The sequence below is a fragment of the Phyllobates terribilis genome, unplaced genomic scaffold, assembly GCF_046119375.1.
Source record: "Phyllobates terribilis strain yellow unplaced genomic scaffold, ASM4611937v1 Scaffold_3__8_contigs__length_932513732, whole genome shotgun sequence".
NCBI classification, from domain to species: domain Eukaryota; kingdom Metazoa; phylum Chordata; class Amphibia; order Anura; family Dendrobatidae; genus Phyllobates; species Phyllobates terribilis.
The window spans coordinates 176,407,303-176,551,481 of NW_027362763.1; the positions used below are offsets into that span (position 1 = coordinate 176,407,303).

Here is a 144,179-nt window from a genome sequence, read left to right on the forward strand (position 1 = left end):
GTCAAACGTATCGCATGTCACTGCGGTTCAAATCCAGCCATTTGCAGTGAACGTGGAAAATATTGTCCTCCATTTAAAATGGGAAAGGCGCGTGGCAAGGGACGGGGAAGTGGACGTGATGGTGATGATGGTGCATGCAGAGGATGAGGCCGACGTCGTGGGCAAGCTGAAATTGTGCCACAAAAAATACCCACATCTTATCGCTCGAGCTTCCTGTTCCAACTAATAGGGGACCGCAGAACACCACTATTGAACACATAGCAGTGTGAAAAGGTTATTGATTGGATAACAGATAATGCCTCCAGTCAATTAGCCACCATCACCACCACCCTGTCTTCCACATGGTCAAGTCTCAGTAGCCGTGAGTCTGGACTGCATATTCCACACCCTGATCCTCCTTCCTCCCTCTATGCCGAGGGCCCGAAGACAACTGGTCCCACACTTGGACACTCAGAAGAGTTTTTCACTTTTCCATTTATAGATTCAGGCCTCTCGCCCAATCCACTTGAAGCGGGGCAAGAGGAGATCGCACGTAGCGATGTCCAAACATTTGAGCAGCCAGGGTCACACGAAGGTGACAGTGGGAAACTGTCACAAGAGTTGAACAATAATGAGACACAACTGCCAGAAAGTCAGGAGAAAGAACAGGGTGCGGAAGTGGAAGACGAGGTGGTGGATGATATAGTAACTGACCTAACCTGGCAGGGGGACATACAGAGTGAGGACAGCAGCACACAAGGGGAGGGAGGTGTAGCACCACAACAGGCAGGAAGAAGCAGTGTGGTGGCCGCCGACAGAAGGCGGGCAACCGTTCCCCGTAACATCAATACGACGGAAGTTGCCAGTACAACTGTTAGGTCGTCCCGAGTCTGGTTGTTTTTTAAAGACTCTGCCAATAACCCCAAAAAGGCCACTTGCACCACCTGCCATGCCAACATCAGCACATGGCAGCAAAGCATTCCACTAAGTGGTGCCGAACCCCAGGGTCCAGCAGCAGTGTCTGCGGGTGACACCACTACTTGTTCCGGTTTTGTACATGCACGGCAATACTCTGTCCATGGTGCATGGCAAGATGCCTCTCGCCCTGGACCTGTCATTGAACACTCTCACCTAGCACCATCAGCAAGCTTGTCCACGTCCTTGTCCCAGCGCAGCGTTCAGTTGTCCCTACTCCAGTCCTTGGAATGCAAGCGCAAATATGTAGCCAACGCCCCACAGGCCGTACTATAAAATTTACACATATCGCGAATGTTTGCGATTGAAATTTTGCCTTTTAGGCTCGTGGAGATTGAATCTTTCCGCAACCTGATAGCGGCAGCCATCCCTCGGTACTCGGTCCCCGGCCGCCACTATTTCTCCCGGTGTGCCATCCCCATGTTATACAAGCACATATCCCACAGCATTAGCCGTGCCCTCAACAATGCAGTTACTGGGAAAGTCAACTTAACCACGGACACCTGGACAAGTGCTTGTGGGCAGGGACATCTCGCTGATGGCACACTGGGTTAACATAGTGGAAGCCGGGACCCAGTTGGACCTTGGGACTGAACACGTCCTCCCAACGCAGAGGATTGCGGGCCCTGGGTCAATCAGGGTTGCCCCCACATTCTATGTCTCCTGCACTTCCTCCTCCTCTTCAGCATCCATCTCCAAAATGACCACGAGTCGCAAGCTGGAAGCACTGCAGCACTGCCTCGGCCAAAAGGCAACAGGCTGTGCTGAAGCTAATATGCTGAGCTGACAAACCACACAACGCTGAAGAGTTGAGGACAGCTCTGAAAGAGCAGGCAGATCTGTGGCTGACACCACTGAACCTACAGCAAGGCAGGGTCGTGTGTGACAATGGCTGCAACTAGGCGGGGGCTCTGAAGCGAGGCGAGCTCACACACGTACCATGCCTGGCCCATGTGCTTAACTTCGTGGTTCAGCGGTACCTCAAAACCTACCTCGATCTGTTGGATCTGCTTGTCAAAGTGCGCCACCTGTGTGCCCATTTTAGAAAGTAAGCTACAGCTTTTGCCGCTCTTGCCGTGCTTCAGCAGCATTTGCAGCTTCTGGCTCACTGACTGGTGTGTGATGTCCTCACGCGTTGGTACTCTATATTGCAGATGTTGGGAGGGATTTGTGATCAGAAGAGGGCAGTTGTTGACTACCTGCATCAACAAGGCCGTCGGTATTCAGGTCAGATTCCACACATTAAACCTCAGGAGTGGACATGTTTGTCAGACATCTGTGCCATCCTCCAAAACTTTGAGGACTCCACCAAGATGGTAAGCGGCGATGACGCCATAATTAGCATCACCATTCCACTTCTCTGTCTTCTGAAACACTCTTTGCTCGCAAATAAAGAGGATGCATTGCAGGTGGAGCACGATGAGATTGGGCAAGGAACCATACAGGGTGATTACACACAGCCCAGCCTCATCTCATCCCAATGTGGATTGGGTGACAATGAGGGAAAGGATGAGGAGGAGGAAAAGGAGCTCGTTTCCTGCGCTATAGATGGTAGTACCAGCACAATTGCCATACCGTCTGTTCAGTGTGGATGGCCTGAGGACAGGGAGGAGGAGGAAGAGAAGGAGAGCTTGGTCAGTCGTCCTCTTGGTGAGGACATTGAAGTCATGCCTCTTTGCAGTCTGGCACACATAGCTGTGTTTATGTTATGCTGCCTTTCCCGTGACCCTCATGTTGTCCCAATTTTGGGTGACAGTAATTACTGGTTGGTGACGCTTCTAGACCCACGCTACAGGGAGAACTTTATGTCTCTTATTCCTTTGCAGGACAGGCCTAATAATATGGGGTAGCACAAGAAGGCCCTTGTTGTGGAATTAGTGAAAAAATTCCCATCTGAAAACGCTGGCGGCAGAGGTCACAGTTCGCGAGAGAGCCACAAATGCAATCTAGAAGAGGCAGGGGAACAGTTCTGGGACAGTTTTCTCAGACCCTCCCATCGCACAGGCCTTGAGGCCGGGGGTACTCCCACAAGGAGTGCAAAGTTTCGAAAGATGGTGAGAGAGTACCTTGCCGACCTTACCAACGTCCTTCGTGATTCTACTGTGCCTTATAATTATTGGGTATTCAAGCTGGACACGTGGCATGAACTGGCTCTGAAAGCCTTGGAAATCCTGGCCTGCCCTGCCGCTAGCGTTCTGTCAGAGCAGGTTTTTAGTGCCGCCGGTAGAATTATGACTGGTAGGCACATTCGCCTGTCAACTGAAAATGCTGACAGGCTGACTCTTATAAAAATGAACAAGGGCTGGATTAGGCCAGACTTCTCAACACCACCGAATGATAGCAGCGTAACATAAACTCAAATACAGTGTCTTTTTTTTTCGGGAGGTCTAACTCTTTTCCCATGCACCTCTGTCTTCACACTCAGACATGGGTATACACTTCCTGATTTTGTCTATTTGCTCTTGTCCTTCTCTGCATCCTCATTCTCCACCACCATATCACCACCATTATTATTATTACCATATCAATATATCTACGTCTCTTGCAAGGGACATTGGAGTTTCTCCAAATTTTTGGCAGCTGTTGCTTCACTGCATAGGCAAACACTATGGGATACCCAGTTCCTAATAATGGGAACATTGTTTTTAGGAGGGTCCCTGACTTCTACGTCTCTTGCAAGGGGCATTGAAGTGCTTCCAAATTTTTGGCAGCCCTTGTAGTCACTGCATATGCAATAACAGTATAGGACACCCACTTGTTAATAATGGGAACAACAAAGCATAGCCGACTGCTGGCCCTTTAAGTATAGTAAGGGCCGCCTTATTGTCCTATATAAATAGGCTTTGTGACTTTCAGAGTCCATCCATCATAAATGAAACAGGATGTGTCTGATTATGTGTCATACACCACATGGTCAGATAAGGTTGTAAAATGTTAAAATGACATTTCCTGTTGAATGCAATTGTCTTGGTTGAAAGCAATGCAAAAGTGCATCAAAAACACTACGTGTGAACATAGCCCAAGGTGTGAAGGAGCATTTTTGTTTTTGGTTATTTATTTTGCCTTATATACAAGTCATTACCCTGGAAAGGATGTTCTTTAACATATTTCCCAGGAAAATCCATTTTGGTTTAGTTTTTGCATGTTTTATTTTGAGTCTGTAAAAAGTGGCTGTAGCATCGGCGTCTCTGCCTTCTTCCAGGCAGAGACGCCGTCCCTCTCACCTATTCGCTCCCCGCTCTCCTTCCCAGCCTGCTGTCGGCGCACGCAGCCCTGTAGCTTCGGCATCTCTGCCTCCTGCCAGGCAGAGACGCCGTCCCTCTCACCACGCTCCCCGCTCTACTTCTCAGCCTGCTGCCTGCGCGCGCAGTCCTCCGGGAACTGTGCTTAGGGCATGCGCGCTCCCCCTCTCTCAAAGGGGCCGTGCGCACCGTCCTAATGAGTCCCAATAGCCGAGGGTCCTCCCATATATAGGGCACCTCCTCCAAAATGGAGGTGCCCGAGCAAAGTTGTTGCACAGTTTTTGATCTCTCCTTCAGCCCTCAGGTCCCGCTGCTAGCCTGACTCCTCGTCCTGCCTGCCAGCCTGTTATCTGCCCGTTACCTGCCGAGCCTGCCAGCCTGCTCACCTGGAGCGCTCACCTGTTACCTGCCTGTTACCTGCCTGTTACCTGCCCTGTCTGCCAGTCCGCTCACCTGGGAGCATCCGCCTGTTACCTGCCCTGTCTGTCTGTCCGCTCATCTGGGAGCATCCGTCTGTTACCTGCAGATTCCGTCAGCCCGCTCACCTGGGAGCGCTCACCTGTTATCTGCCTGTTACCTGCCTTGTCGGTCTGCCCGCTCACCTGGGAGCGCCCGCCTGTTTCCTGCCACCCTGCCTGGAGGCTCTGCCGTCACTTGCTGTGACCACCTGCCTGGTAAACCTAGAGACTACTACCTGCTCTGCTGTCACGTACCGTGACCACCTGTCAGCTACCAGAGACTTCTGCCTGCTTGCCGTGTCCATCCGTCTTACCGGTCAGTCCCAGCCATCTGACCCGTGGGAGCCACCTGCTCTCTTAAAAGGTCGTTCCCAGAGTAACACCTGGTCCCTCAGCCCGGATCCTCCCTGGTCACGGTGTCGTTTGCTGCCGTCCGACCAAGGTCGGTTCGGGTTGATACTTAGTCACGCCCGTCTGGGTCCCTCCTTGCACCCCGGCACAGAGGTTCCACTCGAGCATTCCAATTTACTCGACTCGAGCAACGAGTACCCGAGCATTTTAGTGCTCGCTCATCACTAGTTTTAACGAATATGCAAATTTCTGCAAAGCCATTTCTTTCAGCTTTCACTGATACCAATCTGTACTTAGCAAATAACATTAGTAACCTCATACTTAAGATTACTGTTCCTGAAAGATAATTGCATTGTAGAATTATTAAGTGTATGCCATTTGTACATGAATAACTCAACTATTGTGCAATTTGCTCTTCTCTTCCTCTTTACCAGATACCTCTGTCACACTTACTCCATTTTAAAATGATTCATTTAATCATGATTTGACTTGCACTTTAATTATCGTCTTATGTTTGCTAATCCTGTTCAAACCTAATAAAAACTGGAAGCCAAAATATGTATCTACCTGCCCTGTATTAGTCACAATGAATTTATTGTTACTTTGAAGGTCTTTTACTGTATTTAATCTGTCTACAACCAAGATTTTCTGTTACAGGATATACACACTGTATAGAGTTAAAGCCCGACAGAACCAAGCGGGTGGATCCTGAATCAGACAAATGCAAATCAGTCATGAAATATAATCGCATTTTCACAGTTCTGTCCTTGGAATAATGATATGTAGAGAAGACAAGGTATGACAAAGTATTCTAAAATGTAAAGATTACTGTTTTTTCATTTTTTTTTAAAAAAAACTTAACTTACAATACCACTACTAAGAAACTATAAATAATAATAATGTTCTCGAAAATCATTAAGTGTTAATTAGGTTGTAACTAAAAATACGGTTTAGTGTAGACTACAATTAATAATTTTGATCCTCTGCTGCTTTTTGGCTATAACCAAGGAGGAGGGTTCACACTGCGTTTTTAAGGCTACATTCCCACGATGAGCTTTTGGTGAGTTTTTTGACGTTTCAGATTTTCTGTAGCATTTCTGAACCTATTATGTAAATTAAGTAACTTGCATTCATTGCGTTTTTGTACATGTGTTTTTATTGGGTTTTTGACTCTGCATTTTTTTCTCTTTTTGGTGTGTCCTATTTTAAATAAAGCTGCTTTGTTTTTGATACTTACTGGTATTTGGCTTTGACAAAACTTTATTGACACAGTCATGTGTAGATTACATGTGTTTTTGATGTGTTTCCGCTGCGTAAATGCGCTAAAAACACATGTGCAATTTTTTTTTTACCTGTGGATTTTCCACATCTAATGCAAGTCTATGGGAAAACTCAGTGTATCTGCAAGAGAAATTGACATGTTGCAGATTTGAAACACGCTGCATTGAAAAGAAGCACAGTGGGCAGGAGATTTTGATAAATCCCATCCACTTTGTTGAAACTGTTAGACGCTGTGTTTTAGACGCAGAAAAAATACACGGCGTCAAAAACTTACCAAAAGTTCCTCGTGGGCCTAACTCTTGATTCTATGAGGATATGTCGCAAATAAAAAAACAAAACAAAAAACAATTAAAAAGGTACAGCGTGTGATCAGAAGAGTATAATGGGCACATATTAGAATTACTTGTGTGTATTACTGAAGGAATTACTATGATATATGGTGGTAACTAGACAAGCAAAGTTATTTATATGTGACTATCCAATACTGAGACTACAGGGATGTACCGTATTTTTCGGACCATAAGATGCACTTTTTTCCTCCCAAATTTGGGAGGAAAATGGGGGGTGCATCTAATGGTCTGAGCTTAAGCTTACCAGATAGTTGCGGTGGTGGTGGAGCAGGATTGCAGGGTCCTCTGTTCCACCCCAGGAACCCGGTGGCAGCAGCAGAGGAGGTGCTGCGGGCTGGTGTCTGGCTGTCGGCTGTGAGGAAGTGAGGCAGAGAGCGAGCACTGCTTTCCGTTGGCTGTGTCCATCCATCTTCCTGAAGCTGTGATTTACAGAAAAATGGCCGCCCGAGCTGGCGCATGAGCAGACTGGAATTTCAGCAGCCATTTTCCTGTAGATCACGGCTTCAGGAAGATGGCTGCGGCCACCGGAAAGCAGCGCTCTGCCAGACACTCTGCCTCTCTGCCAGCCTCACAGCCAAGCGCTCTGCCAGCATCACAGCCAAGCGCTCTGCCAGTCTCACAGCCAAGCGCTCTGCCAGCCTCACAGCCAAGTGCTCTGCCAGCCTCACAGCCAAGCAGCAAGTGCAGCACCTCACCTCTTCTACTGCAGCCGCCGTGTTCCTGACTGAGAGAAGGAATGGAGGGCCCTGCGATCCTGCTCCACCACCACCGCAACTCTCCGCTGCTGGAACACCGCCTTCTCGCACCCAGGGTCCGCAGCATTCCTCCACTTCCGCTGGCTTACTGAAGGACCCTGCCTCCTGTGATCCCCGCTACACAGCCCCCCAGGTAAAATACCGTATTCAGACTACAATATGGACCCCCTTATTATAAAAAAAATGTTTTTCCTATTTTCCACCCCAAAATTTGGAGTGCGTATTATGGTCCGGTGCGTCTTATAGTCCGAAAAATACGGTAAATAATACATTGCATATAATTATCTGGGAACTATGTATAACACATTACTGAGCATCATATAGTTGGTTGACGAAGAAGTGAGGGTGCCAGTTGCCCTTGAATTAGGATGACAACCTCCGTGGCTAGGTAGTACCATGTTTTTAGGAGTAATTGGGTATATTATCAACCATATCCTTCTGTGCCCATTTTGTCCAAAGCTAATTATTTATCGGACATATCCAGTTACTTGAGTGATTGTTGTATTAATATTGTATATAGATTATTTTTTTTGTTTGGGATTTTTAAAAATATTATTATAATAAAATTTGGGTATTTGAGCATTTTTTATTAGCTGATCAATTAATTATCTTCTTGGTCTCATAAAAACATTGTAAGCCAGGATTGTACTTTTTGCTTTTTTTTCCTTTAACCTGTGTTGGTTATTAAAACATTTTAAAACCATAATAAGACATTAATTGTAGCTTTCACACTTTTCCAACTGGATCCACTTCGAAGAAGTCATTAGCACTTTTTTTTTTCCAGCCAGGTGTTATTTGATATCTCTTCAGACAAAAAAAATGCTCATGAAACTCATTATATCAATAGCCAAGTGGATTTCGAAAGAAATGAATTGGAAGTGTTTTTGGAGTGTTTTTCAAGGAGTATTTAGGAGGGAATTCGCTCCAAGAATCTACTAAAACAACTCTGTTTATTTGAACATGAAAACACAGACATGTATTTTGTTGAGCTAGAAGGAAGAAGTAGAAGTCATTATTTTCCTATTACTTTTTAATTTGCTTGTCTTTGGCTCAAAAACAGCATCTAAAACTATCAAAAATACTGTATGTGTAAATCCCTAGAATTTGAAGTCTAATTTTTGGGTCAAATCCCGACTTAAAATAATTTTCTACTTTTTGTTTTAATATAATTTCAAGGACCCAAAAGTCTGTGCTGATTCATTATTTTATTTGAATTTTTATGGCAGTTGGAAATCCACAGCATATGCATAAATGTAAATGCTGAAATCATTCTACCTCTACTGCTGGTGCAATTCAGGAGGCTACGAACTACGGTGTACGTTGATTTCATATGAGAACAGTATACAGTAGACTGCTTAGTTTCCACTATTGATGGCAGAATTTATGCTTTTGATGATACATTCTCACGATTGGTTTTTGGTACGTTTTTGATGTTGCCCCATTTCTGTAACATTTCTGCATCTATTATTCAAATCAGATTACTTGGGGTTTTTTATTGCATTTTTGTGTGCTTTTTTTTTACAATGCGTTTTTATCGCACTTTAGACGCTGCGCTTTTTGTCTGTTTGGTATGTCATGCTTTACATGAAGCGGCTTTGTTTTTGATATTTCCTGTGTTTTGCATTGAGAAAACTTTCTTGACATACTTAGGTGTGGATTATATGCATTGTTTTTGACGGGTTTCCGCACTAAAAACTCATTTGCGTTTTTTTGGTTGTGGATTTTCTGCATCTAATGTAAGTCTATGGGGAAAATCCGCATAGAAAACTCAGCGTACCCGTAAGAGAACTTGACATGCTGCGGATTTGAAAAATTAAAGTGTAAAGGGAAGTGTAAAAATCTGCGATATTTAAACGTATGTGCTGATAGGTATATATAAATTTGATATGTACTGTATATACATTGATATACAGTACAGACCAAAAGTTTGGACACACCTTCCCATTTAAAGATTTTTCTGTATTTTCATGACTATGAAAATTGTACATTCACACTGAAGTCATCAAAACTATGAATTAACACATGTGGAATTATATACTTAACAAAAAAGTGTGAAACAACTGAAAATATGTCTTATATTATAGGTTCTTCAAAGTAGCCACCTTTTGCTTTGATGACTGCTTTGCACACTCTTGGCATTCTCTTGATGAGCTTCAAGAGGTAGTCACCAGAAATGGTCTTCCAGCAATCTTGAAGGAGTTCCCAGAGAGGCTTAGCACTTGTTGGCCCTTTTGCCTTCACTCTGCAGTCCAGCTCACCCCAAACCATCTCGATTGGGTTCAGGTCTGGTGACTGTTGGAGGCCTGGTCATCTGGCGTAGCACCCCATCACTCTCCTTCTTGGTCAAATAGCCCTTACACAGCCTGGAGGTGTGTTTGGGGTCATTGTCCTGTTGAAAAATAAATGATGGTCCAACTAAACGCAAACCGGATGGAATAGCATGCTGCTGAAAGATGCTGTGGTAGCCATGCTGGTTCAGTTAATTTTTGAATAAATCCCCAACAGTGTCACCAGCAAAGCACCCCCACACCATCACACCTCCTCCTCCATGTTTCTCGGTGGGAACCAAGCATGTAGAGTCCATCCGTTCACGTTTTCTGCGTCGCACAAAAACACAGTGGTTGGAACCAAAGATCTCAAATTTGGACTCATCAGACCAAAGCACAGATTTCCACTGGTCTAATGTCCATTCCTTGTGTTCTTTAGCCCAAACAAGTCTCTTCTGCTTGTTGCCTGTCCTTAGCAGTGGGTTCCTAGCAGCTATTTTACCATGAAGGCCTGCTGCACAAAGTCTCCTCTTAACAGTTGTTGTAGAGATGTGTCTGCTGCTAGAACTCTGTGTGGCATTGACCTGGTCTCTAATCTGAGCTGATGTTAACCTGTGATTTCTGAGTCTGGTGACACGGATAAAATTATCCTCAGAAGCAGAGGTGACTCTTGGTCTTCCTTTCCTGGGGCAGTCCTCATGTGAGCCAGTTTCTTTGTAGTCCTTGATGGTTTTTGCAACTGCACTTGGGGACACTTTCAAAGTTTGCCCAATGTTTCGGACTGACTGACCTTCATTTCTTAAAGTAATGATGGCCACTCGTTTTTCTTTACTTAGCTGCTTTTTTCTTGCCATAATACAAATTCTAACAGTCTATTCAGTAGGACTATCAGCTGTGTATCCACCTGACTTCTGCACAACACAACTGATGGTCCCAACCCCATTTATAAGGCAAGAAATCCCACTTATTAAACCTGACAGGGCACACCTGTGAAGTGAAAACCATTTCCGGTGACTACCTCTTGAAGCTTATCAAGAGAATGCCAAGAGTGTGCAAAGCAGTCATCAAAGCAAAAGGTTGCTACTTTGAAGAACCTAGAATATAAGACATATTTTCAGTTGTTTCATACTTTTTTGTTAAGTATATAATTCCACATGTGTTAATTCATAGTTTTGATGCCTTCAGTGTGAATGTACAATTTTCAAAGTCATGAAAATACAGAAAAATCTTTAAATGAGAAGGTGTGTCCAAACTTTTCGTCTGTACTGTATACTAAATGTATATAATTATTTGCACTTATGTTCTTGCTGTCAACTTCTCACCCCCCCCCCCCCCCCCGGAAAATGTTAGTTTGGTTTTCTGTGTTCACCACAGATCAGGGAATTTTTGTGACATTCCTACATTTGCCCTAGGAGGAAGGTTGGTCAGGTGTTAGGTAGCTTTGCATCCTGAGGCTGTGGTAAAACTGTCAGGCATTTGTGATGGAATACACAAAGAGATGATCCAGTTCACAAAACCAGTTCCTTTGTGCCCTATATCACACCTGTGGTAGCGGCTTGGGGACAGCCATGAATGCCAGAATACAAAGAAGTCAAATTAGAACTTTCCATATTTGAATATATACAAACACATTCCATCAAAACAAGGTGACCAATGAGGAAAGGACACAAAGTTATTGACTGAAATGTAGATACAAAGATAGCCCAAGAGATAAGCAGGAGCAGAGGAGATGGACAAAGCTAAGGATATCTAGGAAGCGAAGGTCACCAAGAGAGCTCAGGACACTGACTATGAACAAACACACCGAGAAAGAAGAGAATCCACCAGAACCACCTACTGGACCACAAGCCGACCCAGATCCTCATAGGTATCAAACTTTACTTCTTTGTCTTCCCCTATTTACACCCTAACCCTTTCTTATACCTCTAACCCTCTTTGTGTTATATCCCTGTGTCCCCTTAGTAATAGGTACAGCCAGTATTGTCAGGTGGGGGGGAGGCTGCTTTGTGTTGTGTGTTTGTGTGTCTTTATAAGTGACCAGGTAAAGATATTTTTATGGGTGTTTTCCTGTATTGCAACTGTGAATAAATTAGTATATGAATTTCATATTGATTAGTATATGTACTGACGCACTAATATTACACTGTTTTATTGTGATTTAAGCATAGTCTTGTTATAGTCAATAAACTTGTTATATTTTACCATAACAAAGTGTCATCTAATTAGTGCGCGCATGTGCAAAGTAACACATATATTTTAGTACAAGGAAAAAGGTGGGAACTAGACAACCCTCAGGAACCGGAATAAAAAGAGAATACAGTATTAGAATATTAATCTCTGATATCACACCATTTTTTACAGCAGGTCAGTTTTTTGCAGCATTAAAAAGAAGCACAGTGGGCATGGGATTTCTATAAATCCCATTCGTTTTGTTAGAACCAGTAAGACGCTGTGTTTTTGACTCAGTAAAAATGTGCAGCGTCAAAAACGCGATGAAAGCTCATCGTGGGAACGTAGCCCAACTCTGTTTCCAGTACATGCCACAGAGTGTGGCAAACAATGTACAGATGTTACAAACTTGATGATCGCCGAGCTCCAGTAATATAGCATGCATCAGTGTCGTACACTATTTGCATAGTTTGGCTGCTCTCATTCACTGTGAATAAGCATAACTCTATGCAATTGGTGTAAGAGCCCTATGCTATTCCTGAACTGCTGCAAATTGTCGGATGCTAAATCAGTATTATAGACATGAAAAAAATTAATGGTGTCCTTCATTCTTAAAGGGGTTGTCAGGTCCAAACTGATAAATCTGCAGTGACTCTGTGACTGCAGGCATATGAATCCCCCCAGTGCAGGCACTGCGGGGATTGGCCGGTTTCTGACCATGGACTGGAGGGCATGTATGCATTATACATATGACCGCCCCCTGGGCCATGGGGTACTCGGTAGCCGGGCTGGTCGATGCTGGGGGATGTCACAGTGGCGGTTACCCTGTCCGTGAACCAGGGCGGTCAATAAAAGGGAATTATTGTGAAAGGGGAATAAAGTTTTTATGTAATGTTTGTGACGCCACCTGTGGTATGCAGCTATATGGAGCCGCCGCTGTGGTGCAGATCCTCTGGAGCTGATGATAATGCAGCAGAGTTGGTTCAGCTCTCCTCAGGCAGAGCTTAGCTCCAGGGCAGGAAGTGGTGATGTGATAGATGTTGCTGTGCAGTGTAGTGCAGGGGATGGCGCAGATAATAACCAGTCCACAACTTAATGGCGGTTTCCTCTTAGCTTTACTTGCGGTTTGGCAGAGCAGACCGGGGCACGGGTACTAGCTGGTAGTAGAGGTCCGGGCGGCCTGGAAGCAAGTTGGGTATCCACATTGCCAGTTGGAGGCCTTCCCTTTGCACTAATCTCGTTGGCCCTGCTGCTTATAGCTGTGCTGTGGCCCTCGTCCCTGAGTAAAACGTCTTTGTGCTCACCCGTATGGCAGGCCGCTCGGGCCTTCCTGGGGTGTCGCTCCCACGTGGCGGTGCTGGGCCCTATGTGCTGCTGAGCCTCCAGGCGTCTGATGGGGCCAGGGGACCTGCAGTCTCCTGCCCTCCGGTTTCTGCTGCTGGGCCTTCAGTGCCCCGCAACCTCGGAATCTGGTGTTCGGCTTTTCTACGCTCCTCTCTGGGGTGAGCTGCCTTGCAGCTCCACTCCCCAGGTCTTTCCTCTTCGCTGTCCTGACTTCAACTCCTCTCTACTCTCTCTAACTGACCCCGCCTCCAGATTCCAGTTGCTGAGGGGAGGAGCTCCCCTTTCTGGTCTGGAGCCAGGAAAATGTTGTATGCTAGTAAACCTGATTAGGGGACCCCTCCTTGCTTCCAGGCATGGCATCACCCCTTGTGAGGGAGGCAATGCCACTGTGGCAACTGGACCCCTGGGGTGCCACACATACTCCCGGCCAGAGCTTGTCCAGTGGGCGCAACTTCACTCCATATGCCTGGACAGCCATGTCACTAGACAGGGTGTGGCCAAGCTACATATGAGTGTATGGAGTGAGAGCGCTCACTGGACAGACTCTGGCTGGGAGTATGTATAACGCATACATACCCTCCGGCCCCAGATCAGAAACTGGTAAATTCCTGCAGCGCCCAGTGCATATTCTGGGGCAATTCAGAAGTCTGCAGTTACACACAGTGACTACTGACTTATCGATTTGGACTGGACAAACATTTAATTTAGGTTACACACTTTTTTCTTGAATTTTTGAACAAGAAAATATGTGTAAAGAAGCTCTCATTTTTACTTGCTATCTTTTGCCATTTTCTCAGCAGTTTTAATTTCTCTGATTGTTCCTCACCTGGTTTTGGCTCCCACTCCTGAGAAAAAATACTGACCGAATACTGACCAAATACTGATAGCGGGGCCGTGGCCTTAGACTTGCATTAGATGTGGAAAATTTGCAAGTAAAAAAAACGCATTTGCATTTTTAGTGTGTTTCCACTTTTGGCATTAACCTCTTTACCTCCGAAGGTGGTTTGCACGTTAATGACTAGGCCAATTTTTAAAATTGTAGGTACAAAATAGTCGGCACTCCGTAAACCTCGTTAGTAATAGTGGTGCACGTGGAGAAGTTGCAGACAAAGTAGAATGTGGAATAAATGAATTGATTGAACACACGTGAGTGCCGGGATTTTTTCTAATTTTTAAAATTGTGACCACTGTCACTCTATGAGGTGATAACTCTGGAAGGCTTCAACGGATCCTACTGATTCGGAGAATCATAGAATCATAGAATGGTAGAGTTGGAAGGGACCTCCTGGGTCATCTGGTCCAACCCCCTGCTCAAAGCAGGATTCACTAGATCATCTCAGACAGATGTCTGTCCAGCCTCTGTTTGAAGACGTCTATTGAAGGGGAACTCACCACCTCTCGTGGCAGCCTGTTCCACTCATTAATCACCCTAACTGTCAAAAAGTTTTTTCTAATATCTAATCTGTGTCTCCTCCCATTTAGTTTCATCCCATTGCTTCTAGTCTTTCCTTGTGCAAATGAGAATAAAGATGATCCTTCTACAATGTGACAGCCCTTGACATATTTGTAGACAGCTATTAAGTCTCCTCTCAGTCTTCTTTTTTGCAAGCTAAACATTCCCAAATCCTGCAACCGTTCCTCATAGGACATGGTTTGCAGACCAGTCACCATTCTGGTCGCTCTTCTCTGAACTTGCTCCAGTTTGTCTATGTCTTTTTTAAAATGTGGTGCCCAAAACTGTACACAGTATTCCAGATGAGGTCTGACCAAAGAGGAGTAAAGACCGATAATGACTTCACGTGATCTAGACTGTATGCTTCTGTTAATACATCCCAGAATTGTATTTGCCTTTTTTGCTGCTGCATCACACTGTTGACTCATGTTCAGTCTATGATCTATTAGTATACCTAAGTCTTTTTCACATGTACTGTTGCTTAGCTCTATTCCTCCCATTCTGTATATGCTTATTTCATTTTTATTGCCCAGATGTAGTACTTTGCATTTTTCCCTGTTAAAAACCATTCTGTTGGTTGCTGCCCACTGCTCCAGTTTATTTAGGTCTTTTTGAATCCTCTCTCTCTCTTCTCTAGTATTAGCTATCCCTCCTAGCTTTGTGTCATCAGCAAATTTAATCAGTTTACCCTCAATTCCTTCATCTAAATCATTGATAAAGATGTTGAACAATACAGGTCCCAGGACAGAGCCCTGTGGTACCCCACTTGAGACATTCATCCAGCTGGATGTGAAGCCATTTACAACCACCCTTTGAGTCCGATCACTAAGCCAGTTATGAATCCACCTAACAGTTGCCTGGTCCATTGCATACTTGGTCATTTTTTCAATAAGGATGGTGTGAGATACTTTGTCAAATGCTTTGCTGAAGTCAAGATATACTATATCTACAGCATTTCCCTGATCCACCCAGTCAGTGATTCTGTCATAGAAGGAAATTAAGTTAGTCTGACATGACTTGTTAGTTACAAACCCATGCTGACTCTGGTTAATCACTTCATTCTTATCCATGTACTTACATACATGTTGTTAATAATTTGTTCAAAGATCTTTCCTGGTATAGAAGTCAGACTCACCGGCCTATAGTTCCCTGGGTCCACCTTCTTCCCCTTTTTGAACATAGGAACAACATTTGCTCTTCTCCAGTCTTCTGGGACTTCTCCTGTTCTCCAAGAATTTTCAAAGATTATGGAGAGTGGTTCTAAAATTTCTTCTACGATCTCCTTCAGTACTCTGGGGTGTAATTCATCTGGACCTGGAGACTTGAACTCATTTATGTTAGCTAAATATTCCCTCACAATCTTTCTGTTTACAGATAACTTGGATTCCTCTATTCCTTTAAAAGGACAGTGAAGATCAGTTGATGTTACATTTTCTTTCTGAGAGAAAACAGATGCAAAATAGGAATTAAAAAGTTCGGCCTTCTCAACATCCTCTCTTACCATTTCTCCATTTTCATCCTGTAAAAATCCTATAGCATCTTTGACTTTTCTTTTACTTTTGACATACCCCCAAAATCCTTTTTTATTGCTTTTGACATCTCTTGCAAGCCTTAATTCATTGTCCACTTTAGCTAACCTGATACGTGCCCTGCAGGATCTGCAGACTGCATTATAATCTTCTTTAGATATGCCTCCCTCTTTCCATTTAATAAACATGTCTTTCTTTCTTTTTAGCATGTGTTTAAGTTCTGTGTTCATCCATCCTGGTTTCCTTAAATGCTTCCCATTCTTCCTACTTTTCGGGATTGTTAACGATTGTGCTTTGAGAATCTCATTTTTAAAAATTTCCCATCCTTCCTGGACATTTTTGTCCTTAAGGACATCCAGCCATTGGATCCCTCCTATTCTCTTTCTGAGTCTCTTAAAATCTGCCTTTCTAAAATCTAACCTTGAAGTTTGAGTCTTCACGTCTTTTCGTGACATATTGTATTTCATGATAGTGGTAAAATTTATTCGATATGACTGGAGTTTATTTGTGAAAAAATCGGAAATTTGGGGAAAACGTTGAAAATTTTGCAATTTTCACAATTAGAATTTTCATGCCCTTAAATCAGAGAAATATGTCACACAAAATAGTTAATAAACAACATTTCCCATATGTCTACTTTACATCAGCACAATTTGGGAACCAACATTTTTTTTTGCTAGGAAGGTATAAGGGTTAAAATTTGACCAGCGATTTCTCATTTTTTCCAACAAAATTTACAAAACCATTTTTTTAGGGACTACGTCACATTTGAAGTGACTTTGAGGAGCCTTTATGACAGAAAATACCCAAAAGTGACTTCATTCTAAAAACTGCACCCCTCAAGGTGCTCAAAATCAAATTCAAGAAGTTTATTAACCCTTCAGGTGCTTCACAGGAATTTTTGGAATGTGGAAGAAAAAAATAAACATTTAAACTTTTTTCACAAAAATGTTACTTTAGACTCAAATTTTTTATTTTCGCAACGGTAAAAGGAAATAATGGACCCCAAAATTTGTTGTGCAATTTCTCTTGAGCACTCCAATATCCCATATGGGGGGGAAAAAAACACTGTTTGGGCACATGGCAGTGTTCGGAAGGAAGGAGTGATATTTGACTTTTTGAATGTAAAATTTACTTGAATAATTAGCGGACGCCATGATGCATTTGGGGAGCCACTGATGTGTCTAAACAGTGGAATCCCCCACAACTGATATCATTTTGGATACTAGACCCCACAGGGAACTTATCTAGATGTGTGGAGAGCACCTTGAACCCCCAGGTGCTTCACAGAAGTTTTTAACATTGAGCCGTAAAAATAAAATTTTCACATTTTTCCTACAAAAATGTTTTTCAGCCCCCAATTTTGCATTTTAATAAGGGTAACATGAGAAATTTCACCATGCAATTTGATGTGCAAGTTCTCCTGAGTAAACCGATATCCCATATGTGGGGGAAAACCACTGTTGGGCGCATGGCAGAGCTCAGAAGGAAAGGAGCGCCATTTTACTTTTTGAATGTAAAATTTGATGAATAATTAGCGGATGCCATGTCGCGTTTGGGGTGCCCCTGATGTGCCTAAGCAGTGGAAACCCCCCACAAGTGACACCATTGGGAAACTAGGAATTTATCAAGGGGTATGGTGAACATTTTGACACAGAATTTGATAACATTAGGTCATCATATTGAATAATTTGTCATTAGTCTTGAGGGAAAGTGCTCGCTACTTGAGTTTGCATTGGGTACTCCGGTATGCACCATGTATTGCGAGTGCTCAAGTGAGATATTCAAGTCCCCGCCCCACATGTTTCACGGTTGTTAGACACCCTAAGAAAAACATGCAGGGATCACTCGTGCATAGCAGGCAATTCCCACAAGTTTTTTTTGGCTGTATAACAGCCAGGAAACATATGGGGTGGAGACTCGAGCATGTCACTCGAGCACCCGCGATTCTCAGTGTATACCCGAGCACCCGATGCAAACTCAAGTAGTGAGCACTTGGGCTCAACACTAGTCACCATATCGTCATCATTTTGTTTTTCTTTACTTTTGAAAAAATCCCAACCGCAATACAGCCCTAACCCCAACCCTAACATAACCACAGCCCTAACACAAACCCAACCCTATCACAACCATAACCCTAACACAGCCCTAACCCTTGGTAATCCTAACCCTAGAGTTTATTTTTTACGCTGTTCCTCGTGCGGTATAATTAGACGACTTTATTCTTTGGGTTGGAACGATTACAGCGATACCAGATTCATATCGGGTTTTTATGTTTGCCAACTGTCATAATCTAAAAGATGCATTTTTTTGCAAAGACTAGTTTTTGCAATCATTTTTTCATATTTCGGTTTACATAGTCATCTGACAGCTTGTATTTTGCGGGACAAGTTGACGTTTTTATTGGTACAATTTTCGGGGAAATGACATTTTTTGATTGCTTTCTATTCCAATTTTTGGGAGGCAGAATAAACAAAAAACAACAATTCAGGAATTGTTTTTTTTTTTATGTCGTTCCACGTCTGGTAAAAATGATAAGGCAGCTTTATTCTTCGTTTCAGTGCATTTACAGCGATATAAATGTACTATCTTTTTTTATGTTTTGGCGCTTTTACACAATAAAAACTATTTTATATAAAAAATCATTTTTTTTTCGCTTTATTCTGAGAGCTATAATTTTTTAATTTTTTGGCTGATGGAGCTGTATGGCAGCTTGCTTTTTGCGGAACAGATGATGTTTTCAGCGGTACCACTTTTTTTTACATTCGTGTTTTTGATCACGTTTTATTCCATTTTTTGTTTGGTGGTATGATGATAAAGCCTCGTTTTTTGTTTCATTATTTTTTTTTTTTACTGTGTTCACTAAAGGGGTTAACTAGTAGGACAGTTTTATCGGTCAGGTCGTTCCGGATACGGCAACATCAAATATGTGTACTTTTATTGTTTGTTTTTTTTTTATAATAATATTTATGGGTCCAGTATATTTTTATTTTTTTGGGATTATTTTCACTTTGTGACACTTTTATACTTTGTCCTACTATGGCACTTTCATTTTTTGCAGGCTAATCACTTGCATAGAAAAGAGATGCAGCAAATGAAAGAGAAAAGGGAAATCCACCGGCACATACAACAGGAAATAATTAAAAATTGTTCTTTATTGAAGAAAAAACTAAAACATGCTAAAAATGAAACCTCAGAAACCTGACGCGTTTCTGGTGTATACAACACCCTTATTCATAAGACGACTGAGGCAACATGTAACAGACCACACTTTATACCAAACTTGCAATAAATGAGAAAAAACAATAGGTGGAGCTCAAATCAGTGCTGCAGGGGAAGTTGCAAACAATACAGGTGACGAGCATAAGATAATAAATGTAGTGCAATGAATAATAAATAATTCATAAAGCATACCCAACATGGCAATAATATTCTGAATGGACAAATATAATTGCAATAATAATTCACATAACGGCAACTAATGGAAGTCGCAATTCAGCAGTCAGTGTCACACAGGATGAAATCAGATACGCAGCCAGGCAGCCAGTAACACAAAGAAAGGAATCAGGTACAAAAATCGACAAATGGCATTACACAGCCTAGCAATCAGTGTCTCAACATCACAATTAAACAAGCAGTATAAAAAAATAAATAAATAAATAAATAAATATATATATAAAAGAATAAAAAAATAAATAGTCACAATCACTAATAAATAAAAAATAGGTCATTTTTGAAATTCATGCCCCGGGGATATTTAGTGTCCAAGGTTAATATCCAGTAGGCTTCTCTTATAGCTAATTGTTTCTGCCAGCTGCCCCCCCGAATGGTATGATCAACTTTTTCAATCCCAAAAAAAAGACAAACAGGAAAGGTCTCCTCTATGCAATGTGCTAAAATGTTTAGCTGCACCAGAATAACCAGAGTTACCACTGCTGATGTTACCAATGTGCTCAGCTATTCTTTTTTTGAGTTTACGTGTGGTGTAACCTACATATTGTAAATTGCAGAGTTTGCAATGTATGCAGTAGATTACATGACTGGTTTCACAATTAATGAATGTTTTGATAGAATATGACACACCCTCAGAAGAACTGAAAGTGTGCTTCTTATTATCCGCATACTGACATACATTGCATCTGCTCAGTGCACATTTGTAAAAACCTGTAGCTGAAAGCCAAGATGAGGGGGATTTTACATTGCGTGTCAGGCTGGGCGATAGCATATCCCCAAGTGATCTGCCTCTTTTAGCTAACACCTGACAACCACCATCTAGAACTGTACGAAGGCGGTTGTCTTGATTTACCACTGGTAAATATTTCTAGATAATGCCCTTAATAGTATGAAACTGATTGCTGAAGGCAGTGGAAAAAACAATGATAGGGGGAGAAGCTGATTTTAGTGTTTTCCCTGTACCATATAAAAAATTATCACGTGAAATATTATGCACTTTTTCAAATGCTTGGTTCACTCTGGACCTATTATATCCCCTATCTTTCAGCCTGTTCTTAATAGTTTTACTTTTCTTAACAAAAACCTCTTCGCTAGAACAAATCCTCTTAGCTCTAATGAATTCCCCCTAAGGCTATGTGCCCACGTTGCAGAAATGAAGCGGAAAATTTGCGCTTCATTTCCGCATGTCCTTTCCCGGAAAAACGCATGCGGAATTTTGCAAGCGTTTTTCACGCAATCATTAGGACAGCATTTATTAGATATGTGCCTGTTCTTACTTTAGGGTCACCGCCCATTTGTTATTAATAAAACAGCAAGGTAGATATTGAAAGAGGTCATTTCAGTACACTTTACAGCACTGCCTTTTTAACAACTGAGACGTGGGAGACTTTACATTACTTCTATTGAATTGTGGGTGCAGATTAATGAGAAGTTTAGAGCAATAACTAATTATAGATGAGCAAATCAATTATCATTTTTACATTTCAAAAGTAGAGATGAGCGTACCAGTGGAAGTTCCAGTTCTGATACCCGACCTAAAGTTTAGTCCAAAGTTCGGTTCAGGTACCAGAACTTGACCTGAACTTGAACCTGCACCCGAACTCTATTGAAAACAATTGGGACCCGAACTTTGAAACTGGAACTGGAAACTGGAAAATTCTCTCTCTCTGCCTTTCTGTTTCTCCCCTTCCAAACTTCCCCTCAGAACTCTGAACATTAAAATGAACTTCTGGGAGAAGTCTGTGCTTCTGGATTTAGCACTGGACACTAAGTGACCGGTACAAATCCTGAACTTTTAAGTTCGACTTCGCTCATCTCGGTTCAAAATGTAATTGACCTCAGCATTTTCACTCTGCCGTCAGTGTGGTGACAGGAGGTAGATTGCACTAAAGAGAATAAACACTCAGACTTTTTCATAACAGTGCCAAACAGGTCCAGTATTTGAATCTCAAATAGATACTAATTTTGCTACATATTTAGTTCCTCAATTAGTTACTCATGAACTATAATATGCCAAAGGCCACGGCCCCACTATCAGTATTCGGTCAGTATTTTTTCTCTGGAGTGGGAGCCAAAACCAGGAGTGGGTGATAAATGCAGAATTGGTGACTTGTTTCTATTATACCTTTTCTCTGATTGTTCCTCACCTATTTTTGGCTCCCACTCCTGAGAAAGAAAAATGACCAAATACTGATAGTGGGGCCGTGGCCAAAATATGATATTCTTTGATCCTGTCAAGTGGGATCAGCCGTCTACCACTGCAAGGCGGCAAGCAACTCTTAGTATCTCACTTATGGTTGGCTTTGTTGAGGTTTTTCTATCAAAAATATGATACTGAAACCACACAGTTCTTTATCAAAAGTATATAGGGATTTTTTTTTGGTGCTTTTTCTGACCAAGAACCTGCCAAGAGTTGACATGATTTTTTTTCCATGCAGAAAATGAATGCTTGAAATAAAATACACCACTGATGTCCTTCATGTAATTAATGATAATAGTAGTAAGGCCATGGCTCCACTATCAGTATTTGGTCAGAATTCGGTCAGTATTTTTTCTCAGGAGTGGGAGCCAAAAAAATACTGACCGAAAACTGACCAAATACTGATAGTGGGGCCGTGGTCAAATACTGAAAGTAGGGCCGTGGCCTAACGCAAAAAATCTTGCATGTCTTGCCTGCCTCCAAGTTAAATTGATGAAGTCAATCCCACCAAGGGAAGTTGTGAATTCAAGATCTAAGGCAAGACTAGTCTGGGTTAAACAATGTCCTATATAACTCGTCTTGGCTTATTTGTATATGACAACGAGAGAAGAGAAGCCATGCTACAGATATGGATCACCATATGATATGCAAAAAAAATGTAATTTTATTAACACAAAAACTATAAGAGCAATTTTAAAACAATTAAAACAGTCACACAGGACGGGGAATACATAAACCCACAATAGGGTAAGAGGTGTCACTGCCAAACAAATATACACGCTCAATAATAATAAGTAGTCCAGAAAAGGTAGAAATAAAGAACACCACCAAATCTTACAGAACATATACATAATTCATGAATACATGAGAATCAAAGGTCTGCACAACGGTATACATATCAAACACACCAAAATATGATCACACTGTGGACATATCTGAATGCGGTCCATTCAGACTTTCTACTGGTGATCCCATCATCTTATCTGGTGGTGCCCTCCTTTTTTGCTTCTTTGGCTTATTTGTATATGTGGCGCCCCTACGGGTTCAGTCACCACAGAGGTACTGCATCTCACCCAGAGGTGTGGTATCTCACTCTCAAGTAAGGATGGAGTACTGGCCGCGACTCAAACACCTGCATCCAACACATTCCACTTCAGTAGGGGCAGGGCAAGATTGCTCCTAAGGGAGAGCACAGTCCCTGGTCCCTAGCTGGAGGGTGGAACTATGTAGTGGGTGTGGGTGGAGGACGTACTTTAGGGGACCACAGGCAGAAGGAGGATATAAAAAGGGGAAGCCATCTTGGGAGTTCAGTGCTTAGTCTGAGGAGAAGGAGTGGGAGCAGGAGCTCTGCACGAGCTCTGCTCAGGGAGGAGCGAGCCTGAGTGAGAGAGGCCCAGGAGGTCAGACTGAAGAGGAGAGGAGCAGGAAGGAAGGCTCCAGAAGGAAAGAGAGGATCCTAGGGGTACGGGCTGTGCTGGAGGCCACCCGTATGCCCGAATCTACCAGGAGTGGAAGGATCAGGCCGCAAAGGGGACCGGCCCCTAACTATTGAGAATTGCAATATTCAACTAGAAAACGGAGGCTTCTACATTTTCAGGGTGTAGTTGCCACAGCCACAATTAATCGCCAAAAAGGTAGCCACACAAGATCTGGGAACTTCAGGTTGCCCGCCAAGATGTGCAGTTACCGGCTTGGGACACTGTTAGCGAGGAGCAGGGCAGGAGGGTGAGAGCCAGCGCAGGAAGGCGACCAGGATGGACACACAGAAAGGGGTCCCATTGAGTGCTCTTGAATTACCTAAGGGATTGCTGAACCCCTCCCTGATTAAACACCAGATGACGTGGGTGGTTATGAACTGCAGTTGTAACCAGGAGCAATGTGAAAATCGTGAGTAAAACCCTGAAGACTGCACCCCACTGTCTCGGTGAATTTTTGCAGCGCCATCATCCCCTGCACAACCCTACACACCTACTTCATCTATAACATCCCTGCAATGCCCTGGAGCTAAGCTCTACCTGTGGAGAGCTAAACCAACTCTGCTGCACTAACATCAGCTCCAGAGGACCTGCTCCGCAGCGGGGGCTTCCTTTTGACGCATACCACAGGTGGCATCACGAACATTATATAAAAACTATAATCCCCTTTCCCAAATTCCCCTTTTTATTGACCGCCCTCGGTCACGGACCGGGTCACCGACATTGTGACATCTCCCCTAGCAATGACCGGCCTGGCTACCGAGTACCCCATGGCCCAGGGGGCGCGTCATATATATTGCACAGTGCATTCAAAGATAAAATCATTTGTGAGCACATGAGGAATATCTGGCCTTTATTTGATCTTTTTAACCTGTATTTTCACCAGTTTTCACTTCTGCAAGATTTCTCTCTTTATTTTCAATTGACTGAGCTGGTTAGAGGAGACGAATATAAGGTGCCGAGGATAGTAGCTGTAGTCGAGCTGCTGCTTCTCCACAAACAAACAGTGCCCCTGTCCATATGTGTTGTCGGTTCCAGGATCAGTCACACAAACATCAGGGGACACCTGGTTCTTTTTAACAAGTTCAACTTCACTGAACAGTTCAAGTACATCAGTCTTTAACACGCAGTATCGGTCACAACATCCTCCAGTTCCAGTTTCATCAACACAGTACATTTCAAGCTCTTGCTTACATTTAGCTCAAACTATCCCTATGCTTGAGCCTCCTGTCAGCCCCAGGGATTAACCCTCCGACATCACAGCACTCCTGAAGATCCGTTACATTTACCCCTCTTGTTTCCCCGTCCGGCTTCCTCTGTATGGAAGGGATTAAGGTACACTTCCCAGCTGCTAGTTCGGTTCGTAAGCCCCGGATGTTATAGGAATTTCCGCAGTAAATTTGGTGCAACCTTATATACTCTATGTGCCTCCAGCTCACTGCAGTTTTAACTTGAACTTGACACGAACCTCACACTTTATCGAACCAAATCAGGAAGTGATTCTTTTTTTCAATTGAAACCACTTCCCATGTTGGGCTGGTCTCAAACATTTAACTGCATTCTACACTTATTCATATTACTGTATACTAAGATAGTGATAGATAGGAACATTAGGGTAGACACTTATTAGTACAAGCCTATATTCAATACTTTCCATACCCCTGAACTGAGTGTACCAGAGTTACCTTAGACGTTACCTTACAGTACCCACACAGAAGCATCAGTGCATATAACACTTTGCATTAATCACATTACACTTTAAACATTTCACATTACACAATAAAATATATAAAACCACAAGTTAATATTCACACTACACAAATTGTAGTCTTCAGGGGCAGGTATACAACAGTCTCTGTCACATCCTTACACTAACAATATGATGCAGCATAGAGGACATCATACAACAGTACCAAACAGTATAGAGAAGGACTTGTTAAAAAACTCAGTCTTTCAGGTTCTCTCTCTGGCTGTTCTCTTAGGCCATGTGCCCATGTAGCGTTTTTGTAGCATTTTTGCGGCGTTTTTACGGCCGTGAAAACGCTTGAAAAACAGTCTGCCATGCAAAGCAATGTGAATTCAGATGTGCTATGCACATGATGAGCTAATTTGCGCGCCGAATTCGCATTGCGTTGCAAAACGCAGCATGACCATTTCTACCGCGATTACGCTGCAAATTTGCGGCCATTGAGGAACATTGAAACGCAGCAAACGCGCAGATATATGTGGATTTGCTGCGTTTCAATTAAAGTCAATGGCCGCGAATTTGCAGCGTAATCGCGGTGCGTGTGGTACCCGGGATGAAAGGAGACTACAACTCCTCTTCATTCCGGCTACCAAACGGTGAAAAAAAAGAAATAAAAAAGTTAAAAATAAACAAAACCTGTATATTCACCTCTCCGGCTGCCCCCGGTCTGCTCCCGCCCACGTCCTCTCTCCTTGGCGTCCCGCGGTGTACTGTCAGGACCTGCGGTGATGTCATTTAGTCACCTGATGGTAAAGCGACCGCTGACGTCGGCGGTCAGGTGATGGTCGCGTGACCATCAGCATACTAAATGACGTCACCGCAGGTCCTGACAGTACATTGCGGGACGCCAAGGAGAGAGGATCACAGGATCGCCGCCGGGAGCAGACTGGAGGAGACCGGAGAGGTGAGTATACAAGTTTTTTTTTATTTTTAACTTTTTAATTCTCTTTTTTTTTTTACTATAGATGCTGCATTTAAAGCATCAGTTGTTCACACATTATAAATCCATGCCGGTTGCATGGATTTATATTGTGTGACCAACTTGTCAAGCACTTTTCCAAGTGATGCTCAAAATCGCTTGGAAAACTGCTTGAAAAAACGCATGCGAAAAACGCTGAAAAAACGCTTCTCTCTGGCAGAAAAAACGCATGTAAATAAGCATGCGTTTTTTTCTGCTAGAGAAAGGCAAAAACGCTCTGCATCAAATCTGCTACATGGGCACATAGCCTTACCCTGATCTTCACTCCTCCTCCTTCCATCTCCATAAAGAATAAGGTGTAACCTGATACCTTACTATGCTGGAAGTCAGTATTTTCTTGAGGAAGCCAGAGCTGAGCTTTTTTCTTTTTCACAGTGAGTGGGGGTTAATGAGGTAAGAGTAAGAGGATGAAGTTTCTTATATTCACCTGTACTATTTATTTATGGAAAGTTTGTTGAAAGTTTAATTTATGTGACCTTTCAGTAAGCTACAGCATGTCTTATTCCTTTATAGTCCAGTAACGTCTGCATAAAACTGTGTGTGTGTGTGATAATAACAAATAACATTTTACAATGGAAAAAAATAATAGACTTTGTTCAGTATTGTTGGAAGAAAAGGTCTCAGAGTCATTTCCTCTGGTCTAATTAAAGGGGTTGTCCACTACTTTGACACTGATGCCCTATAGGGCATCAATGTATGATCGGTGGGGGTTCTGCATGTGGCACCCTCGTCGATCTGCTTTTATCAGTGCCGGTGGCGGTGGGAGCCGGCCGAAAGTCCTTACCTGCAGTGCTTGGTCGTCAAGTTGTAGTGGCCGGCGCTTGTTACTGCACATCCGCCTCCCATTCAATTGAGCGGGAGGCGGATGTGCAGTACTCCACGCGGGCACTACATTGGACGGCCAATCACAGCTGGTAAAGATTTCCGGCCGGCGGCCGCCGGCACCAATAGCAGCTGATTGGCGGGGGTACAACATGCGGGACCCCAGCCGATCATACATTGATGCCCTATCCAACTATGGTTGTCACTAGTGATGAGCGAGCGTGCTCGCCACTGCTTGGTTTCTCGCCCCAGCATCTCACTGCTCGAGATGCTCTGCTCAAGATGCTCAGCGCTCTGTGAGAATTTCCTGGTTGCTTGGGTGGGAGCTTGGGACCCCTCCCTGCATGTTTGGCGCTCTTTAGAGAGCCAATGAAAATGCAGGGAATGCCTGCCACACACTGTAATGCCATAACTATGTTGGTTCTGGGATTACCGTGATTGGCTGGCAGCACAACGTCATCAGATCTATATAAGACCTGGCGCCGCCATACTCGTCACAGTCTACCCCGGAAACAGGCAGAGTAGGGAGAGATGCTGCTGAGCTAGGGAGAGATTTGCTTGTCTATTAATTAGTGTAGTTATACCACCAGTCCCGGCGTCAGCACTTGGTGCACTCGGCCAAATGCAGGCAAGTGCCGGGGCCCTTAGCAGGCTGGAAGGCCCACTCACTGTCGGGCACCCTGGCACGCTACGGGACCCGTGAGTAGGGAAAGTATTCAGGCCCCTTTAAATTTTTCACTCTCTGTTTCATTGCAGCCATTTGGTAAATTCTAAAAAGTTGATTTTTTTCTCATTAAACTACACTCTGCACCCCATCTTGACTGAAAAAAAAACAGAAATGTAGAAATTTTTGCAATTTTTTAAAAAAGAAAAACTGAAATATCACATGGTCATAAGTATTCAGACCCTTTTCCTCTGTATAGAGTAGAAGCACCCTTTTGAGCTAGAACAGCCATGAGTCTCCTTGGGAATAATGCAACAAGTTTTTTTTTATATTGGGCTGGTGATGAGCAGTGCCTGGTTTTCTCCACACATACCGCTTAGAATTATCACCAAAAGTTCTATCTTCTTCTCATCAGACCAGAGAATCTTATTCCTCATAGTCTCGGAATCCTTCATGTATTTTTGAGCAAACTCTTTGCAGGCTTTCATATGTCTTGCACTGAGGAAAGGCTTCCGTCGGGTCACTCTGCCATAAAGGCCCGACTGGTGGAGGGCAGAGTGACTTTGTGGTACTTTCTCCCATCTCCCTATTGCATCTCTGGAGCTCAGCCACAGTGATCTTGGAGTTCTTTACCTCTGTCATCAAGGCTCTTTTCCCATGATTGCTCAGTTTGGCTGGATGGCCAGGTCTAGGAAGACTTCTGGTGGTCCCAAACTTCTTACATTTAAGGATTATGGAAGCCACTGTGCTCTTAGGAACCTTGAGTAATGTAGAAATTCTTTTATAACCTTGGCCAGATCTGTGCCTTGCCACAATTCTGTCTCTGAGCTTCTTGGGCAGTTCCTTTGAGCTCATGATTGTCAATTGGTCTGACATTTACTGTGAGCTGTGAGGTTTTATATAGACAGGTGTGTGCCTTTCCAAATCAAGTCCTATCAGTTTAATTAAACACAGCTGGACTCCAATGAAGGAGTAGAACCATTTCAAGGAGGATCACAAGGAAATGGACAGCATGTGACTTAAATATGAGTGTCTGAGCAAAGGGTCTGAATACTTATGACCATGTGATATTTCAGTTTTTTTTTAATAAATTGGCAAAAATTTCTACATTTCTGCTTATTTTTCAGTCAAGATGAGGTGCAGAGTATACTTTAATGAGAAAAATGACCTTTTTATAATTTACCAAATGGCTGCAATGAAACAAAGAGTGAAAAATGTAAAGGGGTCTGAATACTTTCCGTACCAACTGTATGTATCTACTGTATATCAGATCTAGGCAGGCAGGCAGTGTATGTGGCAGACTTTAGTGTATAATACAGCACAAGAGGGTCCATTCTAGTTCTGTCTGCTGCTGCTGTTACAGATATTGCCAGAAATAGCCCCAGGTTTCAGGGGCCAGGGATAATTATTTTTTTGATCTTAATCCTGATTATTTGCTTAAAAAGCAATCCAGGGAACACCATTTTTCTGCTCCATTTGCTTATTGCCACTGCAGAATACAGCCAGATTCTTTCCATATTACAGCAATAAAAATCCAGAAATTTGTAGTGAACGTGGAAAATATTGGCCTCCATTTAAATTTTGTTGCAGTGTGTTAGTGAAGTTATTGACACCAGGTCACTGTGAAAAATAGTAACCTACAGGCCAGCTATTTAAAACTGTGGTTTTCCATCACACATATCACATACAAGTTCCCTCCAAATTCAGCCATTTCTGGCTTCCTTTTAAATTTTGTTGCAGTGTCTTCATGAAGTTATTGACACCAGGCAACTGTGAAAAATAGTAACCTACAGGCCAGCTATTTAAAACTGTGGTTTTCTGTCACACGTATCACATATCACTGCGGTTAAAATCCAGCCATTTGTAGTGAACGTGGAAAATATTGTCCGTCACTAAAAAATGGGCAAGGCGTGTGCCAAGGGACAGGGAAGTGGACGTGATGGTGATGGTTCATGCAGAGGACTAGGCAGAGGCGGAGGTAGTGGGCAAGCTGAAATCATGCCACAACAAACACCCACATCTTGTTGCTCAACCTTCCTTTCCCAATTAATAGGGGACCAAAGAACACCACTACTTGAACACAGGGCAGTGTCAAAAGGTTATTGGTTGGATAGCAGATAATGCTTCCAGTCATTTAGCCACCACCACCACCCTGTCTTCCACACGGTCAAGTCTCAGTAGCCGTGAGTGTGGACCACATATTCCTCACCCTGATCCTCCTTCCTCCCACCATGCCGAGTGCCCGGAGACAACTGATCCCACACTTGGACACTCCGAAGAGCTGTTAATTTTTCCATTTATAGATTCGGGCCTCTCGCCCGGTCCACTTGAAACAAGGCAAGAGGAGATTGCATGTAGCGATGCCCAAATATTTGAGCAGCTACAGTCACATGAAGACGACGGTGGGAAACTGTCATAAGAGGTGGATGATGATGAGACATAATTGCCAGAAAGTCAGAAGGAGGACCAGGGTGCGGAAGTGGAAGATGAGGTGGTGGATGATATAGTAAGTGATCCAACCTGGCAGGGCAGGGGGACACACAGAGCGAGGGCAGCAGCACATAGGGGGGGGGAGGCGTAGTACTACAACAGGAAGGAATAAGCAATGTGGTGGCCACAGACACAAGGTGGGAAAGCGTTCCTCGAAATGCCAACACGATAGAAGTTACCAGTACAACTGTTAGGTCTTCCCGAGTCTGATTGTTTTTTAAAGACTCTGACGATAACCCTAAAAAGGCCATTTGAACCACCTGCCAGGCCAGCATCAGCAGGGGTAGCAAAACTAGCAGCCTGACTACCACCTGAATGATCAAGCACATGGCAGCAAAGCACCTGATTAAGTGGGCCGAACCCCAGGGTTCAGCATCAGTATCTGCGGGTGACACCACTGCTTCTTCCTCTGTTGTGCGTGCACGCCAATCCCCTGTCCATGGCGCATGTCAAGATGCCTCCCGCCCTGTAGCTGTCGTTGAACACTCTCAACTAGCACCACCAGCAAGCACGTCCATGTTCTTGTCCCAGCGCAGCGTTCAGATGTCCCTACCCCAGTTTTTGGAATGCAAGCACAAATAGGCAGCTAACGCCCCACAGGCCACACTACTAAATTCACACATTTCGCAAATGCTTGCACTCGAAATGTTGCTTTTAGGCTTGTGGAGACAGAAGCTTTCCGCTACCTGATAGTGGCGTCCATCTCTTGGCACTCGGTCCCTAGCCACCACTATTTCTCCAGGTGTGCGGTCCTCACATTACACAAGCACGTGTCCCACAGCATTAGCCGTGCCCTCAACAATGCAGTTACTGGGAAAGTTCACCTAACCACGAACATGTGGACAAGTGCTTGTGGGCAGGGATGGTACATCTCACTGACGGCACACTGGGTTAACATAGTGGAAGCCTGGACCCAGTCGGACCTTGGGACACAACATGTCTTCAGGACACCGAGGATTGCGGGCCCTGCCCCCTGTAAGGCAGTGCTAGTCATCATGCTGAGAGACACTCGCTTCACTGGGTCAATTGAAGCACACATACAACGCCTTTCCGGTATTTCACAATCCAGCAGTTTATTATTTATCATAAACCGCTCATAACCGAGTCTATCTCAGGTGCTCGCCGACATATTACACATATAATGTCCAAGAGCCTTTCCAGTGACAGATATGTCCACTTGGCTCCAGATACAGCCTTCAGCAAGGTAACAATATAAATGTCCACATCAAGCAGTGTTTTACCTTTGCCGGGTTTTAGCTGCTTCAGTCAGATTTGTTCTGCCACTGCTGTGGCTTTATGGCTTTCCAGATGGGGTCTCCAGCCCTCGTACCTTCAAAGGCTACTGGTATGTTTTCACACATAACATCCAGCCTCTGCCTTCCAGGACTTTTGCCTTCCAAGCCTCTTACCCTCCAAGGCTACTGGCATCTCTTACACATAAGGATCCAGACTCTGCCTTTCAGGCTTCACCAGGCTTCACTAGGCCTCACTAGGTCTCAAACTCTAACGATGTCCCACACACAGAGAACAGGCCTCATGCCTTTCACAACTGTTTCAAAACTACCAGGGTTTATATTTCTTCCTGTGCAGGACTTGTGCTGATGTCACAGTCATGTGATCAGACCTTCTGTGTGCACAGGACCTGTGCTGATGTCACAGTCATGTGATCAGTCACCTGAGGGGGAGGTACATGGTCAGCCAAAACACACCCTGGACCATTACAGTAATGCCGCAAGCCGCTGCATTACACCCCACATCCTATAGCTCCTGCACCTCATCCTCCTCATCCTCTTCTGTTTCCATCTTCAAAATGACCACATCAGTCACAAGCTGGAAGCACTGCAGCAATGCCTCGGCCAAGCAGCAATAGGATGTGCTGAAGCTAATATGCATGGGTGAATAACCGCACAATGCTGAAGAGTTGTGGACAGCTCTGAAAGGGCAGGCAGATCTGTGGCTGACACTGCTGAACCTACAGCCAGGCATGGTCATCTGTGACAATGGTCAGAACCTGGTGGCAGCTCTCTGGTGAGGTGATCTCACACACGTACCATGCCTGGCCAATGTGCTTAACCTCGTGGTTCAGCAGTTTCTCAAAACCTACCTGGATCTATCATTTCTGCTTGTCAAAGTACGCCGCCTGTGTGCCCATTTTAGAAAGTCAGCTACAGCTTCAGCTGCCCTTGCTGTACTTCAGCAGCGTTTGCAGCTTCCAGCTGACTGACTCATCTGCGATGTCCCCACGCAATGGAACTCTACACTGCAGATGTTTGGAAGGATTTGTGAGCAGAAAAGGGCAGTTGTTGAATACCAGCATCAACAAGGCAATCGTTATTTAGGTCAAACTCCACACATAAAACTGCAGGAGTGGACATGGATGTCAGACATATGTAAAATCCACCAAAACTTTGAGGACTCCACCAAGATGATGATGAGCGGTGATGATGCCATAATTAGCATCACCATCCCGCTTCTCTGCCTTCTGAAATGCTCTCTGCTCTCAATTAAAGAGGATACATTGCAGGCGGACCACAATGAGATGGAGCAAGGAACCATACAGGGTGATTACACACAGCCCATTCTCACCTCATCCCTACATGTATTGCGTGAGAATGAGGAAAACGAGGAGGAGGAGGAAGAACAGGAGCTAGTTTCCTGCGCTATAGATGGTACTACCTGCACAACTGTCCTACCGTCTGTTCAGCTTGGATAACCTGAGGACAGGGAGAGGGAGGAGGAGAGCATGGTCAGTCATCCTCTTGGTGAGGACATGGAAGTCTTGCCTCTTTGCAGTCTGGCACACATGGCTGAGTTTTTGTTAAGCTGCCTTTCCCGTGACCCTCACATTGTCCAAATTTTGGGTGACAGTCATTACTGGTTGATAACGCTTCTAGACCCACACTACAGGGAGAACTTCATGTCTCCTATTCCTTTGCAGGACAGGCCTAATAAAATGGGGCAGTATGAGAAGGCCCTTGTTGCATAATTACTGAAAAAATTCCCATCTGAAAACACTGGCAGCAGATGTCACAGTTCGTTGGACAACCAAGGAGTACAGGCGAGACAGCCACAAATGCAATCCAGCAAAGGCAAGGGAACACTGTCTAAGTTCTGGTACAGTTTTCTCAGACCCTCCCATCGCACAGGCCCTGAGGTGCGGGGTACTCTCACAAGGAGTGCAAAGTTTCGGAAGATGGTGAGAGAGCACCTTGCCGACTGTACCAACCTCCTTCATAATTCCTCGGTGCCTTAGAATTATTGGGTATTTAAGCTGGACAGGTGGCATGATCTGCCTCTCTATTCATTGGAGGTACTGGCCTGCCCTGCCATTAGCGTTTTGTCAGAGCGGGTTTTTAGTGTTGCCGGTGGAATTATAACTGATAGGCGCATACGCTTGTCAACTGAAAATGCTGACAGGCTGACTCTTATAAAAATGATCAAGAGCTGGATTGGGCCAGACTTCTCAACACCACCAAATGATAGCAGCGTAACATAAACTCAAATACAGTGTCTTATTTTGGGGAGGTCTAACTCTATTCCCATGCACCTCTGTCTTCACACCCAGACATGGGTATATGCTTCCTGATTTTGTCTATTTGCTCTTGTCCTCCTCCTTCTCTGCATCCTCATCCTCCACCACCATATCAACATATCTATGTCTCTTGTAAGGGGCATTGGAGTTCCTCCAAATTTTTGGCAACCCTTGCAGTCACTGCATACGCAATAACAGTATAGGAGTCTCACTCATTAATAATGGGAACAACAAAGCATAGCCGGCTGATGACTCTCTAACAATAGCAAGTGCCGACTACTGGCCCTTTAAGAATAGTAAGGGCCACCTGATGGCCCTATAAAAATAGGCTTTGTGACTTCCAGAGTCCCTCCATCATAAATGAAACAGGATGTGTCTGATAATGTGTCACACACCACATGGCCAGATAAGGTTGTAAAATGTTAAAATTACATTTCCTGGTGAATGCATTTGTCTTATAAAATAACGTTAAAAAACAGTAGTATCTTTCTTTAGTATAAAAACCAGAGTCGCCAATGTATCCTCAATGTAATCACATTGTTCAGCTCCTGCACCTCCCCCTCCAATTCGGCCTCCATCTGCAAAATGACCACATACGTCACAAGCTGAAAGCACTGCCTTGGCCAAGCAGCAACAAACTGTGCTGAAGATAACATGCTTAATGCTTTTGTGAAAAATCGCCCACCACTGCAGATTTGTTGAAAGCTGTAACACAACAGCCTGATCTGTGTCTCTCACCGTTGAACATACAGTGCAATGTGTGGAACCTGGTGATGGAAAAATGACAGCCGGAGTAGATATGGTTTCCCTCTATGCCAGTCCTTTCTCTGAGCTAAAGAATATGGCTGTGGTAAAATACAATTCCCACTGAGAAGCAGTTTCAAACTGAAAAACATTGGGCCCACCAGAGGATTTGATTCTGAGGGCTCACCTTTCTCCCCCGGTCAAGACCCCATAGCTGCTGCAAAGTTTGCGCTATCATGAACTCTCCTGATGGAGAAGCCAGGGCCCACCGGAGGAATCTCTGGTGGGACCATCTAACCCTGCCAAGTAGCAGTCCTAGCTAAGAAAATTGTGTGGGAAGGTTCCCGGACACTCTATGGCTCCTTTTTTATTGAGGTGGAAACCCACGCAAACACAGGGAGAACATACAAAATCCATGCATATGTTGTCCTTGCTGAGATTTGAACCCAGGATCCCAGCGCTGCAAGGCTTCAGTGCTAACCACTGAGCCAATGTGCTGCCGTTCACCCTCTAATATCTAGCAGGCTGGAGAAACTTGCACCTACTGCGACTCTATCTTCAGCTCCTTTGTGAGAAACGTATGTATTTGGGCAGCCAGTCTACCAAATAGAATTCCTGAGAAGGAAATTGGGGATGGATTTGCTACTGGTACTGGGGGCAGTGCTAATACCATGGCGTCGTACCATAGTTCACTGGAAATAGTACAGGCTGGTAGGAGGCAAGCAGATAGTGGTGGCTGGGGACTGAGTATGAACACTCGGCCGTTGCCGGCATGAGGTTGTGGGCAGACAGCTTCTGCCTCCACGAGCCTGAAAAGTCACATTTCAAGTGCAAGCAGCTTTAGAGGACTTCCTGGGAGAAATAACATCTGGAGTAGATACGGTTCCCCAAGTCCTTTTACCAAGCTAAAGAATATGGCTGTGGTGAAATACTATCTTTCAGCAAAAAAAAGCGGTGGACTGGCTCTGTACTGTCCCTGGCCACATTCACTTGACTACGTGTTTGTGGTTAAGCGGTCCTTCCCAGTAAGTGCACTGGGGAGGGAACGGGTAATGTTGCGGGACCCGTACTTGTGGAAGGCGGAGACGACACCGGGAAAAATAGTGGCGGCTCGGACAGTGTATGGACACCCGGCCGCCGCCATGACGTTGTGGACAGCTTCTGCCTCCACGAGCCTAAAAGGCCACATTTCAAGTGCAAGCAGCTGTCCAAAAATGTGGTAGTATAGTATTGCAGCCTGTGGCTGGCTGCATACTTGCGCTTGCATTCCAAGGAATAGAGTAGGGATAACTGAAAGCTGCGGTGGGACAAGGACGTGGACGGTGATTGTTGCAAGTCTGCAATGACAGAGGCATGGCGAGAGGCATCTTCGCATGCGCCAAGGATCACTTATGATGGGCACACTTTTAAGCAGTGACCTGGGAGTCAGAGATGCTTCCAGGGGTCCTCCCCATTCTGTTCCCATGTCTTTTCAGCACTGTATGCATGTGTCTGATGATGTGTCACACACCACATGGCCAAATAAGGTTGTAAAATGTTAAAATGACATTTCCCAGGGAGTGCATTTGTCTTGGTTGCAAGCAATGCAAAAGTGAAAAAACGCATCAAAAACGCTACGTGTGAACATAGCCCAAGGTGTGGAGGAGCATTTTTGTTTTTGGTTATTTATTTTGCCTTATATAAAAGTCATTACCCTGGTCAGGATGTTTTTTAACATATTTCCAAGGAAAATTAATTTTGGTTTTTGCATGTTTTAATGTGAGTCCGTAAAAGTGGTATAACAACTCTGACAACATTGTTCACAGCAGTGATCTGGGAGTCATAAATGCTTCCAGGGGTCTTCCCAATGCTGTTCCTATGTCATTTGATCACTGTTCCCATCAATTTCCACAATTTCTAGGCCCTCTGCAGACCGCCGGGAGGGCCGCCGGAAAAATGCTCGAGTGTCCCATAGACTTACATTGGGCTCATTCCTCAGTCCGAGCACTCGAGCATTCCAATTTGCTCAACCCGAACAACGAGTACCCAAGCATTTCAGTGCTCGCTCATCACTAATTATCACCTCTATGTAGATAATTTTTACATCAGCATCCCACTCCGCCAGAACTATTGTTGCATGCTGTACTGTGCACAGAAATCAGAGAGTCCTCCCTACGCTGCTAATTGGGCCACCGCTGAGAAGGGGTTAGAGCAGAGCCCAATGTAGCAACAACATGCTAGTGGTAAATTATAAGGACAGGACAGATGTCCTTACCTTGTCCACCATACACCGTGACAACAGCTCCCCTGCCACTGTCGAGGTACCACCAAAGAAGTCCCAAAGCTAGATTGTATCCTGGATTTTAATACATTTATGGGGGGTGTAGAGCTCTTAGATCAGGTCTTCAAACCATACAGTGCCATGTGAAAAGCTAAAATGTAGTACAAAAAGTTGGCCATGCACATTGCACAGATGGCACTCTACAATGCTTTTGTGCTTTTTTGATGTGCAGATAATACGGGGACCTTCCTTCAGTTCAAAAGTTAGTTATTAAGACCCTAATGCTTTGGAGTCTGAATAGTGCGGGTCCTCGTATTTATGAAACTGATGGTGCCAGTATTGTATTGTATTGTATTGTATCAGGCCAACATTCTCCCGGTGACTTTCCCCAAACTGCGAGGAAGGGAAGAATGCAGAAAGACGCAGAGTACGCTCCAAGAGGGGGACACAAAAGAACACAATTTACCATTATGAAACTTGCCCCAAGAAACCCAGTCTTTGCACTAAGGATTGTTTCAAATCGTACCACATGTCCATGAATTGATAAAATGTGGTTTTATCCTGTTAACGCAACACTTTTATAGTATGATGTACTCCACACAACTTACACATACCACGACATTATAAACTTGTGTATAGGTAGAACTAAAGCATTATTATCATTACTATAATTATGTCTATAAATAATTTTCTGAGGGGTGTTGTTTCCAAAACAAGGTCACTTGTGGGAATTTCCACTGTTCAGGCACATCAGGGCCTCTACAAATGTGATATGAGGCTTACACACCATTCCATCAAAGTCTGCATACCAAATCATAACTCCTTCCCTTTCAAAGCTCCGCAGTGTGTCCAAACAGTAGTTTACCACCACAAATGGGGTATCTACGTACTCAGGAGAAATTTCACAAAAACATTTGGGATCCATTTTCTCTTGTTACCCTTGTGAAAATAAAAAAACTTGGAGCTAAAGCAACATTTTTGTGGGAAAAATGTGATTTTCTTTTATTCTCACGGCTCAACGTTATAAAATTCTGTGAAGTACTTGGGTGTTCAAGGTGCTCAATACGCATCTAGATTCCTTGAGGGGTGTGGTCTCCAAAATGGCATTACTTGTGAGGGGTTTCTAGTGTTTAGGCATATCAGGGGCTCTGTAAACATCACATGGTGTCCGCTATTGATTACAGATAATTTTGCATTCCAAAAGTCAAATGGTACTCCTTTTCCGAGCCTTGTCGTGCAACCAAACAGTAGTTCAGCATCACAAATGGGGTATCAGCATACTCAGGAGAAATTGCACAGCAAATTTTGCAGTAAATTTTCTCCTGTTACCCTGCTGAAAATAAAAAAAATTGGGGCTAAAAACATTTTTGTGGGAAAAATTAGATTTTTTTTATTTTCACGGCTCAACGTTATAAAACTTTGTGTAGCATTTAGGAGTTCAAGGTGCTCACCACACATCTAGATACATTTCTTAAGAGGTGTAATTTCTAAAATGGGATCACTTGTGGGATGTTTCCACTGTTTAGGCACATCAGGGGCTCTGCAAACATGACATGGCGTCAGCTATCGATTCCAGACAATTTTGTGTTCTTAAAGTGAAATGGTTCTCTATCCCTTCTGAGCCCTACTGTGCAATCAAACAGTACTCAGAAGAAATTGAACAAAAAAATTGTATGGTTCATCTTCTCCTGTTACCCTTGTAAAAATCCAAATTGGGGCTAAAGCAACATTTTTGTGGGAAAAAGAAAAATTTTCATTTTTTCCTCACATATTGTTGTTTTAATTCCTGTGAAGCACCTGAAGGGTTAATAAACTTCTTGAATGTGATTTTGAACATTTTGAGGGGTGCAATTCTTAAAATGTTGTCACTTTTGGGTATTTTATGTCACATAGGCCCCTTAAAGTCACTTCAAATGTGTTGTGGTCTCTAAAAAAGGTTTTGTAAATTTTGTTGCAAAAGTGAAAAATTGCTATTAAACTATTAACCCTTCTAAATTCCTTACAAAAAAAAATATGTTTAAAAAATGATACTGATAAAAAGTAGACATGTGGTAATTGTTATTTATTAACTATTTTGTGATGTATAACTATCTGGTTTAAGGATATAAAAATGAAAAGTTTTAATATTGCAAAAGTTTAACAATTTTAGAAAAAATTCCAATATTTTCACAAATAAATGCAAAAAATATTGACCAAAATTTACTACTACCGTGAAGTACAACTTGTCATGAAAAAGCAGGCTCAGAATCACTGGGATAACTTGAAGCGTTCCAGTTATTGCCTCATAAAATTATGCTGGTCGGAATTATAACATTTGGCCTGGTTATGAAGGTGAAACAGGCTTCAGAGTGAAGCGTAGGGTGACACGTAGCGTTTTTGATGCGTTTTTGCACTTTTGCATTGCTTTCAACGGTGAAAAATGCATTCACCGGGAAATGTCATTTTAACATTTTACTACCTTATCTGGCCATGTGGTGTGTGACACATCATCAGACACATCCTGTTTCATTTATGAAGGAGGGACTCTGAAAGTCACAAACACTATTTTTATAGCCTTAATATTCGTAAAAGGCCAGCAGTCGGCTATGGTTTGTTGTTCCTATTATTAAAAAGTGGGCCTCCTACACTGTTATTGATGCGCCCCCTGGGCCGTGGGGTACTCGGCAGCCCGACCTCTGTGGATGCCGGTATGGGGGTATCACGGTGGCTGGCCCGGTCCGTGATCTAGGGCGGTCAGTAAAAAGGGGGGGAATAGTTTATAGGGGATTTGGAAAGTTCGTGACGCCATCTGTGGAATGCTGCTAAAGGGGGCCGACGCTGTGGAGCAGTCCTCTGGAGCTGGTGTTATGGCAGCAGGGATGATGTGGCTCTCCACAGGTAGATATAGCTCCAGGGAAGTGTAGGGGTAGATGGTGGATGCGGGAGAGAGACAGCAGGACGGTCCCTGAGGAAAGAAGAACACTCACACGGGAGTAAGCTTCAGTACATTTACTGGTGATGGTGCAGGCACGGTCCAGGGTACTCCGGGCGAAGGGCGCACTTTTGGACTCTCCCTAGTGAGCGGGTATAGGGCCTCCTGATCCATTGTTTTACTCGCTAATAGTGTTGAGCATTCCGATACTGAAATATCGGGTATCAGCCGATATTCGCGGTATCGGAATTCCGATACTTAATTCCGATACTTTTGCAATATCGTATACCGGAATCGGAAGTTCCCATAATGCAATGAGCCATTTTCATTTTATTCAGCCAATGAGGATCCTAAGAAGTGTGGGCACATCCTGTTAGGCATGTAGGCATCTTAACTAATGGCATGGCTGTGATTGGCTGCTGAAATGATGTCATGATGCACTATAAAAGCCGCCGCCGCCATTTTGAGCTCACTCTGCTGTGAATTCAGTTAGGGATAGGACGCTGTTGTTCTGAGGGACAGTTTTAGCTACCTATTTGGTCTATTCTGCTTTACCCAAGCTACTTTATTAATCGCTGTGCCTTGCAGTGCTAGTGCACAGTTCTCTGAGCTGTTCACCGCTGTCTGCAAGGTCTCTGTGTGTGAGTGCAGCTCACCCTGTAGTGTGTGCTTCAACCACGTCTGGTTGTTGTGCACTCAGTGTGTGTCACTGCCTCATACATTGTCCTTTTTTGCCAATTCATAATTTTTCCTGATATCTCCTATTAGTGTGGTGGTTCCATCCGTATTCAGCTAAATTGGTTCCAAACACACTATATAGGAGTAGATAGAGAAATTTTTTTGGACTTGCAGCGCTAGTGCACAGTGCTCTGCATCTGTACTGTTCACCGCTGTCTGCAAGGTCTGTGTGTGTGAGTGCAGCTCACCCTGTAGTGTGTACTTCAGCCACGTCTTGTTGTAGTGCACTCAGTGTGTGTCACTGCCTCATACATTGTCCTTTTTTGCCAATTCATAATTTTTCCTGATATCTCCTATTAGTGTGGTGGTTCCATCCGTATTCAGCTAAATTGGTTCCAAACACACTATATAGGAGTAGCTAGAGAAATTTTTTTGGTCTTGCAGCGCTAGTGCACAGTGCTCTGCATCTGCACTGTTCACCGCTGTCTACAAGGTCTGTGTGTGTGAGTGCAGCTCACCCTGTAGTGTGTGCTTCAGCCACGTCTGGTTGTAGTGCACTCAGTGTGTGTCACTGCCTCATACATTGTCCTTTTTTGCCAATTCATAATTTTTCCTGATATCTCCTATTAGTGTGGTGGTTCCATCCGTATTCAGCTAAATTGGTTCCAAACACACTATATAGGAGTAGTTAGAGGAGCCTTTCTGCAGCATTGGGCCCTGCAGCCCCAGCCAGATTAGTATTAGCCTATTTTTTTAGCCTCATCTATTGCATTGTAGGTTACCTTCCTACATTGTAATAGCTACAAAAAGTTTGTGATACTATCGTTATTACATCTTTAGGCACATCCAGTGTCTTTTTGTGACAAAAAAAACCTAAATAAAGTTCACCAAACACTCCACTTTACAGTTGTGTAGGCCACATTAGCTCATATTAAAGTCTAGTCCACACTTTATAAAATTAGTGTTTCTTATAGCTGTTAGCAGCTGTTCAGGAATAAGCACACTAAGCCCTTAGTATTTTTCTGCCTATCTTTATCAGTCTACCAAGATGAAGAAGACAGGGAGTAAGGCATGTGGTCGTGGGCGTGGGCGTGGAGTTTCTGCAGGGAGAGGACGTGAGGATTCTGTGCCTGCAGGCAGAGGACGTGGGGATTCTGTGCCTGCTGCGGGCACCAGTGACTCAGCATCCCCCAGTTTTACCAGGGAACAGTTCTTTATGCGCAGCTTTGTCGGAGCTAGCCGTACCCGACTGCTGTGGGAGGACCAAATTGAAGCCGTTGTCGGATGGATGGCAGCTAACGCATCGACTTCAATTGGTTCCAGATCCTCTCAGGTCCTGAGCACTGAAGAGCACCCATCTGTCTCTTCACCACCTGCCAAATTGCCCAGGCAGTCAGAGAGCCCTGGACAGGAGCCATCTCTACTTCTGTTCTCTGAATCTCTTGGCTTATAGAGAGGGGGCCAGCCAAGCAGAATTTGAGAATTTGAAGAAGAGGTAGTATGCAGTGATGCGCAACCGTTTTGTCTCTCTGAATCTGAAGAGGCGGGTGGGCCAGTCAGCAGCACACCTCAGTACGCATCTGATGATGAGACTCAGGTGCCACATTCTGGTGCGTACTGTGCTGTCGAGACTACCCAGGAGAAGCAGTTGTTTGAAGAGGGTGGTGTAGATGATGAGGTCCTTGACACATCATGGCGTGAGGGACAGGAAGGTGGTGGGAGCAGCTCTGAGGAAGAGATTCCCCGAACAGCCCAAAAAGGAGGGAGAGGAAGAGGGCAGACTTGGTTGCCTGTAGCCTCCACTTCGGCACCCATTAGGAGCATGGCTCTTCCAAAATCCAAAGCGGCGCTCCCAAGACTTGCAGTGCCTGGTCCTTTTTTGACACAGTTGCAGATGACATTTGCTTTGTCAAATGCAAGCTGTGTAATCAGAAGGTGAAAAGAGGGAAAAGTGTCAGCAACCTCAATACCACAAATATGTGGAAACATGTGCGGACCAAACACGTGGTGGAGTTACAAAAACACATTGAAGACCTAGGCCAACCTACAGCGCCACCTACCACCTCTTCAGCTCGTGTTGTAGCCTCTTCCTCCAGCTCACACACAGCTGGTTCGGCTTCCTCACAGGATCGCCATGGAAGAATCTCTGGCACTGTTGTACAGAGACACAGTGTAATTCCACCCACAGCACCACTTTCCCAGTCATCCTCACACTCCCAGGCCAGTCTACAGCCATCGTTAGCACAGGCATGGGAGAAAAGGCGCCCATACTCGGCAAACCACCCCCGAGCTCAGGCTCTGAATGCTGGCATTGCTAAACTACTGGCCCTTGAAATGCTATCATTCAGGCTGGTGGAGACTGACACATTCTGTAACTTTATGGCATTGGCAGTCCCACAATACAACGTGTCCAGCCGCTTTTATTTCAGCAAGCAAGCTGTCCCTGCCCTGCAACATCATGTGGAGGGAAAAATTAAACATGCGCTACAAAACGCCGTCAGTAGCAAGGTCCACCTGACCACCGATGCGTGGACCAGTAAGCATGGACAGGGACGATACCTTTCCCTCACTGCCCATTGGGTAAATGTTGTGGAGCCGGGTACAGATCTTGAGAGCGGCGCTGTACATGTTCTGCCAACTCCAAGGATTGCAGGAATCCAGTCTGTATACATTGACTCCTCCTCATACTCCAGTTCCTCTGAATCAGCGCTGCAGGAGCCGTCACGGTCTACCTCCACATCGACCCGTGAACGGTTGGTTACCTGTTATGATGACCGATATGAGCACAGCGGTGGCCAAACGTCAACAGGCCGTATTAAAATTAATTTCTTTGGGGAATCGAAGCCACACAGCGCAGGAGCTCTGGAATGTCATCAAGCAGCAGAGCGACGTGTGGTTTGTGCCAGCGAATCTCCAGCCAGGCATGGTAGTGTGTGACAATGGCCGAAATCTGGTGGCAGCTCTGGGCCTAGGCAACCTCACTCACATCCCATGTCTGGCACATGTGCTCAACTTGGTCATGCAGAGTTTTTTGAGGGACTATCCGGATCTTGATGCACTGCTTCACAAGGTCCGCATAGAGTGCGCTCACTTGCGGCGTTCCAGCAATGCAAGATCACGCATTGCAGCTCTGCAGCGCCGATTGCGTCTTCCGGAACATCGCATCATATGTGACCTACCCACCAGGTGGAATTCAACGTTACATATGTTGGAGAGGTTGTGTGAGCAGCAGGCAGCAGTAATGGAGTACCAGCTGCAGCAGGCGCAAACAAGTCGCAGTGCGCGCCGTTCACACTTCACCACCACTGAGTGGGCCTCTATGAAGGACATTTGCCATGTTTTGCGTGCCTTCGATTATTCCACGCGGATGGCGAGTGCAGATGATGCACTAGTCAGCATGACTATCCCCCTTATCTGCCTGCTTGAAAAAACACTGCAAGCACTAAGGGACGAGGTTTTGGAAGAAGTGGAGGATGAGGAGTCACAAATGCCATCTGCTTCTCTACAGTCTGCACAACGTGGTTCCTCACAAAGGCCTAGGCAGGGGACACTTTGTGAGGAGGATGAGGAGGAGTCAATGGATGAGGAAGACATCTGTCCAGAGGAGGGAGGTACACAATGCTCTAGTAGTCAGTATCTAGAGCGAGGGTGGGGTGATGCAGAGCACGCAGAGATCACGCCTCAAGCAGGGGACAGCGTTTCTTGGCCAGTTGGCAGTCTGCAGCACATGGTTGATTTCATGCTGCAGTGCCTGAGAAACGACCGCCGCATCGCCCACATTCTCAACACGGCTGATTATTGGGTGTCCACCCTCCTAGATCCTCGCTACCGAGACAACTTACAAAGCCTCATAACACCGTTGAACCGGGAGCGTAAAATGAGGGAGTACCAAGACGCACTGGTGCATTCCATCATGTTCTCCATTCCAACCGAGAGCAGTGCTGCTAGTGCTTTACAAATCAGCTCAGTGCGTCGAGGCAGTGGAGGAAGCTCTGCACAAAGAGGGAGCAGAAGCAGCGCCTCAGCACAAGGCAAGACCAGTATGGCCGAAATGTGGCAAAGATTTGTGTCCCCGCCGCCACAAACGTCTACACCATCACAGACGGCTCCAGTTAGCAGGAGGCAACGTTTCCGTCAGATGGTGACAGACTACATGTCTTGCCCTCTTAGTGTTCTCCCAGACGGCTCTTCTCCCTTCAAGTTTTGGGTCTGTAAGCTGGATACATGGCCAGAGCTTAGTCAGTATGCATTGGAGGTGCTAGCTTGCCCTGCTGCTAGTGTATTATCGGAATGCGTCTTTAGTGCCGCAGGTGGTGTACTAGCAGACCGTCGCATGCGACTATCCTCCGATAACGTTGACCGGCTTACTTTTCTCAAAATGAACAAGGCCTGGATCTCTTATGAATTTGCCAGTCCTCTTCCAGAATAAATAATTGGTTGGCAACAGTATCCAGGTCTCCTGTTGTGTTCATGTTTCTACCACCTGAACTGTAATCCCTGAGCTCCAACACCGCCAGTTGGCACTCGGAAATGCCGTCTGCACAGTCAACACTTGCTGCCGTGTTATTGGGGTTCAGTAACGTCAGCTGTTCCCCTGCTGTGCGGACGGCAATTTCTCCTGCTCTGTCCACATTCTCACTACTACAGATTTTAAAGTTGCTCCAATTACACCTCTGGCTCCTCTGTTTTTAGTATTTACCCTGGGCTCCAATACCGCTAGTTGCTGCTCAGAAGTGCCGTCTGCACAGTCAACGCTTGCTCCAGTGTTATTGGGGTTCAGTAACGTCAGCTGATCCCCAGCTGTGTGTCCGGCAAATTCTCCTGCTTTGTCCACATCCACTGTACTACTGATTTAAAACCTCCTCCAAATACACCTCTGGCTCCACTCTGTTTTTAGTGTTTACCCTGGGTTCCAGTACCGTCAGCTGGTTCTCGGCAGTGTCTTTGGCACGGGTACTCCCTCCTGCCCAGCCTGGTTCCAGCACGCCAGCTGTTTCCGGGTAGTGTCAACGTCACTTTGCCTCCAATGCGTTGTCCTGTCGTGTTGCGGTCGGGTTAACCGACTCTATGGTGCCTGCAGTTTAGGTGACTCCTATGTGGGCTGCGGGATCTGGCAATGAAGGCTGGTTCCATAGTGCCAATAGGACAAGCACCCCCTGTAGGACTGTGGGTTTTGGTAACTGCGGCCGGCTCGCGGCCTTGAAACTTTTTTTTACATGGGTACCTTCTACTACCATCCGGGTTCCAGTACCGTCAGCTGGTTCTCGGCAGTGCCTTTGGATTAGGTGCTTCCTTCTCGGTATCCAAGTTCCACCAACGTCTGCTGGTCCTTGGTAGTGCTTTCTGGCACAGGTACCTCCTGCTTAGTAACCCAGTTCCAGTACCGTCAGCTGGTCCTCGGCAGTTCCATTGGCTCTTGTACCTTCTGCTACCCATCCGGGTTTCAGTACCGTCAGCTGGTCCTCGGTAGTTCCTCAGCCTTCTTGTACCTTCTGCTACATTTCCAAGTTCAAGCTTTTTGAAATGGTTCTTGGTAATCACTCTGGATCTCCCTGACGAGGACCCTGAAGACCAACCCAAAGAAGACGAGGACCCCGAAGACGAAGACCCTGAAGACGAGGACCCTGAAGACCACCCCGAAGACGAGGACCCTGAAGACCACCCCGAAGAAGACGAGGACCCTGAAGACCACCCCGAAGAAGACGATGACCCCGAAGACGAGGACCCAGAAGACCAACCCGAAGAAGACGAGGACCCCGAAGATGAGGACCCCCGAAGACGACGACCCTGAAGACCACCCCGAAGAAGACCAAGAAGATGACCCTGAAGAAGTTGACCAAGAGGACAAAGAAGAGATGACAAGCACCAAGATACAGAAGAACAAGAGACAGAAAACCAAGAAGCAGAAATACAAGAAGCTGCAGAACAAAAAGCGGAAGAACATTAAGCATAAGACTAAAAATCAGAGCAAAAGATAATATCTAAATTATAAGCAGAAGATGACTAAGCAGTGTATGGGGGTGAGTCCGTTCCTCCTCGTGGTGCCCCTGGAAAAGACCTGCTGCTGCAGGCCAAACTGAACGCGGACAAATCCTGTTGTAAATCTTTTGTGACGGGCAGAACGAAAGGTGTAATGTCCAACCTTTTATAGATAACAACTACAGGAATGCCTGTCATGAAGAAGATGAAGAAGTAGAATATGAAGAATGTAAAAAAAAAGAATAATACGAAGAAGGTGAAGAAGAAGAAGATGATGAAGGTGAAGAAGAAGTGGATGAAAAAGATGCTGAGGATGATGAAGGAGAAAGTGTGGGAGAAGTAAAAAAGAAGGTGAAGAGCATGGAAGTAGTGAAACATAAATATCTGACAAAATATAAAAATACTTAACATAGTCAATATTTCCGTAACTCAGAACGTCTTAAAAAAAATATTAATTCCTGCTATTCTATTTGATTGGGCTAAACCTCTATGCCTTTATTGTCTCCCCCACCTCCCCCAATACATTCTACATTATTCTTAGCTGTTTTCCTTCATGTAGAATTGACCTACAAGGAAAGAAAGGGTTTATTTTCATTCCGATATTTCTGTCCCTTTGACTTGCATTGGTTTCCGGTATCCAATACTTTTTCGGTATCGGTCCGATCCAATCCGATCCGATATTTCCCGATATCGGAAGGTATCACTCAACACTACTCGCTAAGCTTCTGGCCTGCCTGGAACTAGGCCTAGCTTGGTTACTGTCTCTCTTTGCACCTGCTGACCTGGTGGTAGGGCCTTCTTTTGGAGATCACTCTCCCTGGACGCTGTGTCCTCCATGATTCCTAGCCCTGGTACTTTAATCAGCGTTTGGTGAACCTGGGACCTGTAGTCCTCTAGGGGTTCCGGTGGATCCTACTGGGTGTAAAGGGTCCCTGTAGGCGCAGACCCGGTGTCCGGTATATATCTCGGGGTGAGCCTGATATGCTCCTCTGCCCCCTCGCTACTTCTTACTTCTCCTCTCGCCTTCGGCCCACTCAAGGCCCTCACTAGGCCTTCACACGTGCTGTAGGCCTTGGCTCGCCTAAGCACAGCAGCCAGCGTGCTGCTCTCTGAGCATCAGCTCAACTCTGAGCTCTGTCTTCTTGACTTGCAACTCAACTAACTGAGCTGCCTGGCTCCACCCACCCTAGATATATCCTTAACGGGCTCTCTCTGGTGGTCTGAGGTGGTAGGGTGGAGGTGTGTGAATGTGTTAGGGCCTCTTGTGGAGAAGTCCATCCATGCACCCTTCTGGGTTCTGTGGCACCAGCAGGGCGCCACATTATTGCGCATGCAGTGACTGCAAGGGCTGCCAAAAATGTGGACGCACTCAATACCCATTTGAGGAGACATACAGTAAAAAAAAAGTTCCCATTATAAAGGAGTGAGTCTCCTATAGTGGTAATGTCCATGCAGTGACTGGAAGGGCTGCCAAATTTTGTGAAAAACCCCAATAACAATTTAAAGACACATAGAGCTGGGCCCCACTAACAAATTCTTCCCATTAGAAAGAAGAGGGTCTGCTATAAAGTTATAGGGTATGCAGTGAGTCCAATGGCTGACCAAATTTAGGAAAAACCCCTCTAAGAATTTAAAGACACATAGAGCTGGGCCACAGTAATGACATATTCCTAGAAAGGAGCGGTTGTGCTATCCAGTTATAGGGTATGCAGTGAGTCCAATGACTGCCAAAATTTAAGAAAAGCCCTACTAACAATTTAAAGACACATAGAGCTGGGCCACAATAATGAGTATGACATGTTCCCATTAGAAAGGAGAGGGTCTGCTATCCACTTATAGCGTATGCAGTGAGTCCAAAGTCTTCCAAACTTTAGGAAACACCCCAGTAAGAATTTAAAGACACATAGAGCTGGATCACAGTAACGACATGTTCCCATTAAAAAGGAGTGGGTCTCCCATACTGTTCTTTCGTATGCAGTGACTGAAATGGCTGCCAAAAATTTGGAGGAACTCCAATGCCCCTTGCAAGAGACGTAGAGGTCAAATGGCCTCCTGAAAAAAATGCTCCCATAATTAGGAAGTGGGTCTCCCATACTGTTTGCCTATGGAGTCAATGCAACGGCTGCCAAAAAAATTAGTGGAACTCCAGTGCCCTTTGTTTTCAAGAGGCGCTTCGACCTCTACGTCTCTTGCAATGTGCCCATTATTAGGAAGTTGGTCTCCCATACTATTTTCCTATGCAGTGAATGCAACGGCTGCCAAAAATTTGGTGGAACTACAAAGCCCTTTGCAAGAGACGTAGAGGTCGGAGGGCCTCCTGAAAACAAAGTGCCCATTACTAGGAAGTGGGTCTCCCATACTGTTTGCCTATGCAGTGAATGCAACGGATGTCAAAAATTTGGTGGAACTACAATGCCCCTTGCAAGATACGTAGATTGGGTGATATGGAAGATATGGTGGTGGTAATATGGTGGTGGAGGATGAGGAGAAGGAGGTGGACAAGAGCAAATAGATAAAATCAGGAAGCATATACCCATGTCTGGGTGTGAAGACAGAGGTTCATGGGAATAGAGTTATACCTCCCAAAAAAAAGACACTGTATTTGAGTTAATATTATGCTGCTATCATTCGGTGGTGTTGAGAAGTCTTGTCCAATCCAGGCCTTGTTCATTTTTATAAGAGTCAGCCTGTCAGCATTTTCAGTTGATAGTCGCATGCACTTATCAGTTATAATTCCACCAGCTGCACTAAAAATCTGCTCTGACAAAAAGCCAGCGGCAGGGCAGGCCAGGACCTCCAAGGCGTAGAGAGTCAGTGCCACGTGTCCAGCTTGGATACCTAATAATAATAAGGCACAGAGGAATCATTGAGGACATTGGTATGGTCAGCAAGGTACTCCCTCAGCATCTTCTGACACTTTTCCCTCCTTGTGAGAATACCCCACGCATCATGGCTTGTGCGATGGGAGGGTCTGAGAAAACTGTTCCAGAAATCTGACAGTGTTCCCCTGCCTCTGCTGGATTGCATTTGTGTCTCTCGCGCCTGCACTCCTTGGTTGTCCAATGAACTGTGACCTCTGCCGCCAGCACTTTCAGATGGGAATTTTTTTTAATAATTCCGCAACAAGGGCATTCTGGTACTGGCCCATTTTATTAGGCCTGTTCAGCATGAGAATAAGAGATAGAAAGTTCTCCTTTTAGTGTGGGTCTAGAAGTGTCACCAACCAGTAATGACTGTCACCCAAAATTTGGACAACGCGAGAATCACGAGAAAAGCAGCGTAACAAACTCAGCCATGTGTGCCAGACTGCTAACAGGCAAGACTTCTTTGTCCTCACTAAGAGGACGACTGACCATGCTCTTCTCCTCACCCTCCTCCTCCTCCCTGTCGTCAGCCCATCCACGCTGAACAGATGTTATGACAGTTGTGCAGGTAATACAGTTCTATAGCGCAAGAAACTAGCTCCTGTTGTTACTCCTCCTCCTCTTCCTCATTCTAACCCAATCCACATTAGGATGAGATGAGGCTGGGCTGTGTGGAATTACCCTGTCTGGTTCCTTGCTCCATCTCATCATGCTCCGCCTGCAATGCATCCTCTTTAATTATGAGCAGAGAGCATTTCAGAAGACAGAGAAGCGGGATGGTGATGCTAATTACGGCATCATTGCCGCTCACCATCTTGGTGGAGTCCTCAAAGTTTTGGAGGATGGTATAGATGTCTGACATCCATGTCCACTCCTGGCGTCTTATGTGTGGAGTCTGACCTGAATACTGATGACCTTGTTAATGCTGGTAGTCAACAACTGCCCTCTTCTGACAAATCCTTCCCAACATCTGCAATATAGAGTACCAACGTGTGGGGACATCACACACCATTCGGTGAGCCGGAAGCTGCAAACGCTGCTGAAGCATGGCAAGAGCGGCAAAAGCTGTAGCTGACTTTCTAAAATGGGCACACAGGCGGCGTACTTTGACAAGATGATCCAACAGATCCAGGTAGGTTTTGAGAAACCGCTGAACCATGAGGTTAAGCACATAGGCCAGGCATGGTACGTGTGTGAGCTCGCCTCTCCTCAGAGCTGCCACCAGGTTTTGGCCATTGTCACACATGACCATGCCTGGCTTGTAGGGTCAGCGGTGTCAGCCACAGATCTGCTGGCTCTTTCAGAGTTGTCCACAACTCTTCAGCGTTTTGCGGTTTTGTCATTTAAGCATATTAGCTTCAGCACAGCCTTTTACCGCTAGTGATGACTGGGGACAGAGTACCGAGGGACGGCCGATGCCATCAGGTTGTGGAAAGCTTCCGTCTCCACAAGCCTAAAAGGCAACATTTCAAACACAACCATTTGCGAAATGTGTGAATTTAGTAATGAAGCCTGTGGGGCGTTGGCTGCGTATTTGGGCTTGCGTTACAAAGATTGGGGTAGGGACAACTGAATGCTGTTTTTAGGGACAAGGACATGGACATGCTTGCTGATGGTGCTAGTTGAGATTGTGCAACGACACATGCAGGGCGGGAGGCATCTTCACATGTGCCCTGGACAGGGGATTGGTGTGCACGCTCAACAGCGGAAGAAGCAGTAGTGTCACCCACAGACACCGTTTCTGGAGCCTGGGGTTCAGCCCACTTAGTTGGGTGCTTCGCTGCCATGTGCCTCATCATGCCGATGGTGGTCAGGCTGCTAGTTTTGCTACCGCTGCTGATGCTGGCCTGGCAGGTGGTGCAAATGGCCTTATTGGGGTTATCTGCAGAGTCTTTAAAAAACAACCAGACTCAGGAAGACCTAACAGTTGTACTAGCAACTTCCATCGTGTTGGCGTTACAGAGAACACTTTCCCACCTTGTGTCTGCAGCCACCACACTGCTTCTTCCTGCCTGTTGTGGTGCTACACCTCCCACCCCCTGTGTGCTGCTGTCCTTGCTCTGCATGTCCTCCTGCCAGGTTAGGTCAATTACTAAGTCATCCACCACCTCATCTTCTACTTCCTTACCCTGGGTCTCCTCCTGACTTTCTGGCAATTGTGTCTCATTATCATCATCATCATCCACCTCTTGCGACAGTAATTGTACTTTCCCACCGTTGCATTCATGTGACCGTGGATGCTCCAATATTTGGGCAGTGCTACACACATTCTCCTCTTGACTCGCTTGAAGCTGGCCAGGCGAGAGACCCGAATCTACAAATGGAAAAATGAACAGCTCTTCGGAGTGTCCAAGTGTGGGATCAGCTGTCTCCGGGCACTCGGCATGGTGGGTGGTAGGAGGATCAGGGTGAAGAATATGTGGTCCAAACTCATGGCTACTGAGACTTGACCGTGTGGAAGACAGGGTGGGGGTGGTGGTGGCAAAGTGACTGGAAGCATTATCTGCTATCCAACCAACAACCTTTGACATTGGTCTGGTTTCAATAGTGGTGTGCTGCGGTCCCCTAGTAATTTGGACAGGAAGGTTGAGTGACAAGATGTGAGTGTTTGTTGTGGCACACTTTCAGCTTGCCCACGGCCTCAGACTTGGTCTCAGAAAGCACTATAGCCATCATGTCCACTTCCTTGATCCTTGCCATGCACCTTGCCCATTTTAAGTGGAGGACAATATTTTCCACGTTCACGTGAAATGTCTGATTTTGGAATGCAGTTATATGTGATACGTCTGCAGAGAACCATGGTTTAAATAGCAGACCTGTAGTTTACGAATACTATTCTTCACAAAGACCTAGTGTGAATAGCTTCACTGACACACTGCAATGAAATGGATGGCAGAAATGGCTAATTTTGGTGCTCTTTTATATGTGATATGTCTGACAGAGAACCTCGGTTTTAAATAGCAGGCCTGTAATTTACTAACACTATTCTTCACATAGACCTAGTGTGAATAGCTTGACCAACACACTGCAAGAAATGGAAGGCAGAAATGGCTGATTTTGGAACGCTGTTATATGTGATATGTCCGACATAGAACTACGGTTTTAAATAGCAAGCCTGTAATTTACTAATACTATTCTTCAAAGAGACCTAGTGTGAATAGCTTGACCGACATACTGCAATAGAATGGAAAAAGAGGCCAATATTTTCCACGTTCAGTTCAAGTTTCTCGATTTTTGTTGCTGAAATATGGAACAGATCTGGCTCTATTCTGCAGTGCTAACAAGAAAACGGAGCAGAAAAATGGTGTACTCTGGATTGATTTTTAAGCAAATAACCAGGATTGAGAAAAAAAAGAATGTGCCCTGGCCAATGATATATGGGACTAGGTCCACAAATATCTGTAAGAACAGCAGCAGCAGACAGAATGTTCAATGGACCCTCTTGTGCAGTATCATGCACTGCAGTCTGCCACATACACTAACTACCTGCCTAACTCCTGCTATCACCACTGAATATAAGCAGCTGGATTACTCCTCAGAAGGACTGTTAGTTCAGATGGATATATATATATATATATTAATATATATATATATATATATATATATATATATGGGTTGTGGAATACCTATGCTAACTGTAAACAAGCAAATCTCTCCCTGACTCAGCAGCAGCTCTCCCTACTCTCCCTGTTTCCAGATTAGACTGACGAGCATAGTGGCGCCAGGTCTTATATAGAACTGATGATGCTGTGCGGCCAGTCAATCACTGTAATACCCACAACCAACATGACTATGGCATTACAGTGCGTGGCAACCAATTCCTGAATGTTCATTAGCTCTCTAAAGAGCCCTAAACATGCAGGGCGGAGACCCGAGTTCCCGCCCGAGCAACCCAGAAATACTCGCCGAGCTTGTCGAGCTCCGTGATGCTCGGGCGAGTACCGAGTTTTGGCGAGCGTGTTCGTTCATCACTAGTATCAATAAAAATGTCAGCTCAGCATGCAAAAAATATAAGACCTCACCTGGCCCCAGATCCCAAAAAATAAAGACGCTACAGGTCTCGGAAAATGGCGCCATTTTTTTTAAGTTGCAAACTTTGTTGTTTTCTTTTTTTCAAGTTTTTTTTTTTTTTTGTGTTGAAAAAGTACAAGAAAATACAATATACATAGTAAAAGGGGTAACATAACTATAAATCTATGCATAACTACAGTACATTGGGGGGGTACAGGGAGGGTTTTCCATCAATATGTATAGCATGTATTTTTCCATATGAAAGATAGAGAGAGAGGGAGCGGACCACGGCAGACCACCAATCAATAGAGTGTGATTATGATCATTGTTGTGACGACATCCCGGATAACTTTAGTTGGGGGCTAGATGGTAGGCGTCAGAGTTTTGGAAATCCATCCAATCCCTCCAAATCACACAGTATCTATCAACATCAGCCGGTGAGATGGCAATCAGATGCTCCATCCTATTAAGGAGGGAGATCTCCGCAAACCATTCCTCCACAGTGGGTGGGTCTCTGCTTTTCCAGTGTCGTGGAATGACATTCTTAGCCGCCTGTATTAGGTAGCCTATTGATGACCTTTTATAACTACGTTTACTTATTGGTAACATTGATAAAAGGAGGGCTTCAGGCATATTAGGGATAGTCAAACCAGTTATTTTCTCAATCATGGGAACCACCTTTGACCAAAATGCATTTATTATAGGGCACCCCCACCATATGTGTGACATTGTCCCTTCCCCCTCCCCACATCTCCAACATCTGTCTGAGACCACTGGGTACCATCTATGAAGGACTGCTGGTACCCGGTACCATCTAGAGATAATTTTGAAGGAGGTTTCCTGAGCTTTGGATCCTATTGAGGTTTTATGTGTTAGGAAGAAACATTTATCCCATTGTGAGTCAGAGAAGGACTTCCCCAGTTCCCTTTCCCATGCACCGCAGAATCCTGGCTTATTGTCAGTTACCTGGGCAATGAGGAGATTATACAGTAGGGAGATGGAGTGTGTAGGGGGTGACAATGATAGGCACAATTTTTCAAAGTTTGTGAGATCTCTATGAAGATGTGTGCACTTCTTCACAGTTGAATAGAAGTGTTGTAATTGACTATATTCAAAATTAGCCTTCGGGGAAGTGGCTCTTCCCTGTAACAAGTCATTGAGGGGGAGCAGCGAAGTGTTGGAGATGACATGAGAAAAGAATATCGGATGGGATTTGTTTGAACCGAGAAATCTATTTGCAGATAGTCCTGGTGGGAAATCCGGATTATCTGAAATCGGGAGCAAGGGGCCCTGGGGGTCGATTAAGGATAAGCTTTTTTTATGGGATCTCAAAGCCAGAGCAATGGCATAAGTACTATATGACATAAGGCCAAGAGAGGGGACAGTTAAATGGGCGCACCATGGGAGAGTGGTAAGAGCTTTAGGACAAATGGATTGAGCTATTTTGACCCATAACTTCCCCTCCAAATGATGGAAGAAGTCCAGGATTCTAGCGTGTACTGCTGCCATGTAATACCTTCTACAATCCAGAAGGCTAAGGCCCCCCTTTTGTTTGTGTCTGATCAGAACATCTCCCCGAATGCGTGGACGCCCACTTGCCCAGATAAATCTGCAAAAGCTACTGAGCAGTCTTTTCCAAAAATTTGAGGGAATTACCACGGGAATGGTTTGGAAGAGGTATAAGAGTTTAGGTAGGACGTTCATTTTTAGTATATTTATTCTGCCGAACCAGGAAAAATCCTTCACCGTCCAAGAAGTAAGATCTCTATGGAGTTGTTCAATAAAGGGCCCAAAATTAAGATAAAATAGACGGGAGAGGTCTCTTTGAATACGAATTCCTAAGTATTTGATACCCTGTGAGGGCCAGGCAAAGGGAAAGTTGGACTGGATGGAATCCTGTATGGATTTGGGGAGGGAAACACCGAGGGCCTCAGACTTCGCTGCATTGATTTTAAAATTTGACCATGTACCAAAGTGATCTATTTCAGCCATAACAGCAGGGATGGATATATGTGGTTGAGTGATATATAGCAGGACATCATCAGCAAATGCAGAGCACTTGTACTCGGTGCCTCCCACCCCAATCCCCCTAATATTGGGATTATCGCGGATTGATGAGAGCAGGTGCTCCATCACTAGGATGTATAAGAGAGGGGACAGAGGACATCCCTGTCTTGTCCCATTGGTTATTTTGAAAGGTGATGATAATGTTCCATTTATCTTCAGCCTAGCTGACGGATTGCGATACAGGGCCATGATTTTGGCTATAAAAGGGTCCCCTACCCCAAGCTTTTTAAGAGAGTAATATATGGCGTGCCAGGAGACTCTATCAAATGCTTTCTCAGCATCCAAAGAGAGTATCAGTAGAGGGATACCTCTTGATTGGGCATGATGAATAATGTCAATTGTCTTTAAAGTGTTGCCCCGAGCTTCCCGACCAGGGAGGAATCCCACCTGATCCAAGTGTATGTGTGCGGTTAAGAAAGGTTGCAGCCTATTCGCCAATATTTTCGCGTAGATCTTCAGATCCACGTTCAGCAGAGAGATTGGTCTATAGCTAGAACATAAGTGTGGGTCCCCACCCTTTTTTGGGAAAACAGTGATATGTGCCTCTGTAGTTTGGGGAGGGAAGGCGTTTGTGCAGGATGCATGATTAAATCCTCCCAGCAGGAGAGGTGAAAGGAGCGGAAGGAATGTTTTATAGAATTTGACTGTATATCCATCTGGGCCTGGACTTTTTCCACTCGCTAACGACTGGATAGCTAACTGCAATTCGGACTCTGTTAAGGGTTCATCTAGAGATGTGGCGGGAGACATTTTTAAAGGGTTCTGTGCTTGTGTCTCAGGCGTGTCGGTCCCAATCAAGGAAGTATTAACAGGGGATGTCTTGTTTGGTATACCATCGAGATTGTATAGTTGAGTATAATATTTATGGAATTCAGTTGTAATATCTTCCATTTTGGTTAGCATTTGACCCGAGTTGTCTTTTATTTTTGGGATGTGATTTTGGGCTTGTTGGGATTTTAGAGCTCTCGCCAGCATGCGTCCACATTTATTGCTATATTCATAGAACTTACTGCTACAGACCTGGAGATAGCGTTTATATCCCAAGTCTAATAGTTTTTTGGCTTCCTGTCTGGCTGCTAATAGGTCTCGGAGTGTTGCTGTGGAGAGGGCATGTTTGTGGGCTACCTCAAGGGTTTCTACTTTACGCAGAGCGAGATTGAGGTTATGTGCCTTCTCTCGCTTCAATCGGGAGCCATGTTTAATAAATAGACCCCTAAGAACGCATTTCAGTGCCTCCCATTTGATTGTGGGGGGAGATACGTCAAATTTGTGGTCTTCCTCAAAGTTTGATATTGTGTTGGTTACATCCTGGGTGCACACCGGGTCCAGTAACAAGGATTCGTTTAGTTTCCACGACCCTGAAAGCTTGGGTAGACTAGGAATAACGAGAGAACAGAATATGGGAGCATGGTCAGACCAAAGCATAGTCCCTATCTCCGTCTCCGGCTGCCAAGATAGGGCTCGGTGTTGCACCAGGATAAAGTCAATTCTGCTGTAAGAATCATGAGGGGTGGAATAAAAGGTATAATCTTTGACAGTCGGGTGTGTGAGGCGCCAAACGTCACAGAGCTGTAGTTGGAGAAATGCCCTCTTTACTTTTTTGATAGCTGAATAAGATAGAGATGCTTTTCCTGTTGAATTATCTAATGTAGGATCTAGTGTTAAATTGAGGTCTCCACACAGAATGACTGTGCCCTGGACAATGGGAATGGCTTTGTCTATTAGGTTGAGAATGAACTGAGTTTGACCCTGGTTAGGGGTATAAGCATTGATGATTGTGAAAAGTCTGCCTTCAATTTTTAAAATTAGGAGCATATACCTTGCATTTGGATCTTTAATGCATTAGACAAACTCATGTGTCAGGCTTTTGTGAATGAGGATAGCAACTCCCTTACTCTTAGATTGGGTGTTATTACACAGGTGCCAGTGGGTATAATATTTGTTTTTAGGGGTAGGGGTATGATGTTCTTTAAAGTGTGTTTCCTGTAAGCACGCAATCTGTACCTTTTTTTTGTGAAGTAATCTAAGAATTTGGGCCCTTTTTTCCGGGATGTTAAACCCCTTCACATTGAAGGAGGCATACTTAAGTGTCGCCATTGGGTTGAATCTCTCGGCGGTCCGCTCCCCTCAGAGTGAAATGATTGCAAGCATCGATGGACATTTGAAGCAACTGTGGGAAAAAGACAACAGGGTGAAACAAACATAACAAAAGAAACAGTAAGTAAAGAACTACTGTTCGGGGTATTAGTAACCATTTTAAGTAGAACCAAGCGTATGGGAGTACCCGATCGCCTGGCGGTGTCCCTTCAGGGGGAAAGTGACAGCTAAGCATCGTGAACACTAACACTCCTTTTGAGAATTGCGTTGCAGGAAAAAAGACTAACCAACCGACTATGAAAAACATTACTGAAACTTACTGAAAGGCAAAACCATTAAACTCCAACAGGGTTACAGTGGGGTCAACAAATCTAGGTGACTATTCTGTTGATAGGTGCTAGCAAGGTTAAGGCATTAAGACCTATACATTTAATCAGATATTTGTATGTGCTCCCCAGTGGAGCTACCCGTTTTTCCCTCCTGACTCCTTTCAGGAGAAGACGTTAGGCTATCTTAAGACTAACAGGCAGTTCAAATGAAGTACACCACTAAACATGGGCCTCCAGGTTCAGGGTCCTTTTCTGGGCTTCTGCGGCGGTCACTGGGAGCGCTTGGTGACTCTCTGGGGGAGATTAATAGAAGATGAAGCCTCTCTGTCCCGCCCACGGCGAGTTCCGCCGTCCTCTAAAGCCGAAGACAGTGTGAAAAACTGGAACCACTGTGGGATCGATATTTGTGGGAGATTGAGTTGTTTTAAAAACTCCGGCAGGTCTCCCGGGGTGAGTAGTCTCGCCGAGCGTCCATTGTGTCTAACTTGAAGGGAGAACGGGAAACCCCAACGGTAGGGGATATCCCGTTCCCTGAGTGCGTCTGTGAGTGGTTTCAAAGCTACTCTCATTGATAATGTCCGCCTAGACAAGTCAGGGAGGATCATCAACTGCTTGCCTTTGTACATTGTTGCAGAGCTGTCCCTGGATTTGAGCAGGATCTCCTCCTTAGCTTTGTAGTAGTGGACTCGACAAATGACATCTCTTGGTTTATTGGGGTCTAAGTCTATAGGGCGTAATGTCCTGTGAGCTCTGTCTAGCTCTATCACGGAGGAAGGGGGGGCCCCTAGTATTTTATTAAATATGTGATTAAGAGTGGAGGGTAAGTCCGCAGTAATCACCGATTCCGGCAAGCCCCTGATGCGTAGATTGTTTCGTCTTCCGCGGTTCTCCAAGTCGTCCAAGTGAGATTGGAGGTTGATGATATGGGCAGATTGGACGTGTACTGTATTCTGGAGCGCTGTGATAGTGGCAGAGGTAATAGTCATGTTCTGTTCTATGGTGTCCACTCTCGTTGTCCGGGTAACCACATCAGATTGCAGTTTTGCAAATTCCTGTTTGCACTCCTCTACAATGTATTTTGCAAATGAGGTCATATCCTCTTTAGTTGGGAAAGATTGCAAAAGTGTTTGAATGTCAGCCAAAGTCACTGGTCGTGAGCTCGCGGCCCATGATGGTGCTGGTTGTGGTGCAATTGAGGGTTCTGTGGAAGTAGGATATTTAGTGGCATCAACCATGGATTGTTCGGTTTGTGTTCTTAGAAGTTGTGGAACCCCTGTTAGAGGCTCTGAAGAGAGATCCATGAGATTCTGAGCAGGCTCCAAAGGGGTTAATATATGATCCTGAGCAGGGGCGGACACAGACTGTAGTGGGCCCCTGTGCAAGAAATTTTTGGGGGCCCCCCCTGCGCTTCATAAGGCAACAAAGTTATGTAAACATAACCCCCCCATGTGCATCTCTCGCCCCCCCATGTGCAGCTCTCATCCCCCCCATGTGCAGCTCTCATCCCCCCCATGTGCAGCTCTCATCCCCCCCATGTGCAGCTCTCATCCCCCCATGTGCAGCTCTCATCCCCCCCATGTGCAGCTCTCATCCCCCCCATGTGCAGCTCCCATCCCCCCCATGTGCATCTCTCATCCCCCCCATGTGCATCTCTCATCCCCCCCATGTGCATCTCTCATCCCCCCCATGTGCATCTCTCATCCCCCCCCTGTGCATCTCTCATCCCCCCCACTCCTAGTTAATTAATTGTATTTAAAACAAATAAAACTTGTTATACTTACCCCCATGCGATCCCTGCAGAATCCTGGCGCTCGTCCACGTCGCTGCCACCAGGCTCTCCTGACTTCCGGCCATGTGACGGTGCCACATGCATAGCCATCAGCTTTTGTTTTGGCCAAAAGATTTTTAAAGCCGCCACCACGATAAGGTAGACTCTTCTGGCCGGGCCCTACTCTAACCTATTAAAATTTTCTTAAAATATCCAATACTCTTTTTAAATATATTTTTATTTAGTTTTCTTTAAGGGAATGTGTCATATACATTTTTATTTTAAAATGACCAATAATACCACATACAGGGAATACCGCCACACCATGACCAGACCCCATATTACCACAACATTGTGACCGAATAATACCACACAGAAGGGGGAAAAACTGCCACACCATGACCAGACCACATATTACCACCACATTACTAATATTACCACCACATTACTAATATTACCATAAGTGTCATTATACACGGGAGCTCTATACATGGTATGTATAATGTAAGTGTCCAGGTAATCTAGTGATCACCAGTGACATTATACACAGGAGCTCTGTATATAGTGTACAGGTAATACAGTGATCACCAGTGACATTATTCACAGGAGCTCTGTATATAGTGTACAGGTAATACAGTGATCACCAGTGACATTATACACAGGAGCTCTGTATATAGTGTCAGTGTACAGGTAATACAGTGATCACCAGTGACATTATACACAGGAGCCCGGTACATAGTATATAGTGTAAGTGTACATGTAATACACTGACTCACTGGTGACGTCTCTAGGTGAAGTCCTTCAGCTACGCTTTTCTCCTTCATCCAGCACAGACCGCCATCACGTCTTCCAGCCAGGACTCGTCTCTGCATAAAATAACACAGTTATCTAGAGCACATTCCCCAACTTCTACATTACGCAGCTGAATACAGACGTGCATCCACCATCAATATATGGTTAGTTATTATACAACCTACCATTCCAAATATAAATTGTAATCCACCACGGTGCCCCCATTAACTGTAAATAGGCACTTAATATATAATTTAATTAGAACCTCTACTCTTTCCACCAATTTGTTACCAGTTACACTCCTGCATCTGCAACGCCCCCTACTCTATACTTCCTGCTCCCCGCATTCATTATTTACATGCACCCCCTGCCCCAATTCATTATATCATGTCCGTGCTCTCCCCACCCCATCCACCCCATCATCATTTATCATTTACTGTCCCCCACCCCACATTCATTATGTGCAGCTCATTATCCCCCTACTCCCAATTCCCCCATGTGCAGCTCATTTTCTCCCAATTCCCCCATGTGCAGCTCTCACCCCTCCATGTGCACATCTCTCACCCCCCTCCCCCACATGTGCCCCTCTCTCATCCACCCCATGTGCACATCTCTCATCCCCCTCCCCCACATGTCCACATCTCTCATCCCCCTCCCCCACATGTGCACCTCTCTCATCCCCCTCCCCCACATGTGCACCTCTCTCATCCCCCTCCACCACATGTGCATCTCCCATTCCCCCCACTCCTAGTAAATTGTATTTAAAAAAAAAAAAAAACTTGTTATACTTACCCCCATGCGATCCCTGCAGAATCCTGGCGCTCATCCAAATCGCTGACACCAGGTTCTCCTGACTTCCGGTCATGTGACGGCACCGTCACATGACCGGAAGTCAGGGGAATCATGAAAGCGCTGGCGCAGCAGCGCAGCGCTGAGATGTCCCGGACCCGGCGCTTAGCATGGGGCCGGGGGCCCCATGAGGAGAGAGACGCACAAGAGGGGGGCCCCTAAGGGGGCCCTTACCGGCTGAGCCCCATACTGGAGTCAGGGCAGTCATGCCCTGATGGCGGCCCTGCTGGAGGGGCCCCCTCTCCCTCGGGGCCCCCGTTCAATGAACCGGCTGCACGGGCGGTAGTTCCGCCCCTGATCCTGAGCACACAGTGAGCTGTGATTAAATGCTTTTTCTAAGCCAGCTGTATTTCCCTGTGTGGATAGTTGACTCAAAAGGGCCCTCTGTGGAGGTATGTTATCAGGAGGGATAGGGTTAATTAATCTTCTATGAGGAGCTGTGAGACCCTGTTCTGTTTCAGATGCACAGACTCCACTTTCACTTTCCACTATATCTCTGTGTAGGGGCTGGTGTGCATTCACTCCCTCGTGTGCCCTGCCCCCTCTGTGCCTGTCTGTCTCTGACTCCACACAGGAGGCCAGCGCCATCTTGGACATAACATGTGTACTTGTAGGAGATGTAACTGCAGTAGTGATTACCCTGCAGAAGCCACGATCTTCAGCAGAGTTTATACTGTGGCTGGAGTGAGTCTCCAAAGCAAGCATTTGGGAGGGGGAGGCAGGAACTGATTGCATATTACCTCCGTGTGTCCAGGTCTCTGTTGTTGTGGTAGCTGTTACAGGTGCTGATAAGCTGCTGCGCAGGAGATAAGCTTGGATATTTCCCTGCACAATGGCTGTTGGTGATGCAGAGACAGTACTCCTGCCTTTTTTGGCTTTCCCCATGCCTTGTAGAGCCGGTTAATCAGATCTTTTCACAACTGATGTGGAGGAGCTCTGGTGTGTGTGTCTTCACAGATCCATAGCTGGCCACGCCCCCCCAAACTTTGTTTATTTTTCACCACTTAAATAAAAAAGAATCAATACATGTTTGGTATTTACAAACTCATAATGACCTTGAGAATAATAATGGCAGGTCAGTTTTAGCATTTAAAGAAAATGGTAAAAAAAGAAAAAAAACAATTGTGGAATTGCACTTTTTTCGCGATTTCATCGCAATTTGATTTTTTCCCTGTTTTCCAGTACACAATATGGTAAAATCAATAGTGTCATTCAAAATAACAACTTGTCCCGCAAAAAACAAGCCCCAACATGGCCATATTGACAGAAAAATAAAAAAGTTATTGCTCTGGGAAGAAGGGGACAAAAAAAACGAAAACGTCAACACGGAAAAGCCCAAGGTCGTTAAGGGGTTAATATAGTTAACCGCTGTTTTAATTTTTATTTAATAAATAATATACATGGAAATAAGAAACTTTTTAATATCTCTTTTCAGAGAAATCTTCTTTCTTCACCGGTTCTGATCATTCATTCTCAAAATTCTCAATTCGTAGCTAAAATCTGTATTGAAGACAGATTGTTACATTACTGAGATAGGAGATGACAGTTGGGAGCTGATAAGGTTTTATGCACAGTACAGACCAAAAGTTTGGACACACCTTCTCATTTAAAAACGTTTCTGTATTTTCATGACTATGAAAATTGTACATTCACACTGAAGGCATCAAAACTATGAATTGACACATGTAGAATTATATACTTAACAAAAAAGTGTGAAACAACTGAAAATATTTCTTATATTCTAGGTTCTTCAAAGTAGCCACCTTTTGCTTTGATGACTGCTTTGCACACTCTTGCCATTCTCTTGATGAGCTTCAAGAGGTAGTCAACGGAAATGGTTTTCACTTCACAGGTGTGCCCTGTCAGGTTTAATAAGTGGGATTTCTTGCCTTATAAATGGGGTTGGGACCATCAGTTGTGTTGTGCAGAAGACTAGTGGATACACAACTGATAGTCCTACTAAATAGACTGTTAGAATTTGTAGTATGGTAAGAAAAAAGCAGCTAAGTAAAGAAAAATGAGTGGCCATCATTACTTTAAGAAATGAAGGTCAGTCAGTGGGAAAAATTGGGAAAACTTTGAAAGTGTCCCCAAGTGCAGTTGCAAAAACCATCAAGCGCTACAAAGAAACTGGCTCACATGAGGACCGCCCCAGGAAAGGAAGACCAAGAGTCACCTCTGCTTCTGAGGATAAGTTTATCCGAGTCACCAGCATCTGAAATCGCAGGTTAACACCAGCTCAGATTAGAGACCAGGTCAATGCCACACAGAGTTCAAGCAGCAGACACATCTCTTCAACAACTGTTAAGTAGAGACTTTGTGCAGCAGGCCTTCATGGTAAAATAGCTGCTAGGAAACCAATGGTAAGGACAGGCAACAAGCAGAAGAGACTTGTTTGGGCTAAAGAACACAAGGAATGGACATTAGACCAGTGGAAATCTGTGCTTTGGTCTGATGAGTCCAAATTTGAGATCTTTGGTTCCAACCACCCTGTCTTTGTGCGACGCAAAAAAGGTGAACGGATGGCCTCTACATGCCTGGTTCCCACCGTGAAGCATGGAGGAGGAGGTGTGATGGTGTGGGGGTGCTTTGCTGGTGACACTGTTGGGTATTTATTCAAAATTGAAGGCATACTGAGCCAGCATGGCTACCAAACCATCTTGCAGCGGCATGCTATTTCATCCGATTTGCGTTTAGTTGGACCATCATTTATTTTTCAACAGGACAATGACCCCAAACACACCTCCTGGCTGCGTAATGGCTATTTGAACAAGAAGGAGAGTGATGGGGTGCTACGCCAGATGACCTGGCCTCCACAGTCACCAGACCTGAACCCAATCGAGTTGGTGTGGGGCGAGCTGGACCGCAGAGTGAAGGCAAAAGGGCCAACAAGTGCTAAGCATCTCTGGGAACTTCTTTAAGATTGTTGGAAGAGCATTTCCGGTGACTACCTCTTGAAGCTCATCAAGAGAATGCCAAGAGTCTGCAAAGCAGTCATCAAAGCAAAAGGTGGCTACTTTGAAGGACCTAGAATATAAGACATATTTTCAGTTGTTTCACACTTTTTTGTTAAGTACATAATTACACATGTGTTAATTCATAGTTTTGATGCCTGCAGTGTGAATGTACAATTTTCATAGTCATAAAAATACAGAAAAATCTTTAAGCGAGAAGGTGTGTCCAAACTTTTGGTCTGTACTGTAGATGGCGGGGGGAGGGGGGGGGACATGGAGGAGTTCTGCCTCTAACTTCTCCCTCCTTCCCTCTCCACTCCCCATTTTCTCAATAATGTAACAATCTTTCTTCACTGATTACAGATTTTACCCATAAATTGAAAATTTTGAGAATGAAAATCTGTCCAGGAGGAGAAAGAAGCAGATTTCTATGATAAGGTATATTACAAAGTTGTTTATTTCCATGTGTACTATAGATTCATGAAATAGAAATTAAAACGATGATTACTCTTTAAAACGTATGACTTTTACGTCTGAATAGTTCAGTTTCCCTCCTTTCTAATCTGTCACCCACTGCCTGTTCGCAGCAAAAGTTTGCCTTAGGTAATGGAAATTCCGGGATGGATTACAGCAAGAAGAGCGGATCTATCATTAACCGAGACACACTCACATCCGCTCATAGATACTCACAACCTCTGCAAGCAAAACATCATTCTCCTGAACATCACTGTAATGTCTTATCTATGTCTCCTGCTCTAAAGATGAACCGCCCCAGCAAGGTACAGCGATGCCAGGCCGCCGTGATAAAGCTCTGCAACATATGCAGCATTGTAGACCTCTCAAAGACTAGACCCTTCAATCTGTGTGCCCCACTATCTTCATTAAAGACCTTAAAGAAACATGTCAGACCTCACATTGCACAAACCGCCCACCCCTCCAGTAATTCTCTATTATTAGTAACTGCTAGTTTGAAAGAATGTTCCGTCCCCCACTACTTTAATTTTTCCTGCCTGGGAAGCTAAGTTTATTGTCAATATGGAGGAACAAAAGGAGAACAGCGTGTATGCATGTGTGTATATATATATATATATATATATATATATATATATATATATGTTTATATTTACATAATATATAAAGTATCTGTCTTATCCCAGAGGAATGAGTTAGGAAGATATATGAGATATATGGTGGCTTATAATAATAAACATAATAACAGACCATTATGAGTAGAGATGAGCGTTGTTCGACTCGAACTGTTCGCCAATCTCAAATTCGAGCTGTTTTGGGCGGTGTTCGAGCCGTTCGGCGAACACAAACGATTTGAAAAAAATTCGGCTGTTCGAGGTTATGTTCGATAACTGTTCGTGCACCAAAATCATAACTGGATTTTTTCTCAGTAATGATGAAAATTAATGTTAATACGCAGTTTGAGTGTACAGCGGGGCGGGGGGAGGGGCAGGGGATGGATCTCTGCAGGAATAATGAAGATCTCCATTTTTTTTTCTCTTTCCCGCATTTACAATGGGGAGGTGCAATCTGTCAGCCTATCAGCAGCGCACACACGGAGCGAAGTGCTTTTTTTCACACAAGCAAGGGCATGTGTCATTGGCAGGGTATGTCACATGTCCTTGCCCTATAAGACCCAGCCATTTTCCCCATCGCCACCATTTACTCACTGCTGCAGCTGCGTGTTAGACGGCACCGCTGTTGCTGTGTGCGCTATACCTTGTTAATTTCAAGCCAATTTTCGCACAAATCTACAGATAGCTTGGGAGTAGGGAATAGCTGTGATTGCAGTCCTTTTAAGGACTAGGTTACATAATTTCCTACGACTTTTATCAGGCAGGTCTGTGCTCTTAAATGGATAGGTTGTGGGAGTAAAGACTAATTGTAATTGCAGTCCTTTTCAGGACTAAGTTACATCAGTTCCTATCAGTTTTTGCCAGGCAGGTCTGTGCCAGTGCTGTGCAAGTTTTATTCACAGCATTTGGCTAAATCTAGCAAAGCTAATCCTTTTTGGCCTATTGCAGAGTGTGTTAGTCAGTGGAGTAGCCTATCTGTGTTGCAAGCTACACCACCTGTGTATAGAATACCAATTTTTTTACTGCACCTAGTGAAGTAAAACCTTTTGGGCATAGCATCATTCTATAAGTCCATCTATACTGACCTCCATCAGGTTGCAAATTGAATATAATTTTTTTCTGCATCTAGCTCTGAAAAAATATTTGGGCTTCTAGCAGTGTGTGGGACTTGTTCTATTAGTCCATCTATACTGACCTCCATCAGGTTGCAAATTCAATATAATTTTTTTCTGCATCTAGCTCTGAAAAACTATTTGGGCTTCTAGCAGTGTGTGGGACTTGTTCTATTAGTCCATCTAAACTGACCTCCATCAGGTTGCAAATTGAATATAATTTTTATCTGCATCTAGCTCTGAAAAAATATTTGGGCTTCTAGCAGTGTGTGGGACTTGTTCTATTAGTCCATCTATACTAACCTCCACCAGGTTGCAAATTCAATATAATTTTTTTCTACATCTAGCTCTGAAAAACATTTGGGCTTCTAGCAGTGTGTGGGACTTGTTCTATTAGTTCATCTATGCTGACCTCCATCAGGTTGCAAATTCAATATAATTTTTTTCTGCATCTACCTCTGAAAAAATATTTGGGTTTCTAGCAGTGTGTGGGACTTGTTCTATTAGTCCATCTATACTGACCTCCACCAGGTTGCAAATTGAAAATAATTTTTTTCTGCATCTACCTCTGAAAAAATATTTGGGCTTCTAGCAGTGTGCGGGACTTGTTCTATTAGTCCATCTATACTAACCTCCACCAGGTTGCAAATTCAATATAATTTTTTTCTGCATCTAGCTCTGAAAAAATATTAGGGCTTCTAGCAGTGTGTTGGACTAGTTCTATTAGTCCATCTATACTGACCTCCATCAGGTTGCAAATTGAATATAATTTTTTTCTGCATCTAGCTCTGAAAAAATATTTGGGCTTCTAGCAGTGTGTGGGACTTGTTCTATTAGTCCATCTATACTGACCTCCATCAGGTTGCAAATTAAAAATAATTTTTATCTGCATCTAGCTCTGAAAAAATATTTGGGCTTCTAGCAGTGTGTGGGACTTGTTCTATTAGTCCATCTATACTGACCTCCATCGGGTTGCAAATTCAATATAATTTTTTTCTGCATTTAGCTCTGAAAAAATATTTGGGCTTCTAGCAGTGTGTGGGACTTGTTGTATTAGTCCATCTATACTGACCTCCACCAGGTTGCAAATTAAAAATAATTTTTATCTGCATCTACCTCTGAAAAAATATTTGGGCTTCTAGCAGTGTGTGGGACTTGTTCTATTAGTCCATCTATACTGACCTCCATCAGGTTGCAAATTCAATATAATTCTTTTCTGCATCTAGCTCTGAAAAAATATTTGGGCTTCTAGCAGTGTGTTGGACATGGTCTATTAGTCCATCTATACTGACCTCCATCAGGTTGCAAATTAAAAATAATTTTTATCTGCATCTAGCTCTGAAAAAATATTTGGGCTTCTAGCAGTGTGTGGGACTTGGTCGATTAGTCCATCTATACTGATCTCCATCAGGTTGCAAATTAAAAATAATTTTTATCTGCATCTAGCTCTGAAAAAATATTTGGGCTTCTAGCAGTGTGTGGGACTCATTGTATTAGGCCATCTATACCAAGCTCCACCAGCTTTGAAATTAATAATAATTTTTAGCTGCATCTAGCCCGGAAAATAATTTTTCTTCCCAATAGTGGTAGCAATAGAAATATGGGGCGCGCGCCTGGTTTGCAAAAAGATACGCTTCATAACAAAAAACACCAGCCTAGCGCACTGCATGAATAAGATGGTATCGTCTCTCCCAGTGCTATGCCTACTACGCAAGCTAGCATTCCTGTGCCTAAAACACAATGTATGGGTCCGCGCTAGCCACGATGCTGAGTGGTCTAAAGCTGCTGCTAACGCTTTATAACAATTCAATTGGCAGATTTTCACAGAGCTCTTCCACAACTCCCACCCATCGGGCAACAGTTGCCCACCTTCCCTATGGGATCTAGTGGCGAATAGTTGATGCCATTAATCAGAGCGTCAGTTGCCCCGTCGACGTGGCAAGCATACGGTAAGGCATGGGAAGAGAGGACACAACTAGTAGCAGGCAGATGGGTTGACCAATGTGAACAAGCCAGATCACAAGTCACCATAGAATTTCTCCACCAGCTAATGATGAGGGGCATATCAGGGGCGTCAGCGCAGCGGTGTCTTACCGGAGTAGCATTTCACTTCCAACTACTGAATTGGGGAGATGTGACAAAGATTCATCATCAGACAATCCATAGAAGGGTGGAAAAGGGGTCAGCCAAGTCAGGAGTGTAGACGTCCCGCCCCGTGTCACTAAAACTGATTTCTCACATCATATCCCTAACACCATTAACATGACACTCACAATTTGAAGCAACACTACTGTCTGCTGCATTTGTGATCGCCTTCTTCGGGGCGCTATGCATAAGCGAATTAGTCTCTCAATCCAAAATTACCACCAGTGGAGGCTTATTACACCAGGACGTAGTCATAGCCAATAATGCAATACGTCTACGCATACGCCAATCGAAAACGGTTCCAGCGGGCAGGGGCACTTGGGTACTTCTACAACCCACAAACATTACACTGAGTCGGGTAACAAAAGTAAAAACATATCTAACCATCAGATCACAAAGTAATTTCTTCCTATCACACATTGATGGAACGCCATTATCAAGATACCAGTTCCAAGATATATTTAATAAATGCCTAACATCGGCAGGGAACCACCCCAAAGATTACGGGACACACTCATTCCGCATAGGTGCGGCCACGGAAGCAGCAAGAGCAGGACTGTCAGAAACGAAAGTTCAGAGGATAGGGAGATGGCGATCCACCTGTTTGGCGAGATACATAAGACCAGACTTGTTATCCTAACATGGTTTGTTTCTCTTACAGGTGACGCTAAGCCAACAGTGTGGGTGATAGACCACTCGTATATATATTGGGCAGAAAAAAGGGCGAAAGTCCATCCACGCGGGAGGAAATTACAGTTTCATAACACATATTTCAACTGGAGAGGTATTAGAGGCCTGCTATGGCCACAGGTACTAATGGAGGTTATCAAGGTAGGGAGAGAGGCAAGAGGTCCGGTCATCTTAGTTATACAGGCCGGGGGAAGCAACCTAGGTCATCACAAGAGCGCATAACTAATGGCAATAATGAAACTAGACACTGAGCGCTTCAGAGAATTTTTCACAAAACTAGCTATAGTATGGTCAGAGATTGTGCCGATAGCGGTATGGCAAGGTGCGCGAGACATCACGGCCATCGAACGGAAAAGGCGTGTAATAAATATTCGGATGGCAAAATTTAGAAGAGACAGAGGCGGTGTAGTGGTACGACACCGACAACTGGAAGGAGATAAAGCAGGCCTCATACGGCCCGACGGTGTTCACTTAATGGATATTGGACTGGACATATTCCTGTCAGGACTTCAGGACGGAGTGGAACAAGCGTTAAGAGTGATGGGTGGGGGTCAGAGTCCTGCATACGAGTACGCAGGATCCTCCGTGGCCTGGAAATAGAAAGGACATGTTGGAGAGTTACACTTGTTGGCCAACTTGCCGGAGTGGAGACCCAGGGCATGCTGCAACAAGCTGAATTATTTTAAAAATAAAATGCTTTTCTATTGTAATGAGTATAAAGAGTTAATAAAGCTGCGACCGATCCTCACCCATCCAGTTGTAAGAGTTACATTATTGTATTGTCAAGGAAAGGGGGGCGGTAGGGGGGCTGAGCGTCTGGGTTTGGTTGGGGGTCCCCACAGTCTGCCTAGGCTAGATGCATTTAAAAATTCTTATTAGATACACAGGCGGTGCAGCTTGCTTCGCAGCTGGGCTACTACGCCCAAAGTATTGCCTAGGCTAGATGCTGTTAAAAATTCTACGCTGACTAGCAGACACTGAAGCTTTGGAGCAGACCTCTGAGTAAACAGCTCTTCACACTCAACCATCTGTGTTACCCCAAGCCATAGTGTATGTAGTTTCTTACAGTTAAAAGGGGGGGGGGGGGGGGGCGACCCAACCCACCTGGAATTGATGATGCCAACGTCACGTAAGATACAGCAAGGGGATTCCAAAAAGAGTCTCCATTTTTTCCCAAAATTGTGGCACAGACACCACTTAACCCTAGAACACATACCTGGGGCCTCGCAGGCCCGCCCTGTTAATTGTTTTCTATTTTCTGCAAGATTACTTTAGTTAGAATTTTGAAACTCTAGGTATTCTTCATGTATATAGTTGTTTGTCATTTGAGTTTGAGTTATTCCATGTTATTTGCACACGGGCCTAAAAGGCCCCAGGTATGTGAAAGTGTAGATTTTTATGGTCATGCGTTCTAGGGTTAAGTGGCATCAATTGCCCCACAGTTGCTTTAAACGGTTGGTGAGGTGATTTTACAAAATCCTCAAGCTTTTAGTCTCCCAAGGATAACACAGGGGTAGAAAAGTCCTTGCGAATCCATGATTTGTTCATCTTTATGAACGTGAGTCTGTCTACATTCTCAGTGGACAGCCGCGTGCGCTTATCTGTCAGCACACCACCAGCAGCGCTGAACACACGTTCAGAGAGAACACTGGCTGCAGGGAATGACAAGATCTCCAAGGCGTGAGTGGCGAGCTCCAGCCATTTTTCCAGATTGGAATACCAAAATGAGCAAGGGTCTAGTGACACAGTCATGGCTTCGATGTTCACTTGGAGATACTCCTGCACCATCCTCTCTAGGCATTGACTATGTGTCAGACTTCTTGTCTCCTGTGGCCTTGCAAAGGATGGTCTAAAAAAGTGGTGAAACGATTCCACAAAATTGCTGTTACCAGCAGATACTGTGTTACTGTTACTGTTTGAGTGATGAAGACTCGACAGTCTCACGGTTGGCAAGTTAGAACTGTGAGATTCACTACGTGCACCACTGGTGTTTTGTGGAAAAGCACATGTAAGATTCTGCAACTGCGTCTGCAGATACTCCTGCATGCGTCAATCCCTTTTTATGGCAGGAATTATTTCGGCAAATTTACTTTTGTACCGGGGATCTAAGAGTGTGGCAACCCAGTAGTCGGGATTACTTCGAATTCTGACAATCCGAGGGTCATGTTGCAGGTAGTGCAGCAAGAAGGCACTCATGTGTCTTGCACATCCGGGAGGATCAAGTCCTTGCTGTGTTGGTAGCGAGGTAAGAATCATGCTTCCTTCCTCTGCCCTCTCCCCCCAACCTCGCACAACAGAAATGTGATCAAGGTCTCCCTCATCTGATGAGTCTTCCATGCTCATCGCCAGTTCGTCCTCCACTTCTTCCTCGGCTCCTGCACCTTCCTCAACAGTTTGGCTGCTACCATGCGCCCTGGTTAATCCCTCTCCCCCACCCTCCCATGTCTGCCGCCTTGGTGCTGCCAACCGTCTGGACCTTGGAGATGTTATCCCTTCCGCATACGACTGCTCCTCTACTTCCTCCACCTCCTCTTGTCCCACCACCTGACTCTGAATTCTGTTTAATGTGTGCTCCAGCATGTAAATCACCGAAATAGTCATGCTGATAATGGCATCGTCGTCAGCACTAAACATCTTCATCGCCATTTCAAAACTGTGCAGAAGGGTGTGTGGCGCCCCTGAGGGTTCAGTTGCCACAAAGTTACTGCATCTCACCCAGAGGTGTGGTAATGTCGGGGTAAAAGAGAATATATATATTTGTAACTTTTTTATTTTTTGTAATTTTTATACGCTTTTTTGCTAATGTACTAACCACCATTTTGTGTCATATAACAATAAGCTTTCCTTGCTACGTAATACTCAAATTGAAACTTAAACTAAGACAGTTCCAGTGTTGCCAAGACTTATTTCAGAGAAACGAAACAAGATTATAAGCTGACGGCTGCAATATCTGCCCAGAGACTGAGATAAGGAGATGTGGACCAATCAGGAGTGGCCAGACATTGGACTTTCATGGCTTACCCCGCTCCGGACAACCTCTTTCCCCTCCCATTATGTAGTGTATTTACATTTGTGCATGTAAAAAATAAATTCAGAACATTGCTGAGGATGTTGTCTGTAGTAGTCTTTTGAGCATGCTCTGAGTTTGAACCAGCTTGTTGTCTGACTCATTCTTTGAATGGTTGACCCATGCTCATAGTTTGAATTTGGAGTGACTGGAGGACGAGTGGAATGTCATCACGACCCCCACAAATGGCGCCCAACGTGGGGCGTGGCTAGCGGTACGCCGCCCTCCCGGACCCATATTGCTGACTTCCCTGGTGGTGACCGCGGTGGCTGAATTTGAGGCCTGATCAACCTCCATCGAACACGGTAAGTTGAGATGTATTTTATATGTCTCACTTGCCTGTGTGTCAGCCGCAGCGGTTCCTGTGGGATTGTCAGGTTGGATCTGGGTGGGTGACCGGTCGAGTGGTGAGACCTTGGGCGTCCCGCACCACGTCCTGAACCAGCAAGTGTTAAAACGAGTGACGTCGCATGCCTGCGCGTGCTCGTGTGCACACCAGCTCCTCCTCCCCCGGTCACTGTACTTTTCTTAGATAGCTGCCTCCCGTAACTGATAGTCGAAGTTTCAAAGCATTCCTGAATTGTAGTGTAAAGGAGGTGTTGTGCTGTCAGAATCTGTGACGAATTGAGGAGTACTCTTCGTCTAACACAGAGACTGCTGTAAAGTCAAGGTTAGGAAACAGTGTATTGAGGAGTACTCTACACTGACGGGTGGTGCCGTAGTAGGAAGGAAGACGAATTGAGGTGTACTCTTCGTCTTATACAGAGAAACCTCATAAGGAGGGGTTCTGCTGTAAGGGTCTGTGACGAATTGAGGTGTACTCTTCGTCTTATACAGAGAAACCTCATAAGGAGGGGTTCTGCTGTCAGTCAGGGTGCCGTGGTGAGTCGTACTGTAAAGTCGCCATTCAAGGTTAGGGAAGGGACGGATCGAGGTGTACTCTCTGTCTTATCAGTGTATTGAGGAGTACTCTACGCTGAGGAGTGGCGACCTGTAGACTGCACCAGTGATCTGAGTCGCGACAGATCATTGCATTCTATAAGAAAATGTTGTGTATATTTAAATTTGAAAGATCTCGTAAGTTGTGGAATGCTGCTGTAGGAGTTAAGCCAATTAGTGGAGTTAGGGGAAGGCAAGAAGGCAAGAAGAATGTTAGGAATTTGTATAACATGATAAGCTTATCCAGTACAGGCAGGCTTTAGTTTTCAGTGTAGAAAGAATGTGTGATACAGAAGTTGGGAAAGTTGGGTGAGGATTTTTGCACCAGACTCAAGCACATCTTAGAGTAGATGGTGCAGGGGGGAACAGAGAATGCCGAGCCTTTGTTCGGATACATGAAAGCTGCAGAATGTGATTTGTTATGTGCCCCCAAAATGGCCGTTGCACCTTTGATGCCTGTCACTACACTGAGCCCTCAGTCACCACCCTATAATGGCGCCGACGCCAAATTACCGGAGGGGTGGACGTGTCGGGTGTGTGGAGAGCAAAACCCACTCTGGGCGGGCCGCCCATGGCACGATGCCCAGCCTGCCCCCAAGAATAATCCCACCCCCACTCCCACCTCCTCCCTCCAACGGCCATCTTGCTACACCTCTTACTTGTTGTGGGAGGCCCGGAAAGCCCCAATCCGGCCTATATCCACTACTAGATCCGTCCGGTGCATATTACCAGCCACCAGCACAGGTGGAAAAGCCCGCAGTCCCAGAGCACCCATCTGAAACTAATGTGACACCCTCTGCTCCAGTCCACGATGCTGAGACGCTTCCCCTGTTTCCTATGGGAGTCACCCACAACCCTGGGGATATCCTCCTCAACTCCCCAGAATTTCAGGCCAGACTGCTCTCCCTCCGCCAACATACTGTTACTCAAGACGATACGGAGCCAGATGAGGGATGGGCTCAAGATACTCCAGCCCCCCCCCTCCTTTACCCCATACGTCTCCTATGGCATCCTCCACCCCATATCCATTACCCGTACTCCGGCCCTTGCTCCAAGCAACTGCTGAAAGAGCACCACCCCTCAGCCCCTCAGAAGTCTGGGACCCCTGCCGCTCCCGTAATCTAGTAGACCCATCAGGACGCCCTGTCACTCTGTCAATAGGCTATGGTGACATCCTTACACATCGGGTGGGGGCCATAGTCAACCCTGCAAACACCTGTATGAGCCATGTTGGAGGATTGGCTCGCAAAATTTCCCTTGCTGTTGGTTCTACTCTGGCTGCAGAATGCCAGGCTCACTTAGCCGAAAACGGAGAGCTTTCAAAAGGCCATGGTTTCCACAAAAGCAGGACCCCTTAGTACGTATGAATCCGGCCTAGAATACATGAAACAGTTAAAAGCCTGGGCTCAGGATCGCTTGTCAGATCAAGCTGGGTCTGTACAAGATGTTCAACAAAACCCTGATGAATCTGTGGAAAAATATGCTGCAAGACTCAGCATGCATTTTGAGGATCTCGGATACAGTCTTCACGTCAGGACGCAGGCCGCCCTGTTGGTTCAGGCCCTAGTAGATGGCCTACAAGACGCTCTCAGAGATGAAGTCCTGAGAGTATGGCCCGAGATTCGTTCTTCTTCTTTCAACGACGCGGTGGACATCGTTAAAGCTTTCCAAAAATCAATGCTAAAAATGGAAAAAGATACTAAGCCAAAGAAGAAAGCCGCACCTGCCATGCTATATCAAGCTCAAGAAAGCTACCCACCCCCTGGCAACCAACATGGAATCAAGTGGGTAATGGTTAAAGGCACAGGTGATGATACTCCTCCCACATATAGAAAACAAGACAGAAGAGATGACAAGGGATCATCTAGAAACAGAAGACAATCTCGTGATTCTGAAGGATGAATGTTATGTTGGGAGTGTGGTAGCCTTGACCACATCCTCAGAGACTGTCACTTTACAGGTGGACCATCAACCACTGGAGTTACAGGTGGACACTGGGGCGGCCACATCTGTCATTTCCTCTGCACAGCTCCCTCCTTCTGTATCCCTATCACCGGATACCCTCACCTGTGTTGGGGTAGAAGGCCAACATATTTCTTCTCCACTCACAGTCCCTGTGTCTGCAGGACCGTTCACCGGAGTACTCACAAGATTCTTGGTCTCTGAAACTTGCCCTGTCAACCTGTTGGGAGCCGATCTCTTAGAGCGGATGAAGGCAACAATTACCTTCGGAAACCATGGTATGGAGCTTCTTTTGCGGGACCCTCATTCCAAACAAGGGACTGAAGACCGCGGTGTTCTTAAAGCCTTCCCTCTCATGATGATGACCATACAACCTCACAGTTCCCTCACTCTCTGTGGTCCAGCGGGCCAGAGGACGTTGGCCTCCTGCAGGTTCCCCCGGTCCAGGTACACCTCAAGCCTGGACACAGGTACCCACGGTTGCCACAATACCCCCTCAAGGCTGCACAAGAACAAAGCTTGAGTACCCAAGTCGCTTCCCTCCTGGAATCAGGAGTCCTTGTCAGATGTGTATCTCCATGCAATACACCCCTCTTTCCTGTAAAAAGGAAAACCGCTCCGGGAGAGCCTCCAAGATACCGGTTGGTTCAGGATCTCAGAGCCGTCAATGCAGCTACCATTTTAGAAACTCCAGTGGTACCCAACCCAAACACCCTCTTGTCTCAGCTGCCTCCAACGGCCACTTTGTTTACGGTGTTAGATCTGGCCAACGCCTTTTTCAGTATACCCTTACATGAAGATTCGTGGTTTCTTTCTGCCTTCACCTTTCAAGGAGCACAGCTTACATGGACCAGGACTCCGCAAAGAGCCCAGAACTCTCCTAACCAATTCACTCATTCTATGAAGTCTATTCTGGAGCCATGGGTTCAAGAGAACCCTCAGGTCACCCTTCTACAGTATGTGGATGATCTTTTACTCTGTGGCACTGAAGAAAATTTGCCAGAGATGTCAGTATCCCTTCTCTGGTTTCTTCACTCAGCTAACTGTAAAGTCTCGAAAGGCGAAGTCCAATGGTGTCTGCCCAAGGTCATTTTCCTCGGACATTGTATATCACAAGGTGCTAGACATCTGACTGAAGAAAGAAAACAAGCCATCATGGATATCACCTTCCCAACCACCTACTCCGCTATGCAGACTTTCCTTGGCCTCATCACTTACTGCAGGCAATGGATCCCTGATGCCTCAAAGCTCATGCAACCTCTGTACGACTGTCTCAAGAATGAAGGCTCAGTTTGGCTTCATGCTGAAGATCCATGTGTTTCTCATCAACACAGACTATGTTTTGACCGTCTTAAACAGGCTGTTGTCTCTGCCCCGGCCTTGGGCTTACCAGACTATACTCAGCCATTTCACTTTTTTGTCTCGAAATCGGAAGGTCATGCCTCTGGAGTTCTAGCACAACGCTATGATCATAAGTATCGGCCTTTGGGCTACTACTCAGCCCGCCTGGACCCTGTCGCCCGAACTGCCCCCATGTGCCTTAAGGCGGTCCACGCTGCTCACATTCTCCTTGACAAGTCAGCTGATATCGTCCTTGGCCATGATCTCTCAGCTGTTCTGCAACAAACATCTCCGAAACATCTCACCAACCAAAGACACCTGCGGCTGCAGTGTTCCCTATTGTTGCCCTCCAATATAACATTTACCAGATGTCTGACTATCAATCCTGCCACTTTGCTTCCACCTTCTAGGGGGGAAGGTGAAGAGGGTGAAGATCCATTGGTGGAACCTCATGATTGTATAAAAATTTTGCAGGAAGAGACTTCTGCTCCAGAGAATATGGTGGCACATCCGCTCGCAGACCCTGCCTTGCACCTATGGACTGATGGATCCCGTTTCGCAGACCCTCAAGGGAAGTTCCACACGGGATATGCTGTCACAACGGACCTAACAGTCCTCAAGGCTGAAGCTCTACCACCATACATGTCTGCACAAGAAGCTGAACTTGTGGCTCTCACAGAGGCCTGCCACCTGGCAGCAGGAACAAAGGCGAATATGTATATACCGATTCCAGGTATGGACATGGAATTTGTAATGATTCTGGACTCTTGTGGAAGTCTAGAGGATTCATCACAGCTGCAGGTACACCAGTGAAACATGTCTCATGGATTAAGGCCCTAATGAAGGCCCTGGAACTACCCATTCAGGTTGCTGTTATCAAGGTCAAGGCTCATGGAAGACTAGAATCCAGAGAAGCCAGGGGCAACCACCTAGCTGACCAAGCAGCCAAGACTGCAGCAGTGGAGAATGTGTCATCAAAGTGGCAGGAAAAGGAAGAAGAGATGGGAGAGACTCTGCAAACCGTAGCTGTGGCGCTCACTAGAGCAAGAGCCAAGGAACAGCCGGCGGAAGACCATACAAGTCCAGCGGAGACACGAGTGGAATCCAGGGGGGTCAGGATGCCTAAAGAAAAACTGTGTGAGGAACAAAGGAAGACCCCCCCACTGAAGAAGTCAAGCAATGGAAAGCGGCAGGAGCTGTGCTGGCAGGTTGCAAAGATTCAAAGGTCAACTCGACTCTTTACCAAGTGGATGGGAAGCCTTGCTTGCCTAGACGCATGTACTCAGCTGTGGCAGCATGGGCTCACGGGCCTACACACAGAGGAAAGAATCAAGCTTTGGCATGTATCAAGAAACTGTACTTTGCACCCGGAATCTCTTCCACTGTGACTGCGTACTCAAAATCCTGCTCTGTCTGCGCTACCTGCAACCCAACGTGTATGGCACGGGTCCCTCTTCAACATCTGGCTAAACCAGACTACCCTTGGCAGAGAATACAAGTCGACCATATCCAAATGCCTAAAGCAGGAAAATAGGAGTACGTTTTGGTAGCCGTGGATATGTTCTCAGCCTGGCCCGAGGCCTACCCGGTTGTCAACATGACTGCTAAAGTCACAGCCAAGAAACTGATCACCGAAATTGCCTGCAGATTTGGAGTTTCCCCAAGTCATAGAATCGGATCAAGGACCAGCTTTCACAGCAAATATCTACGAAGAACTCTGGAACATGTTGGGAACAGATTTGGGCCTCCACACTCCATACCATCCTGCCAGTTCAGGCAAAGTGGAGAGAATGAATTCCACACTCAAGACCCAGCTCTTGAAAATGACCTAAGATCATCCCCTCCCCTGGCCCGACCTACTCCCTATAGTATTGTATCATATCACACACACTCCTCAGGCCAAACATGGGCTGACTCCCTATAAAATTTTGTTTGGGACCCCACCCAAGATAGGAGAGATTAGGCCCCAAGAGTTGTCTGAAACACATGATAGAGTGGTAAAATTTGTGATTGCCTTGTCTAGAGAATTGACTAACACCCGCTCTCCAGTATCTGCTTCTCTCCCAGAATCTACAGGTGATGCAGTACATGATTTCATCCCAGGCGATCTAGTGTATGTGAAGAAGTTTGTCCGGAAAGACTGCCTCCAGCCGCGGTTCGAGGGACCGTACCCTGTGCTTCTCACCACCCCGACGGCTCTGAAGCTTGAGGGCAAGAGCACCTGGATTCACGCCTCCCACTGCACGAGAGACAGAACGAGTCTATAAAAGATGACTACCTTCTTCTATATCCTTTCCATATGCTTACTGTCTGTCCCAGGGTGGACAGCTACCACACAGGGGTAGATACCTCCTTCTTCTCAGGTTGGTTGGGAGGGCTCAAGGGATTCCTCCAACAAGTTTGTCTAGTAATGGGAGGCCTACTAGTATTGGGCCTGGTGGTCCTGTGCTGCATAGTCCCCTTATATAGAGAAATATACTCCTTTGAACAAGCCTGACCAGACCCCCCCCATGATAAAGTCCAATTGAAAGATTCAGTTTAGGATCAGTTGGGAGAACTCCATGTGTCATTCAGGATAGGGCTCGATTGTCTGGGGGCGTCCCATAAGGGGGCAGCTTCTAAGATGATTGGGTGAAGAAATCCACCTCCCCTCTCCCCACACATGGACAGTCTCAAAGGCCCCGAAGCAAAGGAAAGCTTAGTGTTTAGGGGGGAATGTCGGGGTAAAAGAGAATATATATATTTGTAACTTTTATATTTTTTGTAATTTTTATACGCTTTTTTGCTAATGTACTAACCACCATTTTGTGTCATATAACAATAAGCTTTCCTTGCTACGTAATACTCAAATCGAAACTTAAACTAAGACAGTTCCAGTGTTGCCAAGACTTATTTCAGAGAAACGAAACAAGATTATAAGCTGACGGCTGCAATATCTGCCCAGAGACTGAGATAAGGAGATGTGGACAAATCAGGAGTGGCCAGACATTGGACTTTCATGGCTTACCCCGCTCCGGACAACCTCTTTCCCCTCCCATTATGTAGTGTATTTACATTTGTGCATGTAAAAAATAAATTCAGAACATTGCTGAGGACGTTGTCTGTAGTAGTCTTTTGAGCATGCTCTGAGTTTGAACCAGCTTGTTGTCTGACTCATTCTTTGAATGGTTGACCCATGCTCATAGTTTGAATTTGGAGTGACTGGAGGACGAGTGGAATGTCATCACGACCCCCACAGTATCTCACCCTCAGGTAAGGAAGGCGTATGGCTCGGGACCCTAACACCTGCATCCAACACATACCCGCAGTGGGGGTAGGGCGAGATTGCTCCTACGGGAGAGCACAGTCCCATGTCCCTAGCTGGTGGGAGGGTCCTATGTAGTGGGTGCTTAGGGGAGCAGCTTAGGGGAGCACATGACAGGGAGAGTAAAAATAGGAAGCCATCTTAGAAAGAGCAAGCTAGTCAGAGGAGGAAAAGTGACAGGAGCAGAGGCTCGGCATGAGCTCTGCTCCGGAGGTGGGCCTAGCCTGGGAGGTCCAGGACTGAAGTAGAGAAGAGAGGAGTGGGAGCAGGAAGGCTCCAGGAACCGAAGGGACCCTAGGGCTACGGGCCGTGCAGAAGGCCACCCGTACTCCCGCTGCTACCAGGAGGTAGAGGGGTCAGGCCAGATAAGGGGAACCGGTCCCTCACCTAGCGGAGAAACAGCAAGGCTCAACTAGAAATCGGAGGCTGCAGCATTTTATGTACTGCAGGCCAAAGTCCACACCAGTCTCACTAAGAAGGTAGCCACATAGGACCCAGGGGACGGAACACAAGTCGCCCGCCAAGGCCCGCGGATACCGGATAGAAGTGTCACTGGGTGTGAGGTGCATCGAGAAGGCCAGAGAAAGGACACACAGAAGGGGGTCCTGCTAAGTACTCCGGAGCTATCTGGCGGTGGACTGAGCCCCTCACTGAGTACGCACAGCACGACGGGTGAGATTGCTCTGGTACCTGTAATCTGGACTGCAACAACTGTGAGTAAAGATCTTAGGAATGCATCACACGGACTCTGTGTTCATTACTGACTCCCTGCACTACAACCACCATCATCCACCCACACTGCCCTGAAGCTACACTCTTCCTGTGGGGAGTAATAATACCATTGCTGCAAAACCACCAGCTTCAGAGAACTGTTCCGCAGCGGCGGCCCCTTTGGCCGCACTCCACAGGTGGCGTAGTCGGACATTATAAAATCCATATATACAAATTACCCTTGGATTGACCGCCCTGGGTCACGGACCGGGTCACCGCCACAGTGACAACAACCTCCAGCGTCTACCGGCCCGGCTCAGGGTACGCCATGGCCCAGGGGGCGCGTCAACTTCATAGGTCCCTGATCTGAGACCACTCCTGCAGCGTGATTTGCCCCACCTCTGGATCTCGTTGGCCCAGGCTATACGTCAGAACGTATTGCACCAGGGCTTGTCGGTGCTGCCACAGTCGCTGCAACATGTGCAGAGTTGAATTCCACCGTGTCGGCACATCGCATTTCAGCCGGTGAACTGGCAGGCCCAACGACTTCTGTAGAGATGTAAGTCGTTGAGCTGCGGGATGCGAACGGCGTAAGTGAGCACACAGCGACTGAGCCCTCTGCAGAAGGCCATCTAGTCCGGGATAGTGGGCTAAAAATTTATGGACAACCAGGATCAACACGTGAGCCATACAAGGCACGTGTGTGACATTGCCCCGGCGAAGGGCCGCACCCAGGTTTGCAGCATTGTCGCACACGGCCTTCCCTGGTTGCAGGTCCAGTGGAGACAACCATTCATGAAACTGGGTCTCCAGAGCTGACCACAACTCCTCAGCTGTGTGACTCACATTTCCCAGACATTTCAAAGTAAACACTGATGCCGTTGAGCCCTGCTGCCAGCATAGTAAGGAGGTGTGCAGGATTCCTTCTGCGCAGTTAGAAAGCGGGTGGCATTACCAGACAGGCTTTGGGTGCAGGTGGAGGACCGAGAGGAAGTTGAGGAGGCAGAAGCAGTGGAGGAACTTCGAGATAAAGAGGATTGACGCACAACTCGTGGGGACGGTAAGACTTGGACAGCAGCCCCTGTCCTGCTGCCACCATAGTTACCCAGTGCCCAGTCAGTGACATGTAAAGCCCCTGTCCATGCCTACTCGTCCAAGTGTCTGTGGTGAAATGCACCCTGTCACACACAGAGTTTCTCAAAGAAGCGGTGATGTTGTGTGCGACATGCTGGTGGAGCGCAGGCACACCTTTCTTTGAGAAGTAGTGCCGACTGGGCATCTGGTACTGGGGCACTGCGATGCACATAAGGTCTCGAAAATCCACTGAGTCCTCCAGGCGGAAAGGCAGCATTTCTGTAGCTAACAGCTTGCAGATGGTGAAATACAACCTCTTAGCTTTCTCATGTCTAGGAGGAAATGGTCTTTTACTTTTCCACATCTGAGGGACCGAGGGCTGGCTGTTGTGCTTAGACGGGGTTGAGTAGGGTGTCCCCGGCAAACTGCCGGTCTTTGAGGAAGATGCAGGCGGACATGTTAGGTTGCCTTGATCCAAAGGTGGTGCTCTCGATGTCGGAGAGCGCTCAACACCAGCAGGTGTTTCCACTTCCCAATGAACTGACGACCTGCCAATCACACTGGCTGTTGCAGGTAAAGAGGTGGCAGGTCTGTGTCCAAAAACATGTGTGACTGCTGTCCCCCCAGTCACAGAGGATGAAGAGGCCGCGGATGCACAAGATGGGGCAGACGGTGGTTGGCCCAGCCTGCTAGGCCGCATTGTAGCACAGTGAGCTTCCCACTGCAACTTATGCTTCATATCCATGTGACGGTACATGCATGAAGTACTCAAACTATGGATTTTTTGGCCTCTATTTAGCTTTTGGTGACAAATATTACAGATAACACGAGTTGGGTCATCCTTATCGATCTGAATAAATGCCCAGGCTATGCAAGGCTTAGAGCCCATGCGACCTGAAGAGCCACTACGACTTGTGGTCAGAGGCAGAGTTGTGGTTGAGGATGCAGTTGTTGACGTGCTTCCAGTACTCCGTCTCTGTCCAGGAAGGCGCAACCTAACTGCGTCGTCAATAGCATCTGTGACGCCCTGCTGCGCTTGGTATCACAGATCCTAGAAGAGTGTATTGATGGAATCCTCCACAAGAAGCCCCCATAAACATTCACATATCTCCACCTTCCACCTCAGACCAGCAGAGGGAGCCCATTAGGGATATAAATAGGGAAGGAGGAGCTAGGCAGTTCAGCTCCTCTGAAGAGTTCCTGCAGTAGAGAAGCCTAAGAGAGGTCAGTCTGCTGTGGAGCTCAGTCTAGTCTAGAGAACTCAGTTAATAGTTCAGCAGAGGAGCATGAGGCTCCTGCTAGCTAGATTCAGGGAGCCCAGATAGAGCTTAAGGTGTGCCGGCACCATAAGATCGGTGAAGCGCAGCAAGCTGCCGTTAGTGTGTATAGCCTAGTGAGGGCCCGAGTAGGCCTTAGGCGAGGGCGAGTTAGTACATAAGGGGCAGAGGAGCTTAACCAGCTCACCCCGAGGCATTTACCGGACACCGGATCCGAGCTTACCGGGATCTCTATGACCCAGTAAGGCATAACCGTAATCCCTGGAGAACTACAAGTCCCAGGATCGCTAAGGTGCTGATACGTAACAGAGCCGAGAGACGCTTAGGCCCCGCATACTGGGAGCGTGAACTCCAAGAGAAGGCCCTGCCACAAGGTCAGCCAGCGCAGGACAGAGACAAAGTTAGGCCTAGCTCCAGGCAGGTCAGAAACTTACTACGCAGAGGCAAGAAACAGGAGGCCCTACACCCGCTCATTGGGGAGGATCCTGATATGCACCCTTCACCCTACAGTGCTCCGGGATGTGCCTGAATTTCCTCCAGTAAAAGGTACTGAAGTGACTAACTTGTCCGTTCCCGTTCTTGCTCTGACCCAGCTGGGTCTCGCCTGTCCTGCATTCCCCCTGCATACGCTGCCCTGAGACCTAGCTCCACCTCTGGGGAGCTATACCATCGAGCTGCCTTATCACGGGCCTCAGTGGACTGCTGAAGCGCTGGTGCTTCTCACCAGATACCACAGGTGGCGTCACGAACTCTTATAAATTTAACAATTATCCACCCTTTTAAAGAGTGACCCCAGGGTACGGGCCAGGGAGCCGACCACCGCGACATCCCCAAGGCCAGGCAAAGGCCCGGGTACCGAGTCATCCCCATCCCCCGGGCTAGTCACATCCTCCTCCACCTCCTCCGCTGACCTCATCGACTGGCTGACTGTGGGTTGATAGTAAGTGGGATCTCCAACCTCGTCATCATCACCCTGTGTGTTATCACACCCGTCGTCCTCAGAGCCAACCTCTTCCTGCCCTGACCAAAAAGTCAAGTTGTCGCTCCAATCAGGTATTTGAGTCTCATCATCGTCTTCATCATTGTCTCCACCAACAGAAGTTACAGTTTGGGAACGAGGGTCTACATTATGCTCAGAATCTTCTTCATCTGGTCCTGGATCCGACTTATAAAGATTCTGGGCATCAGTGCAGATCATTTCCTCGTCTGGATTAGTGTTGAGCCACCCCCGTAGTGTTCGAGTTCGGTTCGGTTCGTCGAACACCCGTGTGTTCGCCGAACTGTTCGTCGAACTGTTCGTCGAACACCTTCGAACACCGTTAAAACCAATGGCAGGCAAACAAAAACACATAGAAACACATAGAAAACACCTTCAAAGGTGTCCAAAAGCTGACAAACTGCTCAGAAGACATAACTAACACATGGAAAAGTGACAAGTACATATAGTCATGCGAAAATAAAAGAGGTGGAGGAGTAAAAGGAGGGGGAGACACAGATATAGGCATGTCATGCCCTTCTAAAATCCAAAAAGTGAGAAGCCGACACGGCCAGTCCGCTCCTGCCCGTGCCACCTCCGTGTCGCCGGGTTTGTGCCAGAGCCGCGGTGAACCCTGACGGCCAGCCCCCCTCTCCCAATACTGGTGCCTGTCCGCTGGTGGGTCGAGCGAGCCCCCCTGTGGTGGAGGCAGCTCTAAGCTTTTTAATTTAAATTGTCTCTCTAATTTGAATGAATACACTTTAAATCCATTTACAAGGATCTATTGGAGGGCAAGTCTCATGCCAGCAGCCGCGGTAATTCCAGCTCCAGTAGCGTCCACTAAAGCTGCTGCAGTTAAAAAGCTTTTATAAGGATCGAGCTCGGCTGTCCACCGCAAGGCATCCTACTGCCAGTCCCAGCCCCTATGCCTTGGGGTGCCTCCTGATGCTCTTCACTAAGTATCCCATGGTCCCGAAGCATTTCCTTTGAAAAAATTAAGTGTCTAAACTACAGGTGGTGCAGCTTGCTTAACAGCCGGGATAATCCGCTTACTAGCAGACACTGCTACTAGGCACAAAGTATTTCCTGGGCTAGATGCAGTTAAAAATTTGTAATTAGATACTCTCGTTGGATGCTGAGAAAGCATTCCATAGAGTCTCCTGGCACGCCATATATGATTCTCTTAAAAAGCTTGGGGTAGGGGTCTAGGGGACCCTTTTATAGCCAAAATCACGGCCCTGTATCGCAATACGTCACCTAGGCTGAAGATAAATGGAACTGTAGCACCCTGAGGGCTCGGTTGCTAAAGACGTATTGCACCTCACCCAGAGGTGTGATATCTCACTCTCAGGTAAGGATGGAGTGTGGATCAGGACCCGACACCTGCATGCATTACACCACATTGCCGTGGGGCAGGGCGACCAATATGCCCCTGAGATGGGCACGACAGTCCCTGTCCCTGGCTGGAGTGGGGGGAGGGAACACTGAGGAAGGGGAACCCTGTAGTGCAGGAGCAGGGAGGAAGCAGTTCCTGGGTGCATTAAGAAGGGAGTATAAAAGGTGGGCACCATCTTAGTTCAGTGCAGAGAAGTCTGAGCAGAAGTGGCAGGGAGCAGGGGCTCTGCATGAGCTCTGCTCCGGAGGCGGGCCTAGTAACAGAGGCCCAGGCCTGGAAGAGGGAGAAGGAAGGAAGAGGAGCGGAGAAGGCTCCAGGAACGAGGAATGAAGGGATCCCAGGGGTGCGGACGGGCGAGTCGCCACCGCACGCCCGAATCCACCTGCGTGGAGGGGTCAGGCCAAAGGGGGAGACCGGTCCCCGAACTAGTGGAGGCAGGAAACGACCCTCAGCTAGAAACCGGAGGCTCTGACATTTTATGTGGCGCAGCCCCTCGCTACACCCGCTAGGAAGACACCACATAGGGTCAGGGAAACTGGCGCCAAGTTTACCAAGAGGAGGCCCGAGCCAGCTGGACAGAAGTGTTGGTAAGAAAGGCCAGACAAAGGACACACAAAGGGGGTCCTGTGAAGTGCTCCAAAGTTATCTGGGAGTTGTCTGAGCCCCTCACCTGGTGAGCACAGTACGACGTGGGCAGCCGTTACCTGCAGACGTGGTCTGGATAATAAGAACTGTGAGTAAAGGCCCTGAACTGCATCACTGACTCCGTGTCGTTACTGCTGCTGCCCTGCACCATCACCCCCATCCTCCGCATACACTGCCCTGAGGCTATACTCCTCCCGTGGGGAGTTATGCTACGCTCTGCTGCACCCACAACACCAGCCTCAGTGGTCTGCCCTGTAGCGGCGGTTCACTCTGACCGCAATCCACGGGTGGCGTAGTCGGACATTTAAACATGAAAACCACATAAATAGTTCCGCCACTGGTTTGACCGCCCTGAGCCACGGAACTGGGTCGCCGCCACGAAGACTACAACCACCAGCATCCACCAAAAAGGGTCCGGCTACGGGTGTCCCAAGGCCCAGGGGGTGCGTCAGAACATTTTCATCACCTTTCACAATCACCAATGGGACAAGGCAGTGATGTCCTCTGTCCCCTCTCTTATACATCCTAGTGACGGAGCACCTGCTCTCATCAATTCGCCATAACCCCAATATTAGGTGGATTGAGGTGGGAGGCACCGAGTACAAGTGCTCTCTATTTGCTGATGATGTCCTAGTATATATCACTCAATCACATATATCCATCCATGCTGTTATGGCTGAAATAGATCACTTTGTTACATGGTAAAATTTTAAAATCAATGCAGCGAAGTCTGAGGCCCTCGATGTCTCCCTCCCCAAATCCATATAGGATTCCATCCAGTCCAACTTTCCCTTTGCCTGGCCCTCACAGGGTATCAAATACTTAGGAATTCCTATTCATAGAGACCTCTCCCATCTATGTTATCTTAATTTTGGGCCCTTTATTGAACAACTCCATACAGACCACGGTTGGCAAGTTAGAACTGTAAGATTCACTACGTGAACCACTGGTGTTTTGTGGAAAAGCACATGTACACTGCGTTCCAAATTATTATACAAAAAGTGTTTAGGAGTGATAAGGGAAGAATTTGTTTGTTTGTCAGTTAAACTCATTGATGGTGATGTGTGTCAGGGCTCTTTATATCACTGTAAGCAATTGCAGACACCTGTGCTAATTAGTTTGGCAGGTGTGTCCAATGAAAGGCAAGACTACTTAAGAAGGCTCTCTCACATTATTAAGCAGCCTACATTTTCTGCCAAAATGGGAAAGAAAAAGGATGTGTCGGCTGCTGAGAAGCAACAAATTGTGGAGTGTTTAGGTCAAGGCATGACTACAATCAACATTGTGCGATGATCAGGATGAAGTGTCCTGGCAATCAAGAAGTATGTAGCTGATTCACAGTACACACGTGTGCGTGCTGATAAGGGCAAATTGAGGACTCTTTCCTACAGGCAATTACGTCAGGTTGAAAGAGCAGCGGCAAAAAAGCCTTGTCATAGCAGCAGACAAGTTTTTGAAGCTGCTTGTGCCTCCAACGTCCCTCGAACAACAAGATGCAGGGTCCTTCAGAGGTTTGCAACTGTGCATGCGCCATCCTGTCGACCTCCTCTATCCACTTCACACAAGCAGAAACGGCTCCAGTGGGCCAAACATTACATGAAGACTGATTTCAAAACTGTTTTGTTCACGGATGAGTGCCGTGCAGCGCTCGATGGTCCAGATGGATGGAGTGGAGGATGGCTGGTTGATGGACACCCCACGCAAACACGGCTACAGCGCCAACAAGGAGGAGGTGGAGTAATGTTTTGGGCTGGAATCATGGGGAGAGAGATTGTCGGCCCCTTTAGGATCCCTGAAGGCGCTAAAGATGAACTCCATAATGTATGTGGATTTTCTCAAACAGCACTTCCTGCCATGGTTCAAGAAGAAGAACCGTGTATTTCACAGCAAGATCATTTTTCTGCATGATAATGCACCATCTCATGCTGCACATAAAACATCTGCATCTCTGGCTGATATGGGCATAAAAGGGGACAAACTTATGGTGTGACCCCCATGCTCCCCTGACCTCTACCCCATTCAGAACCTTTGGAGCATCATTAAAAGGAGTGTCTATGATGGCGGGAGGCAGTTCACATCTAAGCAACAGCTCTGGGAGGGTATTCTGTCCTCATGCAAAACAATTGAAGCAGAAACCATCCAAAACCTGACAAATTCAATGGACGAGAGAGTTCAGAAGCTCCTTTCGAACAAGGGGTCCTATGTGAAAATGTAACATCACCTAGAATAAAGTTTTGAGTTGAAAACTGTTTGATTTCAGTTTCTAACAACCTGCTAATGCTTATAATTTCAAAAATGACCATTTTTTTGGTCTTTATTAAAATGAAAAGGTTGATCGAAAAGTTTGGGGGATCTAAGAGTGTGGCAACCCAGTAGTCATGATTACTTCGAATTCTGACAATATGAGGGTCATGCTGCAGGTAGTGCAGCAAGAAGGCACTTATGTGTCTTGCGCATCTCGGAGCCCCAAAATTATTTTCCGGGCTAGATGCAGCTAAAAATTATTTTTAATTTTAAATCTGGTGAAGCTTTAGTATAGATGGCCTAATAGGATCAGTGCTGCACACTGCTACAAAGCCCAAATTATTTTCCAGTCAAGATACAGATAAACATGATTAGTAATTTGAAACCTTAAAACGGTTGGTAGGGTGATTTTAACCAATCATCAAGCTTTTACTCTCCCCAGGATGACACAGGGGTAGAAAAGTCGTTTCGGATCCATGATTTGTTCATCTTTATGAACGTGAGTCTGTCTACATTATCAGTGGAGAGCCGCGTGCGCTTATCTGTCAGCACACCACCAGCAGCGCTGAACACACGTTCAGACAGAACGCTGGCTGCGGGGCATGACAAGATCTCCAAGGCGTAAGTGGCTAGCTCCGGCCATTTATCCAGATTGGAAGCCCAAAAAGAGCAAGGGTCCAGTGACACAGTCGTGGCTTCAATGTTTACTTGGAGATACTCCTGTACCATCGTCTCTAGGCGTTGACTATGTGTCAGACTTCTTGTCTCCTGTGGCCTTGCAAAGGATGGGCTAAAAAAGTGGTGAAATGATTCCGCAAAATTGATGTTACCAGCAGATACTGTGGTTCTGTCACGGTTTGAGTGCTGAACACTTGACGGTCCCACGGTTGGCAAGTTGGAACTGTGAGATTCACTACGTGCACCACTGGTATTTTGTGGAAAAGCACATGTAAGATTCTGCAACAGTCTCTGCTGATACTCCTGCATGCGTGCATCCCTTTCTATGGCAGGAATAATTTCTGCAAATTTACTTTTGTACCGGGGATCTAACAGTGTGGCAACCCAGTAGTCAGGATTATTTCTAATTCTCACAATTCGAGGGTCATGTTGCAGGTAGTGCAGCAAGAAGGCACTCATGTGTGTTGCGCATCCAGGAGCACCAAGCCCCTGTTGTGTTGGTGGCGAGGTAACAATCATGCTTCCTTCCTCTGTCCTCTCCCCCCAACCTCGCACAACAGAAATGTGATCAAGTTCTCCCTCATCTGATGAGTCTTCCATCAGTTCGTCCTCCACTTCTTCCTGGGCTCCTGCACCTTCCTCACTAGTTTGGCTGCTACCATGCGCCCTGGTAAAACCATCTCCCCCACCCTCACATGCCTGCCGCCTTGGTGCTGCCGACCGTCTGGACCTTGCAGATGTTAGCCCTTCCGCATACAACTCCTCCTCCTCTACTTCCTCCACCTCCTCTTGTGCCACCACCTGACTCCGAATTCTGTTTAACATGTGCTCCAGCATGTAAATCACCGGAATAGTCATGCTGATAATGGCATCGTCAGCACTAAACATCTTCGTCGCCATTTCAAAACTGTGCAGAAGGGTGCATAGGTCCCTGATCTGAGACCACTCCTCCAGCGTGATTTGCCCCACCTCTGAATCTCGTTGGCCCAGGCTATACGTCAGAACGTATTGCACCAGGGCTTGTCGGTGCTGCCACAGTCGCTGCAACATGTGCAGAGTTGAATTCCACCGGGTAGGCACATCGCATTTTAGCCGGTGAAGTGGCAGGCCCAACGACTTCTGTAGAGATGTAAGTCGCTGAGCTGCGGGATGCGAACGGCGGAAGTGAGCACACAGCGACCGTGCCCTCTGCAGAAGGCCATCTAGTCTGGGATAGTGGGCTAAAAATTGCTGGACAACCAGGTTCAACACGTGAGCCATACAAGGCACGTGTGTGACATTGCCCCGGCGAAGGGCCGCACCCAGGTTTGCAGCATTGTCGCACACGGCCTTCCCTGGTTTCAGGTCCAGTGGAGACAACCATTCATGAAATTGGTTCTCCAGAGCTGACCACAACTCCTCAGCTGTGTGACTCACATTTCCCAGACATTTCAATGTAAAAACCGCCTGATGACGTTGAGCCCTACTGCCAGCATAGTAAGGAGGTGTGCAGGATCCCTTCTGCGCAGTTAGAAAGCTTGTGGCATGACCAGACAGGCTTTGGGTGCAGGTGGAAGACCGAGAGGAGGTTGAGGAGGCAGAAGCAGTGGAGGAACTTTGACATAAAGAGGATTGACGCACAACTCGTGGGGACGGCAAGACTTGGACAGCAGCCCCTTGTCCTGCTGTCACCATAGTTACCCAGTGCCCAGTCAGCGACATGTAACGCCCCTGTCCATGCCTACTCGTCCAAGTGTCTGTGGTGAAATGCACCCTGTCACACACAGAGTTTCTCAAAGAAGCGGTGATGTTGTGTGCGACATGCTGGTGGAGCGCAGGCACACCTTTCTTTGAGAAGTAGTGCCGACTGGGCATCTGGTACTGGGGCACTGCGACGGACATAAGGTCTCGAAAATCCTCTGTGTCCACCAGGCGGAAAGGCAGCATTTCTGTAGCCAAGAGCTTGCAGATGGTGAAATTCAACCTCTTAGCTTTCTCATGGCTAGGAGGAAATGGTCTTTTACTTGTCCACATCTGAGGGACCGAGGGCTGGCTATTGTGCTTAGACGGGGTTGATAAGGGTGTCCCCGGCAAACTGCCGGTCTGTGAGGAAGATGCAGGCGGACATGTTAGGTTGCCTTGATCCAAAGGTGGTGCTATCGATGTCGGACAGCGCTCAACACCAGCTGGTGTTACCACCTCCAAAGAAAATGATGACCTGCCAATCACGCTGGCTGTTGCGGGTAAAGAGGTGGCAGGTCTGCGCCCCAAAACAGGTGTGACTGCTGTCCCCCCAGTCACAGAGGATGAAAAGGCCCCGGATGCACAAGATATGGCAGACGGTGATTGGCCCGGCCGGCTAGGCCGCATTGTAGCACACTGAGCTTCCCACTGCAACTTATGCTTCATGTCCATGTGCCGGTTCATGCATGAAGTACTCAAACTATGTATTTTTTGGCCTCTACTTAGCTTTTGCTGACAAATGTTACAGATAACACGAGTTGGGTCATCTTTATCGATCTGAAAAAATGCCCAGGCTATGCAAGGCTTAGCACCCATGCGACCTGAAGAGCCACCACGACTTGTGGTGAGAGGCAGAGTTGTGTTTGAGGATGCAGTTGTTGACGTGCTTCCAGTACTACGTCTCTGTCCAGGAAGGCGCAACCTGACCTCGTCGTCACTAGCATCTTCCTCCACCTCCTCTGCTGACCTCATCTCTTGGCTGACTGTGGGTTGACAGTAAGTGGGATCTCCGACCTCATCATCATCACCCTGTGCGTTATCACACCCGTCGTCCTCAGAGCCAACCTGTTCCTGCCCTGACAAAAAACTAAAGTTGTCGCTCCAATCAGGTATTTGAGTCTTATCATCGTCTTCCTCATTGTCTCCACCAACAGGAGTTACAGTTTGGGAATGAGGGTCTACATTATGGTCAGAACCTTCTGCGTCTGGTCCTGGATCCGACTCATAAAGATTCTGGGCATCAGTGCAGATCATTTCCTCGTCTGGATTCACAGAAGCGCTGGAGTCGACCTCTGATTCCCAGGCTATAGTATGAGTAAACAGCTCTGCAGACTCAACCATCTGTTCTACCTCACACTCAGACGGGCAGCTGGAGATTTGAGAGCTGTGAGGAAGCAAGTGCGATTTGGGTGACACCTTTGAGGACTAGAGTATTTGTGATGTTGAAGTTGATGTGGAGGAGAGCCCACTTAAAGGAGCACTTGATATCCGTTGAAGCACCTGCTGTTTTTGTGCCTCATCTGGAATTTGTAGCGATTGGCGTGGCCGTAAGAAAGGGATCTTATCACATTGTCCGCTAAAAGAAGTAGACATTTTAGTTTGGCTGGAAGATGGTCTTTCTTCTGCACCTACCCCACGGACACAACCTTTTTTCCCCTTCCCAACATGCCTATTCCCCTTTCCACCAGCAGCAGGCCTTTTTCCACTCATTTTGGTGGTTAACTAATTCACAACTCTGGAGTTGTTTGCACAAAAAAACAATGGATGGTAACCGAGCAGAGCTGAGTGGCCAAACTGTGGTATTAGGCCAAAACTATTGGCTGGGTTAGATGCAGAAAAAAATTATTTTTAATTTGCAACCTGATGGAGGTCAGTATAGATGGACTAATAGAACAAGTCCCACACGCTGCTAGAAGCCCAAATATTTTTTCAGAGATAAATGAAGAAAAAAATTATTTTTAATTTGCAACCTGATGGAGGTCAGTATAGATGGACTAATAGACCAAGTCCCACACACTGCTAGAAGCCCAAATATTTTTTCAGAGCTAGATGCAGAAAAAAATTATTTTTAATTTGCAACCTGATGGAGGTCAGTATAGATGGACTAATAGACCAAGTCCCACACACCGCTAGAAGCCCAAATATTTTTTCAGAGCTAGATGCAGAAAAAAATTATTTTTAATTTGCAACCTGATGTAGGTCAGTATAGATGGACTAATAGACCAAGTCCCACACACTGCTAGAAGCCCAAATATTTTTTCAGAGCTAGATGCAGAAAAAAATAATTTTTAATTTGCAACCTGATGGAGGTCAGTATAGATGGACTAATAGACCAAGTCCCACACACCGCTAGAAGCCCAAATATTTTTTCAGAGCTAGATGCAGAAAAAAAATATTTTTAATTTGCAACCTGATGGAGGTCAGTATAGATGGACTAATAGACCAAGTCCCACACACTGCTAGAAGCCCAAATATTTTTTCAGAGCTAGATGCAGAAAAAAATTATTTTTAATTTGCAACCTGATGGAGGTCAGTATAGATGGACTAATAGACCAAGTCCCACACACCGCTAGAAGCCCAAATATTTTTTCAGAGCTAGATGCAGAAAAAAATTATTTTTAATTTGCAACCTGATGGAGGTCAGTATAGATGGACTAATAGACCAAGTCCCACACACTGCTAGAAGCCCAAATATTTTTTCAGAGCTAGATGCAGAAAAAAATTATTTTTAATTTGCAACCTGATGGAGGTCAGTATAGATGGACTAATAGACCAAGTCCCACACACTGCTAGAAGCCCAAATATTTTTTCAGAGCTAGATGCAGAAAAAAATTATTTTTAATTTGCAACCTGATGGAGGTCAGTATAGATGGACTAATAGACCAAGTCCCACACACCGCTAGAAGCCCAAATATTTTTTCAGAGCTAGATGCAGAAAAAAATTATTTTTAATTTGCAACCTGATGGAGGTCAGTATAGATGGACTAATAGACCAAGTCCCACACACCGCTAGAAGCCCAAATATTTTTTCAGAGCTAGATGCAGAAAAAAATTATTTTTAATTTGCAACCTGATGTAGGTCAGTATAGATGGACTAATAGACCAAGTCCCACACACTGCTAGAAGCCCAAATATTTTTTCAGAGGTAGATGCAGAAAAAAATTATTTTTAATTTGCAACCTGATGGAGGTCAGTATAGATGGACTAATAGACCAAGTCCCACACACCGCTAGAAGCCCAAATATTTTTTCAGAGCTAGATGCAGAAAAAATTTATATTCAGTTTGCAACCTGATGGAGGTCAGTATAGATGGACTAATAGAATGATGCTATGCCCAAAAGATTTTACTTCACTAGGTGCAGTAAAAAAATTGGTATTCTATACACAGGTGTTATATCTTGCAACACAGATAGGCTACTCCACTGACTAACACACTCTGCAATAGGCCAAAAAGGATTAGCTTTGCTAGATTCAGCCAAATGCTGTGAAAAAAACTTGCACAGCACTGGCACAGACCTGCCTGGCAAAAACTGATAGGAACTCATGTAACCTAGTCCTGAAAAGGACTCCAATTACAATTAGTCTTTACTCCCACAACCTATCTATTTAAGAGCACAGACCCCCCTGATAAAAGTCGTAGGAAATGCTGTAACCTAGTCCTTAAAAGGACTGCAATCACAACTATTCCCTACTCCCAAGCTATCTGTACATTTGTGCGAAAATTGGCTTGAAATTAACAAGGTATAGCACACACAGCAACAGCGGTGCCGTCTAACACGCAGCTGCAGCAGTGAGAAAATGGTGGCGACGGGGAAAATGGCTTGGTCTTATAGGGCAAGGACATGTGACATACACTGCCAATCACACATGCCCTTGCTTGTGTGAAAAAAAGCACTTCGCTCCGTGTGTGCGCTGCTGATAGGCTGACAGATTGCACCTCCCCACTGCAAATGCGGGAAAGAGAAAAAAAAATGGAGATCTTCATTGTTCCTGCAGAGATCCATCCCCTGCCCCTCCCCCCGCCCCGCTGTACACTCAAACTGCGTATTAACATTAATTTTCATCATTACTGAGAAAAAATCCAGTTATGATTTTGGTGCACGAACAGTTATCGAACATAACCTCGAACAGCCGAATTTTTCTCAAATTGTTCGTGTTCGCCGACCGGCTCGAACACCGCCCAAAACAGCTCGAATTTGAGATTGGCGAACAGTTCGAGTAGAACAACGCTCATCTCTAGTCTGGATTAACAGAAGCTCTGGAGCAGACCTCTGTTTCCCAGGCCATAGTATGAGTAAACAGCTCTGCAGACTCAACCATCTGTGTTACCCCATACTCAGACGGGCAGCTGGAGACTTGGGAGCTGTGAGGAAGCAAGTGCGATTGGGGTGACACCTCTGAGGACTGGAGTATTTGTGATGTTCAAATTGAGGTGGAGGAGAGCCCACTTGAAGGAGCACTTGATATCCGTTGAAGCACCTGCTGTTTTTGTGCCTCATCTGGAATTTGTAGCGATGGGCGTGTCCGTAAGAAAGGGATCGTATCACATTGTCCACGAAAAGAAGTCGACATCTTAGTTTGGCTGGAAGATGGTCTTTGTTCTGCAGATGTTACTCCTGCCCCACCGTGGGGGGGCTCGACCAACCAGCGGACAGGCACCAGTATTGGGAGAGGGGGGCTGGCCGTCAGGGTCCACCGCGGCTCTGGCACAAATCCGGCGACACGGAGGTGGCACGGGCAGGAACGGACTGGCCGTGTCGGCTTCTCACTTTTTGGATTTTAGAAGGGCATGACATGCCTATATCTGTGTCTCCCCCTCCTTTTACTCCTCCACCTCTTTTCTTTTCGCATGACTATATGTACTTGTCACTTTTCCATGTGTTAGTCATGTCTTCTGAGCAGTTTTTCAGCTTTTGGACACCTTTGAAGGTGTTTTCTATGTGTTTCTATGTGTTTTTGTTTGCCTGCCATTGGTTTTAACGGTGTTCGAAGGTGTTCGACGAACAGTTCGGCGAACCGAACCGAACTCGAACACTACGGGGGTGGCTCAACACTAATTATGAGTAATCTTCTGAATGTCTGTCCTTGTTGCTTCCTCTATACAGACACAAAATATGCGTAGCAATTAATTGGTAGAACTACGGGAAAGGAAATCACCGTCAGTACAGGACTGGCAGACTTCCAGGATAAGTAAACGCCCTTCCACAACGAGAGAACAGAAAGTGGCTGAACAGAACTAAAAGGGAACACGGCTCTGAAAATAAGCCTGTGACGTCGCCTAAGACTCTCAAATTGGCAAAAAGTAAACACAAAACCAAATGATCTTTTTGAAGTTTCTAATGAAAAGTCAGCTACACTTTATTGTATAACACCGTTTCAATAATGGAATATTATCGAGCAGCATCAAGTCATGTGCAACAGATCAGACTTTTGCTGTTCACAGCTGCAATAAGCCTTTTTGGGCAAGTACTACACAATAAATTTTGTATGAAAAATGACAAAGAAACTTATTTTGCTGAGAAAATTACACAGTTTTTTTTTCAACAATTTTGGCATGTTAGATTATTATTATTGTTATTATAGTAATATTATCTTTCTATAACACCTTCATATTCTGCAGCACTTTACAATAAAGGGCTCATACCCATTTGTGTGAAAAAAAACGTTCCGATATCTGGACCGAAAAATCGGACGAGTGTCATGCAAGAGTCATGTGAGGATAATGCAATTTTTTTACACCTAGCATCCGTATTACATCCGTATGCAATGCGTTTTTTTTCTCTGCAACTATTATTCTACAGTCATTTACAGGACCATTTACAGTGTTCTTTGATACAGAATGGTAATGCATCCGTAAAAATAGGAGGCATACGGATGGGTCCATTATTTTTCTCGCACTAGTTGACTTTCATGAGTGAGTATCGTCCAATATACAGTGCCTACAAGTAGTATTCAACCCCCTGCAGATTTAGCTGGTTTGATAAGATGCAAATAAGTTAGAGCCTTCAAACTGCAAACGAGAGTAGGTTTTATGAACAGAAGCATAAATCTTACAAACCAAAAAGTTATGTTGCTCAGTTGAATTTTATTACATTTTAAACATAAAAGTGTGGGTCAATTATTATACAACCCCTATGTTTAATATTTTGTGGAATAACCCTTGTTTGCAATTACAGCTAATAATCGTCTTTTATAAGACCTGATCAGGCCGGCACAGGTCTGTGGAGTTATCTTGGCCCACTCCTCCATGCAGATCTTCTCCAAGTTATCTAGGTTCTTTGGGTGTCTCATGTGGACTTTATTCTTGAGCTCCTTCCACAAGTTTTCAATTGGGTTAAGGTCAGGAGACTGACTAGGCCACTCCAACACCTTGACTTTTTCCCTATTGAACCAGGCCTTGGTTTTCTTGGCTGTGTGCTTTGGGTCGTTGTCTTGTTGGAAGATGAAATTACGACCCATCTTAAGATCCTTGATGGAGGAGCGGAGGTTCTTGGCCAAAATCTCCAGGTAGGCCGTTCTATCCATCTTCCTATGGATGCGGACCAGATGGCCAGGCCCCTTTGCAGAGAAACAGCCCCACAGCATGATGCTGCCACCACCATGCTTGACTGTAGGGATGGTATTCTTGGGGTCGTATGCAGTGCCATCCAGTCTCCAAACGTCACGTGTGTGGTTGGCACCAAAGATCTCGATCTTGGTCTCATCAGACCATAGAACCTTGAACCAGTCTGTCTCAGAGTCCTCCAAGTGATCATGAGCAAACTGTAGACGAGCCTTGACATGACTCTTTAAAAGTAAAGGTACCTTACGGGCTCGTCTGGAACGGAGACCATTGCGGTGGAGTACGTTACTTATGGGATTGACTGAAACCAATGTCCCCACTGCCATGAGATCTTCCCGGAGCTCCTTCCTTGTTGTCCTTGGGTTAGCTTTGACTCTTCGGACAAGCCTGGCCTCGGCACGGGAGGACACTTTCAAAGGCTGTCCTGGCCGTGGAAGGCTAACAGTAGTTCCATAAGCCTTCCACTTACGGATGATGCTCCCAACAGTGGAGACAGGTAGGCCCAACTCCTTGGAAAGGGTTTTGTACCCCTTGCCAGCCTTGTGACCCTCCACGATCTTGTCTCTGATGGCCTTGGAATGCTCCTTTGTCTTTCCCATGTTGACCATGTCTGAGTGCTGTTCACAAGTTTGGGGAGGGTCTTAAATAGTCAGAAAAGGCTGGCAAAAGAGATCTTTAATCCACACATGTGAAGCTCATTATTCTTGGTGCCTGAACTACTTCTTAATACTTTAGGGGGACCAAACAGAATTCTTGTGGTTTGAGGGGTTGAATAATAAATGACACTCTGAATTAACTTTTTAAGTTTAAAAAAAAAAAAAAAAAATTTGCTGCAGTGCATTTCCCACTTCCAGGCTGATCTACAGTACAAATGTCACAATGCCAAGTTAATTCCGCATGTGTCAACCAGCTAAATCTGCAGGGGGTTGAATACTACTTGTAGGCACTGTATGTGGCCATACGCAGCATGCTGCAATTTTTTTATCATCCAGATTCCAGATGAGAAAAAAAATCGCATATGAGCATTAAATCAGTGAATAACATTTGTCAGATTGCAATCTGATTTTTTTCTGATTGCACTCATCCTTTTTTCTCGCAGAAGAGTATGAATCCTAAGAAGGTACACCTTCGGATACCCCGTTTGGGTGGGTTTCCTCTGGTTTCCTCCCACACTCCAGAGACATACTAATAAGGAATTTAGATTGTGAGCCCCAATGGGGACAGTGATAATTTCTCTAAAGATCTGTGGAATTAATAGGGTTACATCAGTAAGTAAAACAAATAAAAAGGATTACAAAGTTATGACGCGCCCCCTGGGCTGTGGGGTACCCGGGGCCGTTCTGGTAGATGCTGGGGGTTGTAGTCACAGTGGCGGTGACCCGGTCCGTGACCCAGGGCGGTCAATCCAAGGGAAATTATATGTATATGTTTTATTAAAGAGTCCGACTATGCCACCTGTGGAATGCGGCTAAAGGGGCCACCGCTGAAGAGCAGTCCTCTGAAGCTGATGTTACTTCAGCAGGGATGGTGTGGCTCTCCGCAGGAAGAGCTAGCTCCAGGGCAGTGTAAAAGGTGTTGCAGGTTGTGCTGGGCGTTGTAGTGCAGGGAGTGTTGGTGCAGCAAGAAACATAGAGACAAGATGGTGCAGTCCCAGGGTCTTTACTCACGGTTATTGCAGTCCAAGTTACAGAGCTCAGTGTAACTGTCCACGTCGTGCTGCGTTTACTCAGTGAGGGGTTCAGTCCACCCTCAGATATCTCTGGAGTACTTAGCAGGACCCCCTTCTGTGTCTCCTCTGTAGCTGTCTCCCTGAACCTCATACAAAGTGTTCCAGTCCAGTATCTGCGGGCCTTGGTGGGCGACGTCTGTTCCGTCCCCTGGGTCCTAAGTAGTTACCTTCCTGGTGACTGGTATGGAATGTTGGCTACAGGACTTGAAATACTGCAGCCTCCGGTTTCTAGTTAAGATGTGCAATCTTTTACTAGTTGAGGGATCCGGTTCCCTATATGCAGCCTGACCCCTCCACCTCCTGGTAGATGCGAGCGTACGGGTGGCCTTCTGCTCAGCCCATACCCCTAGGGTCCCTTCTTCCGTTCCTGGAGCCTTCCTGGTCCCTCTCCTCTCTTCTCTCCTTCTCCTCTCAGACTTGGGCCTCACTGTCAAGGCCCGCCTCTGGAGCAGAGCACGTGCAGAGCCTCTGCTCCTGTCACTTCACCTCCTCTGACTGAACTCACTGATCTAAGATGGTGTCTTATTTTATATCTTTCTTCTATGTGCTCCCCTTAACTACTTCCTCCACCCACATCCACTACATGGTTCCCCTTTACTAAGTTCCCCTCCACTCCAGCCAGGGGCCAGGGACTGTGCTCTCCCATAGAAGCAATCTCGCCCTGCCCTGCTGAAGTGGACGTGTTGGATGCAGGTGTTAGGGTCCTGAGCTGTACTCCTTCCTTACCTGAGAGTGAGATACCACACCTCTGGATGAGATGCAGTACCCCTGTGGCTACCGAACCCTCAGGGGTGCCGCACCCCCCCCCCGGTAAAACACAGCACATCCGAGGGCTGGAACAGAGTAAAAGACAAATCATTTTAAGACATGCAAAATTTTAGATGCATCACATAGAAGATTACAAACTCAACATTTCTTCCCTTTATGGGAGGTTCTTTTTCTTTAATGTTACTGGTTACGTCTTCTCTTTCAAAAATATTATAAAACTTTCTTCACATATATAAAACATCATAAAGAACATTTCTCTTCATACACACATAAGACACGTTTCAACAGGTTAATATATCAAAGCATTTTTAAGAACACTGTTAATAACATTTTTCTTCATATCAAGCATTTTTCTTGGCAACACATTTTTCATATAAAACTTTTGTCAACCGGTCACAGTGCAATTTGCAACCAGGTGTCCATTTTCTTTAATAAATTGCTAACTGGTAAACACGAACATGAGGGACCCGTCTGAAAACCCTCAACGTAGGACCTGGGCGTCGCTGCAGGGCATAGGTGATCCGGCGTTGGACCACTTCTTCAGCCACGCCAAACGGGTTTTTGTTCTGAGGTCACTTGTACAATTATAAACCAATACGGGGCACTTTAAGAAGTGCAACTATTTACAAGGGAAAGTTCTTTGGTTATTCATCATCCATAACTTGACAGTTTTTTTTGGTACCTTTGCCGTGTAAGTATGCACACACAACTTTTTTAACTTTTTCTTTTTTAAACTTGCAGTGTCTCTATACCCTTCCGGGCAACTGGGTAAACATAAACTCTTTTAACTTGCGGTGTCTCTGCTGCACCCTGATGGGTAACTTATTTACAGTTAAAGTTGCAGCTACTGCGCTCAGTAGTGGTGCTCCCTCCGGGGAAGCTCTTGTCCACTGTAGTCTGACCCAGCCGGGTCTTCAGCACTGTAGGGTGAGGAGCTGCTCTCTTTCCCCACCCGATGGACATTCAAGGCATACCAGCCCCGTTCACCTCGGTGTCTGGTATACGTTACATAATCACCTGGATACAGATCCCGGTCCAGGTTACCTTCTTTTAGGTGGGACTCCACGTCCCTCTGGTTCACGAAGAGGTCAGTATCAGAATGCGGGTCCCGGATGAACCCCCAACCTCCTTCCAGATAAAACTTTACTATGACCCCTTCCGCACGGGGACCGGATGCAGCTATGCTGATTCTGCGGGTCGCGGCCTTCTCCTCAATATTGCTGGTCTCCAGCTTCTCCCAACGTACCCGCCAGATGTGTCGCTCCTTCTCGAGTTGCGCCAGCTCCCGCCTGCAGTGCTCTTTTCTGCGGGCCTCTGCTGCCTTGGTTTCTTGGGAAAACCCCCATGAGGTCTTCCCCGAGATTATCCCACTCATACTCCTCTTCCTCACAGCGGGAGTCGGCAGGGGGCTGGGGAGCTGGCAGGAGTGCGGGCCGCTGGTCCTCCACCTCCGCGGACCAATCCCAAGGCCGGCGTCTGCATATCCACTCGAGTGTGGGAGGGGGCGGTTCCTGCAGGGGGCCCAGGAGCGGGCCGGTGTAGCTGGTGCCCGGAGGTAACGGTGTCTGGGCCTGGAGGACATTTGGGGCGGGCTCGCCCGGGGACAGGTGTCCTGGGAGGAGGGTCCAGAATGGGTCCTCGCTTGCCGCGGCTGGGGGCAGAGGGCCTTGCTGGGGTGTCAGGAGTGGGCCGGTGTCGGTAGCGCCCGGGGTTGGCGGCTCCGCCAGAGGGCCTAGGAGCGGGTCAGCGGCTCTAGCGCCCGGAACAGGGAGGCTCCCCTTACCTGCTCCCGCGGATGTTCTTGCACTGCACTCAGCCTCCTGGCGCTGTTTCGGATCCGCCACGGCTGGGGCGCTGTCCGTGCTTGGCAGCGGTGCTTGCTGCCGGCTCGCCAACCTTTCCACCATTTCTTTCTTCCAGCCAAGGATAGCATCTTGCTGGGCCCTCTCCATCCTCCGGCTCAGGTCTTCCATCCCGGTGCAGAGGAACTCGGAATCCTCCCGGTACAGCCTGGCAATTAACTCCTCCAGGGTGAGGGGTACCTCCTGAGACGGCAGGCCGCTAGCAGGGATTCCAGCTTCACCTGTCTCCATCTTCCCTGCCGGGTATGGTCCGTCTGGAAGGGTCCAGACCACACCCCGTCTCTTACTTTTATTTCCTCTCCCCTTTTTGGGGCGGTCCCATATCTGCTCGCTGTCGGGCACACCTGGGGGCGTCTCTCCCAGACTGATGGACAGGTCCAGGGTCATGGCCACAGTTGCAGTGAGTGGTTTGTGCTTTTGGTGCCATTCTGGGACCCGGCCCACGATGGGATCTTTTGTTGTTGTTTGACTCGCACATAATGGCGCCCGTTCCTCAGGGGCGGGCGGCACATTTAGTAGAGAACACAGTCTTTTAGGCGCACAATACCCGATGATAACGGGTGGGTTACCTATCCTGCCGACTACGCCAAAGTTATCGCGCCCACTGGGCAGTGGGGTACCCGGTGCCGGGCCGGTAGATGCTGGGGGTTGTAGTCACAGTGGCGCTGACCCGGTCCGTGACCAAGGGCGGTCTATTCAAGGGAAATTATATGTATAGGTTTTATTAAAGAGTCTGACTACGCCACCTGTGGAATGCGGCTAAAGGAGCCGCAGCTGCAGAGCGGTCCTCTGAAGCTGATGTTACTGCAGCACGGATGGTGTGGCTCTCCACAGGAAGAGCTAGCTCCAGGGCAGTGTGGACGTTGCAGGTTGTGCTGGGCATTGTAGTGCAGGGAGTGATGGTGCAGCAAGAAACACAGAGACAAGTTGGTGCAGTCCCAGGATCTTTACTCACGGTTATTGCAGTCCAAGTTACAGAGCTCAGTGTAACTGTCCACGTCATGCTGCGTTTACTCAGTGATCGGTTCAGTCCACCCTCAGATATCTCTGGAGTACATAGCAGGACCCCCTTCTGTGTCTCCTCTCTGGCTGTCTCCCTGAACCTCATACCAAGTGTTCCAGTCCAGTATCTGCGGGCCTTGGCGAACGACGTCTGTTCCGTCTCCTGGGTCCTATGTAGTTACCTTCCTGGTGACTGGTATGGAATGTTGGCTACAGGACTTGAAATACTGCAGCCTCCGGTTTCTAGTTAAGATGTGCAATCTTTTACTAGTAGAGGGATCCGGTTCCCTATATGCAGCCTGACCCCTCCACCTCCCGGTAGATGAGAGCGTACGGGTGGCCTTCTGCACGGCCCATACCCCTAGGGCCCCTTCTTCCATTCCTGGAGCCTTCCTGCTCCCTCTCCTCTCTTCTTTCCTTCTCCTCTCAGACTTTGGCCTCATTGTCCAGGCCCGCCTATGGAGCGTAGCTCGTACAGAGCCTCTCCTCCTGTCACTTCTCCTCCTCTGACTGAACTCACTGATCTAAGATGGTGTCTTATTTTATATCTTTCTTCTATGTGCTCCCCTTAACTACTTCCTCTGCCCATATCCACTACATGGTTCCACTTTACTAAGTTCCCCTCCACTCCAGCCAGGGACCAGGGACTGTGCTCTCCCGTAGGAGCAATCTCGCCCTGCCCTGCTGAAGTGGACGTGTTGGATGCAGGTGTTAGTGTCCTGAGCTGTACTCCTTCCTTACCTGAGAGTGAGATACCACACCTCTGAGTGAGATGCAGTACCCCTGTGGCGACCGAACCATCAGGGGCGCCACAGTTACACATAGTTCAACACTTCAAACAAGAGGAGAAAGAGCCATGCTTATAAGAGCTTAGTGTTTTTGATGTGGTGACACAAAAGGTAAAACAGACTTGTATTGTATGATCCAGTGATCTTTATTATAAATACAGTCCATGAACTGGTCACCAGCCAATATCTGACTATGTTCAGATATGAAGAGCTATGGAGTATGGGGGGGAAACTGCAGAAAGAAGGGACCTCCGTAATGAATAAAAAATGTAGTAATGGGAAATCTGGGAAAAGTTAGATTAACAAAAAAATTTGATAGGTATGTCAAAAAATGTGTTAAAGCCAAATACCAAAAAGTAAAAAGATAAAGCAGCTTAATTTAAAACATGGCATACCAAAAAGTGACAAAAAACGCAGTGTCAAAAACACAATAAAAGTGCATGTGATAAAAAAATGCATTGAAAAATTAAATGAAAAATAATGCAAATAACTTAATTTACCTGATTTGTGCTGAAATGCTAGCAACATCAACTACTCATTGTGGGAGCTTAGTCCTAAACATAACCTCAAGACAGCAGGCATACTGCCAGGGAGTTATGATAACGCCACACATGAAACTAGAAATACATTACAATACAATAGTCAATTTTCTTCTAAATAATGCAATTTCATACATTTTAGAATTGCTTTGAATCATAGAATGTTAGAGTTGGAGGGGAGCTCCAGGGTCATCTGGTGCAACCCCCTGCTTAATGCAGTACAAGTACATTATCCAAGAAAAATTATCTTCTAAATTATATTCCTGATTACAGAACTGTTGCAATTCAGATATAATTACAAAAAAAGTTAAAAAAAAGTTTAAAAATATATAAATAATGGAAAATTTAATTAATCTCTTTTTTCTCACTGCTCTTTTTCATAGACTTAGGCTGTGTACCCACAATACAGATTTAATGCGTTTCCGCGGTGGAAATGACGCATTAAAATCGCTTGATAAGATGTCTACCATGTTTCCCAATGATAATCGGCATGTGCACATGCTGCGGAAATTTCCGCTGCGTATTTTCATTGCAGAAAAATTCGCAGCACAACCAATTTGGGCGTGATTTCGCAGTGAAATCGCACCCATTGACTTACATTGAACCGCATAACATCCGCATGTATACATGTATACATGCGGATGTTATGCGGTTCAATGAGCGGATGGCACCCGGGTTGGGAGAAGAGGAGACTCTCATCCGACCCGGGTACCAACACACCTGTAAGTTAAAAAAGATTTATAAAGTAAAAAATAAAAAAAAATATTCATACTCACCTCTCCGGCGGCCCCCGGTCTCCTGCCAGCGGTAATACTCTCTCCTCGGCGGCCCGCGGTGTACTGGCAGGACCTGCAGTGACGTCATTTAGTCAGCTGACCTCTGCATCCCATTGGTAGTTTTTAATAAGTAGCAGAAAATGCCTTTAAAGAGAACATGGCAACTGATTCATGCTTCCAATACCACGTGCAGCATGAATGAGAGCCTGGCTGCACCATTGCAGTCATGTAAATGTCGAAGTGTTTAAAAATATATAGTTTGAAGATTATTTGTCTTCTCCTGTTTCAGAGTAAAACATAGCTGGCTATTAACATGCATCCAGATTCTGATTGATTCATGATGCTTGTGGTTTCGTCAGCATGAATTAGATGGTAGGTTGCCTCTAGGGAGCAAGATGTGCAGTTCCAATATCGTGGTGCACCTTCTCTATATGCCGAGCACTATGCTGTGTACCCTTAGGCTTCCATCTCATCTAGATTTTTTTTTGCTCTGTAAGAAACACCAGGATTTTTATGTTTATTTAAACTTTTTGTATAGTGTTTTTCCTATACACATATTTTTTATATTTTTCATTTTTATTATGTGATAATGTATAAAAAAGGGTGAAAATTAAAGCATGCTGCATTTGGAGAGAAATATCAAGGACCCCAAAGTTTGATGGATTGCTACACAAAATGCACTGCTTGTATTGTGTTTCCTCTTCTACTATTGATGTGAAAATGTGGCACCCTGCTGCGCACAGGTACCACAGGACCCAGGGTGCATGGATGGACTTCTTCACAAGAGGCACTCATTACATACAAACACCTCCACCCTTCCACCTCATACCAGCAGAGAGAGCCCGTTAGGGATATATATATGGAGGGTGGAGCAAGGCAGTTCAGTAAGTTGTTGGAGAGCGTGCTGACGCTGAGAGCAGCGATGACGCAGCGCGTCTGCTGCTGAGTTCTGAGGGCCCCGAGTGAGGCTGACAGTTGCAGGCTGGCCAGGAGCATACAGAGAGGCAGACATGGACCAGGAGGCCTTATACCCGCTCACTGGGGAGAAGTCCTGAAGTGCACCCATCCTACTGAGTACCCTGGACCGTACCTGTGATCCGCACCAGTAAAGGTATTGAAGCGAATCCCCTATCTCTGTCAGTTACTCCTGCTGCGCCATTCTGTCTGCACAACAAGTCCCAGCATCACCACCCACCAAACTCCACACTGCCTCGGAGGCCCGCTCCACCTGTGGGTAGCAGAAACACGTCAGCTGCCATCTCATCACCCCCCGGAGGTCTGCAGCAGCGCTGGTAAACCATAACAGGTACCACAGGTGGCGTCACAAACTATTTACTTTATTTTTATTCTCTATCCAAGTTCCAAGCCCCTTTTTGGTTGACCGCCCTGGGCCACAGACCGGGCCAGCCACTGTGACATACCACCCCCCCCAGCATCCATAGGCCCGGTTGCCGAGTACCCCATTGCCCCGGGGGCGTGTCAACTTCTGGCGTCACAAGCAGGATTCCGTGCCCGTTGCCACCGGGTACTGTGCGCCTTAAAAGACTGTAACACTTACGGTTGTGAAGATTTCCCGCCATTCCAATTGTTTCCTGCCATTATCCGCCATTTGCCTGTCGCCGCGCAGGAAGAAGAGGGGCGTAACCGCGGGAATCGGAGAGGCGTAACCGCTGGAAGCGCGTGAAGCGCAGGCCCCGCCTCGCGCCTTGACGCCGAACCAGGAAACATCAGGTCCTAGAAGGAGACCGTTGTCAAGCGCACGCTCTGACGTCCGCGGCGAGGGAGACGCAAGGTCCTGGAAGGAGACCGTCGTCTGCGGAGCTGCGGCCTACCCGATTAAAGAAGCAGGAGGCAGGCTACAGTTTACTAGGGGGGGTGCAACCATGGCCGACGACCAGCAAGCCGCCGGAGCACCGGTTAACGCTCCTGATGCTCAACTTGCGCCCGATGCTGCCCAGGCCGAAGCGGCCGCCCCACCAGCAGGGGTCATGACTCCGTTAATACCCATGGCCCTGTCGTATATCCCTGGAGCGAAATGGCTTCCCCAGTATGATGGCAACCAGACACCCTGTCTGGGATCAAGAGAAATATATGAGGTGTACTGGACATGTATTTTATGACTGGTAAGCAGAGAGCCGCTGTTGTGCTGGGACAATTGACTGGTGCCGCAGAGCGGGAAGTTGAAATCTGGCCAGCCGCAGACCAGGAATCAGTATCCATTATCTTTAAGAGACTGCAAACTGTCTTTGAAAACCGCACTGAGACAGATCTCCGGATGAGGTTCTACCACTTTACCCAGAAACCTGAGCACAGTATCCGGGACTATGCCTGGCGCTTACAGGAAGCCCTGCGGGCCCTGAAACAGGTTGGTCCAGCTAGCATACAAGATGAAAATAAAATGCTGACTGAACAACTCATCCGAGGGTTGAGGTCCCAGGAGGAGAGAAGAACCGTACGGTGGTGGGCCTTAGATCATCCAGATGCCACCTTTGGCACCCTGAAAGACATGGCTATTAAGGGTCTACAGCCCCTGGAAACATCCAGCGTTACCAGGGTGGGGCCACCACAGTGTCCACAGCACCCACTGGTCCTTCATTAACGGCTGAAACCAAAATGCAAACAGTGCCTCCTAGCGAGCTGGACAGCCTGCGCTCTGAAGTGCGTCAGCTGAGTAAAACCCTGGCCACTGTCCTGAGCACCCTGCAGCTACAGGCGGAGCCCGAGCCGGAAGGAAGGATCCTACTCGCCGACAGTCCTGAGGATGTCCCCTGGATGAGCAGAAGAAGGAGGACAACGCCACCCTGTAGGAGGACAACGCCACCCCGTGGGAGGACCAACGACCAACGTCGCCCACCAGGAGACTTCATCTGCTACCGTTGCCACAAGGCAGGCCACACAGCGTGGAACTGTCCTTTAAAACAGCAAACCCTGGGGCCGAGGGCCGACACCCAGGAGTAAATCAACCAGGGCCATCAAGCTGGTACCAACGGTTCATAGGAGGAAGGCCTTTCCTGTCCATCATGCTGGACGGTATAGCAACACCTGCATTACTGGACACCGGCTCACAGGTAACCATCATACCTGATGTCCTCTACAAAAGATACTGGTCCATAGATGAACTCCAGCTGCCAGCCCTGAACCTCTCTGTGTATGCCTCTAACGGCCTTCCTCTTAACCTACTAGGGGTTAAGGACGTGACAGTGAAGGTGGGGAGAGCAGAACTAAAGGACCAAGGACTGATTGTAGTGGAATCTAACCCTGGTGATACAGACTTGTATATGATACTTGGTACAAATATTGTTGTTAACTGTTTGGGAGAAGTGTTGTTTTTACTCCAACAGATTGCTGAAACTGCCAAACCAGGACAGAGGAAGGTGCTCCAGAGAGAGATTCGAGCCCTCCTGTACCAGCAACAGGTAAAGCTAACAGGTGGTGAGATTGGTAATGTACGGGTGACAGACCCGATACCCATTGTGATTCTCCCAATGAGTGAGATGCTGATTTGGTGTAGGGCAGCAACAGGTCTCAAGGGACAGAACTACCAGGCGGTAGTGGAGCCCATTAGCTCAGAGCACAGACCTACACTCCTAACTGCTAGAGGGGTAGTTGATGTACGGAATGGGAGGGTACCTGTACGTCTCCTAAATTGTGGGGAGGAGGAAGTTAAATTACCAAGATACGCCACTGTTGCCAGATTGTATACTGTGAATGATGATGCCATACACACAGTGGAATCCTTGACCCCACCAGATACAGTGGAGGACAATGACTCCGAAGCTCAGCTGGAGGATTGGTGTCAACATCTCCATGTTGAAACTGACGCCACTCCTGTCCATCAGAAACACGGTGTTTACAGAGTGGTTCAGGAATATGAACAAGTGTTTAGTAAACACCCACTTGACTTTGGAAGGGTTAAAGGGGTACAACACCACATACCCACCGGTAACCATCCACCCATTAAGGAGCGTTACCGACCCATACCACCAGCACATTATCAGAAAGCCAAGGAAATGTTACACGACATCAAAAATGCAGTGGTAGTAAGGGATAGCTGTAGCCCCTGGGCAGCTCCCCTTGTCCTGGTCAGGAAAAAGGACGGTAGCATGAGGATGTGTGTAGATTATAGACAGATTAATCGCATAACACATTAAGATGCATACCCTTTGCCCCGTATAGAGGAATTCCTGGCTGCACTAAAATCTGCCAATTACTTCTCTACACTGGATCTCACTAGCGGGTACTGGCAAGTCTCTGTTGCTGAGGAAGACCGGGAGAAGACAGCCTTCACCACCCCAATGGGACTGTGCGAATTCAACAGTATGCCGTTTGGACTCTGCAATGCACCTGGAACGTTCCAGAGGCTGATGGAGTGTTGCTTGGGACATCGGAACTTCGAGACAGTGCTGCTGTACCTGGATGACGTTATTGTGTACTCGAGGACGTATGATGAGCATCTGAAGCACCTGGCGCAGGTATTTGAAGCATTGTCCCGGTATGGGATGAAACTAAAGCCTTCTAAATGCCACTTGCTCAAGCAGAAGGTTCAGTACCTGGGGCACGTAGTCAGCTCGGAGGGAGTAGCACAGACCCGGAGAAGGTCACTGCCATCCAGAAGTGGACTGAACTGAGAAGTGTCAAAGAAGTACGGCAATTCCTGGGACTGGTCGGGTACTACAGGAGGTTCATAAAGGACTATACCAAAAAGGTAGCACCTCTACAAGACCTCCTGGTAGGACAGTCCAAAAGAGGAAAGAGTCCCCCCATTCCAGTGGGGCAAAGAACAGGCCGAATCCTTTGCAGTAATGAAGGAAATCCTGACTGGTGAAGAAATCCTGGCTTACCCTGACTACAGCCAGCCTTTCCTGCTGTACACCGACGCCAGCAACGAGGGACTGGGAGCTGTGCTGTCCCAGAAGCAAAATGGAAGAGAGAAGGTAATTGCGTATGCCAGCAGGAAGCTACGCCCTACCAAGAGGTACCCGGAGAACTACAGTTCATTCAAGCTGGAGTTCCTGGCCTTGGTCTGGGCTATCACTGAAAGGTTCAAGCATTACCTAGCCTCAACTAAGTTTACAGCTTTTACTGACAACAATCCCTTGACACACCTGGAGACAGCCAGGTTGGGAGCCATGGAACAGCTTTGGGTGGCCAGACTGTCAAATTATCAGTTCATCATCAAGTACCGGGCAGGTCACAAGAACACCAATGCTGATGCCCTGTCAAGGATGCCTCACCAGTCAGACACCAAGGTTGAAGTGGATGATTTAGAGGTTGTTGAATTACCTGTTTTCCACCGAAGCGGAGTGGTCCATGAGCAACACGTCACCAGAAGACGTCAGGGAAGGATGCTGAATCCTCTACCCCACCACAGTTGGAAGGAGACCAAGGACAGTGACCCAGTTGTCAGCCTTATCAAAAGACTGATCACCCAGGAAGGTTCTCACCTGGAGAAGGATGCTCCTCCACAAGCCAAGCAACTGTGGAATGAAAGAAGCCGGCTGTTCATCTATAGAGAGGAGCTGTGCAGAAGATATGTCAACCCCAAGACCCATGAAATGGTGTGGCAGATTGTTGTACCCAGAACGGATATCCAGATGGTGTTGGAGGTAACTTTGGCTGGAAGAAGCTGGAAACCCTGCTGAAGGACCGGTTCTACTGGGTTGTAATGCGGAGCTCCATAGAGAGGTGGTGCCGGAATTGTGGGCCCTGTAGCCTCAGAAGGAAAGACTACAGCAGCCAGAAAGCAACCTTGCAGTCTATCAAAACAACCCAGCCCATGGAGATCGTCGCTCTGGATCACGTCAAGCTGTCACCCAGCAGGTCAGGCTACTCCTATGCCCTGACCATGGTGGATCACTATTCCCGGTTCCTGGTGGTAGCCCCTGTCAAGGACCTGACAGCAGATACAGCAGCAAGAACGTTCCAAGCATACTTCTGTAGGCCCCATGGATACCCGGACAAAGTGCTGATGGATCAAGACCCTGCCTTTGAAGCCGAGCTGTTTAAAGAATTCCGTCATCTGTATGGGTGCAAGAAGATCCGGACTACGCCGTATCACCCTCAGACCAATGGTTTGTGTGAGAAAATGAACAACATCGTCATAGACCTGTGAAAACCTTACCCTTGAAAGAAAGGAACCAGTGGCCAGACAGACTACCTGACCTGGTAGATCTGTACAATCACATACCCATGAGTTATACTAATTGCCCTCCAGCGTACCTCATGAGAGCAAGACCCGGAAAGTTGCCCATGGACCTGGAACTCGGAGTGGTAGAACCTGAAGCAGATATGTCCACTGATGACTGGGATACAAATCGGCAAGAGCAGTACAGGAGAGTACAGGCCTGTGTCGAAGACAGTCTGAACAGAGTAAGGGAAAGACAGGAAGAACAATGCGATAAACATGCATCAGCAGAACCCTTTGCACCTGGAGAGATTGTACTAAAGCGGAAGAGAAGAAGTCACAAGCTCGATGACCAGTGGGAAAGAGAGCCCTACACAGTCCTGAACTCCAGATTTGACAATAGTAAAACTTGCCTGATTAGCAAAGATGGAGGTAAAACAACTGCAACAGTCTCAAGAGACCATCTGAAAGTGTGCCCAAGTCTGCTGAACACAACGGAAGAAGGAGTGCCTCCTATAACACCGGAAGAACCCAAGGAAGAAGTGCTTCACACAGTTCTAGATTTCCCTGCTGACTGACCTCAACTTGATGGAGCAGTTATAATACCGGTGATACAACCAGAAGAACCTGTAAGCGCCCCGGAAGAGCCTGCTCAGGAACAGGAAGAGTGCCCAGAAAGAAGAGAGGCACCAGTTGAAACAGAGTCTGAAGGCCCAGTGGACAGTGTACTTACCAGTCCCATAGAGAGATTAAGGCAGTTCTATAATCTACCAGCACGTACACCTGCTAGATTAACAGAAAGGGTACGCACAGACACTAGTGACACCACAGTGCTACGAAGGTCCACGCGCAGCACACAAGGACAAATCCCTGCCCGGTTTAGGAAATAAGCATGAAGTGCCTTAATTATAAATAGTTACCCCGTTGGGTATTGAGTAGTGTTGAGCGAGCACTAAAATGCTCGGGTGCTCGAAGCTCGGGCCGAGCTCGCCGTGATACTCGGGTGCTCGACCCGAGCAACGAGCCCAATGTTAGTCTATGGGAGACTCGAGCATTTTTGCGGCGGCTCCCCCGGCAGTTTTTAAAAGCCTAACAAGTGCCCAAAACGATAGTGACAGTGCTCAAATGACATGGGGACAGCATGGGGATCAAAAATAAAACGTTCAAAAACGAAAGTGAAAGTGCTTTCCTGTGAAATATGTTAAGGATAGTGTTGAGCGATACCTTCCGATATCAGGAAATATCGTATCGGATTGGATCGGACCGATACCCAAAAAGTATACCGGAAACCAATGCAAGTCAATGGGACACAAATATCGGAATGAAAATAAACCCTTTCTTTCCTTGTAGGTTAATTCTACATGAAGTAAAACAACTAAGAATAATGTAGAATGTATTACGCGAAAAGCCGGCAATTCAGCAGCGGCATACACCGGTACCCGACAATTTACAACAGAAAGAATAGAGCTTCACACATAGATTAGATAGATAGAAGCATGTCAGTCACATATATATGAAGTACAGTGACAGTGTTGCTTACTGTACTTGTCATTTAGTGTAAAGGATTTATTTAAAAAAATAATTGTGTTTTCATGCACTGTCTCTTTAAAAAAGCCGGCCGGCAATTCAGCAGCCGTACCCGACAATTTATAACAGACAGAATAGAGCTTCACACATAGATTAGATAGATAGAAACATGTCAGTCACATATATATGAAGTACAGTGACAGTGTTGATTACTGTACTTGTCATTTAGTGTTAAAATAAAGGATTTATTTAAAAAAAAATTGGCGTGGGGTTCCCCGTAATTTTAGTTTCTAGCGGAGGTTAAGCAGACGGCTGGGGCAAATGTTTGAAGCCTGGGAAGGGGGTAATACCCACGGAGCTTCCCAGGCTACTAATTTCAGCCTCCAGCTGAATACCTAGCCTTTACTAGCTATTAAAATGGGGACCCCCTCAAAAAAATGATGTGGGGTCCCCCCTAATTTAATAGCTAGCAAAGGCTAGGCAGACAGCTGGGGGCTGATATTAATAGTCCAGGAAGGGTGCCATGAATATTGGCCCCCTCCCAGGCTAGAAACACCAGCCGTCAGCCACCCCAGAAATGGCGCATCCATAGGATGCGCCAATTCTGGCACTTAGCCTCGCTCTTCCCATTGCCCTGTAGAATTTTCCCACGCTGTCAGTGACGTGCATGAGGTGAGCTGAGTTCATTGGACATGACCTCACCTCATTCACGTCACTGACAGCGTGGGAAAATTCTCACGCTGAAGCGCTGAGTGCAGGAGAATTTTCCCACGCTGTCAGTGACGTGCATGAGGTGAGCCGAGTTCATTGGACATGACCTCGGCTCATCTTTATGCTGTCACAGAGAGACACTGAGGAGCGCAAGCATGCCTGCGCTTCTCAGTGTCTGCGGGATGACAGGCTGGATGGCAGCGTTCTGCTGCGGTCCAGCCTGTCATCTCGATGTAGCAGAGCTGAAGCTGTCGTGGGAACCATGGAAAGGTAAGGATGAGGTTGCTTTATTATTTTTGTTTTATTGCAGGAGATCGTTGGCTTCAGCTGGAATGGGCGTGATGGTAAGTATAGTTTAATTTAGAACAATAAAGAATTGTGTGTTTATTTCAATTAAAGGACTTTTTTCTGGGTGTTGTGTTTTTTTTAAATACTTTACTAGAAATTCATGGTGGTCATGTCTAATATTGGTGTGACCCCATGAATTTCGGGCTTAGGGCCAGCTGATAATGCCAAGCTGGCCTTAACCCCTTTAGTACCCAGTGAGCCACCGCACCAGGGCCCTGGATGAGTTGGGTACAGCGCCAGAAGATGGCGCTTCTATGAACGCGCCATTTTCCGGGGTGGCTGCAGACTGCAATTTGCAGCGGGTGGGGCCCAGAAAGCTTGGGCCTCCCTGCGCTGCGGATTCCAGCCCCCAGCTGCCTAGTTGTACCTGGCTGGACACAAAAATAGGGCGAAGCCTCAAGTATTTTTTTTTTAATTATTTCATGAAATTCATGAAATAATTAAGAAAAAAAGGGCTTCCCTATATTGTTGTGTCCAACCAGGTACAAATAGGCAGCTGGTGGTTGGGGGCAGCCCGTTCCTGCCTGCTGTACCTGGCTGGACACAAATATAGTGCGAAGCCCCACGTCAATTTTTTTTTAATTATTTCATGAAATAATTTTTTAAAAAAAGAGCTTCCCTATATTGTTGTGTCCGGCCAGGTACAAATAGGCAGCTGGTGGTTGGGCGCAGCCCGTTCCTGCCTGCTGTACCTGGCTGGACACAAATATAGGGCGAAGCCCCACATCAATTTTTTTTTAATTATTTCATGAATTTCCTGAAATAATTAAAAAAAAAAAAAAAACGTGGGGCTTCTCCCTATTTGTGTGTCCAGCCAGGTACAACTAGGCAGCTGGGGGATGGAATCTGCAGCGCAGGGAGGCCCAAGCTTTCTGCCCCCCCCCCCCCCCCGGTGCAAATTGCAGTCCGCAGCCACCCCGGAAAATGGCGCGTTCATAGAAGCTGGATGCTGTACCTGGCTGGCATACAAAAATATGGCAAAGCCCACGTCAAAACTTTTGGGAAAAATTAATTAAAAAATAAATAATAATTTAGGGACTGCATCTTTATTAACTCCTCAAATGTCATTTAGTGTTAAAATAAAGGATTTATTTAAAAAAAAATTGGCGTGGGATCCGCCATAATTTTAGGCTCTAGTGGAGGTTAAGCAGACGGCTGGGGCAGATGTTTGAAGCCTGGGAAGTGGGTAATACCCACGGAGCTTCCCAGACTACTAATATCAGTCCCCAGCTGAATACCTAGCCTTTACTAGCTTTTAAAATGGGGGACCCCCCCCAAAAAATGACGTGGGGTACCCCCTATTTAATAGCTAGCAAAGGCTAGGTAGACAGCTGGGGGCTGATATTAATAGCCCAGGAAGGGTGCCATGAATATTGGCCCCCTCCCAGGCTAGAAACACCAGCCGTCAGCCGCCCCAGAAATGGCGCATCCATAGGATGCGCCAATTCTGGCTCTTAGCCTCGCTCTTCCACGCTGCTCTGGTGCGGTGGCAGGGGGTAATAGGGTTGGGGTTCATGTCAGTGCCAGATGCCATGAAGCCCAGGTTAGTAATGATGGGCGTCTATAAGACACCCCCATTACTAACCTACAAAGTGTTAAAAAGAAAAAACACACTACACCCAGAAAAAAATAATTTAATTTGAAATAAAACACACAATTTTATTTAATTCTTAGTTTACTAAAAAAAAATAGTTACCTGTCCACGTTCCTGCGCTGATCTCCCATGCACAGCTGTCACATCTGTAAGCTCACACTGCCGAGAACACGTCCGCTCCTGGCAGCGGGAGCCACTGACTGAGGTCACCGGAGTGCATTCAGGCAGCGCAGCTCTGGAGACCTCCTTTACGGCACTGCTGTACTGTGGGAATTTCTCACGATACAGCAGGGCCGTAAAGCAGCTAACCGGAGCAGCGCTGCCTGAACTCCGGCGAACCCGCTTATGCAATGACGGGGCTGCTTTACGGCCCCATCATTCTAGCGGCGGCAGCGGTTCAGAGCGGTCACATTCTATGTGGCTGCTCTAAACTGGAGATCATCGTGGGACACTCGTGGACTACTACGGAGGGGTAAGGATAAGGTTGTGGTTTATTATTTTATATTTTATTACAGGAGATCGATGGCTTCGGGGAATTAGGTGTCTAGGTGAGTATAGGTGTAGTTTTTTATTTTTTACTTTATTTTAGGTGGCGATCGGCGGGGACAGGTAATGTATGAACTAATTTATTGTAGGTAACCACTGGCCACCAATGACATGTATTTAACATTTATTGGGGACACAGTAGGGCAATTTAAATAGCAGGATCAGGCTGATGGGAACTACTGCTCCCATCGAGCTGATCCTGCTGGCACGAGTGGACCGGGGACAGACATAGGCCGATAGGAGTAGTAGTGTCACATCGGCCTATGTCTGCCTGCACGCACACACCCGCAGACATCGCACACACCCGCAGACATCGCACAGACACCGCACACACTCGCAGACAACACACAGACACCGCAGACATCGCACAGACACCGCGCACAACCGCAGATATCGCACAGACACTGCACACACCCGCAGACATCGCGCAGACACACGCACAGACACCGCACACATCGCACAGACACCACACACACCCGCAGACATATGCACAGACACCCCGCACACACTCGCAGACACACGCACAGACACCCACACACTCCAATCATGACGGGCTGATCGTCTGGGAGGTGACGCTGTGCGGTCAGCCAATCACTGTAATGCCCACAAACAACATGGCTGCGGCATTACAGTGACTGGCTGGCAATCCCTGCATGTTCATTGGCTCTGTAAAGAGCACGAAACATGCAGGGCGGAGACCCGAGCTCCCGCCCGAGTAACCCGGAAATGCTCGGTGCTCGCCGAACATCACGAGTAGCGTGATGCTCGGGCGAATACCGAGCAGTGTCGAGCATGTTCGCTCAACACTAGTATTGAGTATTTGTTTATTATGTAAACTGTCAATAATATATGTGCATTTAGTTACCCGTCGGGGAATAAAGACTTGTAGGCTGAGGACTGTGAGCAGCAAAAAACTTTATTTGTAAATAGTTGCACTTATCAAAGTGCCCTATAAATGACCACAGAACAAAAACCCGCTTGGCGTGGCCTAAGACGTGGTCCAGCACCTGGATCACTTATGCCCTGTAGTCACGCCCAGGGCCTACGTTGAGGGTTTTCAGGCGGGTCCCTCATGTTCTTTCTTCGGTGAAATGCACACCAGGTTACGGGACTTACTGTAACTTAATTAATGTTATGATAATTGTTATTATTGTTGTAACCTGTTTAAAAAAAAAATGCTTCAGTTCAGGAGAACTGAATTGTACTAGGGGGGAATGTGGCGCCCTGCTGCGCACAGGTACCACAGGACTCAGGGTGCATGGATGGACTTCTCCACAAGAGGCCCTCACTACATACAAACACATCCACCCTTCCACCTCATACCAGCAGAGGGAGCCCGAAAGGGATATATATATGGAGGGTGGAGCCAGGCAGGTCAGTTAGTTGTTATAGAGCGTGCTGACGCTGAGAGCAGCGAAGATGCAGCGCGTCTGCTGCTGAGTTCTGAGGGCCCCGAGTGAGGCTGATGGCAAGAGGAGAGAGGAGAGAGGAGTTAAGGGGGCAGAGGAGCATCATAGGCTCACCCCAGTATACAAACCGGACACCGGGTCCGTGCCTACAGGGTCCCTTTATACCCAGTAGGGATCACCGGCTTCCCAGGAGAACTACAAGTCCCTGGCAGAACTGAAGCTAGACCCATCACAGGACCAGGAACCACGAAGGCCCCAGCGTTACCAGGGATAGTGGTTGCCAGCAGAAGGTCCTACTACCGAGCTACAGGTGAAGGAACAGTACGACACATAAGCTAGGCCCAGTTGCAGGCTGGCCTGGAGCATACAGAGAGGCAGACATGGACCAGGAGGCCTTATACACGCTCACTGGGGAGAAGTCCTGAAGTGCACCCATCCTACTGAGTACCCTGGACCATACCTGACATCCGCACCAGTAAAGGTATTGAAGCGAATCCCCTGTCTCTGTCAGTTACTCCTGCTGTGCCATTCCGCCTGCACGACAAGTCCCAGCATCACCACCCACCAAACTACACACTGCCCCGGGGGCCTGCTCCACCTGTGGGGAGCAGAAACACCTCAGCTGCCATCCTATCACCCCCTGGAGGTCTGCAGCAGTGCTGGCAAACCTTACCAGTTACCACAGGTGGCGTCACAAACTATTTACTTTATTTTTATTCTCTATCCAAGTTACAAGCCCCTTTTTGGTTGACCGCCCTGGGCCTTGGACCGGGCCAGCCACTGTGACATATCCCCCCAGCATCCATAGGCCCGGCTGCCGAGTACCCCACAGCCCTGGGGGCGTGTCAAAACCCTCCTTAGGGAAAGCACCACTCCAGCTTCTGATGCAGTTTTTAAAGCCAAGTAGGTATGACAATGATAATGACGCGCCCCCGGGGCAATGGGGTACTCGGCAGCCGGGTCCATGGATGCTGGGGGGTATGTCACAGTGGCTGGCCCGGTCTGTGGCCCAGGGCGGTCAACCAAAAAGGGGATTGTAACTTGGATAGAAAAATAAAAATAAAAGTAAATAGTTTGTGACGCCACCTGTGGTACCTGGTAAGGTTAACCACCGCTGCTGCAGACCTCCGGGGGGTGATGGGATGGCAGCTGAGGTGTTTTTGATCCCCACAGGTGGAGCGGGCCCCCGGGGCAGTGAGGAGTTTGGTGGGTGGTGATGCTGGGACTTGAAGTGCAGGCGGGATGGCGCAGCAGGAGTAATTGACAGAGACATGGGATTCGCTTAAATACCTTTACTGGTGCGGATGTCAGGTACGGTCCAGGGTACTCAGTAGGATGGGTGCACTTCAGGACTTCTCCCCAGTGAGCGGGTATAAGGCCTCCTGGTCCGTGTCTCCCTCTCTGTATGCTCCTGGCCAGCCTGCAACTGGGCCTAGCTTATGTGTCGTGCTGTTCCTTCACCTGTCGCTCGGTAGTAGGACCTTCTGTTGGTGACCACTATCCCTGGTAATGCTGGGGCCTTCGTGGTTCCTGGTCCTGTAATGGGTCTAGCTTCAGATCAGCCAGGGACTTGTAGTCTTCCTGGAATTTCGGTGATCCCTACTGGGTATAAAGGGACCCTGTAGGCGTGGACCCGGTGTCCGGTTTGTATATCGGGGTGAGCCTATAATGCTCCTCTTCCCCCTCAACTCCTCTCTCCTTTCTCCTCTTGCCTTCGGCCACACACGGGGCCCTCAATACGGCAGCAGACGTGCTGCGTCTTCGCTGCTCTCAGCGTCAGCACGCTCTCTGAGCTACTCACTGAACTGACTGACTGCCTGGCTCCACCCTCCTTATATATATCCCTAACGGGCTCCCTCTGGTGTGAGGTGGAAGGGTGGAGGAGTTTGCATGTAATGAGGGCCTCTTGTGGAGAAGTCCGTCCATGCACCCTGGGTCCCGTGGTACCTGTGCACAGCAGGGTGCCACAATAATATCGCACTAGGCCTACAAATCTGAAAAAGCACCAAGGATTCTGTCAGGTATTTGGACATTCACTGGGCTTTTCTTCAGTGGCCATAGTCTACTGACACAGCTGCTGAATGAGGGTCCTAAGGATCAATTCGCTCATCTCTACTTCCTTTCTTTTGCCCGTTCCCTTTGAAGCCAGTTCTGATTTTGGTTTAAAAAAACTGCATTGAAAACTACAACAAAAATATTTTTATTTTCATTATGCATGACATTTCCTTTAGAGGCTAGTATCTACAGCAAAAATCACAACAAAACACTTTGTTTCACGTGATTCTTTCTGCTGATTTTGTAGCCAATTTTACCTCAGAATTAATTCTTCCCACCCCAAATACATAATTTATGAATTTAGCCTGAGGCTACGGTCAGATGACCGTGGATTCTCTCATCCAAGAGAATTGGGCTGATTATGCAAATGACTCTCTGATCAGAGTTTGATTAGAGTGTGATCACAGTATGCTCCAATTCTCTTGAATGAGGAAAAGATGGAGAACAAAATAAATTTTTGGTCCAGCTATCAATAAATAGGTTATTCAAGTAACGCTGTATGAACCAATAACGAGCTAGTATCTCTATAAGTACAGATACAGAGTGCAAATTAAGTGCATGGAGGGTGTGTAAACTGATGCTATGAGGTACCAGATTTGGATGAAAATTTTGGAATGTCAAAATTAGAATAGTTAAATAAGTGGGGTGAGGAAATAGGCAGGTTTAACGAGAATTGGTGAAGCCTGCAAGAAGTCTTGGAAATGGGAGTGGGAGGTTTGGATTATTGAGGATGTTAGTATTAGGCTATTAGCACAAAGCAAGGATGATAGAAAGAGATTAGGGAAGAGATTAGGGTTGTGCAGTACTGAGGAAAGCTTTGTGGGTAAGAGTGATAAGTTTATAGTGGACTCTGTAGTGGATGGGCAACCAGTGCAATGACTGGCACAGGGTAGAGGCATCGGTGTAGCATTTGGAGAGGAATACGATCCTGGCTGCCACATTCAGGATGGATTGGAGAGGGGAGAATTTAGTAAGAGGAAGACCGATTAGTAAACAGTTGCAATAGTCCAGACAAGAATGAAAAAAAGCAACAGTAAGAGTTTTTGCAGAGTCAAAGGTAAGAAAATGTCAAATTCTTTAAGATGTTTAAGAGGTGTAGGTGACATGTGAAGCGAGTGATCAATTGTAGGGAGTGAATGAAAGATCAGAGTCAAATATAATCCCATGAATGTGGGCATGCTGCTGGGGAGTAAAGGTAGAAACACAAACAGAAATGGCACTATTGGGTTTGAGGAGGTTAGTGGGGGGGATCAGTTTTTGAAAGATTCAGTTTTAGATAGGGTTAGAACATGATGACAGCAGAAAGACAATCACTGGCATTTTGTAGAAAAGCAGGGGTGATGCCAGGAGACAATACATATAAAACTTAATATCATCAGCATATAGCTGGAACTGAAAACTGAATCTACTGATGGTTTGTCCAATAGAGGCAGTATATAGGGAGAAGAGGAGGGGTTCTAGAACTGAACCCTGAAGAATCTCAAGAGTAAGGGGAAGAGGAGAGGAATAGGAGCCATAAAAAGATACTCTGAAGTAGTGGTCAGAGAGGAAAACCAACAGAGAGCAGTATTTTTGAGCCCTATAGAGCGGAGCATAGTGAGGAAGAGCTGGTGGTCCACAGTGTCAAATGCTGCAGAGAAATCGAGGAGAATCAGTAGGGAGTAGTAGACATTAGATTTAGTTGTTGGAAGATAATTAGAGACAGTTTCCGTAGCATGTAAAGAGATTGTAAAGTGACAAGAAAAGTGTTATTTGAGAGATAGCGGATTAGACAAGAGTGAACCAAATGTTCTTGAAGTTTAGAAATGAAGGGGAGATTAGAGACAGGCCTGTAGTTAGCAGCACAGTTCTGGTTGATATAAGGTTTTTTAAGTAATGGGTGTATCGTGGTGTCTTTGAAGGAGGAAGGAAAGATGCTAGATGAGAGAAAGATTGAATATTTTAGTTAGGTGAGTGGTGACAGCCATGTGAAGGGAGAAAAAGATGTGAGGAACTAGGATCACTGGTGTAATTAATAGGGCGAGAAGATGTGAGGAGCCTTCTAACTGTTTCTTACATGACCAGTTCTAAGAGAGAAAGTGATCTAGATGAAGTGCAGGAGATTGCACTTGAGTCAGCCGAAATTGGACTGCAATCGGATGTCATTCAAGTTCAGTCCAATGTTTCCACGTACCCATAGACTTGAATGGGTGGTAAGTGGCATCCAATTTCAAAGTGAGTTTGTCAGTGAAGAAAATTGTGCATCAGCACTGCCCCAATAAATAACAATTGTCCCAGTGTTATCCGATGAAAAATATCAGATAGCACTCATCTGATGTACATGCTGGTGTGAGCAAGCCCTTAAAAGCATTTTCTAACCTCAAATGATTACAGCTAATATTCATGCAGATGTAGTAGGGTAAATATACATTCATTTTGAGCCATGGCACACAGTAATTTAAATTGCTCGGCTGCCAAAAAATAAAGGTAAAAGACCAGAGTGCAAATAACATAAGTGCAATTTGTATGTTAACCCAGAATGAATGTTTATCTAGAGTATTTAACATCTGTACTATACAAATATGAGAAAAACTAAGTACACCCTCTTTGAATTCTATGACTTGACATATCAGGACATAATAAAAGAAAATCATCTGGTTCTTAGAAGATCTTGAAATGAGGTCTATTCATCCTCAAATGAACAACACATAACAAATTACACAATGATATTATTTATTTTAACAAAAAAGAGGCCAAAATGAAGCACTGCTTCCATATGAATTAAGAGGGGAAGTAGTGGACAGTAAAATGCCATTTATTCATCATCAAGTATGAGTACATATATAAAATACTAAATCTGGTGCCATTCAAGTGGAAGGAGATACTTCTGGATGAGCGTTGTGCATATTTTGGAATACTATCACTCCTCGTTCTTAGATTCCTTTGGCATGTTTATACATTTGTCATTATTGTATTTCAGTTTTGTTCTTCATTATTTTCATTGGTGCATTTATTTACTTCTATATGCACTTCCCCACTATTTCTCCAGGCCCCATTGTCTCACTGTCATAACCCCACTGCAAAATTTGGGTTTCATGGACCCCACTGTGAAATTTGGTTGTCATGGTCAGCATTATAGCTATCATCAAATTCAATCTCATTGTCTGCCTCATCCTATGCCTATGTCACATCTATGTTCTCCACTACTTCCACCTGCTCCTCCTCCTAATCCTACATCATGTGACATAGACCTTGAGGGTCCCCAACAGAAACAGAGGGGCACTGAACAGGTTCAATTTGATATCCTTCCTCCATTCTTTCTTAAATGCACTTATTTTTTTCCAGGACACGTTAACAAGACTACATTGCTGATTCCATATGTGCCCCTACTAACAAATTTTATTGCCACTTCAAAGGGCTTCAATAAGCAACAAAACATCCCTCTTTAACTACCAATGTTAGGTCTTAAATAGTGTTGAGCGAGCACTAAAATGCTCGGGTGCTCGAAGCTCGGGCCGAGCTCACCGTGATACTCGGGTGCTCGACCTGAGCAACAAACCCAATGTTAGTCTATGGGAGACCCGAGCATTTTTGCGGTGGCACCCCCGGCAGTCTGTAGAAAGACTAAAAATTGCCCAAAACGATAGTGACAGTGCTCACATGACATGGGGACAGCATTGAGATCGCCCCAGGAAGCATTTCTGACCCCCAGGTCACTGCTGTCAACAACATGGTCAGAGGTATTAAGCCACTTTTACGGGCTCACAATAAAACGTTCAAAAACGAAACTGAAACTGTTTTCCTGTGAAATATGTTAAGGAACTACCTTTTCAGGGTAAAGACTTGTGTATAAGGTAAAATAAATAACCATAAACAAAAATACTCCTCCACACCTTGGGCTATGTTCACAAGAAGCATTTTTTATGCATTTTTGCACTTTTGTATTGCTTTCAACCATGCCAAATGCATTCAAATGTCATTTTAACATTTTACAACCTTATCTGGCCATGTTCTGTGTGACACTTGCATATAGTGCTGAAAAGAAATGGGAACAGCATGGGGAAGACCCCTGGAAGCATCTCTGACACTCAGGTCACTGCCTAAAAGTGTGCCCATCAGAAGTGATCCTTGCCGCATCAGAAGATCCAGACTTGCAACTATCCCCATGCAAGTCCTTGTCCCAGGGCAGTGTTCAATTGTACCTCCCCCATTCCTTGCAATTCAAGTACAAGTATGCAGCCTGCCACCCACCCACCCCCAGTCTGCAATACCATACTACTTGCTTGCTTGCAATTGAAATTGGGCCTTTTATGCATGTGGAGGCGGAATCTGGCCACCACGTCATGGCTGCGTCGGCGGCCTGGTATCCATACTCAGTCCCAAGCCGCCCGGCGGCCGGGTGTCCACGCTTGGTCCCCAGCCGCCAGGGGGTGGCCGGGTGTCCATACTCGGTCCCCAGCCGCCCCGCAGCCGGGTGCCCACACACGGTCCCCAGTCGCCCCTATTTGAAGGACAGCCTAACCACAAACACGTGGACAAGTGAATGTGGCCAGGGATGATCCATCTGACTGACGCCTTCACACTGGGTTAATATTGTGGAAGCCGGGACACAGTTGGACACTGGGATGCAACATGTCCTCCTTCAACACAAAGTTCAGAAGGTAGACAGCAGCAGTGGTCGGCCTCCTACACAACAAGTAAATTATTCATGATCATGAGGCCATCCATCTCCTTAGCTTTCTGTTCCTTGGAATGCAAGCGCATGTATGTAGTAGCGGCTAGGCCTGAGGTGGTCAGCTTTTTGGCGCATATCCTACCTCCTCCGAGGATTGCTGGATGTTTTCCTGCTACTATGCCAGTTCTATGACTCCCATTAAAAAAAAAAAAGCTTCAGGTGATGAATGATGGATGAAGTGGTGGCAAAGGAGAAAAAGCAGGAGGAATAGGGACCATTCACATCAATATCAGGCCAGTCAACCACACATGTCTTGTAGGATATGTTTCTGTACCAAAAGGAGCGGTTCGGCTACACAGTTATAGGGCAAACAGTGAGTGCAATGCCTACAAAAAAATTCAAGGCACTCCAATGCCCCTTGGAAGTGACATGTGGGTCAGAGGGCCTTAACTAAACCGTTTTTTCCATTTATAACAACTGGGTCTCCTGTACACTGTTGGCCTAAGCAGTGAATGGAAGGCTTTCCAAAAATTATGAGGAACTGCAATGCCCCTTGAAACAGACGTGGATTATTGCGTACTGAAAACCTTCTACCCATTATTGGAGACTGGGTCTCCCTTAGTGTTCGTCTATGCATTGAAAAGCAAAAACTGACTAAAATTTGGAGGAAATGCAATGCCCGTTGGAAGAGTCGTGGAGGTTAGAGGTAATTAAAAACAACATTTCAATGCCCCTTGGAAGAGCAGTGGAGCTCAGAGTGGTTTAACAAGACGGTTTTAATGCCCCTTGGAAGAGTGGTGGAGGTCACAGTAGCTTAACAAGACGGTTTTAATGCCCCTTGGAAGAGCTGTGGAGTTCAGAGTGGTTTAAAAAGACGGTTTTAATACCCCTTGGAAGAGACGTGGAGGTCACAGTAGCTTATCAAGATGGTTTTAATGCCCCTTGGAAGAGTGGTGGAGGTCACAGTAGCTTAACAAGATGTTTTTAATGCCCCTTGGAAGAGACGTGGAGGTCACAGTAGCTTAACAAGACAGTTTTAATGCCCCTTGGAAGAGTGGTGGAGGTCGCAGTGGAATAAAAAGACAATATCAATGACCCTTGGAAGAGTGGTGGAGGTCACAGTAGCTTAACGAGACGGTTTTAATGCCCCTTGGAAGATCTGTGGAGTTCAGAGTGGTTTAACAAGATGGTTTTAATGCCCCTTGGAAGAGATGTGGAGGTCACAGTAGCTTAACAAGACAGTTTTAATGCCCCTTGGAAGAGCTGTGTAGCTCAGAGAGGTTTATCAAGGCGGTTTTCATGCCCTTACAAGAGCCATGCAGAATAGCATATTAAAAACTTTATTCCCGTTATTGGGGAGTGGGTCTCCTATAGTCTTTGCCTATGCCTTCCAAGCAAAAGCTGCAAAAAATTAGGATGGAGGAACTTGCAATGCTGGCAACACAGATCATGGTCACCCTTGTCGTATAGTGGTGGTGGAGGCTGAGGATAAGGAGAAGAGCAAATTACAGCCGAAATAAGTAAGCGTATACCCATGTGTGAGTGTGAAGCGGTGCATGGAAATACACCTCCCGAAATAACACAGTGAATTTGACTTTATGTTACTCTGCTGTCATTTGGTGGTGATGAGAAGTCTGGCCCAATCCAGCCCTTGCTCATTTTGATAAGGGTCAGCTTGTCAGCATTGTCAGTTGACAGGCGAGTGCGCTTATCAGTTATAATTCCCCCAGCGGCACTAAAAACACGCTCCGATAACACGCTAGCGGAAGGGCAGGCTAGGACCTCCAAGGCGTACAGAGCGAGTTCATTCCAAGTGTCCAGCTTGGATACGCAATAATTAAAAGGCACAGAGGAATCACAGAGGACGCTGGTACGGTCGGCAAGGTACTCCCTCACCATCTTTTGAAACTTTCCACTCCTTGTGAGAGTACCCCACGCCTCAGGGCCTGTAAGCTGGGTGGGTCTCAGAAAACTGTCCCAAAATGTTGACAGCGTTCCCCTGCCTCTGCTGGATTGGAGTTGCGTCTCTCTCGCCTGTACGCCTTGGTTGGGCAACGAACTGTGACATCTGCTGCTAGAGTGTTCAGATGGGAATTTTTTTTAACAGTTCTGCAGCAAGGGCCTTCTGGTACTGCCCCATTTCTGTAAATCTCTCCACCTCAGGAATAAGAGAGTGAAAGTTCTTCTTGTAGCGGGGGTCTAAAAGTGTCACCAGCCAGTAATGACTGTCACCCAACATTTTGACAAGGTGAGGGTCACGGTTAAGGCAGCGTAACATAAAGTCAGCCATACGTTCCAGACTGGTAACGGGCAAGACTTCCGTGTCCTCACCAAGATGACGACTGACCATGCTCTCCTTCTCTTCCTCCTCCTCCCCCCTTTCCTCAGGCCACCCACGCTGAACCGACGGTTTGACAGTTGTACAGGTACTACCGTCTACTTCGCATGATACCAGCTCCAGTTCTTCCTCCTCCTCCTCCTCCTCTCCCTCATTGTCCCCAAATGCACGTTGGGATGAGATGAGGCTGGGCTGTGTGTAATCACTCGTTATAGCTTCTTGATCCATCTCATCATACTCTGGCTGCAATGCCTCCTCTTTAATTCTCTGCAGAGAGCTTTACAAAAGACAGACAAGTGGGATGCTGACGCTAATGATGGCGTTATCGCCACTCACCATCTTGATGGACTCCTCACAGTATGTCAGGATGGTACATATGTCAGATATCCAGGTCCACTCCTTTGGTTTTATGTGTGGAGTCTGACCTGAATATCGACGGCCTTTTTGCAGCTGGTACTCCACAACTGCTCTCTTCTGCTCACAAATCCTTTGCAACATGTGGAGGGTAGAGTTACAATGTGTGGGGACATCACACACCAGTCGGTGTGCCAGAAGCTGCAAACGCTGCTGCAACACAGCAAGGGCGACGGAAGCTGTAGCCGACTTCCGAAAATGAGCTGACAGGCGGCGTACTTTGACAAGCAGATCTGGCAACTCGGGGTATGATTTAAGAAACCGCTGAACCACGAGGTTAAGCACATGAGCCAGGCATGGTACGTGTGTGATCTCGCCTCGCCTCAGAGCCGCCACCAGGTTACGGCCATTGTCACACACGACCATGCCTGGATGTAGGTTCAGCGATCTCAGCCACAGATCTGCCTGATCTTTCACAGCTGTCCACAACTCACAAGCAGTGTGAGGTTTATCACCTAAGCTTATGAGTTTCAGCACAGCCTGTTGCCGCTTGGCTGAGGCAGTACTGCAGTGCTTCCAGCTTGTAACTGATGTGGTGATATCTGAGATGGAGGCTGAACATGAGGAGGAGGAGGAGGATGATGCGCAGGAGCTGTACACTGTGGGGGCAACTCTGACAGACATAGGCCCCGCAATCCTCGGTGTGGGGAGGATGTGTTCCGTCCCAAGGTCTGACTGGGTCCCGGCTTCCACTATGTTTACCCAGTGTGCCGTCAGGGAGATGTACCATCCCTGGCCACAAGCACTTGTCCATGTGTCCCTTGTCAGGTGGACTCTCCCAGTAACTGAGTTGTTGAGGGCACGGCAGATGTTTTGGGACACGTGCTTGTGTAGTGCGGGGATGGCACACCAGGCAAAATAGTGTCGGCTGGGGACCGAGTACCGAGGGATGGCCACCGCCATAAGGTTGCAGAAGGATTCCGTCTCCACCACCCTAAAAGGCAGCATTTCCAACGCAAGTAGTCGTGAAATGTGCGAATTTAGGACTGTGGCCTGTGGGGCGTTGGCTGCGAATTTGCACTTTCCTTCAAAGCTCTTTGATATGGACAATTGAACGCTGCGGTGGGACGTGGACGTTGATGCTGTTTCTTGAGAAACTGCCATGACAAGTGAAGGCTGAGAGGAGGGGGCATCTTTGCATGCAGAATGGCCAGGGGATTGCCTTGCACGCACAACAGGGGGTTCTATTACACGCACAACAGCGGAAGAAGCAGTGGTGACACCCGCTGACACTGGTCGTGGACCCTGGGGTTCGCCCCACAAAGTTGAGTGCTTTGCTGCCATGTGCCTGATCATGCTGGTGGTGGTCAGGCTGGTAGTTTTGTCACCTCTGGTGATGCTGGCATGGCAGGTTGTACAAATGGCCTTTTTGGGGTTATCAGCAGAGTCTTTAAAAAATTCCAGACTCTGGAAGACCTACTTTTGTACTGGCAACGTCCCTCGTGTTGGTGTTACGGGGAACGGTTGCTCGCCTTCTGTGTGCGGCCACCACACTGCTTCTTCCTGCCTGTTGGGGTACTCTGCCTCTCTCCCCCTGTGTGCTGCTGGCCTCGCTCTGCGTGTCCTCCTGCCAGTTAGTAGATCATCCATCACCTCCTCCTCTTCCACTTGCGCACCACGATTCTCCTCCTCACTTCGTGGCAATTGTGTCTCGTCATCATCCACCTCTTGTGACAAATTGCCAGTGTTGACTTCCTGTGGCCGTGGCTGTTCAAATATTTGGGCATCGGTACATGGGATCTCCTCTTCCACCACTTCAAGCAGAGCAGGCGAGGGGCACAAATATGGAAATGGACCAGTGAACAGCTCTTCAGAGTGTCCAACTGTGTGATCAGTTGCTGTCTGACGACACTTGGCATGGTGGGAGGAAGGAGCATCAGGGTGAGGAGGAGTATACGGTCGAGACTCACGGCTACTAAAACTTGACCGTGTGGAAGACAGACCAGAGGTGGTGATGCCCAGGTAACTGGAAGTATTAGCTGCTATCCAATTAATGACCTGTTCACACTGATCAGTTCGCAATACTGGTGTTGTAGTGTGCTTCCCTAGTAATTTGGTCAAGAAGTGGGAGCGAGAAGATGTGGCTGTTGGTTGTGGCCCATTTTCACCTTGGTCAAGGCCCCGTCCTCTACACGCACCATCACCAGAACGTCCAGTTCCACGTCCCTTGCCACGCGCCTTGCCCATTGTAAATGAAGTAAAATAGCTTACACTCGCACTGTCAATGGAAAATGGGTAATAAAAAGGAGATTAGAACCGTGGGAGAGGAAATCCACAGTTCTAGTTATCTGGCCTACACCAGAATCTTTTAAACAGATATATTTGTGTCTTAACAGTCAGGGAGACACTATTACTGTTTTTTTTTACGGAAAAAAGGCCAAAAGCTGGATAATACAGAGATTTGAACCGTGGAACTGCAAAACCACATTTCTAGTTATGTGGCCTACACCAGAATCTTTTAAACAGATATATTTGTGTCTGAACAGTCAGGGAGACACTATTACAGTTTTTTTTTACGGAAAAAAGGCCAAAAGCTGGATAATACAGAAATTTGAACCGTGGAACTGCAAAACCACAGTTCTAGTAATCTGGCCTACACCAGAATCTTTTAAACAGTACAGAGATGCTCGGGCGAGTACCGAGCAGTGGCGATCATGCTCGCTCATCACTAATTAACAGTATTACTGTGAAAAAATCCAGTTGCGCTTTTGGTGCACGAACAGTTATCGAACATAACCTCGAACAGCCGAATTTTTTGCAAATCGTTCGAGTTCGTCGAACGACTCGAACACCGCCCAAAACAGCTCAAATTTGAGAGTGGCGAACAGTTCGAGTCGAACACCGTTCATCTCTAGTAGTAAGTAACCGGAACGCCCCCTCAATGTCTGTTTTGGCCATTAGGGTGCCCCTTCCCAACTTCTTGACCTGCCTGATTGCCTTGTCAAAGGAGGTACAGTATATACTACTGTACTTGGTTCCGCGTCGATGTTGTCATTTACTGACCTGCCCCTTGGATATGACAAATGGTGGATTAGTCCGAATGTACTGGGTTCTGTTTTTGGCACTACTCCCAACGGGGATACCACTACGTCTTATAAGGAAAGTGTTCTGAATGGAACCGCCATTCTACCTAAAGATATTTCTTTTTTTAATTAATTTTCTTGTCACGACATCTGGGTGTTGGTAGGCTGATTTTAGATTTTTACTCCAGCCTTTCTTGATTTTAGAAGGGCATGACATGCCTTTATCTGTGTCTCCTCCTCCTTTTACTCCTCCACCTCTTTTCTTTTCGCATGATTATATGTACCTGTCACTTTTCCATGTGTTAGTTGTGTCTTCTGAGCAGTTTGTCAGCTTTTGGACACCTTTGAAGATGTTTTCTATGTGTTTTCTATGTGTTTCTATGTGTGTTTGTTTGCCTGCCATTGGTTTTAACGGTGTTCGACAAACCGTTCGGCGAACATGCCGGTGTTCGACGAACTGAACCGAACCCGAACACTACGGGGGTGGCTCAACACTAGTTGAGACATTACAAACCAGGTGGTGCTCTGGTAGCATGATTTTTTTTTGCAAAACAGGAGTACATGCTTTGCCATATAAGACCTAGTGGAAGGAGCTGACACTTTTCATGCCATACCTACCACCTTTCTTAAGTGTTTATATTTCCAAAAGAAATATTGAACTATTGAATTCAGGACATGAGCCATGTATGGAGCATGAGTTATTTTACCTGACCATAAAGCAGCCAGGATATTCTAGGCATTGTCTCTTGATGCAAAGCAGCAACTCTTTCACCTGGTGGCTTTTCTCCCCCCAGGCTTTCAAGCTGTAAAACTGCTTTGCTTGAGTGAAAAAAACTGAAGTGTGTTATGGAAACAATGATGAACAGGACCCAAAGGAGGTATAGGAGGAGACCGATAACCACCAACAGACAATGGAATCTGACATAGCTCCCAGTCAGAAACTTCATCACTTGTCCAATATGTGGTGGTTAGTGTTGAGCGATACCTTCCGATATCAGGAAATATCGTATCGGATTGGATCGGGCCGATACCCAAAAAGTATCGGATATCGCCGATTCCGATACCGGAAACCAATGCTAGTCAATGGGACAGAAATATCGGAATGAAAATAAACCCTTTCTTTCCTTGTAGGTTAATTCTACATGAAGGAAAACAACTAAGAATAATGTAGAATGACATGAAAAGCCGGCAATTCAGCAGCGGCATTCACCGGTACCCGACAATTTACAACAGAAAGAATAGAACATCACACATAGATTAGGTAGATAGAACCATGTCAGTCACATATATATGAAGTACAGTGACAGTGTTGATTACTGTACTTGTCATTTAGTGTAAAGGATTTATTTAAAAAAATATTAGTGTTTTCGTGCACCGTCTCTTTAAAAAAGCCGGCCGGCAATTCAGCATCTGTACCCGACAATTTATAACAGACAGAATAGAGCTTCACACATAGATTAGATAGATAGAAACATGTCAGTCACATATATATGAAGTACAGTGACAGTGCTGCTTACTGTACTTGTCATTTAGTGTAAAGGATTTATTTAAAAAAATATTAGTGTTTTCATGCACCGTCTCTTTAAAAAAGCCGGCCGGCAATTCAGCATCTGTACCCGACAATTTAGAATAGAAAGAATAGAGCTTCACACATAGATTAGATAGATAGAAACATGTCAGTCACATATATATGAAGTACAGTGACAGTGTTGATTACTGTACTTGTCATTTAGTGTTAAAATAAAGGATTTATTTAAAAAAAAATTGGCGTGGGGTTCCCCTTAATTTTAGGCTCTAGCGGAGGTTAAGCAGACAGCTGGGGCAAATGTTTGAAGCCTGGGAAGGGGGTAATACCCACGGAGCTTCCCAGGCTACTAATATCAGCCCCCAGCTGAATACCTAGCCTTTACTAGCTATTAAAATAACGTGGGGTCCCCCCTAATTTAATAGCTAGCAAAGGCTAGGCAGACAGCTGGGGGCTGATTTTAATAGCCCAGGAAGGGTGCCATGAATATTGGCCCCCTCCCAGGCTAGAAACACCAGCCGTCAGCCGCCCCAGAAATGGCGCATCCATAGGATGCGCCAATTCTGGCACTTAGCCTCGCTCTTCCCACTGCCCTGTAGCGGTGGCAGTGGGGTAATAGGGCTGGGGTTGATGTCAGCTTATAATGCCAGCTGACATCAAGCCCAGGTTAGTAATGGAGAGGCGTCTATAAGACACCCCCATTACTAACCCCATAGTCAAAGTTAAAGAAACACACAAACACCCAGAATAAAGTCCTTTAATTGAAATAAACACACAATTCTTTATTGTTCTAAATTAAACCATACTTACCATCACGCCCATTCCAGCTGAAGCCAACGATCTCCTGCAATAAAAGTAAAATAATAAAGCAACATCATCCTTACCTTTCCATGGTTCCCACGACAGCTTCAGCTCTGCTACATCGAGATGACAGGCTGGACCGCAGCAGAACGCTGCCATCCAGCCTGTCATCCCGCAGACACTGAGAAGCGCAGGCATGCTTGCGCTCCTCAGTGTCTCTCTGTGACGTCATCCAGATGAGCCGAGTTCATGTCCAATGAACTTAGCTCACCTCATGCACGTCACTGACAGCGTGGGAAAATTCTCACGCTGAAGCGCTGAGTGCTGGAGAATTTTCCCACGCTGTCAGTGACGTGCATGAGGTGAGCTCATGTCCAATGAACTCAGCTCACCTCATGCACGTCACTGACAGCGTGGGAAAATTCTCCTGCACTCAGCGCCTCAGCGTGAGAATTTTCCCACGCTGTCAGTGACGTGCATGAGGTGAGCTGAGTTCATTGGACATGACCTCGGCTCATCTTTATGCCGTCACAGAGAGACACTGAGGAGTGGAAGCATGCCTGCGCTTCTCAGTGTCTGCGGGATGACAGGCTGAATGGCAGCGTTCTGCTGCGGTCCAGCCTGTCATCTCGATGTAGCAGAGCTGGAGCTGTCGTGGGAGCCATGGAAAGGTAAGGATGAGGTTGTTTTATTATTTTACTTTTATTGCAGGAGATCGTTGGCTTCAGCTGGAATGGGCGTGATGGTAAGTATGGTTTAATTTAGAACAATAAAGAATTGTGTGTTTATTTCAATTAAAGGACTTTATTCTGGGTGTTTGTGTTTTTTTAAATACTTTACTAGAAATTCATGGTGGTCATGTCTAATATTGGCGTGACCCCATGAATTTCGGGCTTAGGGCCAGCTGATAATGCCAAGCTGGCCTTAACCCCTTTATTACCCAGTGAGCCACCGCACCAGGGCCCTGGATGAGTTGGGTACAGCGCCAGAAGATGGCGCTTCTATGAACGTGCCATTTTCTGGGGCGGCTGCGGACTGCAATTTGCAGCGGGGGTGGCCCAGAAAGCTTGGGTCTCCCTGCGCTGCGGATTCCAGCCCCCAGCTGCCTAGTTGTACCTGGCTGGACACAAAAATAGGGCGAAGCCCCACGCATTTTTTTTTTTAATTATTTCATGAAATTCATGGAATAATTAAGAAAAAAAGGGCTTCCCTATATTGTTGTGTCCAACCAGGTACAAATAGGCAGCTGGTGGTTGGGGGCAGCCCATTCCTGCCTGCTGTACCTGACTGGACATAAATATAGTGCGAAGCCCCACGTCAATTTTTTTTTAATTATTCCATGAAATAATTTTTTTAAAAAAGGGCTTCCCTATATTGTTGTGTCCGGCCAGGTACAAATAGGCAGCTGGTGGTTGGGGGCAGCCTGTTCCTGCCTGTTGTACCTGGCTGGACACAAATATAGGGCGAAGCCCCACATCAATTTTTTTTTAAATAAATCCTTTATTTTAACACTAAATGACATTTGAGTAGTTAATAAAGATGCAGTCCCTAAATTATTATTTATTTTTTAATTAATTTTTCCCAAAACTTTTGACGTGGGCTTCGCCATATTTTTGTATGCCAGCCAGGAACAGCATCCAGCTTCTATGAACGCGTCATTTTCCGGGGTGGCTGTGGACTGCAATTTGCAGCGGGGGGGGGGCAGAAAGCTTGGGCCTCCCTGCGCTGCAGATTCCATCCCCCAGCTGCCTAGTTGTACCTGGCTGGACACAAAAATAGGGAGAAGCTTCACGTATTTTTTTTTTTTAATTATTTCATGAAATTCATGAAATAATTAAGAAAAAAAGGGCTTCCCTATATTGTTGTGTCCAACCAGGTACAAATAGGCAGCTGGTGGTTGGGGGCAGCCCGTTCCTGCCTGCTGTACCTGGCTGGACACAAATATAGTGCGAAGCCCCTCGTCAATTTTTTTTAAATCATTTCAGGAAATTCATGAAATAATTAAAAAAAATTGATGTGGGGCTTCGCACTATATTTGTGTCCAGTCAGGTACAGCAGGCAGGAACGGGCTGCCCCCAACCACCAGCTGCCTATTTGTACCTGGCCGGACACAACAATATAGAGAAGCCCTTTTTTTCTTAATTATTTCATGAATTTCATGAATTTAAAAAAAAAATACGTGGAGCTTCGCCCTATTTTTGTGTCCAGCCAGGTACAACTAGGCAGCTGGGAGCTGGAATCAGCGTGGGAGAATTCTCCTGCACTCAGCGCTTCAGCGTGAGAATTTTCCCACGCTGTCAGTGACGTGCATGAGGTGAGCTGAGTTCATTGGACATGACCTCGGCTCATCTTTATGCCGTCACAGCCAGACACTGAGGAGCGCAACATGCCTGCGCTTCTCAGTGTCTGCGGGATGACAGGCTGGATGGCAGCGTTCTGCTGCGGTCCAGCCTGTCATCTCGATGTAGCAGAGCTGAAGCTGTCGTGGGAACCATGGAAAGGTAAGGATGAGGTTGCTTTATTATTTTTCTTTTATTGCAGGAGATCGTTGGCTTCAGCTGGAATGGGCGTGACTGTAAGTATGGTTTAATTTAGAACAATAAAGAATTGTGACTTTATTTCAATTAAAGGACTTTTTTCTGGGTGTTTGTGTTTTTTTAAATACTTTACTAGAAATTCATGGCGGTCATGTCTAATATTGGCGTCACCCCATGAACTTCGGGCTTAGGGCCAGCTGATAATGCCAAGCTGGCCTTAACCCCTTTATTACCCAGTGAGCCACCGCACCAGGGCCCTGGATGAGTTGGGTACAGCGCCAGAAAATGGCGCTTCTATGAACGCGCCATTTTCCGGGGCGGCTGCGGACTGCAATTTGCAGCGGGTGGGGCCCAGAAAGCTTGGGCCTCCCTGCGCTGCAGATTCCAGCTCCCAGCTGCCTAGTTGTACCTGGCTGGACACAAAAATAGGGCGAAGCTCCACGTATTTTTTTTTTTAATTATTTCATGAAATTCATGAAATAATTAAGAAAAAAAGGGCTTCCCTATATTGTTGTGTCCGGCTAGGTACAAATCGGCAGCTGGTGGTTGGGGGCAGCCCGTTCCTGCCTGCTGTACCTGGCTGGACACAAATATAGGGCGAAGCCCCACATAATTTTTTTTTAATTATTTCATGAATTTCCTGAAATAATTAAAAAAAAATTGACGAGGGGCTTTGCACTATATTTGTGTCCAGCCAGGTACAGCAGGCAGGAACGGGCTGCCCCCAACCACCAGCTGCCTATTTGTACCTGGTTGGACACAACAATATAGGGAAGCCCTTTTTTTCTTAATTATTCCATGAATTTCATGAAATAATTAAAAAAAAAAAAAAACGTGGAGCTTCTCCCTATTTTTGTGTCCAGCCAGGTACAACTAGGCAGCTGGGGGCTGGAATCTGCAGCGCAGGGAGGCCCAAGCTTTCTGCCCCCCCCCCCGCTGAAAATTGCAGTCCGCAGCCGCCCCGGAAAATGGCGCGTTCATAGAAGCTGGATGCTGTACCTGGCTGGCATACAAAAATATGGCGAAGCCCACGTCAAAAGTTTTGGGAAAAATTAATTAAAAAATAAATAATAATTTAGGGACTGCATCTTTATTAACTCCTCAAATGTCATTTTGTGTTAAAATAAAGGATTTATTTAAAAAAAAAATGGCGTGGGATCCCCCATAATTTTAGTCTCTAGCGGAGGTTAAGCAGACGGCTGGGGCAGATGTTTGAAGCCTGGGAAGGGGGTAAAACCCACGGAGCTTCCCAGGCTACTAATATCAGCCCCCAGCTGAATACCTAGCCTTTACTAGCTATTAAAATGGGGGACCCCCCCAAAAAAAATGACGTGGGGTCCCCCCTATTTTAATAGCTAGCAATGGCTAGGCAGACAGCTGGGGGCTGATATTAATAGCCCAGGAAGGGTGCCATGAATATTGGCCCCCTCCCAGGCTAGAAACACCAGCCGTCAGCCGCCCCAGAAATGGCGCATCCATAGGATGCGCCAATTCTGGCACTTAGACTCGCTCTTCCACGCTGCCCTGGTGCGGTGGCAGGGGGTAATAGTGGTGGGGTTCATGTCAGCGCCAGCTGCCATGAAGCCCAGGTTAGTAATGATGGGCGTCTATAAGACACCCCCATTACTAACCTACAAAGTGTTAAAAAGAAAACACACACTACACCCAGAAAAAAATAATTTATTTGAAATAAAACACACCATTTTATTTAATTCTTAGTTTACTAAAAATAATAGTTACCTGTCCACGTTCCTGCGCTGATCTCCCATGCACAGCTGTCACATCTGGAGATGGTGACAGCTGTGCATGGCTGCTGTAAGCTCACGCTGCCGGGAACACGTCCGCTCCCGGCAGCGGGAGCCACTGACTGAGGTCACCGGAGTGCATTCAGGCAGCGCAGCTCCAGAGACCTCCTTTACGGCACTGCTGTACCGTGGAAATTTCTCACGATACAGCAGGGCCGTAAAGCAGCTAACCGGAGCAGCGCTGCCTGAACTCCGGTGAACCCTTACGGCCCCGTCATTCTAGCGGTGGCAGCGGTTCAGAGCGGTCACATTCTATGTGGCTGCTCTGAACTGGAGATCTTCGTGGGACACTCGTGGACTACTACAGAGGGGTAAGGATAAGGTTGTGGTTTATTATTTTACATTTTATTACAGGAGATCGATGGCTTCGGGGAATTAGGTGTCTAGGTGAGTATAGGTGTAGTTTTTTATTTTTTACTTTATTTTAGGTGGCGATCGGCGGGGACAGGTAATGTATGAACTAATTTATTTTAGGCAACCACTGGCCACCAATGACATGTATTTAAAATTTATTGGGGCACAGTAGGGCAATTTAAATAGCAGGATCAGGCTGATGGGAACTACTGCTCCCATCGAGCTGATCCTGCTGGCACGAGTGGACGGGGGACAGACATAGGCCGATGGGAGTAGTAGTGTCACATCGGCCTATGTCTGCCTGCACGCACACACCCCGCACACAGACGCCCCGCACACAGACGCCCCGCACACACACGCCCCGCACACACACGCCCCGCACACACACGCCCCGCACACACACGCCCCGCACACACACGCCCCGCACACACACGCCCCGCACACACACACCCCGCACACACACACCCCGCACACACACTAATCATGACGGGTCTGGGAGGTGAGGCTGACCTGTGCGGCCGTGGGAAAGTTCATGTGAGTTCATGCAATGCAGTCAAGCATGAACTCACATGAACCCTCTGAGGGCACCGCGGCGACTTCAAATGAACAGCTGATCGGCATCACCTGATACCTCAGCTGTTCATTTGAAATAACCGGCGGGAAAGCGCAGCACAGAACGGGAAAGCCGGCGGTGAAGTCTTTTCACTGCCGGCTTCCCCGCCCGGGTCCTTCGCTCCTTGGTGCTGTGCTCCCCGCCCGGTCCTAATTTACGATTGGGATGGGAAGTGGCGAGGGGAGCGGAGGATCGGGGTGGGAGGCTGCGGGGAAGCAGTATGGGGCTGTGTGATTGTTTAAAAGCCGGCGGCTTTATACCGCCCGCCGGCTTTTAAACAATCAGGAGAATTCTCCCCCGCTGGGATGGCATTCTGATGACAGGCTGGATCGCGCTGCCATCCAACTTGTCATCCTTCACAGACACTGCAGAGCGCAGGCATTATGGGAACTTCCGATTCCGGTATTCGTTATTGTAAAAGTATCGGAATTAAGTATCGGAATTCCGATACCGCGAATATCGGCCGATACCCGATATTTCAGTATCGGAATGCTCAACACTAGTGGTGGTGCATTGCTGACACTAAAAATGTTCACCCAGTAAGTTGAGAAACTCATGTATTGTACCTGGCCAAAGTTGCTGCTCCAAGTATCTATAGTGCATTTTGAAACTCAAAGACAGGTCCAGAGAGTGATGGATATTGTTCTGCACATCAAAACAGACAGCAGGAACCCTTTGTGAGAAATAGAAGTGGCTTGGTATTTTCTAGCAAGGCTGAATACTCACCATATTTTCTTGAAAGGCAGCGGAATCAACAAGATAAGTCGTCAACTGCACTAGCAGCAACTGGACAAGATGTGAGTTTAGTTGGCAAACCAGCAGTTGACGATTGGCAATGGATATTTGCTTTTTCAACAGAAAAGAAGGGGTAGGCATACTCAGTGTGACATTCAGTTGAAGAGGATGACAATGTTGATGGTGGTGATGATGAAACAGAACAGGTGCTACCTAAGGGAGCAGTTTGACTGACAGAAAGACGATCATGCCAAAAAGGGGGAGGAGGACAATTTAAGATTTGATTTGATTGATTGCTGGCTCGACTTTGCCAAATGTGGAGGTGATGTTACTTCATGCGCTGATGGAGAGCCATAAATTCTAGTCTATTATAGCCATCTTATTTTCTTTTTGAGACAACGTGCAAATGAACTGCAATGTGCGAGAAGCCCACATGTTCGGCTCACCACTACCTCAACCAGACCTTTAAGGCACTGTAGAGCCTCCTTCACCACAGCACGTGCGTCATTACCTGCTCCAGAGATGACGGCAGGAAAAGCTGACATGGCCCCCGTAGATGTTTTAGATGCACGTTTCCTGTGCTGTGTATCAAGGAAACAAACAATCTCCTCCTCTGATGACCTCAGGTCCTCACCACACCTGTCTGGTTCCCAAATATTGTCCAACGCAGAATCATCTTTATTGTCATTCATGTTTTTCTGACAGGTGCCTCTCTGTGTATAATTGCCAGCGCTCCTTGAATACTCCCCTGATATCCACCCCGAGGCTTGCCCTAGCTCAGAGTGCTACTACCACTGACAGTGTCCCTACCACTCCGGCTTGAAGAGCATGCAACACAGATTAGCATTAGAATCATGTTGTCCATTTTCTCTGGTACCATGTCTTGCAAGAACAAAGGCTAACTGTTCATGTTTTCCAAAATATCAACTGAAAGAAGTTTCTCTAATATAGTATGTTCATTAGCCCCAGGATGCTTTGGGTTTGGGATCTTTGGTGCAGAATAGAAATAGGAGCCATTGATGCATTGCAAAATCTGCTCTGTAAAACATTAACTATTCTGTTTCCTTTTGTTTGTATATTGTACAGTCATAGCAGCTTGCACATGTGCACATTTGCTTTATTCTGCGAGGAGGTGCTTATCGTTGTTTTTTGCAGTGTTTAGTACTCTTGTGTGGTGCTTGCCTCCATTTATGACTGAGCAATCCTACTTTCAATTTAAAGCTGTTTTTAATTAGTAATGGCTATTTTGTCCTTTAATTTTGCACGAATGAAATAAAACTGGAATGACAACAAGCACAAATAGGATCTTATCCAGTTTTCAAGAGGAAAAAAAAACAGGATTTGCTCACCTGGTGGGGTTGTGACAGTCACAACCCCTAAGTTTGCTTGTTTAACCTCTTTCTGACCTTAGACGTACCCAGTATGTCATGGATGGGAATGACTTCCGACCTTGGATATACTGAGTATGTCATGGCGATTTTGCGCACACAGCTGACACTCAGCTGTCACTGCAGAGCATGGTCTAAGGGTCTTGTGTCAGTGTAGCATTGCTTTATATCAGTGATCAAAGTGGTAAAAGTGAAACTCCCATAAAGGGACCAAGTAAAAAAGTTTAAAAAAGTAAAAAAAAATGGTAAAAATATTTTACAAAATAATAATAAATATATATCCCGACCTATAATAACTCAAGTTAACCCTTTCAGTGAACACTGTAAAATCTAAAAATAAAAAACATGGCAAAAAACAATGCTTTTCCATCATACTGCCGAACATAATGCGGAATAAAATGCGATAAAAAAGACAAATGTAAATAATGGCATAGCTGAAAATGTCATCTTGTCCCGCAAAAAACAAACTGCCAAACAGCTCCATCAGCAGAAAAATAAAAAAAAGTTATAGCTCTCAGAATAAAGCGATGCAAAAATAATTATTTTTTCTATAAAATAGGTTTTTTTGTTTAAAAGCGCCAAAACATAAAAAAAGAATGATATAAAATGTGGTATCGCTGTAATCGAAATGACCTGAAGAATAAAGCTGCCATATCAATTTTAGCACACACAGAACGGCATAAAGAAAAAAACAATTCCTGAATTGCTGTTTTTTGTTCATTCTGCCTCCCAAAACTTGGAATAGAAAGCGAACAAAAAAAGTCTGAAAATGGTACCAATAAAAACGTCAACTTGTCCAACAAGAAAACAGCTCACATATGACTCTGAAGGCCAAATTATGGAAAAATTATAGCTCTCAAAACATGGCAATGCAAAAACTTGTTTTTGCAATAAAAAGTGTTTTTCAGTGTGTGACAGCAGCCAAACAGAAAAAAAGAACGATATAAATCTGAGGAACAGCGTAAAAAATAAATAAAACCAATTCTTCCCTGCTGTTGATTTGTTCATTCTGCCTCCCAAAGATCGCAGTGAGGCTCGGCTCACATTTGTCCTGCGCTCTATGCAAATCACTTACACAGGGGTTATCGTGTAAACCTCTGAAATATGTGATTCAGATGGAACCCCCGGTGGAAGATTCCATATAATGAGGCAGATGGAGGCACTGTGGATGCAGTCTGGCTATGATCTGGCGGTGTCCATCATTTTAGGCATGAATAAAAGCATGGTCCGCCACAGATTTGTGCACTTCTGAAAATAAGGACATCGCTGAACACTGATAGATTGTAAGCTTGCCCAGTCCTTTTGGTATCTGAGTTATGTTTCTTCTGTAATGTCTTCATTGTCTGTAGAATCCCCTTCTAAAATTGTGCTGCAGAATATGTTGTCACTATAAAAATAAAAAAAATACTAATATTATTACAGTGGCCAGGTGGAATCCAGAGTAACTCTGCTGCTTCATTATAGTGAATGGATCCCTCAGGGGTTTTATCGGAATCACATCACTCGGAGATTAAGAAGAAATCCCCAAAGTAATTGCTCAGTATAGAGAACCGTATAAATGTGATCTAAAATATTATGTGAAATGTTCTTAAAAAAATCTTCAAATCAATCCACAAAAAAAAGCAAGTCCCCAGTCAAGTCCATCATCTGTTAATGGAAATATAGGGGGCTTCCACGTTACTGATAGTATAAAGGTTCTGGAAAAGCAAAATGTCTCCTCGTCCCCCAAAAGAAATTCATCAAATTCTGCGCTCCCAAATCCAAATGCCCCTCTCCTTTCTGAACCCCAGTGTGCCTAAACCACATTTACCGTCCATATGTTTGGCATTTCTGTAGTGATGAGAGCCTGCCTAATTTACTGGTGTGTGTCACCACAAGCATGAGCTGGTCACCACAAGCATGAGCTGGACACTACCAAAAACTGGACACTACCAAAAACTGGACACTATAATGTACTGGTGACTACAACAATTTTTCACTCAGCAACATCCACTGCTGCTTGTTTCTGGAAAATACTGTGACAGAGTCACTAGCAGGTTACTGTGGAGAGAGATTTGTAGCACTGATATTGATAGCTGCATTGATTGTGCATAGTGAAAAGTTTCCAGCACATGAGTAGGTTAAACCACCATCTTGGTCCTAGGGTGATTAAAGTGTGACGTCCCTGAGGGTTCAGTCGCCACAGGGGTACTGCACCTCAGATGAGGTGTGGTATCTCCTCTCCAAGGTAAGGATGGAGCACCTGTCTGGACCCCACCACATCACTCAACACTACACCACTCCTGTCCTGTAGGGGGCCTAAATGCACCAGGGTGCTGCCCCGGTCCGGGATAGAGGAAATGGGGGTAACCAAAGATAGGGGGAACCATGTAGTGGGTGAGTGTGGAGGACGCACTTTTAGGTAACACTTATTCATTTCATATTTCGTCAACGGCCTTCTTAGGTTCAAGGTCTTTGATTGTGGTCTTCTTCACTGAACGTGGCTTTCCGGTGGAACCTGCAGCTCATTGAAGATACACGGTCCTCGTGCTCTGGCCTTGAGGCGAGGAGCGGGCTAGAGTTAACGGTTGTCTCTACCCGGTCAAGGTCCCTACCTAAGAAGGCCTGGAGGGGAGCAGAGGAGACAAGCTCCATAGGCAAAAGGATCCCAAGGGGATACAGTTGGAGCGGCATACGCCACCTGTCTTCTTTATTCTGGCCAAGTCAGAGGTACTCCCGCTGCAAGAGGGGACCGGCCCCCGATATCTGACTCTGCTACTTCACGTCTTAGTCGGAGAAGATCCGGAGGCTTAGGGGATCCCACCGGGTAACGGACATAGCGGCATACGCCACCCGTACCCTTGTTCTGTGTATAGCCAGAGGGAGACCCAGCCTTACAATACGCACTACATACGGACAGGAGAGGACCTAGCGGGAAAGTCTAGGAACACTCTGGTGCGGGGGTCCTGATTCTTGCACCCGAACTACCCGGAGTGTGTTGAACCTCCTTCCTGGTGGCCGCAGCGCGCCGTGAGGAGCGAGGAGAAGCCTTGCAGCTGATGCCTGACAGCGTGAGTAAAGCTTGGAAGTCTGCATCCCTGCCTCCGGTCCCTTATTTCAGCGCGGCACCACACCACCCACTACGACTCCCCTGATCTGTCTCTTCTCTGCCCTGAGGCCCTGCTCCGCCTGTGGGGAGTAGTACCATCTGCTGCTGCCACGACATCCCGCCTCAGAGGACTGCCGCAGCACTGGTGGCGAATCACCAGGCACCACAGGTGGCGTCACGAACTTTCACATAATTATCCACCTTTTAAAAGAGTGACCCCAGGGTACGGGCCCGGGAGCCGACCACCGCGGCATCCCCCAAACTAACAACAAGGCCCGGGTGCCGAGTCATCCCCATCCCCTGGGCTAGTCAAAAGCACCTGTAGAAAGGGAGGAACTGAGAGGATAGAAAAACACAGCCTTGCAGAGCATTTAGTGTGTGCTGGGCTGGAGGAGGGAGCGCTGAGCTGTTTGTGACACAAATGCTGGATATATGGAGATTGCAGGTCTCCTGATGTAAATTCCTTTGTTAAAGGACATGGACACTGGATTCTAAGCCAGGTGGGCTAAACAGCACTATTGTATGGACTTGTTATTTTATGTTTTACCTTCTGCCGGACAAAGGCTGTATTTACGTTTTCTGGTGACGGGATTTATGAGGACTGCAATAAACCAGCCGCACTTTAAACAGAAACGGTTCCTGTGTCTGCCTCTTTAAGAAGCCGAGTGAGTCGATCTACCACAGTTGGAGTTAGAAGTGCGGGCAAGATCCCAAGGAAGCAAGTGTGACGGCTGTGGACAGAATGCATATCCTGAGTAAAGGCGGCTATGAGCACTGAACAGCGTTCAGACAAAATGGAAAAGCTGATCAAGCACTTGGTCCAAAGCCAACACCATCAGCACCAGCAGCATTTGCAACAGCTGCAGCAGCATCTCAGGAGCAGCAGCAGCTCCAACAGCAACAGTACCAGCAGCAGCTCCGACACCTCTTTGATTTACTCACAGAGGTGGTTCGTGGCACGGCAGCAGCTCTTACTCCAATGTCAGCTGATGATTTCTCTGTCTGGATGGTGGTGAGGAGAGCCTTACAGAAAATGACCCCGTGTGATGATATTTTTGAAAGGGTTTCCGATAGAGAGAAAATCCCGCCAGAACAGTGGGCGGAAGTCCTGTTGCCATACTTAGCGGGGGAGCCACAAAAGGCCTACTATGATTTGGTCTTAAAGGACGTCAAAAAATATGAAAAATAGAAATCAGAAATCTTGGCGCACTTGGGGGTGACAATGTCTGTCAGGGAACAATGGGTCCATCACTGGGCATATCACAGTGACAAACCCCCTCACTCCCAAATGTTTGATCTGCTTCATCTCATCCAAAAGTGGTTACAGCCGGAGTCCTCTACACAAGCGCAGATGGTGGAATGAGTTGTAATGGACCGGTTCGTGCACTCCCTTCCGAGCCCGATGCAGACTTGGGTTGCCCAAGGAGATCCTCAGAATGCCAATGACAAAACTATCAGGGTGTCGAAGGGTCCCTGGAGAGGCAACCCATTCCATACTGGGGGGGCGGAGGTCAAAAAAGGGATGGAACGTCCAAAATCCAAGGGGGCGATGGAGGTCATGCCAAGACCCTTATCAGGGGATGTAATTTTCTGGAGATGTCACGATCCAGGTCACATAGCAGCTTATTGTCCCCTGACCACCAAGAAAATGGACTGTAGCATGGGACCCCAATGTTCCTTCTACGCATATCCAGCTTGCAGTCTGGACTGTCCACCCAGCAAGGGGCCCTAAGCTTGTCCTGTAACAGTGAATGGCCTGTAAATGACTGGACTACTGGACTCAGGAAGTTTGGTGACCCTCGTGAGGAACACACTTCCTCTCCAATTGATCCCTGGAAAGAAGGTTGCGTCCACTGCATTCACGGGGATGCTAAAGACTATCCGGTGGCCAGAGTGTTTATTCAGACTGCTCGAGGTACAGACTCCCATGAGGTCGGCGTGGTCCTGGATTTGTTGCACCCAATCATCATAGGACTTTGTGTTGTTTTGGGACTTGTGGGGGAGGGGCGGAGACCTGCATTACTAGGGTAAGAAACGGGTTGGCCCTAAAAAAGTCTTACCAACCCCAGAGTCTGACAGATTTCCATTCTATGCAATGGGAAATGAGTAGAAAGTAGTATTCCCTGAGGCAGGCATTCCTGAGATAGGGGTGACCAGACAAAAATTGGGGCTCACCCAACATAGAGACCTTTCACTAAAAGAAGCGTTCAATAAGGTAACCATCATAAAAGACATAGCACAGGAATCAGAAGCTGACACCAGGTTTCCCCATTTTATGTTGAGTGGGGACTTATTGTACCGAGTTACTAAGGTGAGGGAGGAGATAGTGGAGCAATTATTGGTACCAGCACCCTATAGACAAAGGGTGTTGGACAGAT

At 46.4% G+C, this 144,179-nt stretch overlaps 1 long non-coding RNA gene across 1 annotated transcript; it reads left to right on the forward strand.

Annotated features, from left to right (window-relative positions):
* The first annotated feature begins 5,619 nt into the window (after positions 1–5,619).
* LOC141258967 (uncharacterized) lies at positions 5,620–64,603 on the forward strand. The gene is made up of 4 exons (XR_012318352.1): positions 5,620–5,801; positions 11,349–11,525; positions 64,182–64,256; positions 64,406–64,603. It is a non-coding gene; the product is annotated as an uncharacterized lncRNA (long non-coding RNA).
* Positions 64,604–144,179: the final 79,576 nt, after the last annotated feature.